We start from the raw sequence: 144,179 nt of genomic DNA, 5'->3' as shown, positions 1-144,179 counted from the left end.
GGCAGAATAGATGGTTACAGGTTTGATACTGTGATGTATCTTGTGTTTATTTTTCCTTAATCAACTATAAATCTGATAGTTCAGGGAAAGGGACCATAATGTGTTACAGAAGGAGGCCACTTCAGTCTCTGAGCAATAACTTCAGTTTGTGTGGAAAAGGGGAATAGGAAAACCCCTCTTGCCTGTGGTGAATAGATTACAAGGCAACATTTCTCTGTAGGTAGTACTCTAATGTTTAAGTACTAGTAAGGTACTACAAACTTCTTGGCATATCTTCTAAGAATATAAAAACTACCTCTGCCCCAGCTAGTGTCACTAGAACTCTTGACAGTTTTCACCAGATGAGAAATTACACAGAATTACCAGATGAGAAAATCACAGATGTTGCTGTGTTTCCATGTTCAGTTACAGTTATTAGGTATTACCAGAAAATACTGTATTCAGAGGTTTCCAGCAATGCCTTCTGGCATGCCCTTGGCCACTGTATTGCTGCCATTTGAAAAGCTTCTTTTCCTCTGCTATCACTTCTGCTTTTTGCAGGCCTTTAAGCTGGTTAGTTAGGGTGGGTGTTTTCATGCAGTCCATGTGCCTGTTTCTGGGTGTAGGGCTCTCATGTAAGCCCAGCTGTAGAACAGTCTTGATCAAATCATTACCATGACAATTAAATACACTCTGTAACATACCTAATTTCATTTGGCAAAACAGGTTACCTGCCTGCTTTATTCACTTCTTTTTGTGCTCATATTCTACTTTCTGTGACTACTTTAGCAGTGTAGCTCTATCCATAAGCCCATTTATTATTATAAAATTTGTTTGATTATTTTCTTCTCTTTCTCCTTATGAAGGGTTGCAGATAGTGACTAACTAGAGACCTTTGTGAATTTGTCTTCAGACAAGTGCATGCTGTGGCTTTTCAAGCTGTTATTTTGGTCAAAACACGAAGATTTTTAAAAATCAATTGATTCAGTGTTTCTTGCCAGTAGAGACAAACTCCGAGCTCCTGCCAGCATAGGCTAGTTTCAAAGAAATTTCGACGCCCACTTTTCTAATATTACAGTTGAAGCTCAGCTATGCCTTTCATACCCGGTAGTTTTGTGTTATCCACACACCTCCTGCAGGAACAGACCCTCCCTTTCTGCTAGACAGTAACCTGTACTAGTAAAGTGCAACTGTGGTGATGATATAAAATGTAATGTACTTAATTCTATAATGCAATACTTGTATTATTAAAAAAATTTTGGTAATCTTTTATTTCTTACATAGCCAGAAAATTAAAAAAAAATCTGACCAAAATCGCCTCAGCAGGTTTTGAAGAGGTTGTTACTCATTAATGTGAATGAGGAAGGTTCTATCCTAAGTAATTAAAAACAAATTAAGTAGAGGCACTAAATCTTTGTCTCATAAATGAAGGTTTCATCAGGGTGACATTATATCTCATTGGTCATGGAATGAATAATAAATGAACCAGTGAATCTACTGGATCATTTCAAATGACTAATCTTAGTCAACCAGGTAAGTGAAGATGGCTATAAATTGGGTTAATTACTGTAGCTTGAGTTTTAACTCAACAGCTCTTAATTTCAACTTTCAAAGGCTACACAAACCAATTTTGTACTCTTAGATTATAATGAGCAGTCTTTATTCTTTAATCAGTTCATCCAGTATCTGGCTGTCTACTGTAACATTCCTTTGAAGTCGAGAAAGATCTAACATAATTGAAGAAATGTCTAACTACTTGACTCCCTCTTTTTTAATATAAAGGAATTAAACATTAATCAGACTTGTGCATCTCAATTAAGCCAATTAAAATTATCACAGAATGTAGTGCACAGAGCAATAGGTAGCTTTAATGTTTGAATACATTATCAACTTTTACCTAATGTTCCTTATTTAAGATGTTTGTTACTCAAAATGGGAATGCACGCAATGCATTAAGGAACACTACCATTGTTTAAAAAGTTTGACTAACTTAATTTACTTAGTGTAATTGCCTACATTTATGCACAAGATATGTTAAAATTTGTTGCATTTAGTTAAGATTAATATGTGGATTACTTTAGGTCTTCCTGCACCAGTCTAATTTCCATATGTTTTTGTGCTGATTGGTTTTTTGGTAAGAAAGATATTATACACTATATCTGACTTAATTTATATCACAGGGCAGTATGGCTTAGTCTTTACTGGCTGATGTATATACGCAAAGTCCATATAATTACTAATAATTTGTAACAAGTGTTAATTGATAAACAACTCCCTCTGGTAGCTTAATTAAAGCTGTAGGATAGCAAGGCGATTTACAACTGGGATTGATCTCAATTAGTCAACAAAATCTGTGTAGTCTGTTCAAAGAAGAAGGAGGAAATTTAGCCTAGCGAGGCTTTGGGGATTTTGTCTTGTATTTTTCTTTTTTTTTTTTATCAAGAGAAATAAAATCACAAAGTACAGTAATGTTTTCTGCAGTTATCTACCTACTGTACACTGTGCTTATCTTTTACACTACCCAGCACTTGTTCTTTCATTTGTTTGTTCATTGTCAGGTTACAGAACAATATTCAAACATTTCTTTTCATTATGCACAATGTGATAAAAAAGTAATTTCATACAGGGATGTACATTTTAGAATAACACCCCCAGGAGACCACAAACTAGAGAATGAAAAACATTTAAAATATGTCAGTTTTTGATCTTACTTAGAGATTTGTTTATAAACTGGCATTATGCAGCCTTAATTAAAAGATAACACAGGAAAGATGGCATTAGGGAATAACTGGATATGTGGAAGCACAGTGATCTTATAAAGTCAGCTATGCTGTTTCAGGATTCACTACTCTTTTATCATTTGGACTGATAGTAAGAATATAATCTACCAGTACTTGAAATTGCCCCTGTGGAATAAAAAAAAGTGTCATCTCTGTTTAAACTAGATCACAGACTGGCTGCAAACAGCTGCTGAAACATTAATTAATTTGTTTGCAAATAAATCATGGATATGTACTAGCTGAAAATACAGATATAAACAAGCATGAATGTTGTGCTTCTTAGATTACCTATGGATCCTTGGTTTGCCTACATTTTTAAAGATAATTGTATATGCACCAGAAAAACAAACACATAGACCAAATAATCTGAAAGAGCTGAGCCTTTTTATTAAAGTTGTTCCATAGATACATCGATGTGTTGAAATGCAAATCAGTTTCAGTGCTTTAAAAAACACACATCCATTTTACATTTGTGTAGGACTGAACCTCATTTAAGAAAGATTTGTTAATCAAAGAGAATGAAATATTTTGGTGGAGGCATATGAATGTGGGTTTAAGAAGTTTGCAGCTAAAAATACAGCTTGATTTCAGCTCTGCAATTTATGTCCCTCTGTATCCTGAATGCTCTTTTGGTAGCTGTGTGGCATCCTCTATAAATTCTGCATTTCTTGGTACCTGCTTTTCATATCCCACCAAGGGTGCTGTTCAATATCTATGGATTGTTTAAGGAAACAGGCTAAATGCTGCAGCCTTGTACTTCCCTGAGCTAGAGTGAGGCAGATGTACCCAAATTCACACTTGTAAGGACACAGGCACTTCCTTGGGGCAAGCCTGAAGCTGTTGTGGTTCTTCTCATTGTAAGGGCAAATCCTTGGCTCTTCCCAGTGCTCCCCTAGGCTCTGCATATGGCAGGCAGAGAGGGGAAAGATGACTCTGCAGGCCTTGACCCCTTGGCATAAGCTTTATTTTCAAGAGTGGGAAAAGATAAAGGTTAGATTCTGCCAAAGGATGGGACTTGCATGTGTAATATGAACAATACAGGGAGGCCTCTGGATCCTAACTAACATTCAAGTGGCAGGCTGCTCTGCCACAAACCAGACCTGTTGGTGGAGGTTATAGCACATGGCCAGGAAAGGTTGCATGGTCCAAATTCTGCATTCTCCAAAAATGTTATCTGCTGACAGGGCTGCTGTCTTACGTACACAGCTTTTTCTCTGCTTTTTTAAGAGGCTTTGTTTTGAATATTTTCTAAAATGATGGGTATCCTTTTTAGTCTTTGGAAAATTAAATGTTTGCTAACAGGAAAAAAATCACATTTTGACATAAAAAAAAATGAAGTCAGAACCCTAGGGAAAACACAAAACTATGGAGGAACTAACATGATGATGTGAATTTGATTTTCTTCTTCCTTCTAGAGTCTGTTTTTTTGTACACTATCTGAACTGCCATATGAAAGATCCTATTCCAAGCAGACCCTGCTACCCAGATGTTTTTGTTAGTGAAGGGATAGATTTTCTTAAGTTTGGCTCAAAATTACTTGAGCAGTATTGATTTTTGGGTACTGAAACTGCATCGTGCCTTAAAATCACCTTTTCTGTAGACAGTGCAAGCTTTAGTGTTAGTTCCAAGAGCAGTCTTTGACCTCAGGGAGCATATTCCTGCAAAGCACTCAGGTACTGTTAGCACCCAGCTCCCTCCTTCATGCCTTCCTTTAATCCTGAAGAGAAAGCTTCAGGTCATTTAGTCTTTGTACTCGAGTTAACTATAAGCCCTTTGCTTGGGCTCTCAGAAAGCACTGGCTAGAGCATGAGTTCTTTCCACATTCAAAGCCTGTTAGGGCTTTTTCAGAGGTTAATGTGACCGCTCTAGATAGTATCAGTCATGTTTGTTTACCAGTCCTGCCCTAAGGTTCACCCACCAGCTGCTCCAGGTTCAGCTATTTAGCTTCTTGTGGCATAGCACTTCCACAGCCTGATTCAGTGATATTATCTGTCTAGAAGCTTGACTTTCATATGTTTAAGGAAAGAAGGAGAAATTTTACTTTATTTTTATTATTACTTTTGCCAGCAATACCAGCTAAGCTTTCTTTCTGTGGAAGATCTGAACCTTTGGGGATTTTTTGTGAAGTGGGGGAAGAAGGGTTCACCTGAGTGTGTGGGCAGGAATGGCAGTACCTGCAAGCCAGTGACCTGAGGGAAGCTGTGTGCTTCTACGAGTTATGATTTTACATGAAGGATGGTGACAGCTTCTGGATGCCAGGTTTTGTTCCCTGGCCAAACTGCTCTGTTACATCAGGCAGGAGAGAAGTCAGGAGAAAAGGTTTTGTGGGTGGTGCTATTAGGAGAGATTTTATTGATGCTTCTATATTTCCAAAGAAATATAGAAAAACTGAAAACTCCAAGGAAAGTTGTAACCATGTAACCATCAAAGTCTTTTTGCTCCTGCATTTGTCAAGAAAATTGAATTTTCCTTTTTTTTTTTTTTTTTTGCTTTTGAACTTTAACTGTGTATGCAATTATTTTGGATGAAATGTAAGTTCGTTTCTGCTCACAGCAGTTAGTAAAGTCAATGGGCAGCCAAGGATAAACAAGGTTCTCAGAACCCCTAGCATTGCAGTTTGCCATTCACTGTTAGAGGTTTATGCTGTTATGATGACTGGATTAATCTATAATGTCTCCTAACCTACATAACATGGTGTCCGTGGTATGTAAAATGTCTGGGTGGAATTTTGCCATGTGCCTCCAATTTGATGTTCTTTGCAAGGTCATAATTGATGGTATACCTTGTCATACCTTGGACTAAAATTGTATTGTATTTCCAGAACTGACCCCTCTTTGGGTCTCTCAGGGCTGTTTTATTATATTCGGTTGTTTGGGTTTTTGGTTGTGCTGCCTCCTTTTCCCCAGTGCTGTACACATGCATTGACCCAAAGGGACTTCAGGCAAAGCTGAAGCATGAATTGGGGGTTCAGCCTGGGAACTTTCCAAATAACTCTGTGCTGCTGGTTTCCTTGAGAGCTTATGTCCCCTCTGTGATCAGCTTTGGAATGCTTCATTTATTTATGTGCCAGTATCCCTGGTTCCAGTCTCTTTCCTTGCAGGAGGGCAGGAGCCCTGTGCCAGCACGGCCCACGAGCTGTCTGCAGGGCACTCCTGGGGGCAGGCGACGAGGCAGGGGCTCTTGATCATGCTGCCAGACCATGAGGATCTGTACTCAGGACCTGAACACAGCCCTCCCTCTGGGTTTGTCTGCTTGTTGTAGCTAATTATAATTGTAAATTTGCCCTTAAAATCAAATTCTGTTTAAAGAGCAACTTTTGCCTTGGGGCACCCTTGTAAGTGGAAAATACTTATCCAAAAAGCAGTTTACTTGGCTTATGATTTCCTGTAATCCCTATATTGTTCTTCAAGATATTTGTATGAGAGCGAGGAATTGCTTTTCACAGTTTAGCCTCCCCTCTCCTCTTTATGTCTGATCTTGCACAGGAATTGTCACCTTTTGTTTTATGGTGTCACAGCCAGTTCCATTGAAATAGCTGGATGCTCCCAAGTTTTATGTCTCCCAGCAGGGTCTACCTTTTAAGCTACCACTTTAAAAAATTAATGGTTGGGACATGTCTTCTCAGGAATTTATGCTGTTGGTCCTTTCAGCTTAGGACAATTTAGATAGAATTGCTGCCCAAAACTGCAGGTTATTCTGGGCTAAAACATAACACATGTTTATCCCTGTGGCCACACTACTCGACACTTTGGGGTCAAGAAGCAAAAAACAACATCGTGCTTAACTGAGGTATGCTCTGATAACTTGAATGTCTGAAGTCTGGTTCACTCTGAAATTGGGACAGGGTTATCTGCCCAGTGATGTAAAGTCCTGTGCTTATTTGGGAGATTTAAATGAATTTGAATGCATGAAGCTATTTGTGCAAAATAGGCCATGGAACAATTGAGTACAGCAGGTGCAACTGCCATTCTTCCAGCAGGTCTGGAAGAGGGCTTTGAGCTGCATGGGTTCTTTCTATTGGCACTCATCAAGAGAAAGTAGAAGGAATAACTAAGCTTAGCTAACTCTCCTCATTATCCCACGTCCTCCTGATTCATAAAGAGTGAGTTTCTGAACAGTTTTGGCACAGTTTGTAGCTTTGGTTCTTGATTAATAAGTTAAACATCAAGTAATGGGTTGCAGGGTCAGTCAGAAAAATACACCTGCTAGGACTCGAGCCCTGGTAATTTGGTATCAATTTAAGCATAATGCGTTCAGACTTACGCAAGCTAAACAAGAGTCACTTACGTAAGTGTGAAAGCGTACATAGAGGGAAGCAAGCTGAGAAATAAGTAAAGAAAAACATATTTAAAAAATAAAAAGGCCCCAAGAATGCTATTCTGTTCCAAAATGCCATATGGTCAATTGCTTGGCATCATCTTCCCAAGTGTGTTAGCAATGCTTTACAGGTTGCTGAACATCAGTGCCTGGATGGAAGGCAATGGCTGAAATAGCATGGTATGAAAAAGGGAGCAGCTTGAATGCTTTCATCCGTGTGTTAGCAGTCAGACAGCATGGGACTGACATTGCTTCAGAAGTTCCTTCACTAACAGTCACTAGGAATTGTTTGGATGTAAGAGACATAAAGATGTTTTAACATTGTCCTTAGTTTGGATAGCAGAACTTTAAAATTTGTCAAGGTTTTTTTTCTATCTTATTATTTATTTTCACAATGAATAATTGTCTTTGTTGTCGGGGGCCAAAACACACATCAAACTACTTAAGGGTAAACAACAGGAGTAAACAACACTTGTGAGTTATGACACACACTCAGAATAATGCAGGGAAACAATGAGGGACATTATTGAAGCAAAACTAATTTTTGTTCTTGTATAACATTCTGAACAGAACAGTGAAGGACATCATAAATCCACTCATTTATTTCAAAATTTGCAAAACAAATCCCTTCTTACACGTAGTATTTGTACAACATGAAATTATTATTCAATAAGTTGACATTTTAAACCTATTACTGCCTAAACCCATCTATTACTGAGCTATTCAGAGCACTAAGTTAACATTTACCAGAACATTCATCCTCACATCATGGGGAGATCAAGCTCAAATCCTTTATTTCATATTCAGATCTTGTTGGGTCAGGATTGAAAACTGCTACCTTTCTGATACTTTACCGAAAAGCCACTCTGAAATCCACAAAAGAATTATTATCAAGTTACTGCAGTTATTCTGCTAGATGTTGACTTTGATATGTCAACTCTCTGATCTTTAATAGAAAATTGATGGTCTTGCACTGAGGGTCAGTCATATGCATGACCAGGATAGGCCAAGGTTTGCATTAAATTACACCCAGCCTTGCATCTTATTCTCTGGCAGGCAAAGTCAAACAAAGCCAAATGGATACCTTGTTAGTTTTGTTTTCTTCATTGTTTTCTGTTGGCATATGGATTTAATTCTGTAATGGGGGACTGCTGGGCACAATCTGCTTTATTGATTTTTCTGGGGAAAGTTTTTGTGAGAGCACACAGAAGTTTGATAGCACAAAAGCAACTGGTACTATTTTTGTTCTTGTTGCAGTAGGTGTCCATTTATTTAACAATTGACTGTGTCACAAAAAATCAGGTTGAATTTGTGCTTCTAGTAATGTCTTCCTGTAGCCTTGGACTGAGGTTGTGAAAATCACTGTGACTTTTTTTTGCTTCCTATAATTTTTGTTCCTGTGGTGACTGCAATGAATCATGCAAACTTTGGCCCTTTTCAGTGTTGTTGGTTGTCAGTTCATACAAAGCTGCATTTTTAACTTGTCTGAGGAAGGAGTGCTGTATGGCAGAACTAGGATATCCATGGTCTAGGACTGCATTTTGAATCCCAGCTTCTGAAGTGTCGGCTGAAGCCACAGGGGGTTGGGTGAGCTACTGCTCTGTGCATAATTTCTTTGATGGCTGCAGATGAATATGTTGTATGGCAGCAAATAGGAAAATGAAAGCAAGGGAATGCATTTGTCTTTAAAAAGAAACAATACCAAAAACTGTTCTTAATCTTCTCTTTCCTGTAACTGCTATTATGCAAACACCACATCAAATGTTCCTAAAGAGACTTGAATGGCTCAGCAGCATCTTCTGGTTTTATGTGTAGCTTCCTGCAAGATTTTCAGCTTTGCTGTTCATACAACACTGATAAAAATAATGACAGAAGGTGAACATACATTCTCTCTTTTTCAGAATGAACTAAAATTTTCCTACCAAGTCCTCGTAGGAAAGCATGGACAAGTTTGGCCCCTTTGGTTAATGGCAGAGAAGAATGTCTCATTTCTTTGAGTGGAAGATGGCCAGCATGGAGGCCAATACAGTGAGCCTTGTCTGGACAGTCACATGAAGCATCTGTGGATGAACTGGGGCATCCCTTTCCTCATGAAATCTAGAGATAGAAGGAAATTGTTTTTGAGATATCTTACCGTTGTCTAAGTGGACTGATCATGGAAAGACTCAGTTTACACAACTTTTGTCTATTGTTTGTGTTGGTTTTGTGTCAGTGTTTTTTTGTTGGCTAGATTTTTCCAAGACTTAGCTGGGAGGCAGCCAACTCGCACTGAAGGGCAATAGGATCTAGTGTTCAGAAAACCCAGCTGATTTAGGAAGATGTCTCACTGACTTTCAGTAGGATTAACATGCCTGAGTCTCTTAAATGCTTCTGAAAATGCCAACCTTGGATTTGAAAGCCAACCAAATGTGTGCTAAGCCTTTTCACAGAAGCAGACTGGTCACAGTACGTCCACTCTGCAGGACCAAGTTTCACAACAGATGCATATAAGGCATTTAGCTGTTAGAGAACGGATGTCAGACTTCAGATTTGAAGGGGAATGCACAGCCTAATGTAAGTATTAATGCAGCCCTTAATGCCAAGTTAAGAACATCAGTGAATATATAGGAATGATTTTTAGGAATAGTCCATGTTACTACTTTGATGTGAATCTCCTTCATCAAACTCAGAATTAGCTTTGCTGAAGTCAATAGACTCTTGCACCCTTGTAAGTGACTGCAGTTAGGCAACCCTCGAAGTATGTATGCTCTTATAGAGCAAAACATACAGATTATAAATAACATCACAGGGAGACTGGGTCTGCTTTATCTCTGCAGTAATTCTTCTGATATGCTTTGAGTTACATCAGGATAAATTTGGCCCACTGAGATTAGTATAAAAAAGCAGGTAGTGTTTCTTAGCTAGAAAGGTGCATATAAATCCCTGTATCTCTAACTTTGATCAGCTTAACACTCAGCTTTCTATGTGAATCCTTTACCTTCTCCCTTATTTCAGAGCAGATAATGCTGGCAAATGCCTGTTGGACCTACAAAATTACCGTGCTATACAGCAGAGGTGCTGTGAAACTCCCAGAGCATACAAGTGATGCTCAGATCAAACTGCCTTTCTCTTCCTCCTAGTCTATGAAATTGTGTAGATGACTCCTTCAAATCTCTCTTTCATTTTAGAGCCTGATCCTGTGACCCACTGATTCCTCTCATCTCCCTTTAAAGCTAATGAGAATCAAAAGTGCTCATCACCATTCATGGTGCAGGATTAGGCCCTTAACTATCCTCAGAAATAGTCATTCTCTCCTGGATGATGAAACAGCATTGTACCAGCCTTACCTGGTGATGGTAATGCCTCTTCATGTTTGTCTTAAGATGCCTTGCTTTGTCAACACAAGGAAAATTTCAGTGTGTGCCCTCCCCTCCTCAGTCATTCCCATTATACAGGGATGTATGGCACCAGCCTGGTTTCAGTTTGTCCCTTAGGAAAGAAATGATCGTATCCACGCTTGAAAATAGCTCTTCACTTAATACTTTCCTGTGTAATTAGGAAATGATGTTCATCTGACAAAGTACATTCATTAAATAATTTCAAAATAAGCCAGAGGCATTATTTAAACATAGTGTCAACATAAACTGTAAAAAATTTGCAGAATAGTTAAATTTTAGCCAAAAGTCTATGTTAATGGAGCAAGAACACTAAATGTTTTTTCTGCTTTTTAAGGCATCGAACTATCTTTTAGTGCAAGTTCTGCCTCACAGCCAGATCTGGCCCCTTCTTCACCCTAGCCCTTTCATCTCCCTTTGTTCCATGTCTATGCTGAGACTGAGATTTTCCCACCTCTCTCAGTCTTACTGTGGCTCTGAAAGATGATTGCCTTCCGGTGAAGCCCTTTCCCCTTCTTCTGTACCCAAGCTCCATGTTCAATGAACATCAAAAAGCCTTATCATACCCTGATGGTTTAAATCTTTAAACAGAGAGTAACAGCCTGAGTACATCCAGACCCCTCACATCCTATAGTCTTGTCACTATGTGTTCCTGCAACAATTACCAGGAGAGGGAGGCTGCGGAGTGAATCAAGTAGCGTGTGTTGTCTCCCTGGACTCCATGCTGATGCTCTGATCAGGACTTCAGCAAAATTCTGTTTGAAATGAGAATAGACTAATTTTCATCAGACTCTTCTCAGAGGAATCCCATGTGGGCTAGCATGCCAAGGGTCATCATTAGAAAACTGCCTTCAAAAGAGCTGAGGTTTCTTGTGGCAAAGCTCTTTCCCTTTACTAAATTTATAAACATTTATGTAAAAATGTATACATTAATTGTTCTGCTTCCTTGTATGCCTGCAAAGTAATGTCCAAAAATATACTTGAGGAAATAGACTTGTAAAAATAGCCCAAGTAAGGACAAAAATGTCATCATTTTGACTCAAAATTCAGAATACTGTGATCAAAGGATGCTGTAACTCCCAGCTGTTCAAAGGGACTTGTATTAAAAAAAAAAATCAGATGTGACCAAGAATAGAAAATAACTCATTAAGAGCTTAACTAGATGATGACAGGTGAAGCCATCAGTTGCTTAAACACTGTAATGTTTTTCTAAGCAGTTTCTGTTATTTTTCTTTTTTTTTTCTTCCCCCTGGAATCAATTTATACTTTCTAGAAATAATTATGAGATCAAGCAAAGTTTGTCTGCTATGTAAAATAAATAGATACACAAGACACTGGGCTGTGGGGTATTGAAGACATCACTTTACTGCATTTTTAAAGCATAGATAAATTACTGAATTTATTTTACCATTCCTATTTATCAATTTTCATCTGAAATAACTGCAGTTCTTAAAAGGCAAAAGAAAGGTAATAGGAGTCTGTAAGTAAAAGAACCATCTCCGTAAGTTTTAAGCCTTCAGACATAAAGAAAAGGTCTTTGCTCTGTCTTTTGTGGCTTACAAGCAATGAATGGTAGGTGGATATGATTCTCCTCATTTTTATAGCTATTGTTTTGCTACCACAGTGTTTGTAAAATGCATTAAAAAACTCTTTATAATTCTCTTAAGCAGCTTAAATCCCTTTTCACTTTCCCCAGGCAAAACCTGATTCACTTGCATGTTTTTGGGCTCTGACCTTCACAATGCTGATCTCCCAACAGTAGTAGCCAGTTTCTTATTCTTTAAGTGCTGGAGGAATCATGAAAAATTCAGACACTGGGTTTCCCTGAGACCAATCTGGTGGCTTTGTCTTTGTGCTAACTGCTGCTTTCTATGCATCATTCAAAAGGTACATACTGTTGTCAGCCCCTGAACTGCTACTTGGTGTTAAACATGAATATTTGTAGCTTAGCAAGGGACTAAATTTAAAAAAATTAATATTTGACAACCTTTGAGAAGGCATTACTGGCATGAAACTATACGAATGAAAGACCGTATTTGTGAAAAATGAAAACTTTCTTCACTGGGGCAGCTCTAAACATGATCAGATCTGTTTTGAAACAGCTCTGGTTGCTGGACTTTCTTTCTGATGCACAGATTATGATTGTACCAAAGAAAATACTACAGTACATTTGTTTTTTCCTGTGTACTGCAGGGGAAAATTCATTCTGTGCATGTGCCACTAATCCTGTCTGACCAGCAAGCAGAGAAAGATGGCGTGTGGCTTATTCTGGCTACACATCAGAGATACATCCAATGGTAAAATTGCCTTTTTCCACATTTCTTAATTAGAAATAGAAATGGCTTCAACTAATAGAATCTCTTATTAATAACAAAAGGAATTGCTAGCTCTCTAGTTCAAGTGGCATATCTGCATAACTTATAGCCTTAAGAGCTTGTAGAGTCACTCACACTCCTGGCAGAATGCCTTTTACTCTCCCATATTAATGAGTTGTTCTAAATTTAGTCTACTGTGACAAACTAATATTAATACAGTATTTTATGGCCCAGAGCATTGTTAATGCATAAGAATGAAACACTGAATCAGAAGAAGGGGAAAGGAGGCAAGATTACTTAGTATGATTGTCAAGATATAAGATAATCCAACTATGTAGATATTAAGACTTAAATATAATGCTCTGCTTATAGATTTATATTATGTGAAACATTTTCTATTATTTTAAATCCTTGCAGTATTAGTTTCTTATTTTCAAAGGTTTATAACTCGGTCATAAAAATTCACTCTGGGCTGAAACTTGGCATACAAGGTCTTAACCTGGGAGCATTTTCTTAAGTAAATTTTCAAACAAATCAGTGTTTTCCTTTGGTAAAAATTAGACAACAGTCAACATGTATTTAATTTTCCTAACAGGTCTCAGAAAACAATGGAAATGAATAAGCAAAGACAATTTAATTGCTCTTTTTCTATTATTTTAATTATTTTTAATTGTAAAATGCTAACAGGACAACATATTTGGCAGGAGTGGCTATTTAGATGTCAGTTTCTTCTGCTGCAATCAAGGGGTTTTTGTCACTCTTTGAAGGGTAAATAGGATACAGTACTCCATTTGATACCTATTTGATAGTGATGATTTTACTGTCTTAGTATTTACCTAAATAGATATTTGCACGAATATTAACTAAATATCATTTTACAGGAGAAAAAGACTTTATGCAGAGCTTTTATATGACTTCAATAGCTGTGTTTTACAAATATGCATGTGCATCCATATGTACAAATACATTTCATCTTTGCAACCTAAAGCCTGGTCCAAACAGAGCTAAACCATCTCCCTGTGTAAACTAAGGGGAAGAAAAGCTTATGAGCCTAACTCATGGAAGGGATGCTGCTCCTAACCATGCCAAGTGTGTCTGGTGCCTGCCAGAATGCTGCCAGTTGTAAGGTGGGTCATGGATTTTCACAATGAACAGTAGGCAACAGACAGCAGAGGAGCTGATGTGGAAGCATAGGGTCAGCAATGAATTCTATAAGGGGCTTGACTACCTGTGCCATTACTGAAAATCCACCTTAAACAAGGAGGGATAATGAAGTTTTCTGACTAGCTAATGGAATAATTAGCTATATTGGGCAATTTTACTGACAAACTTCGGAAATGGTATATGCAAAATAATTCTCAATTTACTTTGGATTTCTGACCCATATAAAATTTAACCCCTGATTTGACTTCTCTCTTCTCATATTTATGTGGATTAGGAAGTTCTGTCTCCAGTGCTTACAGGAATACAGATTAGTTAAGGAGTCTTGAGTAAATGTGAAAATTGAAAGGCCTGGAATGTGTGATTTTCATGCCCAATAGGCCTTGGAGGAAGACAGATCCCTCAACCTCATTTGGGTTGAGCTGCAGAGCTGTCAGAATGGAAGTTGTCTTTGTGCACGTGGAGAAATGTACCTTTTGACACTCTTTTCAAGGAAATATTTTGAAAAATCAGTCTACTTATGGCTGCTGGTGTGGGTTTATCAAGGTTGGTTAAACTGCATCCAGTGCTTGCTGTAATGTGCTGCTTTGAAACATGCAAAGCATTTCAATGCTTGGTTATGGGGTAAGAACTGTGTTTTGGGAGTAGTGGCATAACCTGTAACTGGTGACATTCAGGAAAGAAAAATCTAATTGCAATGAAATTATGGTGGACAGGGAGGTTATGGAGTTAGCAGGTGTCTAACCAGCACAGAAGCCCAGCACAAACTGCATTGTTAATTTTTGTGCTGGTCAGACAGGAAGCAGTGTGTAGAAAAGAGCAGAGCTCTCCAGCTCTTTCTGCAGCTCCCCATGCTCCAGAAGGAGGGTGAGCACTGAAATTGGGGACGTGGTTCTGCCCAGGGCCCCCCTTAAACTAATGCCACCAAATAGCATGGGCAGTGGCAGAGGCATGCCTGGCTGGGCAGGGGGAGCAGCAGAAGCTCTGTGCCAGTGACACAGCTTGGGCATCAGAAGGAGCAGGGTGGGGGCTGCAGCTCGCTGGAGGCAGACTTTAACCAGCGCTGCTCCAACTGGGCAGAACCATTTCCTGCAAAGCCCTCATTGCAGCACTGATTCAGTCTCCAAAAGACCCCTCTGTGCTGACAGAGAACCACAGGCAAGAAATTATCTAAAACTGATGTAATTTGGAATAAAACCACAAGAACTGGCACTAGGGATTAGTGGCCTTGCATGTTATGTTGCTCAAGTTGGAGCCAGCCCCTCAGGTGGGTGAGGTGCAGCCAAGGCTTGTTGCACTACATCCCACACACAGTGCTGGGAGTCTTCCTGCAAGAGCCAAGCCCTGTTTACTCTGAATTTCTTCATTGTGTGGGATGCCAGAGCATTCTACATTGCACAAATTATGGAGTTCATTAATCTCCCTATGCCATAATTAAGTCTGTTTAAGTCTACAGTGCAGTCCATGAGCTCCTTTTAGTGGGTGTTTGGGGAGCAATGGATCAGTTTTTTTCTTTGCTCTCCCTGCCAGTGCTAGGCCTTTACCAAGCAAAGCTAATGCTCCATCCAGCCATCTTTGTCCCTGAATCCTGGTCACACACATTCACTGGAGAATGAGCAGACTGTCATTTTGAGGCAGGAGTGCTGCTGAGGGCTCTCTTGTTGCCTAGAAGGCAGGATGAAAGAAAGGAAAAGGGGCAGTCTTCTGTCAAAACTGAAAATGATTCCTACACTTGCTCTGCACTCTTACAGAAACATAAAACAGATTATTGAAACTTTATGTATTTGGATAGTATTTTGGTCTATCTTTTGGCTTTTGCTTCCTGCTTTTATTCCAGTCATGCAGCTGTGTTCCTGCATACCCTCCTGAAAAATCCCTGCAACACAGTCAGGTCTAAGGACTGAGTGGCCCATGATGGTTATGAATGAACAGTCACTGCCAGTGCTGCATTTTTGTGCATCACCTTCCACAGATATTTGGATTATATAAAGCCTGGATTTTGACACATGTAGCAGATCTTTTTACATGATAGTGGTGTATATTTTGCCTGAAATAATTTGAACAAAAACCTGAATTTTCTATTTTCTTAAATATATTTTTTCCCTATTTCTCCCAGTTTGTTGCTTTTGTTGTTGGGGTTATTTTTCATCATTCCTGGCTTTTTCAGATGTAGATATAAAGCTAAAATCAAAGCTGCCACACCAGCAGTTTCAAAAACGTGCTGTGCCACCATGCATCTCTGTTGGGTAGTATTTCATCTGAGAAGCTTGAAAAGAGCCTATTTTTAAAGAGGTAAGTGTTAAGCATCTTCTAAAAGGTAGATCTCCCAAAGCTGTATGGGAGTAGCCACCTGGAACTGGATGCCCTTAGATTTGCCAGTTCTTCTGAAGACCTGCCCTTATTTGTCATTGTTTCTCCTTTGCAGTGAAACTCTTCAGCATGTTGATATTGTGGAAGAAAAAAGATCAAGCAGCTGCCAAGATTTTGGCTATTTCCTATGCACAGAATGCTGAAACCTCCCACCCTATGAATCAATAGATCTCTAAGATGGATCGGAGGATGAGGCTTCAAACTAATTCACATGACTGCCTGCCACTGTAGTGGACAGAATATCTATTTGGTAGCAGTGACTGGAAAGGTAATTTTTAATGTTTCATGTTTTATTTCATGCACCTCTAATAAAACACAAGTGTTCTGTTTTTCAAGAAAATACTGGGAGGCACAACCTCAAAGAAATGCTTGCTTATGACCCTGTTACACATGGAGTTTTGGACTGCAGTGATAAGTGGTGGGTTGTTATTTTATTGCTGAAAGAACTTACTTAGCATATGCAATATGCAAAAGGAGGAAAGCTGAGCGTTGGAGCATATTACCAGTGTGCACTTAAAAGAAAATTATCCCATGAAAAACAAATCCCTTGACTTAAATGCTACTCATAAACCATAAGGCAACTAAGTCTACCTTAATGAGTGATATTAGTACTTGATGGGGAAATAAAATCAAAACTACTAAAATATTGAGCTAGTGTAAATGTTGACAGGTTGGAATCTATTAAATGCATGTTATTGTGGGAGCTGGAGAGGTGTAATTTGTGGTTTTTTGGGTTTTTTAAATTATGCTTATGGTTTATGAGAATTCCATTCTTTTTTTCTGAGTCTGTCAGTGCAGTTCTTTTCATCAATGGGTAGGAAGCAGAAGCTTAAATTGTGTAAGCAGGTGTAGTATGGGAGATATCCTTTTCAAGAGAAAGGGAGAAAGAATAATATAAATCAGACATGGTGGGAGGCATTTTTCACTGTTATTTTTGTTCCCTTACACATTTGTTTCTATTCAATGCCATTGAACTCTGCTGTCTTGCAGGCTAATTTAAGGTTCAGAATTTAACTCTGAACAGGCTTACCTGTATGATGTTGGAGAGTCTCAAGAATGGTGAAACATATTTTTAAACCTGAACCTATGAAATCCAAATGTCTGACAGTGAGGTGCTGGAGATATGGAGCACGCAGAATGCATAGAAGTGGCTAAATGCACTTAACTCAGATGGTTATAAAATAGTAACGGAGAAAAAATCACCAGCAATGATAGAACAAGGTAAGAATTTCTACTAATGAATCAGACATCTCTTTTGACTCCTTTGTCTCGACTGGTGTGCACTTTGGTTATTTTAATTAAGTATCTCATTTAGACGGTGCAGCCGAGTCAGTCTGTGTTCTCTGGGAGCCGGACTTCGCTAGAGGGCAGCATTTGATAAAATGTTCAAAGCGGGCTCCCACAAGTGAGGGACAGACATGCAGATCACTCTAATAACACTTCTAACAGGGATCTCTGACATAAGTTTTCAGATCTGTTTGTTGGTCTGGGGCCTGGAACACTGTTTGTGTTGATGGGAATTTTTGAAAGAAATGTAAGTATTTATTCCACTAATAAATATGAATTGGTGTGAGATGGATATATTATTTCAGGTTTGCAGAAATTGCACCCTGCAGCCCTATCTTCTATCCTTAGCCTTTTAAATGTACATAAATTAATATTTTAAATTTTATATTATTGCAAAAGAATAAAACATGAATAGGTTCACTTGTCTATTAGCTCTTCCCTTTTATTTTCTTTTTTTTTATTACTACTGACTTTCAAGCAGTCGTCTCAGCATTAGTACTTTATTCAGCAAAAATCTCTTGTTGCTGCAGAGTCTCGGTAGATCTGTATGGCTGGGCACCTGTGGAGCCCTGTCATGGTGCTAGAGGCAAAACCTTCTCTTGTGCTGGTGGTGGTTCTCAATGGTTTGCAAGGGTTTGCCCTGGCTTTGCCAGGGCTTCCAGCTATCTTGGTCAGGCCAGCAGCTCCCTGCAGCCTCCACAGGGCCAGGGATGCAGATGGCCAGGAGGCAGCCTACCTGGACTGCCTGATCAGACAGGAACCCTTGAAGAGGTGTGATTTGGCATTTAAGGTTAGATAAACAGGTATTTTCTGATTCATCACTAGCCAAGAAATGCCATTTTGCTTCTCTGAACTAGGGGCATCAAATGAAAAGTGACTTCTGCCACCAAGCATTAGGGATCTATTCAAGGAGACTACATCACCCTTGGCTTTCTAGTTGTGGGGGAGGGAGAGATTGTTAAAAAGGACAGTTTAACTGACCTAAGATTTGAAATGCCTTCTGGAGATGTGCATCCTCCAAAGAAAGCATTTGAGTGATAAGACATCATTTGTATGAGTCTAAAATGAAGGGGGGTAACCTGGACTCCACAGCCACATAGGTAACTTTTAACAGTGATGCCAATGCTTTTCCCTGGTGAGCAGGAGGCAGATATGCCCAGAGTTTGTGCTGGAACCATTATGCTGCTGGGAAAAGCTCTGGTGATTTAATAGACTTCTCTTTCTTACCAGGTTAAGTGGCGTTGACTTAGGTGAACTCTTTGTAAATGACATCTTTGCTGGGATTGCTGTCTGCACAGGCAAGGTGAAAGCCTGATCCCGAGGATGTGAGTGCTCAGCCTGCAATAAACATGCCCAGGACTCTCCCAGCTCAGGGGCTGAGCTGTGGTTAAGCACATTGCACCTCGTGTGGGTCGCATGCTGGATGCCGGGTGGGTGAAATTCTGATTTCCTATTTTAAGCTGTTAGTCTCCAGTACTGACTGTAGCTTTATGGTTACAGATATTCCTGTGTGGTTAGAAAACCAGAAGAATTCATTTGGATAGCATGAAATGTATAAATGGAATATCATTGTCGTTATCTTTAGAATTACATCTTTCGCATGCCAGGTAAATCCAGGAGGCAGCTAAACATTTTCCCCCTATGACATTATCACAAATGTCATTTGGTGCTTCAAGACTATTTGAGCAAAATAAATCACCAGCCAAGTGATGTTTATATCATCATATGTGTGTTACTTTTTGCTGGAATAGATTGCCACAGGACAGACTTTATTCGGTTCTTCAAGACAAAACTGGTTTTTTGTTCTTAATGGTGGATTTTTGTTTCATTTTAATTTTTTTAACTGTTGTTAAATATCTCTCAATGTGTGCCTGTTTATCTTGAAGCTATGCAGGTCTGTGGGCTGACAAATGGCCTAGAGATGTTTAGAGAACTTACCTTATTTATGCACAATGTAAGATATTTTTGTCTTCTGTCCCAATTGCATATTTCTACCTGGTTATGTGATGTCTCTGCTCAAGACCTGCCCCAATAAAGGAAGAGGAAGGAACCATCTGTAACATCCCTGGTAACTGTAGCTTCCTGTGACCATTCAACAAAAAAAACTTCACTCTATTTTTGTGTATCCTGGCTGGTTAAACTGTTGCTGCCTGGTGAGTGAAACACCGGGTTGTCCCTGAAGAGCACAGTCAGCTCAGGGCTTGAGTGGTCTTCACCCAGCAGCAGAAAGAAAACAAACCATTGCTTTCATTTGCATTTTAATCATGGTAAGAGTGTATAAGAAATGTCTGGCTCATGGTGTTAGGAGAGAGTGATACACCAAAGGCACAGGCACACAGCCCTGTCTTCATTTCATTTTAAATTAATAATCTTGCCAGTTCACTTTGAAGCCTGCAGTCCAACCTCCACAAAGATCACTGCTTGCCAATGAGATATGGGGCAGAGCTGTTCTAATAGCACAGGAAGACTGAAGTTTTATGCCATCTTTATTATCAATGCTTGCTGAGGAACACTGTGCTTACTCTGTGAGCTGTGATATAATTCAGCCAGCTCCCAGTACTGATCCTACCTGGTATGGCTGGTTGGTGTATCTGAAAGAACAGTGGCCAGAGGAAACTTCACAGAGAAGAGAGCTAGAGCCAGATCTCTTGGTACCAAAGATCACATGAGCTATGTAGTAGTACTTAGTGGTCCTTCTTGGACAGAGATTTATTGAACAGTAGCTGCATTTGATGAAGAAGTGAAAACACTTCATTTTGTTCCAAATGGCATCATCCTGTTCCCAGACCTTTGGTGTCCTAGAAGGGTCTAAATGTAATTTCTTCTTTCCAGAGTCAACACAAAGAGCTTCTTCAGGACTGATGTGCTTCTTGTCTTTCCAGGAAAATGTGGCTCGTCCTTTAAGGTACCTGTAGTGAAAGTAGCTTGTTATCAATTAGTTCAGTCCAGGAGCTTCCAAACCTATTGTAAATTACCCATAGCTGATGCAGTGTGGTCAGCCAGGCAATTATATCTCAGCAAAGCAAACAGAATAAAATCCTGCTCTCCTCACCAAGGAGGAGACCTTCTCCTAAGCTGGAAGCAGGTTAGTACAAGTGTCCTGTTTCTGCTGTATATGATGCTTTTACACCAGCCTTGAATAGTGGTGATCCTTGTAACTGGTTTCCTCTCTACCGAAGAAGGCGGGAACCAATTACATTCCCTCAGTCTCAACCTCATGTGGTATCTCTCATGCCTTCCTTTCTCTCTCCTGGACTAAGGGGAAGGGAGAGGCTTGCTTGGAGTGCAGATCCCTTCGAGTTCCATCCAGCAAAATTGGATGTTTGCAACAGCTCTCAAAAGGGAGGAGTCCCTACTGCTGATATTCCCACTTGCTTGGGTGGAGAGCCAGCCCACCTCCCCTCCCACACAGAGCACTGCTGACACTGCTGGCAAGGACTGGCAGCTTCTGGACTAAATATCTGTGCCATGACTCACAGCAAACTGCTTACTGTTCTTATGGTGCAAACTGGAAATAATCTTTACATGGAAATTGCATAGTTGCATGCCTTCAGCACAGAGGCCTTTTTTGTACTGGCCTGTGCTGTCCATGCCGTAACACACCCATACTGGTCAGTTTGAAAAAACAAAACAAACCAAAAACACCCCCAAAGCCTTAAATTCGAGTGCAAAGGAGTCCCCAAAACCATCGTGTTGAACATCATGTTTGGTACTCACTGGTTTTGTTTTTAATTTGGGTTGAAGTATTTAATTCAATATTTTACTTAGATTGCAAACTCAGCTGTACCAAGAATATACAACAGTAATTTCTCTACTTTTTAATTACTGTTCACTCTTTTATCTACAATCATGTTGCTGACAAGATGACAATAGGTTTAGTAAACCCTCAAAGACATGGAAAAAGGTCATTTGAGTTAGTATTATAACACTATAATTTCACAGCTTTTTATAGGGCATCACTTACTACAGAGGTAATGCTGGCAAACTTTGGCCTGTTACTGGGAAATGCTTGATGAGTAAAATCTGTGATTATAGTGGCATGATGAGGCCTGAACACCTCTTCTTCTGAGGCAGCCTTTTCACTACTGAAGAGGATTAACAAAAGAGGCAGATGCCAGTGACAAAGTGCCAATATTTGTTAACAGATGTGATCCTTGTAATGTAGCATGTGTTCTTAATTTGGCACGGCTTGACACCAGGAGGATCTCTGTAAATAAGGTGTCATTAGCTGTGTCCAATAGGCTTTCCTTCTAAACTGGTCTTTGGTTAGTATCCATGCTCTGGTTGAAACTGGCATTCTACCTTGTGGATGGGCTACATGCCACTCTGACAGATGGGCATGACAGTAGACCAGCCAGGGAAACATTAAACACATCCAAGCTGAGTATTAAGAGCCAAATAATCTATCCAGAAATATAACATGGGCAGATTTTTGTTACTGTAATTGGTGAAGTGGATATGCTGTTGCTACCTGAAGTCCTAGATGGTTAAATGTTTGCATTCTTAGACTTTGCTTTGGTTTCTAGATTTTGGTTTTAGAAGAATGAAGATTACTGCTTAAAAGGGGGGAAAAAAGAGCAGCAGACAAAAAAGAATCTGTTTTTTGAAAGAAACTTCTATATTAAGTGAAGAAAATATCAAGTGAGTCAATCATGTTTCTTGTTAAGTAGGTTGATGCCAGTCTTCTATTTATGTTGACTTCCAATTAAGTATTTAGGTGAAAATGTTTTGCACAGTATTTCCTTTCTCCAGTTTAAAAATTAAAAGATGTTGAATAAGATATTTTTCTGTCTCTGAATCTCTGGAGCAAAAATGTAGTCTGTTGCATCAGTGAGAAGTCAACTGAGTTACTTGAGGAATTGCTTGTCCTGATGTTTTTGGGAGGGGGAAACATAGATGCTTAAGAAATGCATATTTAAAGGTTTTAAAATCTAAAAAGGTAGATATTATAAGAATGTAGGAGTTTTCTCTGTAAAAACATTATCACAAAATTTCTGCTCATAGAATTCTACTTAACCACTTACCTTTGCTTGCAGATAAAATTGGCTTATTGTTTTACTTAGAAAAAAATATTGAATTTGACTTAAAAGTGAGAAGAGTTCAGAAGTATTTTTTCAGAAATTGTAATGCTTTGTATTTAGGAGAAATCATAGTGTGCATGACAGGGACTTTGAACATCTTTCTGCAGCCAAATGGACTTTCTTGTGATTTGTAGCAGTGAAGAAAATTCCTGTAATTTAGAGGGAGAAGGCCTCACTCTCTGATATGATCAGCGTAACTCAGTGATATTCTTGTAAGGCTGCAGTGTTCTTAGTGCAGGTTTGTAATATCTGCATATCAGCACAGATTGGTCAGTCAGATCTGTTTAAGTAAAAAAAGCTGAAAAATATCTGTGCCTTGCTGGAAAACCCAGGTACTTGTGTTTACCCTCTGAGACATGAGGCACTGGCCCTGGTGAGTGAGGAACCCCTGGAGGGCTACCTTTGCTAGGTAGCAGGGGTTGTGAGAATAACACACAGACAGACTGCTTTTGTCACCCAAACTCTGCAGTATGGGCACGTTTTCCTACCACTGGAGAATTCATGAGCTTCTGTAGCCTTTGATACAGATGCATACGGTAACTTGTTGCCAATTTTGTGCAATTAGGGCATACAAAATGGTTTCCCTGTTAGGAATGTTGCATGTGCTACGACACTAATTAGGGGTTTCTCTCCTTTACATGCATGCCTGTCTGCCATTAATATTAATGGCAATTTTGCCCAAGCACAGGGAAAGACAAGACCTGTGTAACTGTGACTTAAACTTTTGCCTTGGAAATTCCCTATATAGCTGTTCTTGGAACCTGCTGGCTTGTAATTTGCTAAACCTACCTGTGAAAATGGTGTGTAGATAAAACAGTTACCTTTGCAAGGGGTAGTTCTATTATCTGTTCTGTGGTCTTCCCCCTCTGGGTCTCTAGTTTGTCCCTGTGGTTACATTACAAGCATTTCAGCTATTTAAAAAGCCACATTTTATGCATACTTAATTTTTTTTCCTATAATGAAGCTTATATTATAAATTTTAAAAAGCTCCAGTGGCTATACAATTACTCCATGTTCCTGCAAGAAGGTGCACCATAGTATTTTCTAACAGAAAAATTCAAAGGAACAAATCTGCTAGTATTGTCAGAGGAGAGATACAGGCTCATGGGGTTTTAAAACTCCACTGAAATTTTGGGTTTAGTGCAGATTGTGATGGAACACGTGCAGCATGCATGCAGCGCTCTGTGAAGGCACCCCAGCAAGCCAGCTCCAAGGAATGAAAGCTAAGGAGGCTCTGGTGCCTCCAGCTCACTGCCAGGTCATTGCAGGGGTGAGCAGGTGAAGTAGAAAGGCAGAGCAGGATGCAAAGCCATTTTTAGGAGGAGAGAGCCTCTCCAGAAAATGGAAGGGTGCCTAGACAGTGGGTGCTTAGTTTTCTGCTCAAAAGCCACTTGGAATGGTCATTAAGATGCTGATTAATAGGATAAGTGATGTAGCCTGGGTCAAGCTCAGTCTTTGTCTCTTAGCAAAGGCCACCAACAAAGACATGACATGTATCAAGGACAGCAGATGAGGATGATTTGCAGTTTGTGCTTTCATCTTGTGAACGTGCAAGAGAATATTTTTGAATAATCCATGGTTCTAGTTGCACATACATTCTAATAATCAGAGCTGATAGTACAGATTTACTTATAGGTATAGACATGCTGAACTCTTTATTTTAACTTAATTTTGGGGGTGCTTGAGCAAAATTTTCAGTTCTCTGAATGGCTCAGGATATGGGTGGATTATTCCATCTTCACAAGTCCTCTGCAGCTGATCTGGAGATGCTGAGATGAGAACAACCAATATAAGCTAAAAAGCAGGGCTGAAAGGAAAATCCACAGGGCTGTGGAATGTCAATTAAAGTATGAAGATGTGAGTGCTGTCAAATCTTTGTCCAGGGGAAAGAGTCTCTGCCTTTTACGCAACTTTACGTGAATTACGTTCCTGACTGAGTAGATCATGGGCTGATGGATTTAAAAGGGTACACTTTTTTTTATTATATCAACAAAAATATTTTCAATTCTGAATAGTAAATCCCTCCCCCCCAAAAAAATTTCTGGCATACAGAGAGCATGACTGTGCCAGCAGTTGGCTCCAGAGTTGGCTCCCCCTGGATGACAAGATCTACTGCAACAAAATAAAGGTAGAAATTATTATCCATGCTCCTCAGAGAAAGACTTTAAAAATTATTAACATCAAGACATTCTCTGAAATTTCTCAGTGCTTCATTAATTTTTGAGGCTGTGAAGGTTGAAAAATGAAAGAACATCTGCATTAAATGAGATTTTGTATAAATTACCCTCTAAAACGCACCAAAAATATATTTGAAGGCAGAAATCCCAAGGCCAGTTTGCTTTCCTCTTACTTTCTCTTCAATTATCTTGTCTCAGACTTATAAAAAAATTAATTGGCCGAGCAAATGTATCTTATCAATGTATTTGGGGAGGAGGGGGACAGAATAAGAAGAAGGTGCATGTGGTTATATACATAGGTGGGCAAGACAGAGAAGTGTGTATGTGTGTGGAGCCCAACAAAAGCAGAAGACAGACTAGTGGTGGTGTCCCAGAAGTGTCATCAGAACAGGGCACAGATGTGAGATCCTGAGGGAAGAAGTTTGTAACAATGTGAAATGGTTTAAGTGGCTTCTCATCACAAATCTCATGACCACAAATTTTAACTGTGGATTGAGATATTGCTATTTATTATTTTTCTTGCAAATGATGTGTGGAAATGACTCAATTTGAATCTTATGCCTTTGGCACAAAGACAGTGGTCAACATGTGTCCCTGTGTCAGAGAAGAGATGAAGATATTTGCATTTGCTCATTTGCCCCAAAGAAATGCTGGTTTTCAAATGTGTGTAAGCCTTTCCTAGAGTGATGCTTCTCAGAAAGCTCTTACTGAGCTGTGTATCATAACTTATGGCAGAGTGAGGTTTTATGAGAAGTTTTGCAAGTGAAGCTGCAGGAAGGTTGGCATCTCGACTCAGTCACCCAAACTCTAGTGCAAGTTCATTGCTTCAGGCATCCATTTAGGAAATAAGAGCTCCATTCTGCATGGCTTTGCTCCTTGCAGGAAGTGGGCTATGAAACTGTGTGAAAAGCTTTCTCCTCACTTTCACTGTGCTGACGTACAGAAGGTTCTGGGAGTACAGAACCACAGACACTCTGTGTCTTCCCTCCACAAAAGCTGTCCCTTGTTCATTTTCCCCCCACTGCACTGAGTGTATTTACACAGCTGCTGCTGCTGGCAGTGCAGTGGGTGCTCAGTGTGCCTAACTGCAAGGGAGATGAAGTCCCACTATGTTTCAGTGTGACTCAGAAAAGCCCATGGAGATCCTGGATTGCTCACTGAGGTCTGTGCCACAGTTAAGTGTGGCTTTTTTCAGCTGGAGTTAATCTTTGTCTTGTTTTGGGAGTGTTTGTGCTAACAATTGCTCTTTCCAGACAAGGAGCAGAGCAGTTAGCAGGAAGAGAAGACGGAGGGTTGGGGAAATTAGGAAGCAAGTCGCTTAATCCTGGTGTGAGTTTCTGAACAAATGCTATGGAGAAGGTAAATTGAGCTCAACAAAACATTAGATTAAATTCATTAGTAATTAAAAACAACAACAGCTGCAGTCTAAAGAAAAATGCTGGAGATGTGTAAAGCTTGGCCATTAAAATGTATAGACACTGACCCTCTTTAAATTCATAGAGAATGCTCTTTACTTAGCTATAAAGGTTTAATGTAACTTAGCAGATCTGAGTTACTTCAGGAGAGCTTTAATGCTTGGCAGGTCTCTACATTTTATTTATGATATCAAAGCTGCAACTCAGATTTTTACTCAGTGGAAGACATAAAAGAGATTCAGAAGTCATCCAAATCATCTTGTAATTAATGTTACCATGCACGCCCAAGACATTAAAATGTTAACAGTGTTAGAATCGTGTGCTTTGGAATACAGAGTGAGGGCTTTATTAGAGAGAAATACACTGCAGATGTCATCCACCCTAATTGAGGACATTGGGTTGCCTGCTGCTTGTTCTTATCAGTGGTTCAGATTTTTTTTTTAATTAATTCATTTTCCTTACTGCTAGAATCTGCTCTCATTATTAGTCTATCTTGTCACTCATTTGCATTTCAAGTGCTGGGACTGTGGGGTACCAGCTAGCTGCCTTAGAAGAACACTTCAAGGGGTTACTCTATCAAATAGCAGCACAGTATCACAGTGAATTTGACATCTGGGTTATCTTATTCCCAGATGCTCCATGGTGTCATTAGCAGGATTAATCTTAGCTTTAATTTCATAATGATTCTTATTCTAATATATGTGAATGAACACAAAGTCTCTTGACTCATTATCACCAATTTACCCAAGATATGTAATCAGGCTCTTACATTCACCAACATTTATTTTTGCTAATACATCTAAAATTGTAGATTAAGCAAATACAGTTAGTTCCAGCTGAGTGAATGCCTAGTGAGGTAGCAATGTAGTATTTATGTTTTAATTAAAGTGTATTAATGATAATGTCTTTTAAATACATACTGATCAAATTATTTCTGCTGAAAACAATGCATTTTTCATTAAAGTGATAACAACCTGTAAATTTAATAGCAGCATCTTTTTATGACTATTTATTATTTGCAACCATTTAGCAATTACTCCAGGTCTCTTTTTATCGTATAATTTTAACCTTTCAAGATTAGGGCAGAACACTTTATCCTTGAGAAAAATCTCTTGACTTCCCAAAGCAGACAGAATTAAATTTTTCAAGTCAAATTAAAATTTAAACCGAAATACATTTTGTATTGAAAATTTGATTTTAATTCCTGTTCTAGATTGAACTGTAATACAGAATGCAATTTATTTTTACAGCTAAGCAGACACACAAGGTCCATCTCGACATCATACAGGGTTTCATAATCTAGTGCACTTTTAAATTGCAAGGAGAAAGCAAAATGTGAAATTCCTGTGCACTTTTTTTACAGTGTTGGACTAAGTTTTTCATTTACCAGCTGTTGTAGCACAGCAGTAAGTAGTGGTTCATTATTGATGGATAAAATGTTCAAACATTTAAAGAAATGAAAGTCAGCTTTGAATTTTTAATTAATTAATTAAAAGTACTGCAAATGCCAGCTTGTTAATTGCTTTGCACCTGCAAGCCAACACAGGTTTTATGCACTCTTTCTTTGAATATTAATTTTTTTGCATGTCTTCATAATGCTTGGAAAGTCTCCCCTGCAAACATATTAGTAAAGAGTAAATATTGAATCTAAGACAAAACTCACGGCTTCATCTTTCACTGTACACAGAATAGGATTTAAAGGAGGATTTAGATTTCCAAGGCTTCTAATTAAGTAGTGATAATCAGGCTTTCTGCTGAGGGTCACTTCCTGGGAGTAATTTGAGTTATTAAAATGCATGTTTTTATTTGTTCTGCTTTGCGAGCTAAAACTGATCCCTTTTAATATAGCAGCAAATATGCAAATTGGTGTTTCATTATATTATGCAATTTATGGCAATCTTCTCTAATTTACTGAAAGGGCAAGAGCCTGACCTTGTCATTCAACTTTTTTTTCTTGGTAAGCTAAACTAATTATGTGGATCTTTTTATGAAACTCTGGAAGTATGCAGCACAGTAAAAAATGTGACAAATTTACCTTGATTATTCATCAAGATGGCCTTCGATTTTGCTTGAATCCTCCTTCAGGGTGATGGATAATTTAAACTTACATATAGGAGCCAATTTGTTTCAGGGTTTGAAAATGGCTTTCTTTTTTTTCACAGAAATCCTGGAAAGAGCATCTGAAATCATTGAAATAATAAATGTCAGGATTTGAGCTATGGACTAAAAAAAAGTTCATTAAAAATACTTGCATGATGTATTATGAATTGATATCATGATTTTTCTCTGTGCTGTCCTTCAATACAACTTTTCAGCCAGGTTTTTATTAGTGATATGCATTTTCACTTTTCTTTTAATAACTTTTCATTTTAGATTTAACAAACTCACCATTCTTTAGCCTTTTTTTTGCCTACTCTACCAAGAAGTGTTAAGTTCTCCTCTGTCCAAGTCAGAAAAGCATGGCTTAGTCTTCTGTGAATCTCAGGAAGGTTCTACAGTTGCTTCTACAGGGCAAAGTTGGATAACTTTGGTGTGGTGTCCCCCAGGGCTCAAACTGGGCCCAGTATTTTCATTTATATTTATATTTATTTATCCATGAGCTGCATGAAGGGGCAGATGCCTCCTCAGCACATTGGCTGGTGACACAAAGCTGGGAGGAGAGGCCCCAGGGGCTGTGCAGCCCTTCAGAAGGGCCTCCACAGGCTGGAGACAGGGCCAGAGAAGAACCACCCGAATTTTACAAAGGCAAGTGCAGGCTCCTGCTCCTGGGGAGGAACAAGGCCAGGCACAGCACAGGCTGGGGCTGAGCTGCTGGGGAGCAGCTCTGCAGAGAAGGACCTGGGGCTCCGGGTGCACAACAAGCTGTCCATGGGCCAGCAGTGCCAAGAAGGACAATGCTGGGAGAAGCATTGTGAGTGGGTCAAGGGAGGTGATCCTGCCCCTCTGCTCAGCCCCAGGGAGGCACATCTGAGGTGCTGTGCCCAGTTCTGGGCTCCTCAGCACAAGACAGACAGGGAGCTCGTCAGCTGGTCTGACAGAGGACAATGGGGATGATGAAGGGACTGGAACATCTCACTGAGAATGATTGAGGGAGCTGGGGCTGCCAAGAGGTGACTGAGAGGGCACCTCACCAGTGCCTGTGAGTGTCTGAAGGGAGGTGTCACTGGATGGATCCAGGCTCTGCTGGCTGGTGCCAAGCAACAGGACAAGAGGCAATGGGCAGAAACTGATGCACAGGAAGTTCCACCTGAAGACAAGGAAGAACTTCCTCACTGTGAGGGTGACTGGGCACTGCAACAGATTGCCTACAGCAGTTGTAGAGGCTCCTTCACTGGAGATATTCCAGAACTATCTGGATGCAATCCTGTGCAGTGTGCCCTGGGATGACTCTGCTTGAGGGAGGTTGGACCAGATTACCCACTGTGGTCCTTTCTAGCCTAACCAGAATTCTGTGATTCCTTTTTTGATAATTGCACCTTTCTTGCCAGCCACCCTGTAGGCTGCTCAGCTCTCTCAGTCCCAGAAGTTTTCATTTGACTCTTCTGCTCTGTGATAACCCAGAGCCATGGGGTCATTTTGGCATGCTTTAAACTTTGGCTGATGAGACTGATTTGAGTGATGTGACTGGACCAGAAGAGGTGCAGGAACAACATTTCAGATACTAAAATCCCAAAAATGTCCTAGTTGGAGCAGTCTTGAGAGAACAGCTGGTCAATAACCTGAACTGAGTCAGGAATGGATGTATCTTGATTGTTTCCAACAGGTATTTATCCTATTTATTTAGAAAAAAACCAAACCTTAGTAAAGATTTGACATCTCTAATTCACATTCTTTATTTTCCGAGCTTTTTTAAATTTATTTTTTTCTTTCTTCTGTTACAAATTTGGCTGATTCCTTCCTTCAGGTTCCGCAAAGATCAACTGGCAGGCTTCCTCTATGCTGGAAGAAAAGACCTAGAGTACAGAGTCAGAAAGTTGTTACAGAATGTTTAATCCATGAAGTTGAACACATTTCCCCATTGACCATGATGACTACTATAATATTGCAGCCATCACTTCCTCTAATGTAACCTCTCCTGCTTTTGTTTAAACAGAATATGTATTTGCAATGCAGGTGAGGCCTTAATACTGTGTATCAGCTAGAAAACAGGTTGTAAAACCATGCTTCAACACTGATCTCTTGGCTGTGGCTTGGACTGTAGGCTCATGCAGCAGTGTTCATTGCAATCAGTAGTTTAAGCTTGTCCTTTCTTTGTAGCAATGATCTAGCTTCTGTAGGGAAAATGTTCTAGGTCATCCCATACAGTCTGCACAATGGTTAAAAACAGATTTGTGCTTTACTTTTCAGAGTGAGGAGCACCAATGTATTCACCAGCTACTGGAATGACGGTTTTGGCTTATCCAGGTCCTGTCAGTTTAGGACTCCCTTTATTTAAAGCATGTATATTTGTATTGGAGGACAATACTCAAATTGTGACAGTGATTTTTTATGGTTTGGGTTTGTTTTTTTTCCAAAGCAAGCTTAAGCTATGAAGAAGTGTTTTCATGGATTTCTTTGTTTTTTGTAAATGAGAATGAACAATTGGCATGTTCTGATGTGGTGGTGAATTTTGATGATGTCAAACCTGACTAGAGAGAGAAAAATCCTTTATAGTGAACAATAAATTAGTCTGTTAATTACTTAATTCCCAGGCACATAAAAGAGTCCTACAAGCATTGGCAGAGCAACTGAATAACTCCCAGGTTCAGGCTTTTTAGTACCATTATCTTATAATTGCTGATTGGCACAGGGTTCTGCTTGCTGTTCCCAAGGGGGGTCAGCAGTATGTGTGGCTCAGTGGTGGGGACTCCTAGGCAGCGATTTATGCACTGGTTTTGATAGGTGGAAAAAAGCAGTAAGAATTTATTAGCCCAGTACCATTGTTGGGAGGCAGGAGGAGGGCTGGAGCATACGAATTCCCTTGCCAGCAAATGAAAAGAATAAAACTGGAATAAGAAGAGTGGCAATTCAGAGACAATAATTTACTCTAGGAAAAAGGTAAAAATATTTGCTCATGTTTGGCAGGTTTCTCATTTTGCTCTTTTTGTGCTAGTGACTGTGTCAGGAGAAAGGCAAGTATCACTAACTGGAGGAGAAAATTAGCAGTGTATTTAAATGTTTCATTGTAATGTCCCTTCCTAAGTGAACCTCCATTTAATGTTTAAAGGGCTAAAAATGTTGAGTACACATCAATAAAACAACATAGTTTTAACTTCTAATTAAGTTTTAACTTTGAATACACACAGTTGACTACGCCACTACTCTAATTAGTGCCTGTCTTTTTTTGTTATTTAGCTAATTTATTTGTAATGACTAATGGAGAGACTGAAAAAATTATGCATCCTACTGCATGTAGAAATCTTCTTGCTGCCCCTCTGTAATACTTAAAAAAATTAGTTATTTATTTTAGTTTAATCTTGCTCCCTCAGTTCATTAGGATGCTCTGGGAGGTTACAGAGTACAATGTTTTGAATTCTCAGTACTCCCAGGCAGGCATGTTAAATCAGGTTAGTACAGAACTTGTCTCCTGCTCTAGGTAACCTGTATTAAGGAATTCAGGCTTATTATAAAACTGAACTCTCTATTGCCAAGGGCTTTATCATTGTGAAACAGTCTGTTTTCTTGTTTGTGTTACTCTTTCTCATCCTGACCTTATTTATTTTAATAATATTTTGGAAGCTGAAAAAGTACTGGCAGAATTCATATTAATATGTTGTTATTAAAAGAGACAGACCTTTAATTGCAGGCAGTTAACACAAAATCTGTTGGCAACGTCTTGAACAGAATGATAGCATTTAATCATTTTTATCATTATAGTGGTGATGTTCTCAACGTTATTGCGAGAGAGTTGTCGAGTATTTTTATGATAAATTCTTAATTTAAGGGTTTATAACTTAACCATAAAAATATGCTCCAGGCTGAAATGTGACATACAAAATTCTGAATGTGGAACTGAAGGTTGCTTCTAGTTTTAAAACAAATAAACAATAAGCCCAGCTCCTTGTGAGCATTTAATAGCTATGAACTGAAATTCCTGCCAGAAGTGACCTTTTCTGTGGAGGATCCTCTGTTATTTTTCTTGCTTAACAACCCTGCCCCAAAAACGCGCACTCCAGTACAAAGGAAAAAAGTTTAACTTAGTGTTAAGCTTTCTCAATGCTCTGCATCTAAACCAGAGTGGTTTGGAACTTTGTGAAGGAAACTTTTCTAAAGTTGAAGGGTGGGAGGTGTAGTTGCAAAGGAAGCCTCTTCTACTCTGAATATTCCGTTGCAAATCAAGGATTCTCTGTAGTATTAAAAAATTTAATGTAGACCCCTAGAAGGTGGAGCTATTTTACAGAAATATTGCAAACCAGTATTTTTTGCCTATAAATATAGTAGGCTCTCAGGAAAATGAAAATCCCATGAATCCCATTAAATCCGTCAGACTGATCTGGTACAACTGAGAAAAGAAATTAGACTTAGCAAGAAAGAAATTATGACCTTAAGCCAAGAGCCATGTATTCATCTGAGGCCTGAGCACTGTAATTTCACAGGGCAAAGTGGCTTCTTAGTGAAATGCCACGTCTGGAGTGCAGCCTTTCAACACACAAGTCAGTAGGGACTAAAGAGTACAGATGTATCTTCCAGGTAACTCTGGCTCTTCATCAGCTGGCTTTGGTGAAATCACTCTTGCACACTTGATACTAGACAGGTGTAACTGGTACTACAGTGATCTGTGCTCTGAGTGCTCACTCTGTGAGCATGCCACACTGAATGCTGGTTTTCTGTTTGATTTTGACAGTTTTCTCCACTTGTGAGCCAGCAGATGGGAGAACAGGACCTGGCTATCTGTGTGATGTTAGAAGGTACAGGTGAAATGCAAAGAACCACTACACTGAGAGCTTTGATGCATTGGAAACCAAGCTGGCAGTACCTCCTGTCCCAGAGAAACAAATGTCAGAGAGGAATGTGAGCTGATGTAGCAGCAATTTCTTCTTTACCCATGCTCAGAGGAGCCTGAGCTGTGTGTAAGGCCAAGGGCCAAGCTTTACTATCTGTAGGGTTCACAGGTCTGCCTCCTACAAACCCCCTAGGAAATGGGAAAGTTTCAATGAGGGAACTGATGCCCATCTTGTTGAGCCACCTCTGATCTGAATGTAGATATGCACAGACACATGGGGACAGCCATAGCACATAATTGGAATGGGGTGCTCAATCAGGGTGACCACTTCTCCAAAATCACCTTCCTCTTCCCTCTGGTATATGGGCATTTGGTCCATGCCTAGCACCTAGATTGTCTTGACAGTATTAGCTGTGGTTGGTTAATAAAGTAAAGAAGTGTTTAAATCTTTTAAATCCTGTTCTTTATTTTTTTCAGCATGTAAACCTTCAAGATTAAGTCATAGGATTTCCTTGTGCCTCAGGATGTTGAAGTTCCTGGTTCATATAGGAGATCTTCTATATTGCAACCAGTTAGTAAGAAAGGTACAGAAACATGGTAGAATGCCAGCTGGAGAATTGCAGGATGCCAGTTATGCCACACTATGAAGTGTTTTGTATTTTTCCACCATGCTGAAGAAGTTTGGGAAAGTTGGATGCCTTAAAGTCACTGTTGTGTGTGCTTTAAGCACATGAATCATGAAAGGGGGAACTGCTGAACTATTCTGGAAATGAAGTTTACCATTCATGAAAAGATAGCAAAGCGAAGGTGATAAATTTGAACTTTTCAGTTTGGACAAGGTCACCAAGAAATGTTTCTTTTCCTTCCCTTTTTGGTACTTGCCACTGTGCTCTTTGTTACTGCTTGTAGGCTGTTGGCCCTCTGTGGTGGGGACTCCAGCTCTTGTATGTTTCATTTGCCCAAACTATGGTCCTTGGAAACAGAAGGAGAAAAATCAAGGAAATAAAAGTATTTTTAAGTTCAGGAGAACAATAGAGAAGGCTGAGATTCACCTTACAGAAAATGGACTTCGAATGGTGGAAATCTATTTAGTTCCCTCCCTGGCATCAGCAGTGCTTGATAGACCTCATGTATATGTGTTCTTAGGAAAATGTTTTCATGTCTGAACTAGCACTATGTCCTGGCCTATTGTATACTTTGACTTACTGTCTTAAAGAGAGTTAAAATACAGAAAGTAAACTTTGCTGCCTGATATTTGCATTGACAACTTTGGGCTGTTTTCTCAGCAAGCAATGGAAACAGGAAGCTTGTTTTTCTGGAGGAGAGGGGGAGATTATCCCACTCATCCCCTGTGGACCAGCCAGTGCTCTGCTGCTCTGAACTTGGTCCCACAGCCATAACTGAGGACTGGAGGATAGCCAGATGTGAGGGTGGGAGGGGGGCTGTGCTGCCCTTCTGTGACCTGCAGAAGTGGCATCAAGAGCTACTCTTGCCCACCAGGATCCTTCCTGCTTACAGGGCATTGTGGAAGGGTCACCAGCAGTGATTTCAGGCTGGATTTCCAGCTGTGTGGATGTGATGGCAGCACACAGTAACAGAGTGGGCCTGCTCCTGCCTGGAATTTCTCACATACAAGCATGTTGCCAATGCTTCTGGAAGGTGTGGAGCCTGCTGTGTCTGCTCTGTCTAGGTGCAATGGACTTAGTCCAGTCCTCTGGGGATATATTTCACCTGAATGCTCTTGAAACCCTGAACAAGTTTATAAATGCCTTGAATTTCACTGGCAGAAAGCATGTGGGTCAACAACAACATCCCTGAAGAAACCTAGAGGAAAGAGTACTTCACACTCCTTGCAGAAATGTGCAGTTGGACAGACTCTTGCCTTTCTATTTTACAGGTACTCCTTTCCTCCTTCCTCCCATTGACTTTTCCACCCTATCCTTTCTCTAGGTTGCTAAATGCAGTAAAAGTATTTTCTGCTGAGCTGAATAATCTTTGTTAACCCAGGGTCCACTATTTAAATTCTTGCTTCCCTGCTTTTATTTAGGTAATGAAAAAAGAGGTGGGGGTCTGTTATTAAGTGACAAAAGATTCAAAACGCAGAGTACCTCAAATTTAAATACAACTAGAAAGAATTTAAAAACCAAAACAAGAAAAAAATCAAGAAGGAAAATTAAACTTAGGGTTCATACTCATTTTTCCCACATTATACCTTGCTGTTTCAGGGGTGGGGGGGAATAGTGTATTACATGTAGCACACAGAGTGACAGAGTGATCCTGTAGCAAAGCAAGTCAGTGCTGGAGAATTTGCAGGCAGAATTCAATAGCACAAAGGTTTTCAGAAACTATTTTTCTTTCCCTTTTTTTTTTCTCCAGCAATGATTTCTAGCCATTCATCATGAAGCACTAAAAATCAAAGAGCAATATTCACGAGCCTCCTAGTACAGTATGTTAAACCCTGATAACTGTCAGGAAGAGGCTGTCTGAAAGGGAAGAGCCAGGTAGCAGCACAGAAAACAAAAAAAAACATGTTGGGAGAAAAAGTACTGAAGAATAAAAGGAGAGAAAATGTGCTAAGCAAAGGGGGCCAAGCAGTGCCTCTGTGTTACATTTGTCACGCTGCCATTTTGTTAACAAGAGAGATATATTTACAACAGTGAAAAATGTTGTTGGTTCTGGAGTTCTGTCTGCTTTCACAGAATCCTGGAGTGACCATGTATGCCAGTGGTAGAATCTGTTCTTACAAATTGCTCTACTGGATTCAGAAATATGTTAGTTTGAATTTATTCAACTAATGTTTTATGCGAACATCTTTCAGCCTAGGGCTTGCCTATGAACAGTTTGCTGTGAAGATTTGATATTCAGAATATGAACTGTTTTCAGTAGATGCATATTAGGAAAAAAAATCTTCAAAGAAAGGGCTGTCAAGCATTATAACAGGCTGCCCAAGGAAGTGGTGGAGTCACCATTCCAGAAGGAATTCAAAGGATGTGTAGATGTGGCACTTAGGGACATGATTCAGTGGTGAACTTGGCAGTGCTGGGTTAATGGTCGGACTCAATGTTCTTAAAGGTCTTTTCTAACGTAAGCAATGCTATGATTCTGAAGGAAGTTCAGAATATGTCTCTTATCTCTGTCTGAAATCTTGATATCTTCATGTAGAGGTAAGTCTCTCTGTGCTTTTTTCTTTGTGTCCAATCCGGAGCTACTTCCAGCTATTTTCTCTGTTTCAAGGGAATATTATAAACAAACAAAATGCATGCATACAAGGAAAGCAGAGCTATCTTGACAAGTGCAAAATAAAAAATGACCACAGCACAAGCAAGCAGAGATTTGATAGCAAGCAGAGATTTCTGTGAAAAATAAAAATCAAAACCATCACTATGGGTAGTAAATTTTGCTGGTTACTTTGGAGGTTTGGTAGTAACCTAAAATAGAGAGCAATGAACCATTTGGTCTTTAGAATGCTTTCAGCATTTCACGACTCTCTCTGTAATTAGAAATGTGTTAGCAGATCATCAGTGTATCAGTATTAATCATGGGAGTTGCTGGAAGCTGAACAATTGTAGCCACTCCAGAAATCTTGCTTGCCCCTTCACAGAGGATTTTCAGAGTATTTTTAATAATAAGCCAGGTTTTATACCTTCTTGTCAATCTAGATTCTTTCTACTCTAAGAGTGTAAGACAACTTTTGCTCAGTGTTCATTTTTTGATTGATGCCTGTTTTGATGCTTAGCTTCTGCCATGTCTCTGGTCATTGCATGTGTCAGTGTCTAGCTAGTAAAGAGAATATGTGAAAAGTTTCTTTCAAACCTAGGATCATTTTATTTCTTAAAACGGCTACTAGGAATTATCCTCTGCTTTTCAGGGAGATAATATTGCTTTTAAAACGAGCTCATCATCCACTAATCCATTTTCAAACCCTGTTAGGCAATCTGGGTTAAGTAGAGTATAACAGTTATCCTACTGGATTGATTGTGTAGAGTTAGATCTTTTACATGCAGGGAGCCCAAGACCCCAGAGTCTAATAGTAATATTGCCTTCTCCATGAATTATTTATTGAATCTGTAAAGACTGTGTTCTATTATAAAATGTAGATTGGAGGGAGGGTATTGTGGTTTGTTTGGTTGGGGTTTTATTTAAGATTCTGCAAAACTTTCACAGCCAAACCTGAAACATGACCCAACAGATGTCAGGAATGATTCTGTGGAAGTGTGTTTAAATCTGAAGTAAACTGGGCTTAACTTTTCCATGGTCATTGTTCTCCAGCAGCTTCATGTAAAGACCATTTATTCTGAAGCAACCAAGTTTCTGCTCTTTTGCAAAGTTGTGCTAGCTGAGATTTTCCTGGTACAAAAGCCTGTACTGAAATCCCATTTCTGGTTTGGTGTCATATGTCATACTCAAGCCTTGCCTAACCTCTGTTCCCAGGACCTCCTGCAGATACAGCCACTTGTAATTGTATTGTAGCTCCTGAAGTGCTCTTTCTAAGTAAGAAAATCCAGTTCATGAAGGCACTAAAGGTGTTTGAAAAATACATTTTATAGATATGTAACACTTTTCAATTGGGATAAAAATTGCATGAGCAAAAAAAATGGGATAAATGTTGCATATAAACAGCAAAGTTATAGACATAACTTTAGCGTTCAGGAGGTCAATATATACACAGATCTCAAGCAAACTTCTCTGCTTGGAAAGAAGCAAATGTTGCTTCAGCAGCATCCTCAGCAGTTCTGCATGTAACAGAATGGTAATGCACAGTGATCAGGAAAACAAGGGGCAGGTGTCTTCTCAGGAAAGCTGCATTTTCTCAACTCACACAATCATGTAAATAACAATGAATCCTCATGTTTGGTTTGTATTTTTTCTCTGTCTAAACAGGTGCAACTGGATGAATCAAAGAAAGAAAAGAACATTTCAATTTCTGCATTCATAGTACTTTAAATAACACAGAAAATACGTTGTTACTCTTTGTTGTTTTGCTTGTCTTTTGCTGTGCTCCTGGCCAGAGGAGGAGTGAAAGCTGTAAAATGAATGTAAGTATCCTGTTCTTTGTCTCCTACCATACTCCCTGCAGCCTTTTTCTTCCCTCCAAGGCACCTCAGGTGTTTCTACATCTCTCACTCTCATAGATCATCCTGGTAGTGTAAAGAGCTGGATGGCAAATGTATTTCCCAGTCTATCTTAAGATATCCCAAAACCTCAAAAAACGAAGAGGACAGAAGCTACTTTGCCAGATCAGCAGGGAGCCTCCTCCATGTCTCATGTTAGTTTTTTAATCTCCAGACTATTGGAGACTCTCTTGGAGTCTACTCTGGAATGGATCTCTCTGCCCATCTTTCTCACTGGGTTCCTTGGCTCTGTATAGTTATATCTGTAGGAAACACAACTCAGCTTTAATGATGTGCTTCCCAAGTGCCATGGAAGGAGGGTATTGGGAGGCCATTCTGTCTGGATTTATCCAGAACCCACTTTTGTGCTTCTGACCCTGATTATTTTATTTCTGTCAGACCCTATTGTGACCAGTATGTAGGTTTTAAGCAGGTACAGATGTGTTTCTCAGTGTCAGACACATGATCTCTTCCATTTCCTAAAACCTGGTGGTGTATCCCAGCCACGTCACAAAGAAATACTGACATCTTACTTTCAATTTAGGATTCCACTTCTGCACTCTGAAAAAGAGAACTGCTTATTCTGAGTCTGGGTACGTGAACAGAAATAAGATTTGTCCCTCAAAAACTCTTTTCTTTATGTGTCCTTTTGAAAATATTATCTGCAAATTGTCTTGTAACAACATGAGCAACATCAGTCAGTATATGAAACAGCTCTGTCTTTATCAGAGACAGAAGAAAAGGAAGGAATTCCAAGACAATAAAAAAGGAATTCCAAGAAAACAGTAGAGTCCTTAAATTTCAGCATCTTTCTCCCTCTTAGATGGACCAAATCCTTGGCTTAGGAATTTCTTTTAAAATTTAATTGCAGATTTTATGTATCAGAGTATGTGCAAGTATTCCATCCGTGAGTAACCTTACAGCCACTTTAGCTGTAGCTTACCTCCATTTACACTTAGTTTTCTGTCTTTTCCTGGTAGCATTTCTTATTCATCTTATTCCTTCTCATTTTTGTTCTCAGAAGATGCAAGTGGTTTTTACTTAGGTTTTGCAATATACATGAAATGATAAACCCTCAGCATTATTTCTAGGACTGCATAGATGAAAAAGTGTGGTTTGAGGTTCTGGGATTTTCTTCTTTGAACATGAGAGGATTATTTTCTCCCTAATTCAACAGTAACTTAAAGATATTTTCTTAAACTTCCCAGAAGAAACAGATGAAGAAATTAAAAGAATTGCACTTGGGCAAGGTTGTAAAAATAGAGCATTCTTAATGTGAATTGTTTTGCAAGCATAACAACGGGTGAGACATGCAGGAAACAAGTTTAGTGTAATTAAGTCATTACCCCGGAGATTCAGAGCACAGAATATCTTTTACTCAGTTGTCTGGTAAACTGTTAGCAATAGGATTAAAACCTGCACAGTGCACACATTGACATATTGCAATGCTAAAATTAAAATACATTATAGCTATGACTAGGGCCAGAGAAGATATCTCACCCAGGGCAGGGTGCCGAGAGGAGGCAGGAGCTGTGTTATGAATGCAAGACATGGCTGAGTGTAGTTCAAAGGAACTTTAGCTCCTGTTGCAGATGCAAGGCACAACAGATGAGCTGACTTCAAATCTTGCCTCTGGAAAAGGCAAGTTGCCCCAGATCCATCCTCACTTGTCCTGAAGTGAAGATGTAGACATAGATTCCCATGTTCAGAAGAAGGTAGGAGACAGTCTCTCTCAAATATTTGACTCAGCTTGGGGAAAAACTAATTTAATTTATTGCTAGCTAAAACAAACATTTAATTATTGGCTTGGGTACTGAGAAACAGAGAAACGAACATTCAAACACCTTTCATCCCCCCTTCCTCAGCTTCAACTTCACTCCAGATTTCTCTACACCTGCCTGAATGGTGCAGTGTGGCTGGGGCCTGCAATCAGTTCTCTGATTTTCCTCATCATCCTCTCATCACAGTTCTCTGCTTTTCCTTCCTCCTTGCCCCTTTCTTCTGTTCCAGAGTGGGCTCCAGGGGCTGCATTCCTGTCAGGAGTGTTCTTCTGCTCCAGGATGGGGTTTGCCATGGGCTGCAGGGAACTTCTGCTTTGTTATGGGGCATGTCTTCCTCTGACCTTGGCGTTCCCTCCTCTTTTCTACACCTGGCATTTTCAGCCCTTCCTTTAGATCTGTTTTCCCAGAGGTGCCCTATGCATGGCTGGGGGCTCAGCCTGCCCTGCAGGGGGTTGGTTTGGGCTGGCTGGGACCATCTGTGTCTGGCATGGGGCAGCCCCAGCTGTTCGTCCCAGTGGCTGCCCCACAGCCCAGGCTGGTGATCAGGGTGGGGGGTTCCACAGCTCATTTCTGAACAGCAAGCTTTGGTTTCTTCAGAAGAACCCCCTGCAAGCCAAATGTGAAGTCCTAATATCTTTTTCTTTTCCAAAGAGGACTCAGATTGCTGCTGTAAGAACTGTTCCAGCAGAGACAGGTAGCTCATGATAAATTTAACTGTAATCTCTTAAATATATGCTAATGCTTTGCTTTCCATGTATGAGTATTCATGCCTCTTACCCATTGGTGCTAATTATCTAACATACATTACCATAAAGCTGGAATTGTGTGAGGTATGTCACTGCTTCCTAAACTTTATTTCAGACAACTTTCCAGCTTATTCATCAGTAGGTGATTTCATAGCTCCCGGACACGGCTCACACAGAGTAACGCAGCTCCTTCAGTTTTCTCTGCAAAAATGACGAGACACAGGCCAGCTGGTCCCCCACTGCTCACTCTGCTGAAATGATATTCCCATCACAACTCCTGCTGTAATCACTTCTACTAATCTTGTTCTCTCTCCTTCCCACGTAGATTCTCCAAATCATTACACAGGTTAACTCTCCCCCACCTGCCCACCAGTCACAGAATTCAAACAACGAGCCTCAAATTATGCTGAGAATAAATGGAGATAAACAGCAAACCCAAGGAGACAAATAAGACGAACACCTTGAAAAGGAACCAGTAAGTGAAATAGGATGTGACAGGCTCAGGAAGATGAGAGGGAATGATTTCCTGGAATGCAGCAGCAATTTCGTGCCAGCAGCGATGCGCCAGCTGTACTTGACCTTCAGTAACCTTTATCCCCGTCTCCTACTGCTGCTCCTACAGCTTCTCAGCCTGGTTCTCCTCCTTCACTGCTGTGCTTTGCCTGGTCAGATCCCTTATCTAACTGGTACAGACACTGTGTTCTCTGAAATCAGCCTTTTCCTGTAGAGGTGCTGCAATCTGTGCATTTCCCCACACCTGCCTGCAGTGGGATGCAGTCAGGGGGCTCCACGGTGGTGTGCAGAGGGAAGCCCTTTGTGTATCTTCTTGATGGGTTTGACCTGACTTTGTCACATGTGGAAATTAATGTTTGCCATTAACAGAGCCATACCTCTTAGAACTTTTTCTTCTTTCCTTTCAGAAGGATGCTCTTTGTTGGCTTTGGCTGGGAATTTTCTGGCAAAGTGGATTTTTCCCTGTAGGTGTCAGTTCCTTTAAATGAAAGCATTTCATCAGGATGAATAAATGCCAATAAATTCTTGGATTATCCTTTCTGAGGTTTAAGCATCCTGATTTGGTATGTTTTAAATAGGGCACAATCATTGCCTTGTTTCAAATATCTCATGAATAGGGTTACAAAATATGTCTTTCAAAAATGGAAATAAAAATTAAATCTTGTGGAAGTATCAAAGTGGAGAGCTTCTACTGGCATAATTCATTTTGGTGTACATGCCCCTTGCCCCCTTCTTTCAGTTTTGCTGCTTTGTCTTGGGTCAGAGTAAGTGAGGGAGGAAATCTTGAAAATACTGGCAGAACATGGTTTTGTGTATGCACAGCCATTCTGGTCTTGTTTTTCCTCATTTGAAGGGAGATAGGCAAAAGGAAATTATCTGCCATGCTATAAGAAGCTATTGTCAAAAACAACTTGTTAGCAGACACCACCAGCTGCTTTGGAAGGGAATATCCCCAGTCCAATGATGCTCAAAGTATTTCAAGAAAGAATGTCACTTTTGTGTTTAAGCTGTGTATGAGGACACCAGCTCCTTTGGCAACACGTGGAGGCCAACAGGAAAGAACATCAAATATCTGTGTGAGCACTTCATTACGTATTTGATGCAGTGTGGTACATCTCCTAATCCTGTTCCTGAAACATTGCTGTAGCTGTGTTGTTTGCTCTCAGTATGCTCTGGTGTACATCCCCTCATGCACTGTAATATCAAAACACTCTGTTACTAAGAGCAGTGTGTGTGTGTGAGTGAGTCTTTTTGTATGAAGCACTTCCCTCTGTCTCTTCTCAGCCTTTCAGGGAAGGAATTTGATTATTTTATAGAATTTCACTTTGTTTGATGATGTTATTGAGGGCTGTTCAGCTGGAAAGATGAGATTTACACTGAAGTTTGCAAGTGAGTTTATTTTTCTCTCCTCAGGGAAGAAGGTCCATAGTCCATGTCCAGCTCCTCCAAAAGTCATCTCCTCCTCTCAGGAGCATCTTGCCTGTTTGGCTGTCAGATTCACTGTTTGGAGAAATGCAGCTGTCATGGGAGGTTGTGATCAGAGAAGGGGAAGGAGGTCTCTCAGGTAGATGGGGCCAGTCCTGCAGTGCACTTCAAATTTCAGGGTAGTGACCTTGAACTCGTCTCCACTCTGCAGGGAGCCCTGCACAGTAAGCCAGAGCACTGGGGTGAAGTGTTTGCTGTGACCTGCATTGCTGATCAGATGAACTGTTATGTATAGCAACACTTGGTGTTTTTTGCAGGATCCATAACTTCACTCCTAGATCTGATTTGAAGTGGTGGAAGTGTCACATGGTTCCCTGTTTCATCAGACCTAATAATTTACTGAAGGTAAATGAATTTTGTGGCTTTTTCCCCCCCATAATTTATTTTATCATCACCTAAGCACAGGAACTTTTTGTATGGTCTATAATAGATTAATTTCTTACAGCTGGTGGGAAATTGCTCATTTACACCAAGTAAATCTGAAATGCTGTTTTTAAGTATCTTAAAGTATGATAGTTTAGTAAGCCTACATGCTAAGAAAGCATCATATTAGGATTATAACAATGTCTGTTAAGATGAAGCTATTTTAGAAATACAGATAGTGTGAGAGTGTTTTTCTGGCTTTGTTGTGGAACTCCAGTGTGCTCTCTCTGTGTTCTTTATTGTTTTGAGTTCAAATGAGGCCACAGGATGTAGTTAGTCTCATTGATCCTGTCAAAGGTCCCCAAAAACCTGCAGCCTCATGATGCAAAATGCTGATCTGGTACAAGCTCATTCTGCTGCTCCTCTTCTTTCAAGCATCATTGATGGGTTAACTTTACATGGCAGGTTTTAGGCTGGAACAGATGCCATTTTTTGTCTCCAAGCTGATCTCAGCTCAAAAATATGTCACCAACTCTGTGTGGAAGCTTTGGTGAGCTGCATAAAGTTATTTACCTGGCCTAGTCTGGCTGGAATTGCTGCTCCTGTGGGATGCAGTAGAGCAGTGAGGTGACATTAATGACCAAGGGTGGTACAGCAGCCTGGCCACTGGCATGGCACTCATCAGTTGTGGTATTGGGGCTTGCCTGACAGTACCAACATCTGCCTGAAACAGAATTCATAGAAATAATATGTCCAAATTCAGCTTGTGTTTAAACATCATGGGGCGAATACACTATTTCATAGACTATGGATTTAGATTGAGAAGAAAATTCCTAAGCCTCACAAGGAAAATAAAAAGTCAAAGATCTCTTGCATGGGTTTTTTTGTGACATCATAACTAACCTGAATTCTGGATATTTGGCTTGTGATTTTTGAACTCTGACGTTAGAGGTGGTGGGATAGACAATGAACAGGAATCAGCACTAGTGAAATTCCACAAAAACCTACCAGAGTCACACTTTAACCAATACCAAATATATTGTATAAAATATTTTCACAGGGAGTCAGCAGTTAATTACTTTGCATTTATGTATGTTGCTGCAGAATTCAACAGTATTTCAACTTTTAAAGCTAAATTTTAAAACTAAGTACTTGAGAGAGTTCATCAGCAACATAGAAGTTATTTGCAGTATTCTTTGTGTAGAATATATGTATATTATCCTCACCTACTGTGGAATATCTTCTGCCATGCTTGTTATGTGGCTCTAGACTCCCATTAACTGAATCCCTGGTGAAAAGCCGTTTTCCTACATTATATTGTAATGCTCTTGTTAATGATAAATTGATGAAGAGCTGCTTTTTTAGATTAGGTGAGTGGTCCTTTGATAATGGGGTTGGAATCAGGCCAGAGGTTCTATACTACTTTGCCTGGAGGGTGAGAACCAACTAAAATATTCCTTTCTTGTGTTCTGCTAGAAAATGAGGCAGTCAAAGAATTTCAGCTTTTAATTTTAAGAGAGCAGTTCAGTAGTTTACATGGTGGGTATTTTTAGACTTTATCTTTATCTTGCCCCCCCCATATTTCTAATGAATTATTAAATAAAGGTACTTCTCATGTAATTAGAGAGCCAGGCACCTTTTAAACAGGACCAACTTCTTACATTTGAATTGACTAGTTTCATTTTCAATGGCAAAAGATCATGAGGCAAATACTTTTGCATGTTTCAAAGTTAAGATCAATTGTTTTCCTTTTCTAGTTTCAAATGCACTAGCTTAGTACTTTTTCTATATCAGAAAACTGTTAGAATATTTATGGTTTTTATTTACATAAAACCCAAACATTTTCTATTACTTCTTTCCTTGGGCAAGGAATGTGCAATGGATTATTAGACCCACAGATTTTTCTTGCTATTAGCATTAATATAGCTGAAATTAAGTGAAAGTAAAATACATTTTTAAAGGGGCACATATTTTATAGCTTCCAATCTTGGCTCTGATGGTCTTTCTCAGCTCTGTACCATGCCCTTTGGGAAAAAAACACGGAGCATGCATGCTCATCTCTTTTGATCATGATTTGACAAGGTCATGCCTTGGTAGGATTGGGCTGCCTATTATTATCTTGATGTTGTTTTAAAATTTAGTGGTATATGGAAAAAGAGAGGACAGTGGAATTTTAACACACCCAGTTGATGTAGGAATCTCTTTGCTTATTGCCTGATGGAGATATAGGGTATGTAAATGTTAACTTTATTAATTGAGAAGAGAATCTTAAAATGCAATAACAGTAAAGCAACTTTAGGTTAAGGTTACAAAATTGGAGTCTGCATTTTGATTTTCATGTTTTGTGATTAGTATTTTTCTGCAGATATTTATATCAACATTTCAGGTTTAGTGAAAGATGTTTTCTGAGCATACCTGTCAGTGGGAAACCACTAAAGGTAAGTAACACTATCATTTATATATTCAAATGTATAGGTCTTCAAAAGTTTAGGTATAGGTATTCAAAAGTTTAGGTCTTTGGTTTAGTCCTCCATGAAAAACAAAGATACAAACAAACAAAAGAACACAAAACAAAGTGTAGCTTATTTTACAGTTAAGAGTTTGACCCTTCCAGTACTTAAAGTTTCAGTCACAAGAAAATGAGAATTTTTTCTTGTTGAAGAATTTCTTCAGCCTTTTAGATAAGACAGGAGCTAATCTCACCATAGGAGTGATTCACAAATCCCTTATATGCCTTCTGCTTTCCAACAAGCATTTGCTGTGGTGATCAGAAAGAAAACTCATTTCTACATTTAAACTTCTGTTCTTCAGCTTAGGTCCATGGTCTGCCTTCCGTTCATATTGTTGCTAACTCACTGACACGTGGTGTTAAATCCTCTGCACAAACCTTCATTTCCAGCTCAGAGGGAAGTTGCACCACCTGGAAAATCCCAGCACTACCTGGAAATCCTTGCAACACCTGGAAAATCCCAGCACTACCTGGTATAGGGGAATAATTTTCTCCCACATCCTCATGTAAAGACAGTGTGCATCAGGCTCCAGCCTTGATCAGAGTGACAATAGAAATATCTTATGGCAGCTCTACGGAGGAGAGGAATAAAAAGTAAGATTTTGGGGCTGTTGTACTTTTTCTCCAAGGGTTCACAAAATTCACTCTAGTCATTAGCATGGAATGTTGCCTCTTGAGGCCATTGCGTCCCATGGCAAATAGGAGATGTGTCCCTAAAAGAGGAGTTTACATATTTTAATTGTGCTGCCTTTGTTCACTTTGCCTCTTCTAGGTAGGCTTTGTGAACAGCTTCCACCAAATTGCTTTGTCAAGGATGTCATCTCTGTTGCAGCTGCAGAGGTAAAAGGCAAGACATGTGTCTTCAGTTAAAAAAAAACCCCAAAATGATTAGCAAAAAATCCTAGTTGGAATTCATGAGTGTGTGATTTCTGAATACATAAATGCTTTTTTCACCTGAAAGTTTGCCTTACAGGACAAACATTATCCCCAGTGCCCTGGCCCCTGCAGGGGAAAGGGTGCAGAAATCTAAATATTATGTTTAAAATGATCCTGGTTGTAAAGAGCTAGAGCCAAAATACCTAAAAGACAGCTTTCGTACCCTGATATTTGTTTCAACCTCTGAAAAGAACAGTGGCTGAGTGCTTGTTAAAGGTATATTTTCTTTTAAGTTATATGGAGAGAGATGTCAACTATTTACCATAAATATATTTATACATTTGAATATATAAATGATAGTGTTACTTACCTTTAGTAGGTTTCCCACTGACAGGTATGCTCAGAAAACATCTTTCACTAAACCTGAAATGTTGATATAAATATCTGAAGAAAAATACTAATCGCAGAATACATTGAACAGACTTACTGATCTTGTATACCTGGAAAAAGATTTTCAAACAGACTTTGTCAGCTCAGCCTTGGCATTCCTTGTCAAACAAAAGCAGCCTAAAGACACATTTCAAAAGCAGACAATACAGCACTTGCTAACCTGCAGAAAATCGAAAAGGATCAGGGAGGCAGAGAACAAACAGAATAGGTAAGCAATAAGAAATGGAACACAGCTCTAAAGAGCTGTTTCAGAGAGCCAAATATGTTTAAAGAAGCCTACATTAATAATTAAACATCAGTAAGTAAAATTCCAGTATACTTTTTTTGCCTGCATTGTTTTAAGATTTGTAATATAGAAATGAAATTATTGATTCGGTATCAGTAAGAAAACATAACTGGTGTAAGGGGAGGAAGAAGCAGACGGGGGAAGAGAATGAGGCAGGAGTATTTTTAGATGCCAGGCTAGTCTAGAATGTTAACTTTCTGCAATAGAAAGTCCATACTTCAGTACTTGTCCACTTCAGTCAGCTGAAAATTTGGGTCAGGCAGCTGTTATCTGAATTGACAGCAGCTATCTGATTAAAAGTAAAATGCTCTTAAAAAGAAAAAAAAAGGAAAGAGAAGGAGAGAGGGAAAAAGGCTGTGCTGTGTCACATTCACGCCACTCATGTTGCTTACGTTGTGTCACACCGTGCGGTGATTTGACGCTACATAACACAACATGACATGAGTCACAGTTCACTGCTATCCACATTACACTCAGGTAGTTTGGCATGGCTCTAACTTTTGCTTTACTCTCATTTCCTATTCAGTGCACTCCACTTAGACTGGTTGGTTAATGCAGACAATTGCTATACACTCAAAACTAGAGTTCCCTACCCAAATACATTTTTCATTGGATATTAAAGTGGAAACTTCAGTGGATATCTTTTGCACATTCATATGCAGCTCCTTTGCTCAACATAGCAAGGGCATTAATGACAACTTACACCTGAAAGGGAGGAGTTAAGGGGAATTTCCCATAGGAAATACAGCTGTAGCAATGACTTTCTGGGTTGGAGACATACTCTCTAAATGGAAAATAATTAGACTTTTTTTCTGTCACCAGAGACATTCCCAAACCAAAACCTCATATTAACCTCCCCGCCTTCCCTTCAATTTCAATTTGAATTGAATACCTTTCTGTTTCATAAGGATGTGAAATATTATTTCAGATCTGAATTTATAAGCAGTCTGTAGCAGGTTGAACCAAAGCTCCACATCTCCCATGCTTGGACATGGGCAGTTCCCCATCTTTTCAGGGCTCTGCACTTTGGGTCTCGCTGTTTAATCAGATGTTTCCCAAAATTAATAGTCTATGTTGTTTGTGGTCACCTCCCTCAGGCAACCAGCCTCAGCCCTGGAGCACAGTTAAATTGCACTGTTGCTTCCTGTAATGAATTTCCCAGCCTGTCAGAGCATCTCATACATCTTAGCTTTGTTCTAAACAGAAGCAGAGAGGAGCACAAATTAACAGGCAGCTTTGTGCCTCTTTCATTTTTATTGACAGCATCCTGAAGTTCTAGATCCACTTAGCACCTCCAAAGAAGCGATAAGTGATTTAGCTTTTTGGGGACAAATTGGTTCTATTAACTCTGAGTGCCAAATTTACCAAAAATAACTCATTAGCTGTGCATTATGATTCACAGGGTGCTCTGCTCTTGGCTAGATCCCAAAAACCACATTTGTGTACAAATGTTCCTATTATGGGGTGTGAGACTTACTAATGGCACACCATATGCACCACTGCATTTTTCTCTTTCTAACAAAGCAGTTTTCCTACCACAGATGAGAAATGACCAGGTTTTGAAGGGTTAAACATATTCCAATGTGATAAAACTTGAGAGACCACAGGAATCAAGCTATCATTGAATTTCCTTTTTTCTATTACTACCACTTGAACCTAATATTCCTTCCTCCGCATTTAATAAGCAAACAAGGGAGCCAGCAGAAAAATTTAGTTAAAATTTTGGTTTCTGCTCCTAAGTTTAAGCTTTCTAGACAGCAAAGTGTTCATTATCATTGTTCCCTTTGAAAAAAAGCCGTAATTCACAATCAATTCCTGGCCCACAACTGGCTTCTCACACTTTGATGGGACGGATTCTTTACAACTGAGAAGTTGTCTGATACTTTGCTAAGTGGGACTTAACTTTCCTGTGTGTTTAAGAGGAATTTGTGTAGTTACAGATCTGAAAGAAAAGCAGTAATGTGAAAAAGGCTGTAGATTGATTCTGTCTTCTCATCTCTTGGCAGTAGAGGCAAGGCTGTGATTTCCCTTTGTTCTCAATACTCTTGGTACCTTGTGCCTAGAGAGCAGAGACAGAGCAGCCCCTAAGAAGCTTCCAGTCCTTATGCTAAATGGCACTGAGCAACTGGGAAAATGCCAAGATAAAAGATCCTTCATAATCCAAGGAACAGTCAGGCAAACCCTCTTTTTGACCCATCAGTGGAGGCAGTGAGGATGCTGACTGTGCTAGTGGGGCAGCTGAGGCACTGACAGTGTTGCCCCTCTCCACTTCAAAGCTCCCCTGTGGCCTTTGGCTGTTCACTTGGGGCCCACCTGCAATGGCATAGTGTGGTACAAGTCATTCCTGAGTCCTGCACCTGGATTTATTCTCTCTTATCATTCATCAACTCCCCCATGCAAGCATTCTTCCTGCTGTGGACAGGGGCAAAGGAACTCTTCCCATTTCCTCTTCAGTGTTTCTAATGCTCTGTGTCAAAAGGCTTTTATTTCTGCTTCTCACTTGGTAGCTGGAGTTCTGCCTCCATGCTTCCCCTTCCCTATTCTCTCAGCACTTTGGCAATTAATTGAGTTTTCTAGTGTAGTAAGCTGAAGTTTTTCGCCACATAAATGATTCATCCAAATAAAGTGAAGTTATTGAGCAAAAGTTAAATTGGGCTTTAATTTGCCTCAGGTCTCTTTTGAGCCATCTCTTTGCTTGCTCCTTTTTGTGGAAATGTTTCCCTCTTTGAACGTGCTTATCTTTAAAATACTATTTGAAAGAAAAGGAAAGAGAAAAAAAGTTGTTTGAGCATTCCTACAGCTGGTGCCAGGTCCAGGAGATGTGTGTTGTCTGAGGAAGTTAGCTGCTCCATGAACATCCCTTCTGTCTTTATTCAGGTCTGATGGCTGCAGGGAAATGTGGGACGAGTATGGATGAACAGCTGTGTCAAAATCCTGGTGTCTTGATTTTCTCCAGTACCCCTGCTTCAGTCCTGTGGCCAACGGGATAAAAACAGTGTCTCTTCCATTTTGCAGGTAATAGTGGGTTTAATGCTTTTGTCCCTGGCCTTCCAGGAGGGCAGCTGTCCCTTAGCCTGTCCTCTAAATCCTGAACCTGAGAGTGAGGACCCTCGAGGTGCAGTATGAAATCTGCAGAAAAATGAGATGCAGCATCATGAGGAATATAGTTACAGGTACAGGGATCAGTCACATCCTAACTTTGACAGGCTTGTGTGAGCAAAGTCTGTTTCAATACCGTGAGGCAGCTGCTTCTCATGATGTGGTGTGTCATTACAGAGATTCACACACAGACTGATGCTTCAATACCCTGTCTCCTTTGCTTGAAAAATAAGGTCATATTATATTCAAAATCACACTGCATTCATCACTTAATATTTTATACAATTAAAATATTAAGCTAAGTAACAGTCTGTTGGGGAGTGTGTGTTTGTGTATATGTGGTATAAATAAGTATAAATAAACAAGTATTAGTGGTGCAATAACACTGAATAATTTATCCAGACCAAATGAATTATTTTCAGCCTCTTAGTCTTGAAAATTTCAAACTGAATTCCTTAAGTTCATTTAAAACTCCCTTTTTTTCAATAGGCATGTTGTGGTGACAGTAGCTGTGATGTGGCAGGGTATCATAACTAGCTGAAGGATATGATGGCTGGACAGCTCCCCATTTTCCTCACTTTCTATCAGGTAGTCTGATGAGAGATTATACTTCTGTCTGCAAAATGTTCTGCTTTATTAATCAATAAAGTCAGTTTGTATAAGTTGTTCTAGTTTCTAAGGGAAGTGATATAAATGTTTGAGAGCAAATTAATACAGAACCCAGAGGATCAGTGAATACTAAATAAAAACCCCCTCAAGTATCAAAGTGAGACCAAGTGGAAAAGGGAGGATGGACTGATCAGAGACAAACTGATGTTAGTAGCAATAGTAGCAGCAATGTAAAATACCTTAGAATGTGACTGCAGAACAAGGTCTGCCCAAGATACTGCAGTAGGACCAGAGCACTGATGAGAGCTTGCAGAACACAGAGTTTGCCTGTGCAGTGTCATTATAATCAGAGATTCCCATCATGGTATGGTAACCTTTTGATTCTGATTCACCCCTTTGCTTCAGTGCTTGCCTTGGGCCCCACCAGATCCATCTGGCTACCTGTCTTGCTTTTCCCACCCCTGTCATAAGGACTCCTGCCAACTGCTTGTCTCTCAGCATTCAGCCTTTGCTGCCCCTGAAACCAGTGCCTTCTGCTGCTCGGGGGAGACAGCACTGAGGAGCAGTGAACTGGCAGATTGACAAATAAGCTGAGACTGACCCAGGGCTGGCACCCTCCAGAACTCACTTATATTTTTATGTTGGGCATGATTATCTCTAAGTGTGGCCCTGATTCCAGCTGTCATTTTAGGTCAGATGCATAATATCAGTTTACAGAACAAGTGTAGCTAAGGGACCCTCATCCGTCATAGCCAGATGGAGGAAGAAGCTACAAACAAACAAAGTAGGTATCAGGAATGCCTGGGACATGCTGTGCCTCCCTGGCAGTCCTTCAGCACAGAGCCTGGGCAGTGGCACCAATTAAGGCAAAAGCCTTCTGTGGAACCACTGTGTGCTACAGAAATTAACCTGAATAACTTGACAGCACAAAATTTACTTTTCTGGTACAACTTGGGATATATTTGCAAGGTAAAGAATAGAACCCAAAGTACTTGTGGCAAAAAGCAAAGTACCACACTGAGCAAACCTTCCACACAGGCTGTTCAAGAGCCTTCTCTTTATCAGAAATTAGCACTGATCTTGTAAACAAGATGTCCTTTCTGTGAGGAGACTGTTGCTACACAAGGCAAGGACTAAATAATTTATTCCTTGTTGATGTCACCTTAAAATAGGTTGAAATTCCTCTTTACAAAGAAAGCAGAATTTTTCTTTTTCGTCCTCCATGTATCTTTCATCCAGTTTTTCTTTTTGTAGAACTTCTCAGAGCAATGATCCCATGCTTCACAGGTCTGTGCTTTCCTGGCAAAAGGAAATGGATATTACAGCTTCCCTTCTTAGACCAGTCCCTCTGTTCCTCAGCTTTTTTGCCACTGGCCACACGCTGGTGAAGAACTTTCCAGATGCATCCTTCCTCACTCATCTGGCAGGTGCTGGGTTTACATTCCAAGTTACCCTGAGAAATCTTCTGCTGGACCTTTTGTGAATGAAGACACAGGAAAGTGAAGTAACTCCCTTCACCTCCCCATTGCAACATGGATTCTCACTGGAAAACTGGGTGGAAGTTTTGCCCTGTGGCTACACCATTCCTTCCTATGGGCTCCTGCAGTCAGCTGTGTGTGGGTATCTCAGGCTAGAACTGGGTGGTGGTTTCTTACTGCACTCCTCAGGCTGTATGTCTTGTCATCTTTTGTCAATATTGAATAGTTAACTCCTGAGAAAATAAGACTACTTTGAAAGACAGTAATTACATATTTGTTCTAATGCTCATAAGGATTGGTTCCTGCCCTTGGGTTTTAGACCATTCTCTTGCTGTCTTTTCTGTTTTTCCCAGGAAGCTGTTTCAATGCCTGCAGCTCTGCTACAGTCAGGTAGTGATTAGAATATATTGTCAAATGTTTTAACTTTTTTTTTTTACTGTTGTGTCACACAGCTCACCTGCCAACTTGTTTCTTGTTAATTCAACTCTTCTCATCTGCTTCTGTTTCTGCACTTACTTGTGAGGAGATGAGGTGACTGAGATTGAACAGGAGGTAGCAGCGGTAGCTGAAGCAAGATGAAAATGAATGGTATTTTCAAATCCTAAGCAGGGCTGCAGAGGCTAATAATTACATTAAAAAGGCCCTCTGCAGGTAGGTGCAAATAGGCTAGTCTAAACAAGTGCCACTATTTTAATGTGGGCTGTTCAAGACGATGTCATTACCTGACTAGACTGCCACCTTTCACCTCCAGCCATTGTGCTCTGTTAGATCTCACTAACAGGGAGAGTGCAGAACTTGTTTGCAGGGGATTTGTTGTCTCACGCTCAGAGGCAGCTGAGAGACTTGCCAAATGACAGGAAGACGCTTACATTCACAAGGTGTGATTGCCTAAGTGTTTGACTGTGTCTAATTAGTTTGCCTTTGCTGGTTGGTATCTCCACAGTCAGAAGCAGATTGACTCCGCAGGCTTTAAGCAAAGAGGTCTGATTGGTGTTATTATCATTTGTTTATTTAACCCTCCCACTAGCCATGAAATATTCCCTGCAGAATGGCCTTTCCTCTGTCTTTAAAAAAGGCATTTTTATGGCTTGTATTGTGATGAATATTTTCTGCCATAATCTCAACTTCTAATTGTAATTGCATTTCTTTTAAAAAACTCTGAAACAGTATTAACTTTTTGAGGTTTGAAATATGAGCAATATCTGATTACTTTCAGAAGCTGGTGATAGCTTATTTTTATCATAAAAACAGAGATTCTTTCTGCCTCTGTGTGGCAATATCTCTTTGGCCAAGCTTCTCTGGGAATGAAGAATCAAAATGCTATTTTGTGTTCTTACCAAGTGATTCCTATAATGAGAAGAAACTATTTTGAAAAGAACCAAAACAAAACACACACCAAAAAAAAAGAGCAACAAAAAATAGGTCTTGAAAATCCTCCTAAAATAATAGATAGCCCAAGAAATTTTTTTGGAATGTGAGTGAACAGAAAAGCAGCTTTCTTTCACAATTCTGTTCCATGTGTCTGTACCTCAGAACTGCAATTCTACTGTGCAGATTTTTGGAGATTCCTCATCCTACAGTTTTCAGATTTATAGAGCATGACACCCATTTCTTAGCCAAAAAAACGTACAAAAGGTGATTCCAAGGAAAGAAGTAGGTTTTCTCTGTAAGGAAATTCCTTTGCCTTTTTCTTGGAGTGTACTTACAGGTAACCTTTCAACTGTACCCCAAAAAACCCAGGGTTTGTAAAGATCTGGTGTTCTTATCATCCCAAAGACATGAAAAGGAAGGAGAAAGTTGATATCCAGAGTCTCTGGGGTTGCCTTGGTTGACTTTGCCTGATGCCTATTCTGTGTCAGTGCTTTGGATGTTACCACTTTGAGATGTGTGAAACTTGCAGATACCAATGCACGTCTCCTCATTTGAAGGGCAACTTTCATTCTTGGCTATTCTGCTTCTCCCCTTCTGAATTCTCTTTTGGCTCCATGGTGGGGATTTCCACACTGGCTCTAAACTTGCTTTGGTTTCCAGTACCATTCTCTTTTCCTTTTAACTGTGGAATAGACTGGCTTCTTTAGCATTTCCTAAAGGTAACTTAAATTATCCTCAGAACTGTGTCAAATTATAGAAGAAATCCAATGCATGTAATCGAAAGAATAGGTCACTATTCTATCAGTGAAAGCATAATCAGATTAAATATGCCTATCTAGGTATATCTTTCCCTACTACATTATTCGTGGTAGTTCCAAGTAATAAGCCCTGTCTTAGCATCTCATAATATGATGCAAATTTTATATGCAACTGGTATTATTATATTCAGAGACATTATTCTGAATCAGTTAAAACACAATGAGGCACAGGATAGGAATTCTGTCTCAGATTTCTAGGCTGCTTTCCAGGGCAGACCCCCTTTGGCCCTATTTCCTCCAGGAGTGTGAGATGCAAAAGGAAGCTCATATTTTGGGGATGGTGGTGTGTGGGTTTGTGATTCAGCTGGGAGTGTGTCATCACATCTCCAGCCAGCCAGTCTCAACTGGCTCATAATCTTAGCAGATCCAAAAGGACAGTGTGTGGCATCAAAGGTCAGGTAGCCTAATTACAATAATATTAGGGATAAATGATTTAGGAAACTAAGAACAATCCCAAATTGTCATTTGAATCAGGAAGTTAAAGATTAATTACTGCTGTAAACTGGACAAGTCCTCTTCCTTAACTAAGACAAGTCCTCTTCCTTAACTTTTGTCAGACCTCTGCCAGACTTCTGCCTGTTCCCCCTATTCTTGAAATCCTCTGAGTTCCAGGACTACTTTGCAGAAGTTGGGAGCAGTTTTCATTTCATGTGCACGGTCCCTCTTGAGCTTGCATGATCTGGGGCAGGAGGGTGCAGAAAGAAAACCAGCCACTATCCTCAGTTTTGCTGTCACCATGGCATGGCTTATAGCTAGCTCATTCTGTGAAACAGAAATTACAGAGTTGCCCCTTGAATTCCCATGTGTTAGCACAGCATGTTGCTGTGTACCACTGGGCCAGACTTGACTAAACTTGTATAATTGTGGTACCATGTTAGCTTTTCCTAAGTCTTGAAAGATTTTTTAGCAGCGAAGAGGCTAAGATCCCTAAACCACTATTGCAAGGGAGCAGCCAAAGAAAATATAACCTATCAAGTTCCCAGATTAAAAATAAAACAAACTGATATTTTCCAGAGCTTTTACTAATTGTCACTTCTCTGCAATGTTACACAACTCCCATGTGCAAATGGACTTAGTGACAAGTTTCTGTGTACATACCAGCGCCCTGGCTCTACTAAACCCCCTTATCTTAGCTTCACTAATTTGCCATGTCAAATTAGTGTGATGAAACAAATTCTAATTACACTGAAAGATCACTTAGAGCATTAGCACTGCTGCTGTGGTCCTGTTCTTGTGCTGTCTTATTTGCATACTAGTCCAATGTGCCTAGGTAGATGACAAAATGAAATGTCTTCCAACATGTTTATGAGGTTTTCCTGGGAAGGTGCTGATTCAGCCTTGACAGATGCTCCCACAGGCAGAAAGCAGGAAGGAGGGAATAGGAATCACATTGCTCAACCACAGAAAGGATGTTATTTTTCTCCTTTGACTTCAACATATTTGTTTGATCCATTGGGAAAATAGTAATCATTTTTTCATTGTAAATGTACACCAAACAATGGCATCAAGAATCAAAAAATATAATCATGACCCCTGTTTGCTATCAAAATTTGTAGCTTACAAACACCAAAACCATAGAACAAAGTACAATTTAAATGGAGAATTAAAAAAAATTTTTTTTTTTTTAAATCTTTAAATCTCCAAAAGAACAGTTGAGCAGAATTTCTAATGGTAGGAGTTAAGGAATTAGAGTATAGGTTAATGTATTTGTAACTTTTTCCATCTCCCTCTGTGTTTTTTGATAAGTTTATGCTTATAAATTAATAAGTCACTTGTTTTCTTTTTGATCAAAATTAGTGTTTTGTAGCTATGTATGCCTGGCTGCAGAATTTGCATCTAGGTGCTCTAAATGTGTATTTACCCACTGAGGAAAAAAAATAAGCTAAATTGAAAAATTTGGGCTCAGAATATTGAACAACCCTAAAACATGACCCTCAAAATTTGTTTTCCCACTGGTATTGCAATTTCTATTCCACTGGAAACACAAAACTCATACTAGTAGGTTTTGCTTTAAGATTTTAAAGCCATGGGATTGAGACTGAATCCTGAAAAGAAGGGAAAGGCAGTATCTTGGTGTGTGGGCTTGCTAAAATAATTTCCCACTTGTCTTCACATGTGAATGATTTCTTGCCCTTTTATATCACACCACCACACATGGGCCATGTCTGGAGATTTCCAGGAGAGTTTGCAGGGCTATTTCTTCTCTATTCCTAATTCCAATGGGCAAATTCACAGAGAGGCTTTGGCTTAGGTGAGATCGTCAACATCTTCTAAAAGAAGCAGGCTGCAGTCTGTGCTGCACCAGGGTTTGTGACAGAGCTCTGGGTGATTCAAACAAAGTTTAGGGTAGAGCACAGCTGAAATGAGTGGTGGTTGCTGCATATCTTGGTCACCCTGGAAAGCATTGGAATGAAGTGAGCTGACTAGGGGTAGAAATGTTTGATGGCATGAATGGGTGCACATTTACCCAGTATACTGTACACAGTGTGCAGTGTGCATGCTCAATAATCTGGGAATATAGCTTTTTCCACATGAATGTTGATGGGGACACAATAGGCAAGAGCTTCTTAAATTTGTACCTGCAGAAAAATCATTCTTTTTTTTTGTGTGCAAGCATGTCACATAACAGGCACAGAAAAACAAACACTTGGTAGTAGAAGAGTAATGGTGTTTATCACAATTCAATTTTAAAAAAATCACAGCAATATTCATACACCAGAAACTTAACACAGTGCCACAGTGCTGTGGTAGAAAAAGGGCATTTTTACTTTCATAATACCACAAAGGACATTGGTCACAGGTGAGTAGTTGAGTCTGCAGATAACTGAGAGAATTTTTGATGTGGTTATGTAGTAGATGTACAGGAGATGACCTATGTGTCAGATTACACAATGCACTGGCAAATTGGGACACGTAAAATAGAAATGATATTATATTTTCATTCTAGTTTTAAAATTTTTTTCATGAAATGCTAATTTTGCTACAGATCCATTATTTATGAAAGTGAAAGGATTTTTTCCCCTATCAAAGCCAGAGGGATTTTGCATGTGTAAGCCCCATTTAGTGTTGATGGCAGGTACCAGTACACAAGCTCCATTCACTGGGAGGGAAATAGTCCAGCACACCTAATTAACTAATAGTGAATCACTTGCATAGATGGTATTTTCTGTACACTGGGATTTAATATATTCTGGTTAAAAGCACAGTCCAGCAAAAAGACTCCAAGACTTCACATCTAGCTAAAAAATTACATGTGGAAATGAACCTTATTTTATTGTTTAAATGTAGATTGTTTGTTTCCTTCATTTGAATACAGCTTGTATGCTTCAATAGCTTAGAGCTATTTTTCTGTTAAATTTTCACAGCAAAGCAGTAGCTCAGACATGGTGCTCTGTTGCTCTTCAGAGAAGGTCCAGGGTCCATATCTGGGCTTTAAGTAATTGGGAAGGAGTGATGGTCCAGTGCTAGAATTTCTCCACTGCCTTCACTGAGCATTAGAAATGGTTTTATGTCCTCGTCAGTACTCTGAAGGCTATAAAAATCTGCCTGTTTTCCATGGAAACTCCGCTTGTTTCCATCAGCTTCTAAATTACTACTAAATACCAGTTAGATACCTACAGCAATGCTGTGCTTCTGTATTAAATCCTTGAAGATTTTCCTTTAGGGATTAAGACACAGCCTTGCATTTTTTCTTTAAAGCAGCTTCCCTGAAACCATCATATTTATTTTTTCCTCCTTTTGAGGGCTAGATAATATCCTAGTCTAGAGGGGGCTAGCTGAAGAGCTGTCACTGTAACTGCAGCACTGCAGGTCAGCCAGGGAAAGAGCTGGCTTCAAACACAGCAACAGAGGACAGCTGGGATGTGGATCCAGGGCAACACTCAACTTTCCTTTGTCCAGACTGCAAACACCATAACAGGGGATGCAGGCTTTCCTAATTAGCGATAAAGAAAACTTTGCAGTAGCTACTAAGGTGGGAAAGTGGGTAGATGGTGATCTCATTTTCACCCATAAAATAGATGAGAAAGGTAAAAGTGCAAGATGTTTCAGTTTGTTACATTAGAAACGTAATGTACTTGTTTCCAAGGCATTATGTGTTCCAGGATACTGAATATGGGCTTGTATTAGAAGAGAAAATTAAAATATTTTTGAACTTTGCTTGAATTTCGGGCTACTACAAAACTTCTTGGCTCAGCCCTCTCACAATATATTTATAATATTAGAGTTATGCTGTAATTGGTACCAGAATGACACATAATGTAAAGTGTTACCTATATTTAAAACTTGAAAATAGTATTTGAATTCCATATTCACAGGTAATAAGAGTTCATCTTCATGGTGGGGAAAATGAGTTTCAGAATGACAGCTTGTAACCTGTTTTTTCTCTTTTCTTCTTTCCAGTTCAATTCATATGGTTTTCTCAACATGGGCATTATTCTGCAGTCCTTATTCAGGCACAATCCTCCCTAAAGCTGTGAATAACATCACAATGATAGCCATTGAGAAAGGCTTATCATTTAAAATATGTATTTATTTTCTAGTTTCTACATTTCCAGTGCAAGTTTTATCAAAAATATTGTGATAGTCCACACTAAAACCAGAAGCATTACGAAGTCTGAAATTCCATGTAAAACATTTAATTTAAAAATAGCAATAATTGGCATTTTGACCTTCTCCTTCACAAGGATTTCAGAGCTCTTTCCAAAAGTGAGTTTATTAATTCCTGCAGTAGCAACATCTGTCAAGGCAAGTATATCTGGACAAGATGCAAAGCCCCTTTGGAGAACTGTCTGTCATAGTACCATTGTGGTTTGCCTGAAAAAAACCTACATGTTCCAATTTCTTTGGTGAATTTACAACAAAAATTTCCCTAACCCCCTGAAAAACAGATTTTTTTTTTCCAGCCAGCTCTTCTCTTACCCTTAGGTCATGTTATCTCTCAGCAGCACAGCAAATCACAGAAATTTGTGCTCGCAGTGTCTTGATTTGACATTTAAATTATTCTCTGGATTCAGATCTTCTGACAGTCTGGCAATAAGGCTGACAGTTGAGACCAAATTTGCTTATTCTGTGGCATTTGTGACAATTATTGCATCAGTTCTGCTCTTTAAAAACCAGATTTCCTCATGATCCTGGCCTGGCAGCGTGTATGGTAGGAATCTGTTTAAAGCTGGAGAAGGCTCCCAAAAGAGGTGTTGGTAATTTTTCTGCAGTGCCTGCAGTGAAATTTGGAAAGATAACCACATGTATTTCCTCAAGCTTTATTTTTTCCCTAGAAAGAAGCATCTAAAGATGATGGACCACAACCTGATGTCTGTAGACGAGAGGGAAGGGAGAGCTCCAGCTCTGATCATCCTCGTGCTGGGGAGGTGGGAAGTACCAGCTCAGTCTGCATCTCTGCAGCCACATGGCTTTGGAAGATGAGAAGAGGCCTCTGTGGGGAGAGAGCAGAGATGAGAACTTCTCTTCCCTTCCTTCCCCTTGAGAGTTATTATCCTGGGCAGCTGGCAAGCAGCTGAGCTGTGTCCCTTCACAATTGGCCCATCAGGCATGGTAAGTTCCTGACAATCTCACCTTCTTATGCTTTGCATGAGTGAGTGATTAATGGATGAATGGTCGGCTTGTCTTGTTTTTTCTTTTTTTGCAGAGTTATTCAAAGTTGCAGTATAATCACTTTGATAAGATTAAGATCCTGTTTGACATTTTAATAAGAATAAAATGAGCATTTGCTTGCTAGAACATGATCAGCAAATAGTGTGGTTGCAGATGAAACAATGCATAGTAGAAGTTGCTCTTTAGAAACCTTAGAAGATGTTGCTTGGAATTGTGAAGTATTGCATACTTTGTCTGTGAACTGGCAGTTATATTGCAAGGTTTTCTATCTGTTTTCTTGGGTTGAAGGAAGCTAAGAGAAGGTAAAAGCCATGCATAGAGCTGAGAGTCACAGAAAACCCCTGAGAAGAACCCCCACTAAAGCCATGGGCTGCCTATGTTATTGCTGTGGCAGCATTATGCCTTTCACATGATAAGCACCAAACCTAACATCCAGGGCTAATCAGGAAAAGGAGTACTACTTCTTTTGAGTGATGCAATTTAGGTCCCTGTTTAATGATTACATATTTTTCACAGAATATATGGGTGACAAAAATGAACTAGATGTTGCTGGGAAAGAACACTTTAATTAAATTCACATTAAATAAAGCTTTGCTGTTTGGCTTTAAAAAAGGCATTTCAAATATAGCTTAGCATTGTTTCTGCCATCATTCAACTTCTGTCATTTTCCAGTTCGTCACTTCTCTCCTACCAGTGAACATTGGCTGATGACAAGAAAGGGTCTAGGCTGTAAATTAATAAGGCATTCAGCTTAGAAATGCTTGCTTCAATTAAAAAAATATTGCATAGATGATGAGGAGAAGGTTGTGGATGTACCATCACAGACTTGGGGCTTGTTCTTAGGCACATATTATTTTCTAGGAGCAATAATAATATGAGCCTTTGGACTTACCCTGTTTAGTGTGGATGGAGAAGTAACTTGATGGCTGCCAAAAAGCACTGAAAGGCCTGTGCTCATGTCCACTAGAAAGCCAGGTGATTTCATTAATCTAAATGCCTGAATTTTTACAAAAATTTGCTTGAGGTATTTGTTAAAGCAGAAAGGACACAGGTATGGCTGTGATAAGTGATTTTTTTACCAAATTCTCCATCCATGGATGTCCATATGTGAAAGGGCAATTGGTTGCAAATACTGCTGCACATTTTTTGCTGTTAAGTGTTATTTACAAAAGCTGTGGGGAAAGAATTTGCATGGACTACCCCAGCACCCCACATGGCACTTGTGTCTGTGGGAGCAGAAGTGAGAGTAAAGATGAGTAATCATTTGATCTAAATAGGGCCACAGCTGTATTTCTAACAGGGTTCAGGCTTTGCAGCAGCCAGCTTCTTTCAGTCTGCCTTAGAGGAGCTGTGAACTTATCATTCGGGCATGTGCACATAAATGCAGCAGCTGCCATTGCTGATGGCTTTGAAGCATTTTGCAGGCAACTGCCAGAGCTGGTGGCTCCATGCCAAATCATGATGTGGTTCTGATCCTGAGAGATTTTTATCCAAGTCTGGGGACAGAGGTCATGGATCAAATGTAATGGGCTGACATGTATTAAGAAAGATTAATGAGTCTGGGCACAAATTAATTTTGTTTTTACCAGATAATCAGCAGGTCTTGCTAACACTTGCTTTCAATGCTACTAAGGAAAAATATATGCTTGTGTCTCTTGTGGTCAGCTGTAAGGAAACAGAGTGTTTTATCATCATTTAAACAAAACAAAATATCAGTTTTGTCTGGCATAAAATCCTAGCAAATTATTCTGGAATTTTCCAAGTTCCACATTAACAGTGTTGCAGGTGTCTAGATTTCCTATAGTATCAGGAAGAAAATCAGGGTAGAGCAGAAATAAGCCAAAGATTGTTGGTTCCAATGGCAATCTGAGAAAAGTGAGGCAGCATAAGGCTAGTGGTGGGGTACAGAAAATGCTACCAAGAAAATTGTATTATGACCCACTAACTAGAAAATATGTTACATTTTCATTCAGTTAAGTGAGAGGAATTCTGTTAGGTAGCATAGTTTCCTTTTCATTAAACAATCAGAACTAATGATGCTTACTTCTTTCCAAAACCCAAGAGCTGTGAGTCCAAAGGCAGCAGGGATGTTATGTTGCAGGATAAGTTACAGAATAGCTTCCCTAAAACCTTCTGCATTTTGATTCCCTTCAGTGAGTCTCTGTATGTGTTACTAGTGAAAAATTCAGCTCCCACTCTTTCTTGTAAATGCTTTCACCGGCCTGAAGAATCTGAAATACTGGAGGGACTCAGGAACTGTATGTTTATTTGTCATACCTGTTTCTTCATTGCTTTTTGTCTTGTCTGGATTGATTTTTTTAAAATGAGTTATATGCTAGAAGATTAGGCCGGCTGACTTAAGCGGTTCTAAGTCACAAGATAGTAGGAGTAGCAGGCTATTATGTATCAAAGAGCCTGCAAGGAGAAAATTATTGTGTAGAACTTGGATGAGTGCATTTTCTCCTTTCTTCATTGTTTTTTGTATGAACAGAGTCCATAAGCTGGAATGAGTGAGCTCAAATTCTTGTGTCAGATTTCATACATCTGGGAGAATGTCATAGTCCATGAGGTTACTTTGGGTTTACTGAATCAGAATTGAACTTTTTGGCAGTAATTGGTATTTTTTTTAGATTTTTATGCAGCCATTTGTGGGAAGTCTTTCATCAAATATTCCAAATTCAAGCTATTTATAAATCAAAGCTCTCAGATACCAAAGCCAGGTGTTCTAAATAAAAAGATGACAGAGAAACAAGTAACAACATACAATATGTATGCATAATAGCAAGTTTTCAACATTTGAGTTTCACCTCAGCTACTCCTATAAGTGGGCTACAAGACCTGCCTCAGTAGAGCCCACTGAGAGCACCTGTCCACCACAAGTTTCAGTGAGAAAGGAACAAGGTCAATCCCCAATCATTCCTGTGGGATTAGTCCCAGGAGTGTCAAAAATTCTTCCAAGAGAAGAATATGAGCAGCATTCACAATAAAATAGAGTGGACACTGTTGTCCTTTATTGTACCTGAGTGTGTCACTTTTTAAGGGAAAAGCTGTTTTTCTCGGTCCCTTAAATTTCTCAAAGAGTGCTTTACATGTAGAGGAAAAGCAGGATTTCCTTACTGAAAGAAATCCCATATGTTTGAGCTGAAGCATCCCTTGGCTGAAGTGAATGAAGGTGTATTTCTTCACCTGACAGAGTAATGACATTATCATTATGATGCTCAATGCCAGTAATGGTTTGGTGCTTCTGTACTCTAAAAAAAAAAAAAAAAAAAAGGAAAAGGAAAAAAAAAAGTCATAAACTGCCAAAGTAAATTATACCTCTGCAGTTTCCAGTGATTGAGCTTTGGGGGGACCAGTTTTCCGTGTGTGGGTGTCACTCTTTAGTGCCATTAGATAAAATTGCAAGTTAGAGGATGATTCCTGCCTTCTCAGAGCCAGGCATAATGAGCAAAACATAATATCTGGCAGACGAGAATATTTGGAGGAACTTAGGAAATTGTAGAAAGATGAGTGAATAAAACAACAACAGAATAAACAAAACACTACTTGACCAGTGAAATATCTGTGACATGGAGACTCTGATTTCTAATTTTCCCCAAGTATTCTCATTTCTTTTTTCTACCTGCTGACATTCACTAACTACAATGAGAATGCAAAACTTGTATGGCAAATATAAATTGACACAATACCACTGGAGCCAGTAAAACCCAGATGCTTTAATTGGTTGAGGATCTGGTTCATTTTATTTCATTTCTCAGTGCATACAAAAGTGAGCCACTGCTTAAATAAAAGGGAATTTCTTCAGTTGTAATGACCCTTGTTTCTGAAATACATGTAGCTCAGTGCATTGAAGTACTTTAGCAGAATATCTCCCTTTCAAGAGAATGACACTGTGTGGGTTTGATATAGTCAATAAGTTTGGTTTTTTTCTTTTGTAACATTGCCCATTTTGGGGTTTCATCCAATTCACAGAAGTGTTTTGAATTTTTATTCCTAACCAGGTGTAAGACCTTAGCTTTTCACCACTGCTTGTTAGTGTACATTTTGGACAATGTTAACATCATCTCAGATATTCAGGACAAGGGAAGAACTTGCTTTAAGTCCTTAGGAGAAGCTAAAAGACTATTAACAAGCTGAGTCCATAAAAAAACATCTGTTCCAGTCATGCTGCTGATTTTTTATTAGTCCTTCAAATCCATCGCTAAGATCTCTAGAGCAAGAAAAATGCTCTGGTGTGGAGTGCAATTTCCAATTTCTTAGCTAACCTGATTTTGTTGATTCATACATATGCATGATTCAGTGCTCTTCCTGAATACAAACAAAAAAAACCCTTTTGGGTTGTACTTTATTTATTTTCCTTGAAATGCCCTTGAAATTTCATTTGCTCAGTGAAACCAAACAAATAATTGCATACTAAAAGGAAAATGAAGAGTAGCAAGCTAAATAATTTGTAACATCAAATATTCCTTTGCTGTGGTTAACATTCTCAGTGAGAGGAAACAGTCAGCAATAAACAGCCCAATGTATCTTAAATGTAATAACTAATATCAATGTCAAATGCATGAAGTGAAAATACCTTAGGATATGCTTTCACAGTTCTGCTACATCACTGCTAAATGGAATATGCTATATAACTATAATAGCAGTCATACTTGTCATATTTCTCCTGATCTCTAAGGAAAAATACCCATGTAGGCATTATGCAGCTTACATCTTTTTCTAGTGAGAGTCGTATTTTTATGGGGTCTTTATGGTGCTTTTTAAAAGTTTACACTCTGAAAGCAAACCTGTAACCATTTGTATATCATGCAAACTATATACCAAGTCACATTCCTGATAATTAGGGATATCCCAGTACTCTGTTATGTACATCACTGCTATCCAGCTTGGAGTAAATAACAAAAGATTACTTCTGATTTGGGCTATGTAATGCTCATCTGTATTAAAAAATGGCAAATAACCAAGTAATTCAAACAGAATTTTTAACAATTACCCCATTAACCAAACTGGTCAAAATTTATCACCAATGTAACTCAGACAATACCAGTAGAGTAATAACAGATGAATTTGACCTTTTTTAGGTAAAATTGAGCTCATTTCCCCCAACACCCCAGGCAGAGGCTTCATATGGCAATAAGCACTTTTCACCATGTTCCAAGTGTGAAATGTTGCTGAATGTAAAGTTTGTAAATTAAAATTGCAATTTTTGAGTTAGTAGTTGTGAGTGAACATCCTGCTGAGAAAACAGTATTATTTATAATTCCAGAACTTGGGTGGAAACCCCTTGCTAAATGAGACTGTCACATCTTTTTCTGCTGAAAATATCACATTTTGGAAGGACTGAGTTTGTGGGTGCTGCTGCTACAGACTGTGCACTGCCAAACTCTGGTCCTGAGGACATCACCAGCAGAAGACAGTGTGCTGATTTCATCACAGCCTTCCTTTCTCTTGCCTTCTGCTTTGATCTCAGTGCTAAAATAGCAGCTCTTTTCTATACCCTTTTGTACAGTGTGGTGATATCTGCTCTGTTACAAGGTGAAGAATTACCTTGATGGGCAATATGTTTTGAGGGAGTTCTGCAAGGGGGGAGGTCCTGATAGGCAGCAAAAACCATGGCTTCAGCTTTTTCCTCCCACCTTTCTATAAAGCTGTAGCAGCCATGGGTCAGAATGTGACTCCCACATATTCAGTGATGTAAATAATTCTCCCTGTGCCTGCTATGCTCATTTCTACTTTTTTCCCTTATAGAAAGTCTTGCCTAACACTCAAGGAAAACTGTTTCTGAGCAGAGAAGTAGAAGCAGATACTTGTAAATTGTTTTCTCTGACAGATACAGAGAGGGCCAAGAAGTTGTAAAGTAGCTGTGCACGCAGGTGCAGATAGCGTGTTTGTTTTTCCCCTTAAGTGTATTTAAAATTCTAATCTCTTACTTTGTGCATTGTATGATTCAGTTAATTGTTAAAAGACTTGTATTTAGAAATGCTTCCTAAACAACATAAGCAAGTTAAGAACAGAGGCAGGTGTGGGAAAGACAATGCTGGCTTGCAGCTATAGACATGTGTAAAACATAGGGGATTGATGCAATTAGTGGAACATTCAAAATAATGGTGGAGGATAAACTGACACTTATGTATCATTAGACATGAAGGGCAGTGACATACACATTCAGAAGCAAATGTTGAATATTCTGCCCTGTTGGAACTGAATGAAGAATGCTCTGATAAGCATTTCTGTTGGCTGCTTCTGTTGGGATGGTTTGGAAAGTAGCTGGGAAAGGAGGTCACCAAGGACTTAGTCAGAAGTTATTAAGGCTGATGAAATGTGTGAGAGATAACTGAGACCTTTATGGAGTTTTCTTTGCCTTCCTGGAAAGGCAGGGTTGGGAATGACTAGGCCACTCTAGTCAGCTTTGCAGTAGGATGTTCTATGAGTTTCTGCCCCAGCCCTCAGCCCCAGCTCTCCTGGCTGTGTAAGCCCTCCATGGACCATGGCTCTATAGAAGGGTGCATAAAGAGGCCTCTGGTGAACACTGTAAAAGTGCACTGGTAACCTCACTTTCTCAGGTAACCCCCTTTTTATGCCTCACTGAGGGGCAGGCCCAGCGCCGCTGTTCCTGTAAGGCTGCTTGATGTAGTTTAAGACAGAGTTCCTTACATCTGGCTGAAATGTACCCAGAAGACCCAAGTGTTTCTCCTGCTGGAGGTCTGTGAGCTGCTTCCTGGCAGTGTTTCCAGCCTATAAAGTTCTCACACAGAGCATGGAAGCATCTGGAGAAATCACATTTTCATAATGTAGCAGCAATAAGTCATCATTTGTTCCACTTATATCGGATCCACTCTGCAAATCTGATAGGAAGATTTCTCCCTAGGGATCTCATCCTACCTCCTTTACTCGTTCACTGAAGACCATGAGAGCCACACAAGTGGGGTGAGCACTGTTTGACCCTTGGTAATTAAGATCACTTACCTTAATATGTTTGCTAGTTTGAACAGAAGAACCAAGCACAATGACTTAGGACATTTACAGCGTTGGTTTACTTCATGCATGAAATATTGGAAGACAATATGAAACATCCTTTTAATGATGATTCTGCTCTTGAGCCCACCCCATTTCTTTAGCAACAAATGACTCTTTTTCTTTTTTCTAAGGTGGTCTATGGGAAGCAGTCACAGCAGACAGGAAGAAAGGAATTTGTAAGCTGCTATCAGCTTTAGAAATCTTCTGTACAGAGACTGAGGTGAACTGCCAACACCAGCATCCTTATGCTTGGGTTCTACCTAAATGAAGTAAGTTATATCTAATTCAGTAATCAATATTTTAGTTCCTAAAAAATAAGTATGAAGTTCAGGAAAAGCTAATATAAGCTGAACTTCATATTTTTTTGGAAAAAAAATTGGCCTCAGAGCTTCAGAAAATAAATATTTTTGCCACGTGGCAGTGGTTGTGAAGTAAATATGTCCCGCTGCTCTGATCTTACATCCTGTCACATTAATGTTTCAGAGCACTCAATATAAATATTAAAACTAATAGCTTCGCTCTTCAGCTATTACTCCATCATTCCCTGAAATCATCATAAAACATTCAAAGCCTTTTAGAACATTTACACACTTGAATCTGATGGTGGGGAAAGGAGACTAACAGAGCACAGCTCGCAAGCTTAAATAATAGTGGAAAGCTGTTTATGGAGTATGCTTTATTTATTCATTATTTCAAGTAAAGTTTCAGTTTTGATGGAGAGGAAAAAATCAAAGTATAGCTGTCAAGGGAGAAGTCTGAAGTATTGCTTTTCTATACTGTGGACTTGTGTAAAATTATGGAAAAAAAAGGGGGGTTTCTGAAAAAAAAAAGCAGAGTCCATGAGAATCTCAGCCCAAGGTCAATCAATCTTAGGACTGTGGGTACGTAAACAGCTAATGGATTGTAAAGACACATACCAGTGTTATGAATTTTTAATGAGCAACTCTTCAGCACAGACCCCTATAAATCAATGATGACTTATTGGCTGGATCAATTATGCAAACTTTAAAACATTTAATGACAGGTAATGAACAAGTCTCTGGAGTCCACCAGTCAACAGTGTTTTGCAGTTGTAGTTACAACTACTTAAGTGAAAAGTCTGCAGGAAGCCTTTCCTCAGAAATCATTTAAAGCTAAACTCTGAGGTTGTGGTAAAGTGAAAGAGCATGGTTTTGTTTCTCTTTGTGTATAACCTCAGATGCATTGGCAAGTGGGCACAGCTGTTAGTGTACTCAGAGGAATTTATATGATTTTTTTAACCAATGGTATGTTGTGGTCTTGGGAAACCTGTTTTCTCAAACTTTACACTTCAGGTTTTCTGCATGGTAGGCAGGTACAAATGGTGCTGTTCTCAAAGGAAAAAGGCTATGCTTGCGTTAGTAGACTAAATAGTTTTTTCTTGTAATACTTTAATTTCAAAGTTAACATATTTGTGGAAAAAATAGATTAAAAAATAATTAGATGAGGGGAATTCCAGATTGTATTACCATTAACTAGCACATAAGGACTGGAAGATGAGTGTAGGCTGAATAATACAAGATAAGACTTATGGAATAACTGGTAGCATTATGGTAGGTTAATTACTTCTTAAAATTATTATCCAATGAAAGATGAAGGATTTTTTTGGGTGGATTTTTGAATTTAATAGTTATTTTAGTTTTTAAACATTAACCTTTCGAGTAGGCAATTTAAGATAATTCTGAAGATTACAGGAAAGTTGCAAATTAAACACACTGTTTAAGAACAGGAGCAGGTATATAAGTCCCTGATCCAAGATTTTGCTGTTAACTTAGTTAAGGCTTTACTCAGATTGACCAAGGCCTGCTGGCTGAAGCAGTGAATTGAGTAAGTGCTCTTTATTGCCATTTGCTTTACTTTCCTAAAGACAATAAATATAAAGAAAAGCTTGGAAGTAAGATTAATCTTTGGCCTCAAGAAACAAAGTTTAAGTGTTTTGTAGAATAGTAGAACAACTGTATTTGAAAAAAACCCAAACCCAAACATTATCATTAGTTGTATTCTTTACAAGGAATCTGTGGCCAGGGAACCACATATTGTCTTATGACAATGTATCTGAATCCCAGCTGTTTAAACTCCCCAGTAAAGCCTTGCCTCTTTCCTGCTGGCTGCCAGCAGTGATTCATGAGAGCTCCCACCCTTCTGCAAGTCCAGCACCCTCCATGTGTGCTGAACAGCACCTCTCTCTGAAAGTTGCTTGGCACTTGCTGGAGAGGTTTGGTGTGAAGAGGGGGATACTAAACCCGACCCAGCAAGAAGAGCACATTGGTCTTTATTTCTTCATGTCATGCTTGATGTGATGCAAGACATACAAGAAAGTGCAGTCATGAGAGATTGTAAATAAACTGAAGAATCATCCAGGGATCTGTAGTAGTTAAAAGCAACTGCTATTTTTTATTTGTTGATGTGAACATGGATGAGCATTCTTTGATGAGTGTTTATTACTGTTTTCCTTGTACAGGCGGCTGAAGAACACTACAAGAATTGAAAAGTTGTCTCATTTCACCAAGTTTCCCCAGGTACCTGTCTGTCCTCAATATTTTTTGGAACAGTAAGATCAGTACGTGATGACAAAGTTTCCTTCTTTCCCCAGCCCAAGAGAAAATGCTCAGCAACAAAGCTTTCCTAAAATGTTCTTTCTACACTGATATGGATGAAACTAGCTTTTTGAGCACAAAATTTAATTAGGTGGTGGCAGAAAATATTTATAAACTCCAGTCTTTTGGTGAAATGAGGAATGGCCTAAATGTTGCTTATCACTTTCTCTTTTTAAGTGGGAAATGGAGAGATTGCTCCTGGTGGATAAGGTTTTTGGTAGGACTACTGGGTAATATCCTTGCTGTGGTCAACCTTTTATTCTCTCATCTGGCATGCTGCAAAATAGGGCATTTAAACAAGAGCAGGACACCTTGAGATTCATGCTCATATTTCATTAGACTTTTTAGCTTCCTATTGAGACTGCTGTCATTATTGTAAGTACCACTATATCAGTATTTCCAGCAGCTTCATCATACCCTGTTTGGAAGTTCTCTATTTTTATCTGTCAGAGCTCTCAGTTATTTTCCATTTTCCAGGTTTAGAGTCTCTCACTGGCTGTAAGCACCATTTGTACCTGCACTGCAATTATCACGCCACCATGACACTAAGAGAAGATCCAAATATTGCTATCAATGAGACTGCTTACTGCAGAGGAATGATGCACCTCTTAAATGTTGATACCTTGGCAGGATGGCTCTTTTAGGAACATGCACATAGAGAGGCGTTGGGCTGACAAGTGTGATGCTTGATGCTGAAAGGCATAAATACCCATCCCTACCTCCTTCCTGCTTTGTCCAAGAGAAGGTAGTTGCTCTTCTAACGCTCTTTTTTTACTTAATTAGTTTCTGCTTCTTCTGGGCCCATCTACTCTGTATGTGAAGAAGTGGTGGACATACCTGGACTGGAGTGTTACTGCAAATTTGAGTAGAAAGTCAAAAATTAATAGTTTTTTTCCCTTATCAAATTAGAGCCACCAGTTTTGAGGAAAGGCTACAGCAGATAATGGAAGAAGAAAGGAAAAGCCAACTTGATGTGTTGATCCTTCTGGTTGTTTTCATTTGACTTTTCCTGATGGAACTTCTGAGTTTTTATCAGGTCTTTTCATACAGTTTTCTTCCTGACTGACAATCTCAGGTTATTCTAAAACCTTGGATCAAGTAAAGAAGCTAAGATGTAGTAAGCGGATTCTTTCATGTTGGAAATTCATTGTCAGATTTGCTACATAAAACAACCCCTCATTTCACAGAAGAAATAACACCATCTCTTTCAACATCTTGTTTCAGGCTTCTCAGTATATTTCCTAGAAGACTGATGAACAAGACAATTTGACTGACACCAGCCTGGTTTTTCCTGACACCCAATGCACATGCAAGATCTGACAGGTGCCTTCCAAACATTTTAAGCCTCTAAAGTCCTGTGAGGTAAATGGTTCTTCTGTGCCCATTTACTCTCTCTGTTGCACCAGTGGTGGCCAAAACACACAGAGCTGGCATGTACCCCAAGTGTGAATTTTATCTTGCACAGGCAGCCATGACTGAGCTATGGAAAGTGAGGTGGCTTCTGATTTTTCAAAGTCTGCAGAGCTGACAGAAAAGACACATCTGTAAGTGCTTTATGTGTCTCTGCTAATTGCATAGATGTTTTCCATTGGACTGTGTGGTAAAATAACCAAAATGCCTCAGTTTTGTGTTTCTGTAGCAATTCTGAGATTCTTTGTCCACGCTATAGGCTAGTGAGCCAGATACTGATGTGAGACCCAAAAGAATTCAGAGGAAAATCAGTATCATTTTATCACTGGAGGCCAAAACCAGCTCCAGTGTCACACTTAGCTGTCAGTTTCTTAGGCAGTATCAAGCTCCTGTGTGGTGCCAAAGTGGCATATTTAATCATGGAAAGTTTTCTAAAACTTTGGTTTAATAAGGACAGATTTATTGCATAACAGAAGGCTTACACTCAAAATGTAAACAAAATTCCAGTCCAGTTGCTGGTTGGAGAAACTGGAGTTTAGTTTTTAAGAAATTGCTAATTATTCCTACTTGTTTATGGTTTGGGATTTTCTTTGGGGTTTTTTTGGTGGATTTTTTGTTGGTTTGGTTGGGTTTTTTTTTGGTTTTGGGTTTTGTTTTGGTGTAGGGGTTTTTTTTTGGTGATATCCTCACTACGTGTTTTCAGCTGAAAAAGGAAAGATAAAATAAGGAAAAAAAAGAAAAAGTGTGGGTGGGGAGTCCTCTCTGGCAATATTTTTTGCCCAGCACAATCAAAGAATTGGAAATCTTATGACAGAAAGATGGAAGGAAAATGTTCTTCAGTGATTTGTAGCTCAATATTCAAGGCAGAGAGCTAGGGATGAAACTATTCTGCTTGCTGTTAGATGTTTGAACTGAAGTGGAATGCTGTGCCAATATATCCATGTCTATTTGCATATGCTTTTTTTTTTTTCATTTTTAGAAAATGTTTTCTCTGGGAGTTTATTTCTGAGTTATTGACTTCCTGGTAAATCACATTCTTTCCCTGCACTAAGCTAGGAAGCAATCAAGTCTCCAGTGCTCAATTTAGCAATGTCTTTATCTTGCCTTTTTGAAAGCACATTTTTGTACTTTTTTATATACTTCAAGAATAAGTTCATTAAGTAAAAGGTCTGGAGGTGATGACTATTCTTCACAAAAGAAACATGTTGAGTTGCAAAAATTTATTGAGGTGGGTGCTGATGTGAAATTGATAGAGTAGGTTGAATAGTTGACTGATTTTTCAGTATATTTTTCCAGTGCTCTAATGAAATTACTGTCACTCTTCTCTGAATGTTATATATGCTCTCTACCTTTCTTTTCATTAAAACACTGTTAATCTGACTTTTTCCTTCATTTAGCAGGTTTCAATGCATGCAACCAGGCAATTAATCAAGTTTTTTGCCCTTGACTCCTCCTTTTATTGATGTGCACATATACCTCCTGATCTCACTGGGTATTACAAAATTTAAAAAATTGAGGAAACCAAGCTGAGAGAGAAAAAAACCTCAAATAGCAGAAGTTATTTTCCCTAACTTTCCCCCCAAGACTGATATTTTTTTGGACATGGACACTACAGGTAAGTAAAATTAACACAGAAAGCCCCTAGAACTCAAAGCTTACATTACAAAAGTTTGAGTATCACTTTGCCAATGGTGCACCTTCTTTCATTTGCAGCAGTCTGATGTCCAGTAACTTCTCAGAAAAATGATTCCCCAGTAAAACTGAATTAAGTTTTGCTGTTTTGAAAATGTGCCCAAAGTAGTAATTGAAATTTCCCACCTTGTAATCAAGGACACAATAATTTCAGTGAAACAGGTCACATGCTGGAGTTGTGCAGCACGAGCACTGCAAGGCACTTTTATATGTATATTATTATTTATTTATATTATTTTATATTGTTATTTGCAAGGCAGAAGTGAGGAAAACATTGCTCATTTAGGCTTTTTGGGTTATGGTTTTTAGTTCCAAAGCATTGCATCAGGAGGACACTTGTTAATGATGAAATGTTGGACATATGTTCAGTTAGCAACCTAGTAAGGTGAAACACAAAACCTTTCTCCGTGTTTATTGATATTAATGCATAAACCCATTGGGACACACTGTGCCTGAGGAAGAAGGCAGAGTCTGCTCTGAGGGGTTTTCAGTGCTGAGAGCTATTCCTTCAATAGTCCATGTTTATTCATCAAATGGGGAAATGCTCCCTGTGTCAGAGGTATTAGTCATCAGTCCATGCAGTAAGTGTTTGTACAGTCACACTGCCAGCAGAGGATCTTTACTGCAGATTTCAGGGAGAGCTACTTTCTTTACATTGGCTCTGTCAGATGAATGAGAACTTCCTCTGAATTCAAATTTAACAATGATAGTTTGATCTCTAGCAATATGTTGATCTCAGCCTCATTTTGATTTACGTTTTATTTTTCTTTTCTGTACATCAACCCAGCTATGACAGGACTCACAAATTGTAGAACACAGTCTGAAGGATTGCTGGTAACTTCTTCAGGAAAGGTCCAGACATCCAAACATCCTCCTGTGCCAAGAGCCACCAGCTAGCTCTGGATGGTTCTCCCTGGAGGTGCAGTGTGTCTGGATGTCTCTGGATGGCTCTGGATGGTTCTCCCTGCAGGTGCAGTGTGTCTGGATGGCTCTGGATGGCTCTGGATGGTTCTCCCTGCAGGTGCAGTGTCTCTGGATGGATTTCAGTGCAGGTGCAGTGTCTCTGGATGGCTCTGGATGGCTCTGGATGGCTCTCCCTGCAGGTGCAGTGTCTCTGGATGGCTTTCAGTGCAGGTGCAGTGTCTCTGGATGGCTCTCCCTGCAGGTGCAGTGTCTCTGGATGGCTCTGGATGGCTTTCAGCGCAGGTGCAGTGTCTCTGGATGGCTCTGGGTGGCTTTCAGTGCAGGTGCAGTGTCTCTGGATGTCTCTGGGTGGCTTTCAGTGCAGGTGCAGTGTCTCTGGATGGCTCTGGGTGGCTTTCAGTGCAGGTGCAGTGTCTCTGGATGGCTCTGGATGGCTTTCAGTGCAGGTGCAGTGTCTCTGGATGGCTCTTGCTCTGCCCAGCCCACTGAGGCTGCCCCGGTGAGCTGAGAGTTTCCCCTGGTACTGTCCCAGCCCTGGGTCAGGGCTCTTGCAGTGTCTCTAAGCCTGCACTGTGCTGTGCAGACATACTCCTGGTAATCCAGCTGTCAGTGCTGATGCTGATTTAGGGACAAGGGATCAACTCCATATTGCATATTAAGCCCAGGGGCTCACTTCTACTTTTGTGGCTATGACTGACTCGCGTGAACCTGACTGAGTTACTCATGCTCTGCCTGGAGAAACTGGTCTGATTCTATCTGGATTGAAATGTCCTTTCTTCTTTTTAAATTGATATTGTTTGCCATGTTTCCAGGTTTGATCACTCTTGCAGCAGGTAATTTATGCACTTCAGAGCAGTGTATTTTTTTTTTTGATGAATCAAAATTTCCTAAGAAAACCCTTCACTTGAGGTTGAATGAAAAATTCTGACTTTAAACAAGACATTTTTCCTTTGTTTTTATAGGGTTTGAAACATTCTTTTTTCCTTGTTATTGCAATTTAACTGTATCCAATTACAGTATGATTTCTTTCTAGAACTGGTTCTTTCTGAAAGCTTCACCCTGTCCCCTAAAATAATTCACTGAAGTGGGATTATTTTTCTGCACTGCTGTAATTTTTTAATACTGTAGACAAGTCACTTTCATCACTTTGTTCCTCCTTATGCTAAACAAGGGTAATATTGCACAGCTGAAAAATCTGATGAGCCTTAATTCATTGATAGCTGTAGCATGTTTCAGAATTGTGTCATATTCCCAAGAATATTCTCAGTTGCATAGATCTGCAGGGGAATATTCAGAATTAACACTAAAAGACACTAGAGAAGAGCATAATTTTGTGTTGACAAAAAAAGGCTAAGTGCATGGCTCTCCCTGCTGATGCTTTAATTTCACAAATCCTTGTCTGGAGACCTTTCTGCGTCTAAATTTCTGAAGGATCTCCAGGATTTTAGCTGACTGACTTCTATTTGACTTTAAAGGGAGATTTGCATTTTAAAACACCATGCAATATTTTGAAAAGTTCCTCATGATGTCCAGACTAGCATCACATTAAATCTGTCCTTGGCAATGGCAAATGATGTTATTAATATTCAGTTGTAGCAAGATGGATTCAAACAGGGGGAGGGTAGGGGGTGTTCTTGGGCATGGTTCTTGGTTGTTAAGAAAGTAATAAACCTTCCTTGTCTCTGATTTTATAATGGACAATAACCATTAACTGATCAACAGAGGAAATGTCAGGTGTGGAATCAATGCTGATAGAAAAATATTTCATCTGTTTACATTTACGAAGGATCACTGATAAAACCTTTGATCCCATTAAGGATATAAACTCTTCACATATAGTCGATGACAAGTCTGATGAGCTAGCTGAGCTCCACCAGCCTCACTGTGCTTAGTGAATGTTCAGCTAAAAAGGGATCAAATTGACTCATGAATTTCAAGATTCCTAGGAAATTACCATTGTGAGGTGACCCAGTTTTTTGATTAGTGTCATGAAAAGACAGGTCTCACTGAGAAATAAACGTAATAATGTCAACCATGTGCTTAAGTTCTTCTCTCCGTTATACACATTCACTTTCAAATTGTTTTGTCATTTTAGCATAAACTGTACCACTTGCTTTCATCTGAGAAACACAAGCTTAGCATAGTTCTGTGCAGAAATCAAAGATGAGCATGGAAAAAAGGCCCCTCTTTGCCTATTGAATCATTGATCAGACAAGCACAGTAGATATTTGCATGGATCCTTAGTAGTTAGGTCTCAGTAGCTGCCTTAGATAATTGTTGAAAGGGAAGGAAGTAAAGAGGAGCAAATGTAGACATTTCATCCATCTGTTTTTCCCAGTAATGACAGACTTTCTTATGGGTTGCCCTCTCACTTCTGTCCTTCTTCAAGCACAGAGGAGTCACCAACTCATAATGGTATTGATAATGTTATAACTTTGGAACCATGTAGTTTAAACCAGGAACAAGAAATAATGAAATGAACTGCTTTCCCTTGTTAGGAAATGTTGGGGGAAAATTGTCTGACTGGGCCAGAAGGATATTGAGGAAGAAATAGAGAAGAGAAGAAAAGGAAAGGTTCATCAAATGCCATCAAATCTGATTTGCAGTGGGACTAATTTCATGTTGTATTAATCTCTCCTCAAAAAGCCATTTGATTGAATTGGAAAATACATGTGAAAATACTATGAACTCTGAAAGTTTCATGAAGTCTTCATAGTGACCAGGCCATGGTCAGTCACTGGCTGTTAGTTGAAACCATAGTGTTCCCATCTTCTCAAGTCACTGAGGGCTTATCAGTCCAATTAATTTTTTGGGATGCGGTCATCCCTACCTCTACTTCTTACACCATGTCTGTGACATTTTGGTCCTCTCTTTCAGTGTTTTCAGCTCATGCAGTTCTCTGTTCTCTGTTCCTCCTTCCCTGTACAGGTGCAGAGAATGTTCTGTGCAGCAGAGGCCCCTGTCACAACCAGAGCATCTGAGGAAAACTGCCTCTACAAGGAGAAGGTTAGTTCTTTTCCCTCCTCATGAAACATCCTGTCTGCTCCCCTCAGCACTCATGACAGCTCAGTGGAGAAGAGCTGTTGAGTATGCCCAGATAAAGCAAAGGAGATTTGCCTTAGTAAGAGTGAAGTGAGAAAGTCATCCTTGGCTTATGGGTTTATGACCTCCACAAATAGCTTTAGTACAAAAGCAGAAGCAACAAAATTTAGTATTATTCTGTTAAGAAGACAGAAAAACAGAGGAGTTTGAAAAAGTGGAATAAAATCTCTTTAGGTTGGGTAAGTGAAAACAAAGGAGGGAACATCATAATGTACAATCACAGCTCTTCCTCAGTGTGGCAGCAGCATCTGTTAAAAAATGCAGGACACTTAAAACTGGCAGGGAACTTGGAAAGTCTGGTTTAGCTGCAGAACTGGGCTGTATCAGAGAGACAAGGGGTTCAGTCAGTTGCAATAGAGTTTCCTATTAAATGCTGAACTACCAGTGGCTGTGGACTCTGGTATCTTCACCTTCTCTCTCTTCTCTACTGTTTTTCCAGTGCTTCCTGGTAATGTTAAAAACTAATGCTTGGTCCTCTGAGATACCCATTGATTGTGATTGGTGTTACCAGCCACCTTGTGATGGGCTGCAGTAGAAAAAGCACTTGCCACTGGAGGTGAACACAAGGTGAGATAAAAACTGAACAAAAATATGGCATTGTTCTTTTTAAACTGAAAATCCAAGTCCAAGGTGTGAACAGCATAACCTTCGAATAATAAATGCGCAGACAAACCTTTCAGGTGCACTATGAGAGCTATTTGGGAAGACATAACTGCAAGCCTCCTGAGTTAGATGTAGTGATTGCATAGATGTAGGCTGCCCCAGCAAAATGTCTTTTCATGACCAAGGCAGAGGATTTCATAAAGAGTGCTGTTATGTTTTCACTGCCTAGTTAATTTTGCTTTCTGAGGCTCTTCCAATGTCTCAGTTCCCAGGAAGGTATGTCAGGAAGAATTTTCAATTCTTCCCATGGCATGTACTTTTGGTGGAGATTTTATTTTATAGAAATGTAGAAGCTCATTTCTGCCTAGTGTTATTTGGGTGGCAGAGGTTGAGCTGGGAGGAAGGCACTCCAAGGAAACAATACCCTCTTCATAATAACCATTAGGCAACAGGCTCAGCTATTACTGGTACACAGAATCTCAGCTTGTTTTACTGCCTACATCTCTCTCTGAAGTTAACAGTAGAATAGCCAAGTAGAAATCATTCCCCAGATGTTACAAGTGCTCTGAAATATGTTTGAAACTATCTAAATACTTTACACTTCTTATAAATTCATATCTTGATCCCAGAAGAGGATCCAGTGCACTCACCATGGACTAATAAACATTTAGAAAAGTTAAATTACTTAGAGATATTTAAGTATCATAAAAATATGTGTAAAGTGTAGACACTCTCCAGCATAAAGCAGAACCTGCAAAGATCTTTGTTTATTTAATTGCATTTTGGTTCATCCATTTAATAAAGAGGATAATTTTTTAACCTCTCCAGTTACAAACAGAATTTCAGATTCTGTTACAACAGACTGGAGAAAGAGAAATCTTAAACCAAGGGCATTTAGTCACCTGCAGAGTGGGAAAGATTGAAAAGGAAAATAGATTTACTGCCTTCCACATCAGTTTAAAGGCATTTTGTGTTTGAATTCCTCTTAAATCAATTTCTGAATAATATTAGTTGTCTGAAATGATGCAAAATTATATTGGAATTCAGCCTCATTTTGCAGCACAGAGAAATTCTCTCTCTTTGTCCTTGTTACTCTTTAAGTCATCTGTTTTCCCTTCATTTATTCTTTCATGATGTGCTCTGCCTGCTGACGAGTGAAATGTGAGCAGGAAGTAGGAAGGAGCAGCCTTTGTCTCTCCTGCCAGTGTGCTTCATACATTTGGGAAGAAGCAGACCTGCATCATAAAACCAACCGAAGGCCACGGAGTTACCTCTCTAAAAAATGTAATGGACTGTACTGAAAGCCTAACTTTGACTGATGTGAGGTTTGGGACTTCATCCAGGTAAGAATTCATGCAGCAATGAGCACAGATAAGGCAGCTGACCCAGAGTAGGGCCAAACTGTTTACCAGCAGATGTGTTTTTGAAAATCTTCCTTAACTGGTCATGGCAGCGGAAAATACCCTGCTGTTAAACGCATCTGCAATCCACTGCGCTCCCAATCCACCTACAAAAATTCTGACCTTTAAAGAAATGATGGAGAAGCTGGTGATTTTTTCCATGGCATTGAAGCTCAGTCTATTTTAGGCTCCAAGGCAATTGCAGCCCTTTTTGCTCCCTATTTCACATCACTTTTAAGTCTTGTTCTGGCCACTATGAACCCTTCAGCACTTCTCCCTGTGCAATCACTCGAGTCAAGATCTGTGATTTGTGATTTGCAGATGACATGTACATTTCTTGGCTGATGGCTGTTAAAGCAGTTTGCAAACCTAAGGCAATAAAGTGCAGGGATGCAGTTGAAGCTTTCTATTGCCACACTGAATTGCCATTCTCATGCAAATGAATAATAAGTTCCTCTAGGACTGAAAATAATCTGTTGTAAATTTCTGCATTAATTTTTTAAGTAAATAATTTTGCCAGTTATCATTATATACCTTCTGTAGATGGGAATGCCACATTTAACTAGTCTGTGTATCAAAAACAGTGATGCAGCTTGCTGTATAGGAAAAAGAAAAAAACAATGCAGCTTCTGCATTCATCAAATCTAGGTCCTTTAATCCCTTCGGTATGGAAATCTACTTATTACTGAGCTGCAGAACACAGTAACAATTCCTAAAGTGTTAACACAATTATTTATACATTTCTGATCATCTTTCATTTAAATATTTATAAAATACATACTGGGAAGTACGTACCTTTTAGAAAACTTGGTTTCTATGTCATTTTCTTAAAATATTCACTTCTCTTAAAAGATACCTAAAAAAAAAACCTGCTGGATTTTGTTTTAAGTGACACTATAAATGTACAAACAAAATGTAATCTTAAACAGAAAATAGTATGATTACCATCAGAAGGATTACTGTGGTTTGTTGTTCAGAGAGCAGGAAACACAAGATGATTTTCTCACATACTCAGTCTCAGCTTGCAAAAAACCAAATACATTGAAGTGCCTTGGTCTTAATGTGCATCCTAAAGTCTACATATTGTATAAATTCCTAATCCTGTCAGAATGTAAGTCTGAAGATTAGCAGAATGTATAATAAATGATTCCATGTCATTACACATAAAAATAGTATTGCTAAATCAAGTGTGGCCCTTTATAAATGTAAAAAAGACCAACTTAAGCAGATTTGTGCTTTATAATTCTACAGCTTGGACTAGAAAAAAAATCGACTAAGACAGATTTTCCATTTCTCTGATACAAATCAGTTTGTCTTCACACACATGCAAAAAGACATTGGAATAGATTTCTTTAGCATATAACTTAATATTTATTGAGATTTCTTGTACATTTAATTATTAATGGCAGCAGTGTTACAGTATTTCTGTGAGGTTGCTATTACTGACCCTGTACCTGTTGGGTTTTTTCCCCCCTCATATTATTTCCTCTACAAGCATGAAGGCATGGCACTTACCAATTATTTTGTGTGACAGAGTCAAAAAGACTTACGGTCACTAGGTCTCTCATTTGGCAGCATTTCAGGGCTTGTCATCCTACAAAATATTGTTTAGTTTAATCATTTTATAGTTAGTGCATTTGGTACATTAATGATAAACATTTAAGGAACAACCATTTCTCAGTGTATTAAAATAAATCTTGTGGAAATGTGCAGTGAATCCAAAAGAAAATGTAAACCACCTATACAGTACAGATAACCTAGACACAGTAGTACTACCATTACAAGGTGTGGTGATTTGGACTGTTGGGGTAGACTATTACAGACACCTTCTTATAAAAAAATATCTTTTATTTTATTTATTATTTCCCCTTAATGAAATTAAATCATTTGAATAATATAGAAAAGGCAAATTAAAAACCTACTCTCTTGTATATAATATATTATATACAAGATATAACATATAGCATAATATATATTATATATTATATATTATATATTATATATTATATATTATATATTATATATTATATATTATATATTATATAATATGAAGACTGTTAGGAATAATGTATGAACACATGCATTTTATGGAGTTGTGACACTTTTGTATGGCTTAAATGGAGAATAAGTCAGTAGTGATCTTGCTGGTGGAAAAATTGGGTATAGACAGTCTTTTTCATCCCACACCTTTTAAATAACCCAGCCAACCAGAGAACTCAGAATGACTGAAGTCAGTAGACAGCTGCAAGATGCAGTGCTACTGAGCTTAGTAGTAAAACTCTCACTGACTTCAATAGAGGCAAATTTCTCCCCAACATTTTCAAAGGTGCCTGGAGGGTGCACATCACCAACACAAGGAATTTTAAGGAGGTATTTCACACTGATTGAAAATCATATTTTGCAGTCATGTCTCATCCAGACTTGGAGATGTAAAAATAGCTCTTACAACAAGCATTAAAATAGGGCAGCTCCTGTTCCTCAGTGATGAAAATACCTCTCATGCACCTCTTGTGATCAGTTGCCACATTGTACCAGTTTTGCACATTCTTGAGTGTACTGATCCAGATTCTGAAGGTCTAACATGCACAGCAAGCCTCCAGTCATTGAGGACAGCAGGAGCTCTGCTGGAGTCAAGCCTCCAGGACTAGACATAGATCCTACTCTTAGGCTCATTATTTCTTTCACTTGAAGAACTAAAAATGACCGAAAGAACTAACTATCATTTATAGAAGGAAATTAAATGTCCTGGTAATCTAAATCTTGGACTAAATTGGGAGCATATCTAGCACTGACTGTCTTGGACAGGTACTATTAACACATTTATTGGGCAGGACTGAGTGAATCTGACACAGAGGCACTGGGAGAGGAAGTAATGAAGACTGAATTTAAAAGCACAGTACTGTAATATCTCATTATTTTCTCTCTAAGTTCACTTGGAGTAAACCTAAGAAAGTCAGGGGTCTCCCTTTGTGCATGCCAAGGAGCTTCTTCCTAATGCTAGTTGTTTGGGGAAGGAAATCATCTGCCTTTTATCTGCTGCCTGGGAGCAGAAGCACCAACCAGCCCAATTGCCTCCTTCCCACACACCCATCCAAAGATCCCCAGACCCTCCATGTGCAGGACAGTGTGGCTCCAGCAGTTCAATGGACAGAAGAGGTTGAATCCCTCACTTGCAGAGATCCATTTCCAGCCCTTCTTCCCCACTGCTGCTCGACCAGAGGGAGTGCAGTGCAGTGCAGAGGGAGCCAAAGAGTGGGGTGTAGAACTGGGGTGGCAGGGATGGGTAACACAATACAGCTCCATAATTTGTTACTCCCCAGAATTCCTCGTGTTTGAAGTTGCAGTGTGGCTGTGGGATCTGTGTGGTGTTTACGAGGAGGTGTTCAACAGGAAAAGAAAAACACCTGGATCAAGCTACACTCTGGGAGAGCTCCCGGCAGCTCATTCTTTCTGGACTTTCTGCAAGCAGTCTTGTCAGGGGGCTTAAACGACCTTATGAGAGTAACCCAGATCTTCAAGTCAATATATCATCTATGCTTTATCAGGGAAATAGGCAGGAGAATCCTCAGTGTCCCAGGTTCAGTTCCTTTAGGAAGCCAGCCTCTTTGGAAAAGGGCCAATGGCATGCAGAGGTCTAGGCTAAATCAGGACATGTTTTTCCCCCCTTACTCTTTCTTTGGAAAATAGCAGCCAAATCAAAATCTTATATGGGGGAAAAAATGTGAATGAGTATTCAATTTGGGTAAGGGTAATAATAAAATATTTTTGTTTCAGTATTCTTGAAACTAAAAATTCCAGTTTTGGAAAGCTTTTTTTAAAACAAATTTTCAAGTACAGGCTTTAAAACTAAACTTAAAAAACCAGAACCAACTGAAAACAAAAGAAAATACTAGAACCATATCAGAAATAACTGTTCTACATGACCCAGACAGAAAATTTCTTGGTCTGGATAAAACTTCTTGTCCATTCCTTCAGTATTATAGGGAGCTTTTTTTCAGAATAGAAACCAGACAATCTCTAAATACCACCGGCTGTTCAAAACAAGCCCTTACATGCCATTTGCAGTAGGACCAGTGCCCTTGACCCTGTACTTACCAGCACAGGATTCAAGGGTTTAATGTGAGAATATATGTATATCATAAGAAAATAAACCAGTTAAATTATTAAAAGGTGACAAATCATTTGGCTTTGTTCAATCTGAGTGTCTTCATTAATGGCCACTGAAGCCAACAAATATATTCCCTTTTTGGGTAAATTTTGGATATGACTGTATATTTTTCTTTTGTTATAGGAGATGCTGGCATGTCACAGTCCCTCTGACGAGCAGAGTGTAATAAGCAACAGACACTGGGAAAATACTTCCTATCTGTTAGAAAAAGGTGACAGTTTTCAAATAGATGATACATGATTTAGTTCTGTTGGTGAGTTATGTACACTGGGTTTCCCATTAAATCTATCACTGGAAACACATTTATCATGGTAACGAGATCATCACTTAATAGAGCTGCTAATATTCCCTCTCAGGATGGATAACATTTAAAAACTTTAAAAAAAAAACCTCAATGAATCTTTAAGTGCATTGTGTTCATTACAATATTCATTAAATAAGGAAATGAATAGCAATCAGAGAAAGCATGATAGATGAAGAAAGGAGCGGTAGCACAGAACAATGATCTGGGGAATATCTCTGATGTGGTGATTGTTTTCTTCCAGCATGCTCTTTAGTGTTGCCTTTACCCCAGAAAAGCTTTCAGATCCCAGCTGCTTCTATATTGATGAGTATGGGGAACAGAACAAACTCTAGCTGTGAATGTTCGATCAATCTTTATATAGGTAAAATTGCCACTCTCCAGCTGATTTATGTAATGATTTTAGTTTGTGCCAGGAAAGCCGTAACAGAAATCCACTCCTGTGCAATTAATTGTTTAAATCAAATACACATCCTTGCTGCACAGGATGCTTATGCCTAAATTTTGTAGGAGACAAGACTATATATCTTGAATAAATGATGGAGAAACTGGTTGAAGCTTACTTTCTGCTATCCAGGTGCCATAGTTGATTCTTGCCTTATTCAAATGTAGTCTATTTAATCTCCTGTAGTGTAGGAAATTATGTTCAAAATCTCTGTGATCCTCTCTCCCTACTAAGTTATGCAAGTAGTGACAAGTATACACTGCAAGTCTTGAGATTTTATCTTTAATGTGTGGCTACACACTGTTGATCAAGAGAGCCTGGTAGAAAAACATTATTTTCAGGTGTGAAAAACCGTCACCTTTATCAAATAATTTCTCTTGCATCTCTCCCAAGGCATTGTACCCTATTTAAACTTGGGAGGTTAAGTTTGTAGCATTCATTATGACTGAAAATTTAGTTCACACAATCACGATGTTCCCTTTATTAAGTGTTACTGTTAAGCAATATTAAAATAATGTGGTTGGCCTTTTGAAAGGTTCACAAGATATTTATTTCTTTGTCTTGTCTCTTAATTGCATCTGCTTTTTAAGATTCTGATATGCAAGCTAATGTTGCTGCTCTATGCCTTGTTTGCCACATATTATCTGATTTATCTATGCATATCTTACAATTTATAGACCTCTCATAAGGTCTCACAGCTCTGCCTGATGTGTATAATTGAAATGCTGATGGGTAATGTAAATATCTTTTGACAGAGATATGTCTTGAATCTTTGGTTGGTAGGTTTCCTTGAACCTCAAAACAAATCAAAATAAATTTTGGCAGATAGCCTGGCAGTCTTACTGTACTTAGAAAAATGCATTCTGTAAGAATCTTCACTCATGCCATTAAATGAATTATTAGATAGAATAACAACAAGTTTCAGAATCCATAGCAAAAGTTATTCCTGTATCCAGATACTCCTACTAAAAATGGGTCCCTCATCCACTAGTCCTCTCCCAGTCTGATTCATTTTATTTAAAACCTTCAGCTCCTCTTCATCACTACCCCTTGACAAACAATTAGTCTCCAGCCTTCAGAATAACTGTTCTTTTGTTAATAATTTGCAATATCCACTAACATGACCTGTAAAGCTCTGGAAAGGATATTGATCTAACCATGCTTTGTGCAAGCAGAGTCCTGAAGGGGTCCTGCAGTTAAACTTTGGGGAAACTCCTCATTCAATTCCAAGTGCAGGACTCATGATGCACATAGTACACGTGTGTGATATGGAATGCTGTGCTACTACCACTGCCACAGAGTGGGCAGCACTTCAGGAGCTTGGGAAACAGCCAGGACTTTTACTAGAGAAAGGCAGGTTCCTGTGCATCCATGCAACCCTGCTAACCAGCAAAACTGATACATAGATAAAGAAATTTGTCTCAGCATCTGTCCAGAATGGGATAAGTGAATGTGTGTTCAGAAATGTTGTTCCACACTCTTGCTAGGGGTGAGTTAGCTCTGTATTGCCTCTCACTGTTGGCTGCAGCTATGGGGCCCAGTGCGGTCCTGAGTTATCATCAGACAGACATTCGTTACTTGTGCAAGATACTTACTTGGACTGAAAATCTGCCCAAAACACCATGTTCAGTGTGCAAATGGTGCTGTTCTCTCCAACCAGCCAGGAAATAAGCTGGGCAGCAGTCCAAGTAGGCACCATAACTCTGCTTTTGGGCGATAGCTTCTACATTTGAAGGCAGTTGGTTAATCATTGTTCCTTTTCTCTCTGCATGCAGGTCCTGTTCAAGACTGAGATATCAAGGCTCACATGTTCAGAGGACTTGACATCAGTAAGAGCTGCTACAGACCCTTTACAACAGACTAATCAAAATGGAAAAACCCAAACCTGTAGGATGTGAGAATCAGATCTTTCTATGGAAAAGAGAAGGCCTCTAACATTGACTCCTCCACTCCATTGGCCACAAAGTCTGTTCTGGATAGGGAAATGGAGGTGTTGCTGAGTTCTTTTAATAGAAGTGGGAGCATCAAAAGGTATCTTTTTTTTTTTTTTTTTTTTTTTTGAAGATTATCAAGTGCTTAGGGGAGAAGCAGACAGTCAGTAACATCAAAACCTGATGCAATTCTCCTGAAAGGCACTCTGATGTACTGGAAATGCCACGTCTCTGCTCCTGGGACCCAGTGTAATTATCTGGGGAAGACAGAGTGATTTCCTAACTATTGACTTCCCATAGGTCTAGGTCAATGTGGCCTGATGGTTTTCAGCAAAAGGCTCCCAGCAGTCTTTAAAAACTAACAAATTATAGAGCTGTTTGCTGTGGCTTGTGAGCCAGGAGGGTGTGGGACAGCAGCTGCCATGGAAGGAAGGTGATGCTACAGGGAGTGGAAATAGACTCTCCTTTGCTTGCAGGACTTCTCTGCTGAGCTATGACAGCTATGGCAAAACCATTTACTGCCATCAAGAGGCAGCTATGAGAGAAGAATATGAAATATGCTGTTTCTCATCTAGTGTTTCCCAATGACCAATTTATTATTTTCACCCTGTCCAGCACTATGGAAGGGTGCATCAGGGATCTGCCTTTCTCTGCTCTGAATAACTTAAGTCAGGCTGCAGGATGTGAAATAATTGAGCTGACCAGAATTTACAGCTCTAGGTGGAGTTTCTTCTTTCTGTTGGGTTTGTGAGTCATGACAATAAGAGCATGATGCAAAATGTACATGCTCATTTCTTTATCATTTTTCATTTTCATGCTGTTTTATGACTCAGATCAGCTCTAGCATGGTCCAGCTCTCTTAGGCAAGAGTTTCTACAATGATTAGGTATCATCTTTAAAAATTAGAGCAACAGACAGTTGATGTGAGCCATGCTCTTTCATTTTTCACTCTGATCTTCGCATAGTAAGTCCCGCATGACTTTCAGAGAGGCCTGTCTTGTTTAATGTGGACTTTGTTGGGCTGTAATTTATTTTACTTAATTATTTATGGCTACATTATGTATATTAGCTGCACTTGTCTAAATAACAAGGGTTGCAATGGAAGACTGCCTGTTCAGCTGATTAATTCCTTTTACTTTCTGCATTTCTTAAGGTGATTCTGTGATGAGTTTAGATTGCTGTTTATTGTTCCTGGGCTTGTGTCTAGCAAGAGCACTCTGAGACAACCCAGAGTTAGAATAGGCACCAGCAGAACTTAAATGGACACATAAGATTGGATCTGTTCTGCACTTAAAGGTTATTTCAGGAGGATAGGGAAGTGTTTCAGAACTGAATGAATAAAAGATCACTCCAAGCTAATTTTTTTTTAGTTAAGAGTGCATTTAAGTCAGGAGCTCATTTTATTTCTTACAGTTTTGAGACTTTTTTATTTTTTTAATATTCTATATTTCATTCATGAAACTAAGAGAGTGTACCACATAGTAAATGGAAACTTACCCAGAAAAAAGAAATAGCTTGAAAGATTGGTTTCTGGTCTGACACATTCTTTTGCCTGCTTTTTACTGCTTGCTAACAGCTTGCAGCCATGGCAGGCAGCTAGCAGAGCAAGTGCAGATTAATCATTTTAATATTTATTGATAGGAAAATACCTGAGCACACTTTTAATATGGGTTCCTTGGACATAAGGGCATCAATGGCTCTATAAAATGTAAATAGATTCTTAATTACCTCAAGTGCCCCTTCTGCCCAAGTGGCTCTTTCACATGAAATACATCTCACTGGTAATGAGCCCAAATATTGCTAATGGACTGTCAAGGGCATATTGTGGAATCTTTTCTTTTTGGGTGCCACACTGGCAATGTGTAGGGTTTGCTGCTTCTTCATTTCAGGGAAGATCTCAGGTTGGTTTTTTTCCATGGCAGGGGAGCTCCTCCTAAATGAAGATCACCACAGTCTGGGTCTGACTCTGTTTCTTACAATCTGTTTTGGGCACTAGATAAGAAAGTGACAAAGAGTACGTCAATAAGAGGAGACAAAAGTACTTTGCAATGTATTATAGCTTTCAGGTCTTTTTTTTCCTAAAGGAAATATTTCCCCAGAAATTCCTTTCCTTTTCCTGCTCCCTATTTCTGTCTCAGGAACAAGTTCCACTCCTGCTTTTTAGGCTGTCTTAGAAGTCATCATCTCACACTTCTCCATGGTTGGAGTTTATTCATTCAGTTCTCACACTTTAAGGTGTATGTTACATCTTGAAAACTTCTAGTAGAAGAACTCAAACTCTGAGGAAGGAAATTGCTGGATTTGGCCTATGATGGGCATATAATCATGAAAGGAGCTGTAGGGAGTGAGAAATAGAATTTCCAAATTTTTTTCAGAATAATGTAAGTCAGTTTATAGGCTATAGAGTGAAAGATATATAATTTAATGAGCAGAGAAAATTTTGAGAGTTGTAGATGGAGAGAAATTGGCAAAAAGAAATTGTCTACCCCACACTGACTTAGAAACTGTGTGCTGACATTTGAGAGTTGTGCATGTCTTGAAAACCTGTGTGAGGGCAGATGACATAAAGCTCTGAAACCTGCTGCATCTTGAGAGACAGATTCTGCCTGCAACAATAACAACAATATGGTTCTAGACTAAAGAAAGAATGGGTAATTGTAGGCTTGGAATGGGAAGGATGCATCTGACTGAGCAGTAATGTCTCTGGGACAGCCTCCAGCTGGGGTATCAAGGGCAAGCACAGTTAATGTGTTTAAGGTGCAGCTTCAGTTGTTTGAGAGGGATTGTATGATGACCACAATGCAGCTCACTCTCCCAGGACAGTCTTTGTAGCCTTGTGTTTATTTGTAAAGCAGGCATACTGTACTACCAGGAGCTGTGGGAAGATGCAGTCATTAGCTGTGAAAACTGCAGCTGGTGCAACCTCGAGGAGGATGGAAATGTCGATGGGCAAGTGAAAACAATGCATGCTTCTGCCAAGGGCTGGAGAGGAGCTGAAAGTGTGAAGGTGTCTGGGCCTGGGTTCACTGCTTCTGACACACCTTAATGTCCTCTGTACACTATGTGCTTTATCAGAAGCATGCAGCTTTTAATTAAACAGTGCCTGTTTCTCCATTTTCATTCCTTGCTCAAAAATCAAGCTGTTGTGTGGAAAGTGGGCAAAGAGGGATAAATTAATATGTCAGAGTCATTTGGTCAAGACTTTCTAAGCAGTTTTTCTGATGCTTTCTCTCATCCTCAAGAAGAGAGGAGAAATCATTTTATCATGGGAGAAATCACTTTATTCTATCATAGTCTTACAATGACTCTTTTAATAAGTGAGGATTATGTCACCCTTTAGATTATGTTAGCCTAGACAGTGGCCTTGGGCTCCCTTGTTGTGGTCTCTTTTGTCTGCTGTGGTTTGTAGCTGTGCAGAGCTTCTCCTGGGGTTTCTTGGATGTGACCGGGTCATGCTGCTGCAGCCATGGCACTGAATGTCCACGGATGACTGTGAGCATAGGAAAAATTGAAGGCAAAGAAAAAAAAGATGCAAGGAAGGAAAACCAGGAAAAACTGGGGCAGAAAGGCAACTGATCTAGAGAACTTGCTGAGTTCCTTTGGAGGAGACTGCATCCAGTCATGGAGAACATAAAGTATTTCAGAGAGAAAGTAGATTTGTTCTTTTTGTTCCTTTGTTATAATCAGATATGTATCTCATTTAATTTTCCCTCTTCTTCCCTTCTCTGCAGATATATAAACTTGGTAGTTGGAAGTTCATCATGCTTCACAAAATTAGCACATCTGTAATTTATATGCCTTTTAACTTCTAGTTACATTTCATAATAGAAGAGCTGAGGTTCCCAGCAAATCATTTATGGTACCAGAAAGCTGTGGGAGAAGATTGCTTACTTCCTAATTCAGTGTGACCCAAAGAAGTGAGAGAAATAACTCAGGGCTAAGTTGTTTCCTCTGGAGTGTTTTATACTGGAGTGGCCCACAGCAATAAGTGCTTAAGTGGCATAAGGGAATAGAGGAAGAGTATATAACCAGAGATAATATCTTTTCTAATAGCATTTTTAAGAATTAAAGAATATGACTTAGAAAATAGGATAACTGAAGCACAATGAGCTAGAAAAGGAGCTTTTTCATTAGGGGACAGACTAATGAAAGACTAAAGTTCTCCGTCAAGAGTTTTACTTAGGAATTACTTTTTTTTCCCAAACCAGCCTCTTCCATACTTCCTATAAGCTCAGAAACAGTCCCTTTGTAATGTTTATATCTATATATAGTACTCTGAGTTTTGGGGTTTTTTTTTGAATAAGATAGTATAGCATGTAATGAACATCTAGCAAAACCATATGGGTCAATTATCTCCCCCTGGATTATGAATCTTGAGAAAGCATAAAGCAGTTCTTCAAGGCTCTGTGTATCTGGTGGTGTCACATAAAATACCTGGAGGAACATTTGTGTTGTTACACAAATTCATTTTCCTAAGCATAGAGAAATTTCTATAACAATTTTGGAAATGTGCATTAACACACAGAGTCATTGTTGTAGGAACACTTGATCTGTTGATTTTACTTCCATGGTGGACTCTTTACAGTCTGTATCATTTCCACTCCACTTCACTGATGGTGGAAAAGCTTTTTTCATGGTTTATTTAGCAGAAAGTCATTTTGATTAGCAAGATGGGTAATACTTTACAGCTGTTTGCAATTACTGCATCTGTTCTATCAGTGGATTCAGATATTGGAGGCTATATTGACAGAAATGCAAAATGCAATAGAAATGGGTACAAGAGGGGACACATGGACACACATGCACACTTGGTGGGTCTAGTCATGTAAAGAGAAATCAAACAGCATGTTAGTCTCAAATCTGTGCCACAAACTCAGAGCTGGATTTAATACATTTGAAAGGCAGAATTTCTTGTTTGCAAGTGTAGAAGTTTAGTAGAGGTTTTATCTCAGAAAGGTTGGTGTAAAAGCTGTACACTAAATCTGTGCTGCTAAAATGCAGAAAAACTTTTGCCCTTCTCTCCAAAAGACATCAAGGCTGGAGCCTATACAGATGGGAAAAGCAAAACAAAGTCTCTGAGAACATCTGGAGACTGTGTACAGTCTCCAAACACAAAACTCCCTACAATCTTAAAATATTTTTTAATGCTCCTGATTTTACTCTTCCAAATACACAGCTCTCTTCTGTGTTCTATCTTCTAAGGAAGAGCTTGGTTTATTTCAAAACTTCTGGTAAGTTCTTGTCTTATACTTTCCCAAGTAAATCACTTTGTCATTCCATATTCCACACTGGTGGGAGTTTCTCACACAAGATAAGCAAGGCGGTACTATGTAAGGTAGATGAAATAAAACCCCTGTCAAGGTCTACCACAGTGGGGTGTGACCTTTATTTACTTGAAAAAGGGAAATGTTTTTATGTCTGGTCCATGCTATGATTACAAATAAGCTCAGAAGTTATTACAGAAAAAATTTTAATGGCAGACTGGTACTCCCACCTGACTGTTTTCCCACAGGCAACATAACATTTCTTCCCTGACTTTAATGCTTGTATTTCTTTACATCCCACAGTTTACTTTTAAGAAGGTTACATTTAGGTCTAAGACTCTTCAGCAATTCTTTGTAAGCAAATTTCCAGAGAGTAGTATGGTCACACCCAGAGGGTCATGGTCAACAACTCAGAGTCCTGATGGACATCAGTGACAAGTGGTGTCCCTCAGGAGTCAGTCCTGGGATCCAGTGTGCCCTCCAGCAATTCACACATGACACCAAGCTGAGTGGTGCTGATGACACACCTGAAGGACAGGCTGACATCCAGAAGGACCTGGACAAGCTTGAGAGGTGGGTCCATGGGAATCTCACGTGGTTTAACAAGAGCAAGTGGGAGGTGCTGCACCAGCCCCTGGTGACCGTGCAGGGTGGAGGATGGACAGAGAGAGCAGCCCTGCTCAGAAGGACTCAAGGATGCTGGTGGATGAGAGGCTGGACACGACCCAGCAATGTGCACAGAACCCATCCTGTCCTGGGCTGCATCCAGAGTGCTGTGGGCAGCAGGTGAGGGGGGGATTCTGCCCCTCTGCTCTGGTGAGTCCCCACCTGCAGCACCACCTGCAGCTCTGGGGTGCCCAGGACTGGGAGGACATGGACCTGTCAGAGTGAGTGCAGAGGAGGCCACCAAGATGGTTAGAGGGCCAGAGCACCTCTCCTACAAGGAAAGGTGAGAGAATGAGATTGTTCAGCTTGGAAAAGAGGTGGCTTTGGGGTGACCAATTCCAGCCTTCCAGTACCTGATGGAGGCCTACAGGAAAGATGGAGAGGGACTTTTTGCAAGAGCATGTAGTGACAGGACCAGAGGAATGGTTTTAAACTGAAAGAGAGTCAGCTTAGGTGAGATACTTGGGAGAGTCATCTGTGATTTCAGGAACACTTTCCCTGCCTGATTGGATTTGTTGGTTACTACTTTAAGCAAAAACGAGGCACTGCTAGGTATTCTGAACTGGTAGGTTTTTATTGAGAGGTATAAGGACCATGAGACAAAAGAGAATGAATATGCAATTTGCCACTGGTGGTCAGTGGAGACTTTGGCCTGGGTGTAGCTGAGGTGGTTTTGCCCTGAGCTCCCTCTCAGGTCAGCTGCCATCCCAAACTGTCTTCCTCTTTCTCCAGACTGCCAGCACACTCACTCTCACCAAATACTATTTGGGTGTATATATGATGAATTTATTTCCTTTAGAGACCCTGAGATAAAAAAAAAAGGTGGTTAAGAAAGTTTTGATTCCCCACCTAAATTGTGTTGGGATGGCTTTTCTATGTTATTAAGCCCATACACTGTCTCCATCCTTGGATATGGTAATACTATTTTTGTCTCAGTGTTGCCTTTAGGAAGATTGATGTTGTTTACAGTGCTTTCTATGGGTTTGCATAGTATCAAAGTCTTGACATTCATCAGTAAAATTTATGTGATGTATTATCTTGTCCATTTCTTTAGGTTAGACAGAAATGAACCGGGCAGATTTTGATGTCTCTATATAAGACGTCCTAATGTCACCTTTCTTTCCCCCGTTACAGACTACTGAGAGTAAGTACATTCTTACAGCAAGTATTAACACCAATCTGTGTAAGTGACTTTACTCAAATTTGCTCTTCCTCATTTATAGGCAGATCTGTCCTTCTAGAATACTCTTCCCACATCTGAAGCAACAGCTACATCCTATAAAGGAACCAACCTGTATTGCTTACAAAGAGGTAAATGTTTGTGACTGGTCACTGTAGGTCTCCCAATTACTTTGTGAAACCATTAATGTGTCAGGACTTTGTGTCAGTGTCTCATTGCATATTGACAAATAATGGAGGAAACTTGTTCTCATCAGAATGAGGCCCAAAGCAAGATGAAGGGATAAACTAAACCACCTTACTTCCCCCAAAAAGCATGAACTCTGCTTATTGCATTCCAGCCTTTATTATGTAGCTGTCATTGATTGAGTATTTTGAAAGCCATATAAATGACAGTAGGCAAAAAAAAAAAAATTGATGATTGATGAAATGAAATAGAAGTAATGTCTGGGAGAAGCAGGTTTACTAATTAACAGAACTTACAAGAAAGAACTAAAAATATACTGTAATGTGGCAAACTATTTTGAAACTTTGTCTGAAAATAAAAACCTCTTGCAGAGCAAGAGAACCTTATAGCTGCAAAATTTGGATTCAGGTGCATTTACAGTCACAAGCAGCAGCACCTATGCTGCACTGTTAAAGAGTCTTTTCCTGCCCAGCTTGATGGGCATGTTGATGCAAGTTTGACAAACAAACATAATTCATTTTGCCAGCGATGGAGATTTTAACACTTGCTTGAAATAACTGATAATCTGGCAAAAGAGAGTTAAAGTATTGCTGCACAGTATTTCATTTGACTAAAAACAAAAGCTGTTTATAATCTCTGAGAACCGTGTTTGAAGTACAATGAAAAAACATTGTTTTAATGAGTTTTACACCAACTACAAAACTTGTTTTCCTTATTCATACCATACTATTTTCTGTTCTCCACAAAAAAAATCCCAGGAAAATGACGAGATAATTCATTTGTCATCACTGATACAGTTCACACACAGGATGGGGGACAGGTGATGAGAAAACTGCATGGAGCTGAGAAGGCCATAACTGAGATGATCAGAAAACTCCCATGGAGGCAAGTCTATGAACATATAGATAGAATCCAGGGCAATACCTTTTCTTTCTTGCCCCTCAATGTGTTTTTTACATCTAGTCCTACTCATTCTTTTTTCTGATTTGTGACAGCAAGGGGATCCAGCTGCCCTTCACCCCCTATCACATGTTGTGTCACAGATCTCCCTGCCTAGAAGCAAACCTCCAACCTGTTGGAGCAGCATCCAGCACGTTTTCCTGTGCAGCATTTTAGCTTCCATCCAGCATTTTAGCTGCCAGTGCAGTGCCAGGGTCAAACACCAAGGAGGCCAGAGATGGTCCCTAGGAGGGTGTAGTTGTTCCCTTCTTCAGAGAGGAGATGGGACATTAAAACTCTGGGCTCAGGCTGCCCTTAGGGTTCAGCAGGGATGCCAGGCAGGGCTGTCCCAGCAGAGCAGAGCACATTAGGAGGGCTCCTTGCAGCATGTGTGGCCTGCTGAGCTGAGCTGGTGTGCTTGGAGGAGTTCTGCATTTTGCTCCTATCAAGACACCAAATGTGTCACCATTACAATTTCTCTGGTGATAACTACTGCTGTTGCAAGCACTCAGCAATCTGCCTCTGTGCTTTTGGCTGCCCCAGCAATTTCAGCTGCCTGGCCCAGCTGTGGAGAGCAAGAGGGAGTGATCCCTGTGTTTCCAGCCAGTTGGCAGTGAGGAGATTTGCAAATGTGCACTGGCCTTCAGCAGCAGCCAAAAGGAGCTGGGGACTGCCCAGGTGGCAGAGCAAAGGTGCTGCACAGGGTCTTGCTCTCAAGCACAGTGGAGAATCCCTCAGTGTCGTATATTATGAGTGAGCATAAACAGATTTAGGAAAGTCAAAATGCAAGGGGACCTTAGCTGCACTCCACACACCTCCTTTCCAGATTGAGCACTGCAGCTGGAGGCTGAGGCTCTGTTAGGAAGTGGGCAGGAAGGGTCTCACACTTGCCCTATCTAGGTGCAGACATAGATAGGGTGGGAACAGACCTTGTGCAAGATGAAATTTCCCCACCCCAGATTAAGAGGTAACATCTCATGCTTCATCTAGATTTTCTCTCACTGCTTTCTACTTGGATTTTTATTTTCTTTCCTGCTGCTTTTGTAGATCTGGGTGTCTGTGAAATAATATTCCAGCCAGTCTGGGGAGCTGTAGATGTTGGCTAATTAGTTCATAGGTTGTGCTCTTAGAATAACAAAGTTTCATCAGCGTCAGGCAATGTGATTTTTACCATTTTGGGGATAGGGAATTCACATCCATCTGCTCTGCTAGACATTTTTTGTGCCATATTCAACAGCTACAAAAGCACATATTTTCACTAGAATAATGATACTAAATTCTAATTAAAATGGAAACACACATCAGGAATCATCAGATTTTGTGGCATAAATATTAAATAGGATTTTCTTTAAAATAACCAAACCAGTCACATCTTAAGTGCTTAAAATGGGACATGTGATTTCAAAGTGCAGAGTGTTGATTAAAAAAAGAAAGGGGAAAACATTTTTACACTGGGAAGTGGATTGTGTGCCCTCTCCTACATTAATTTTCAATTTTGAATGCAAGGCAGATTAATATTAATTTATGTGTGGGGTCTGCCTGTACCATGCAACTTCTTTGTGCAGTTTAGAAATAATTATTATAGTTCAATATTTTCCATTCTGTCACACATTCATTCTTTACATTTCTTGGAGGTTTTTTTCCTTACCAGAACATAAGTGAACACTTCTGAGCTGCACACCACAGGGGACATACAATTTCAAAAAGGGCAGAGACAGATGGAAAAAGTGGAGTTTTAACCTTTACCAATGAGAATGTTTGTCCATTTAATAATAATAATGAAGAAGACACCCAACTCAGAAATATTTTCAGAAAATTGATGTCCCAACAGTAGCTTGCAGGACCCATGGGGCAGTGAAGAACTATTTTGTGACCAGCAGCAAAAGTAATGGCCTGAGAATCAAGCTGCCACTTGATAGCTGATACAGACAAAGGGCCAGTGCAAGGCTTAGGTTTCTTTGACCTGCTTCTTTACAATTAAAGAAGTCATTTTTTAATTATAAAAGACTATGAACTCAAATAAAACCGAGAAAAGGGTAAAAGGGAACAAAGATGGAAAAAGAAAGGCTAGGGAAAAGAGGGAAGCTCACTTCACTGTCACTAGAAGGATGTATGGAGAAATAAAGACATTTCTGCTGTCCCACTTGCCCATTTGCATGGCTCCCCTCTCTTTGCACAGCAAACATTCCTGAAGAATGGTTCCCTAACTTTGGTTTCTATTCCCTTCTCATTCTTGGGGTGGCCCTGGGTGAGGCTATAGTGTACCTGTTTCCAGCAATTAAAATAGCATTGTCTTGAACTGAATTTGTTAGCTCAGAACATGAGATACAATTGTCAGTGGAAGAAATGAGTCTCTTTTGTCTCTTCACTGTTGCCCCTTGCTGTCTTTCTGTTTCCAGTGGCATGACAGACTGTCCCAGCCTCAGTGACCTTACTGACAGACTGCAATGCTTTTCCCACTGCTGGGCAGTTTTTCAAACTGTGATCCTCCAGACAGAGTCTTACTTCAAGAAGCTGCAAAATGCTCACTCTCATCAAGCTCTAGAGGCAAGATCATCATCCCTGGAGGCCCAGTGATTTCTGGAGATTCACTGTGCCATGTGAGTCACTGGAGTGGGTTTGCTGGCCAGCAGCTTCTGCTGCTGTTTCTAGAGAGAGCTGTAAAGGCATCACAGCTTGGGCTGGAATCAGCACTTTCATGCCTGAGCCTTAAGGCCAAACCTGCAGCAAACTGCTGCGAATCCACCCCCAGCAAACACCTCTGGTTCCACCCCAGAGCACAGCCTTTGCACAGGTCCATCCTGATGGACATGTCAGGGTGTCTGTGGGAGCAAGCTGACAGCTTTGTAAGTACAGCCATCTCTGTGGGAGCTGCTAGAACATTTCCTCTTGTGTCCAGTTCTACTACTTTGGACTTCTGACGAGTGTGGTTTTTAAGAAGATGGTAGAAAAGACCTAGCCAGAGCTATTTCTTGTCCACCAAACCAAAGGTGAGAATGTATTTTCCTGTCCCTTACCACTTCCCATCTCTTACTAGATTTTTCCATTACATTCTTCCAGTAGATCTCCTTTCTCTCACTGTAGCCTTTTCAGCAGGATCCCTTACAGTCTGTCACCACCCACAAAATGCCCTTCCTTCCATAAGTCTCAGCTTGGTCTTCTCCTTTGATACAATTCATCTGACCTCTATTTATTAATATAAAATTAAAAGACATAACTAGCATTACATACTCACAGGAAGGCCTGTAAATTCTATTAAAACAACATAAAGTTGGAAAAAATATTGAAACAAAGAAAATAATTTAAATTAGTTACTTAAAAGGTTAGTGGAAGTGTGAAAAGATTTACTTTGGTTGTCCAATATTCGTCATTCATTTAATCAATTAATTTACTTCTCACAGCCAAAACACTGCCATTAAAAAGACTTACTCAGATGCTTTACCCTGTTCATATTGATTCATTTTCAGTGAAAATATCAATATCCTTGTATAGATCTAGACCTTAAAGTTACTTAATTATTGATTGAGAAACAGTTGCTCAGACTGAGAAGGCAGATTTCTGCTGTGTTCAACGATAATAAGAAACCAAGTTTTGCATGAACAGACATTGTAACCATCACTGTTCACTGTATTACTTGTCAGAGGGGAGCAGAAGTCTAACAAAATGACTTTTCTGTGACCTAGGGTGGTCAACACTTCCCATTTCATTCATCAACTATTGAAAACTAAATTAGGGAACTGTGTGCCTTTTTCAGTAATTGTTTCTTACTGTCACTCTGAAGACAGAATGAACTTTCCTGGTGAAAACTGCAGTAGTAAATAAAACATTTAAATCATGTTGCTTTTCTGGCAGCTTCTGAGCATCGTTTTGAAACATGAGGACTGTAATATGTTGAGATATAATTCATTTGAACATTTGGGGGTTTTGGTGGTTTGTGATTTCAGCTGAAACAACTGGTAGTAAATCTTTATAATCAGGAATTGGAAATTAACAAGTTTGGAATTTCATGTCAGATTCTATAGGTAATTTATTGGTTTGTAGGAAAATTTAATATTTTGAAATTATGGAGAGAAGGAAAAAAAAGGGGGAAAACCAGTTTATGTTGCCCATGATTGTAACTGAGGAGCATGAAATGAAACTGGACCCTAAGATTTCCTTGGGGTAAGGGGAAGGGGCTTCTTTCCTGCTGGGAATGAAAATGCGGTTGTTCTGTAGAGATTCTGAACAAAGACATGGCAGAATACCTAGACACAACCTAAGTCACCCAGTAGGACCCTGTAAATCTTAGCTTATTGTATTTCACAGCCATGGGCTAAAGGGTAAGTGGCACACACTGTGTCAGCCAAAGCTGGCTCAAAGCTGCTCAGCAAGGCTGGCAAACTTGGATGAGGGTTTGGGGCGAGGTAGCAGCCCAGCCCTGCATCCCATAGAAGGTGGTGGAGGGCAATGGAGCAGAGCTGGCTTCTGTCCCCAAGGGGTGTCTCCAACACAACATTGTGGAGTTGTTTCTTTGGTGGCAGCAGCACAACCCTGTATATCCAAATACCTGCTCTAGGGTAATCCAGGTACTGTCAAGGATCGGTTCCAATGACCATGGGTTTGCAAGTGTGGTGCCACAGGTTGCCATTTCTGTCCATGCCAGGAGGTGACCTGATGGCCAAAGCCTTAGAAATACAGAGACAATTCTCCTATATCAACCATGCCTTAACTCTGACCTGGGCCAAGAGCAGATATTTCTAAGGAGCTAAGAGATCATAGCATGAGCAATACAGAAGAGTCTGCCCATTGTGATTGGAGTGGGAAATAACAATCTTTAATTTGCAATATTAAGCCATAGTATGACTTGGGTTGGAAGGGACCTTAAAGATAACTAATTCCAAACCCTCTGCCCCACTAGATCAAGTTACTCAGGACTTCATCAGTTGTCATGATTTCCATCTCAAAAAAATCAGTTCTGGTTTTGTTTAATTAAAAAAAAAAAAAAAAAAAGTAGTGTATAAAAGACCACAGTTGATTGACTGTGAGCTGAGGATGTTTCCAGCAGAACAAAGCACCACCATTAGCATGGCTTCTCCCTGGATGGTCTGCAGTTTTAGAGGTTTGACAATATTGCATTCAGAGGCATGGCAACACGGATTTAGGTAAGAAAAAATGTAGTTTAATAACATTTCAAATAATTTGTTTGCCCTGCAGCATATATAACTACTACAGATAATAGCATATCAAAAATAGAAAAATATGAGAATAGATAGATTTATTCTGCTTTTGCATATTCTACGACTTTTTATGAAAAACAGAACCTTTAAAATAGAAAATTGCAAAGTTCTGAGGCATCAGATCCACACAACCTGATCTTGCATGAAATTATGCTGTTGTTCAAGTGTTAATACCCTCATAAAAAATCACTCTATGATAAAGGTATCTGTTTAAAATTGACATGTGTTCAGAGTAAGGCCAGATTACTCTACACTGAAAATCAGCCAAGGAGATGGTAGAACAGCTCTTTTCACAGGTAAGGAATCATAATTGTAAAACATAAAGATTAATTGCTTAAGACATACCCAGTATATCCATACATATCAGCCTATTTACAGTATATCTTCCTAGCAAATCCTCCATTTCAAGTGCCAGAACGAGAAACAGAGATCAAATCTGTGCTTTAATTTGTTTTGGGTTTGTAATGTCAATTTTCTATTGATTTTAATTACATGTCATTGAATTGTGTGTTGCAAATCTCTCCCTGTGGTTGCGGGAAGGGCGCAAGGCATTCTTTTAGGAGGATTGTACTCTACCACAACTGTTCTCCATATCCACTTCTGCCTGCACGTGCCTCTTTTCCCTGTGCAGTTCCTACACTGTGTGATGTGGTACTCTGGTCACCCTTTGTTAAGCAAAGGCATTACAAATATGACCTGTATGTTGGCATCTACATGGGTTTGAGGCAAAGGGAAATATCGTTGACAGGGCACACATAGGAGTTTCTTTTTAATCATGCCAGGGAAAACCACTCATTTTAATGAGGAATGTGCACTTTATTTTACCCTATACCAGGCATCAAAGAGGAAGCCTCCATGAGCATGTCAAGCACAGGAAGTAATTGGGTTTAGAGCAGTGTGTGGAAACTGCCTCAGCAAAATTTTCTTAGTCTTGATGATGACTTCTTGCTATTGCCGGTGTCTCTGGAGAGTATATAATTTTCTATTTTTGCATGCAAAGATGAGGAAAAAGTGATTGGAGACTTTAAAAGAAGGGACTAACAGTTAATGCCTGTATTCAATGAATTCTCAGTTATTCAGAGCTGGGAGGTAGATCCAAAGCACAAAGACTACTTCCTGCATGTGTCCATTTTTTCCATAATGCTCTAGGAGAAGCAAACCAGAGATTAATGGAAAGTTTACACTGCCTCACTTTTTTCAACATTGGCCAACTTGACAGAGATGGCCTGTTTCTGAAAGGAAACTAATTTCTTCATCATTAGCTGAAAAATCACTGCAGTGTCTCCTTCTTGTGTAACAACTGTACTCTGGTGACTCCCTGGGTAACCTGAAAAATAATTTGTTAAGGAAAATCTATGCAGAGAACAATCAGTTCAATTTACTAATTCTTACTTAGTCTTTATTTTGAAAACTCACAGAAGTTACTGAATTCCCATATGGTCCTTTTCCTGGCAGTATGTTGGTGATCCTGTGTCTTTGTTGGCTCTGATCAACACATGAAGCAGCAATGTCCATTCTTTCAGCAGTGATCCAGAAGTGAGAAAGCCCTGCAGAAGCCACTATGTTCTCCTAAAATCTTTCAGCAGCTGAATATTTTTTAAAAATCACAGGTGTCTAAACGAAGATTTCACATATAATGAAGTGGCTATGCTCCATGAACTTGGAAGGCAGTGGCTGCTTGGAAGCAAGATATTCTTAGGACCTGATTTACAGATAACCCAGGTATGGAAAACATGAGTCTATTGAGCATCTAACTTTAATGTGACTCCAAATGCTTATTTGTGTCCATGGGTACCTTACTCTGCACCTGATAGCATTCTGAGGCTGTGTATGAATTTTGAGCAAAGTCATGCATCTGCAGACAAGTCTTTAACATGTTTACTATTCATTACTATGATTAACATGTTTCAGCTAACATGATGGAGTTTTGCCTCAGATATCCTTGTTGCTGTTTTGGATGTTTTAAAGCTCACTGTTAAATCTTAAAAACCAAAAAACCCCACACTGAGTGAAACTGCTCAGCTCTCTGACTTAAGGAGAGAGAGTCTGATTTACACCAGCTGAGAATCTGATTGTTGCTTTTGAGCTATCGTAATTGCTTAAGTGAAACAGACAAAGTAATTGGTGCAAACTAATAGAACTGATGGAAAAAGATTCAGTGTTTGTCAATACCAACTATGCTATGGAGAATCTGATCAATGAATTAGTCTATCAATTAATTAGCCTAGGCAGAAAATGACTCCCTGTACTGTTAGTCCATGAAAAGATCAATAAAGTCAAATGTCTAATTTAGTGTTTCTCACGTAATGATTATATTAGGAGAAGAAGAATTTAAAAAGTATTTATATACTGTTTCAATTACAGTTCTCAAGTGCTCCATTAACAATAATATACCCAGATAGTCCTGTTAGAAAGATTAAAAGCACAAATTTCAGGATATTAATGCTGTAATGTTGTTTGTCCTCCTGTCTGTTCATGCGGCATCTTCAAGGGACTGATATTCTTACAAAGAAATAGTAGAGTGGTACCATGATCCCACTATGTTGAGCAACCATTTTGTCAGTTCCATGTGGGAAATTGTGGCAAGAACATCTGGCTTTTAGGGCAAATCCTTCATTTTGGCAGGCCCTAGACTGAGCCACCTCTCTGGGATGACTTTGGGAGTTCACAGCTGTTGTGTCATCATCAGAAACACACAGGGCAGAAAACTGAGAACTCAACCTTTTTCTGTTTTAATTGGCTGCAGTCTTATTATGTCTGCTAAGTGTGGCCTGGTCACTCACACTTTGAATTTTGCATATTTATAATTGACTTTACAGCAAAAATAGGCAAATACATCTTCTGTTACAATCTGGTAAAGTCCCTAATTATGAAGTCTTTAAAGTCTGGCTGTTTGCCCTGTAGTACAAAAGAGAAGCAGCCATTCTTGCTATCATGCACACAAATTTGATGGCTATGAATTTTAAAAGTATGCTTTGCACTACAGGAAAAAAAAAAGAGTTTTAGATATCTTTGTATAAAATGCAAGAAGTGATAATCATGTGGAAACTGAAGTAACTGCCTATTAGTCAGGCTTGGAGGCTGATGAAAGCAGATTTTGTGAAGGGGCACCAAAAAAATCCAGATTACCTGAAAATAAGATTTTACTGAAAGGAAAAATACGTTGCAGTAATCCTGTGATAATCTGCTGTGATGAATAATAAACATACAGCAAATATCAAAATAAGGCTATCTACAGTCAGTGAATAATTACTGCTTTGAGATGATCTGGGCTTTGGTGAACATGTAGATTACTTTTAATGTTGAAAATAACCTTTTACCTTTTTCAGTCTGTTTCCAGTCTACAATGTTATCTTTAAAAGCTTAGTCTTTTGCAGAACAATGATGTGTTACTTCATGTTTCATATTCAAGTATCAAATTTTCTATTAAAAATAGATTCAATTTTAAGTAACTAGTGATGAAATGTTCAATATGAGTTAGCTGGATGAAAAATTAATGTTGGCAGTACTCCTGTTTTGCAAGGATTAGCTGAACTGGCCAGAGTAAAATTTAAATGTGTCTGCTTTTGTCAGTTTCAGCATATTCTGCCTAAAACTTGCACTTTGTACAGGCTTTAAGGTATCAAAAATAAAATAATGCGTGCTTCAGTGTAGGGAATGGTCACTTCCAAGCTGTTGCACAACGAGTCATAGGAGATACTGTGCCCACCCCACTCTGTGTTCTCCAGAATGCCTAATTTTGAGACAGGCTCCCATGCATATTGTCACTGTGCAAACGTGGGGGTGTGTTACCTCTTTGCAGAAGATGCCTGAAGCCTCTCAGCAGATGAAGAATTGATGAAGAGGGAGTAAATATATTTAACCTATTTTTATATGGAAAACTCTTCTGGAGCAAAGGAGGTACAGACAGACAGACAATCCTTTCTTCCAAAATTCACAACATAGTGCTAGTGGTGAGTTCCTAAAATACAACATTTTTTCCAGGACTGACTGAGTCAGAATAGGGCAGTAAACTTCTGCTTACCTGGCTCACTTCCCTGATGAACGTCCCTAAAAGGGCTTTTCCCAATCCACACCCAACAGAGCATGGCATGCATTTCCTTACAGTGAATATCTGCAGGTTAAGAAAAACCCTATGACTTACATAGCCTCAATATCCCACAACAGTTCCTATAGCAATATATTAAGGCTGGAACTTTTTTTGGAGTGTGAAAGAGTTGGCTCCTTTGCACAACATTGCCAGCAGGACATTTTTAATGCATATGTGGCAGAGGTGCAGGTTTAGGGATCATTCTCTTATAATGGCCCTTTGTGAGGGTAACCCATATTTATTGCTGCCAAATCCTTAATTCACAGTGTCACTTATCCTGATGTGGATTATCTGGGTAAAATTTTAAGTGGTATTGAAGCCCCTGATGAGGGGACTACATTTTCTTAACAACCAACACACTGTAATGCAGATATAGACAGACAAAGTACAGATACTTCATTTATCATTTCTGCAGCTGCTGGTAGGTAACAGCAATCTTTACATAGATACTTCTGGAGACACCAACTTGCACGTGGAAAGATAAGAGCCTATTTTTAAAAAAAATTATCAGCAATCAGGTGAGAGAGAGATGATGGGGTTTTTGTGTGAATCAGGGTAAGAATCCAACTACATATGCCTAAAACCAGCCAGGAGGGCAGGCAATCTGGCTACAATCCCTGGTCACCCCCAGCACACATCTATAGATAGATGCACACATCTATCTGGCTTTTCACAAGAAAGGGATCTCATATCTAAGTAAAGAGATACCTTGAGAACTCATGCAGCACATTAACAGAAATCTAGTTTTCTCTATTAGTGGTCTTTTGCTTGGGTCTGGGACTTCCACTGCATAAAACAGTAGAATGCTCCTTCACCAGATCTGAGCAATCCCAGAGGTGGTTTAAGTAGCAATGCAAAGGAGTTCAGCTTTGATATTTAAAGCAGCCTGTGGCACTGCAGAGCTGGCAGCAGTGGGAAGGTGCATGTGATGCAAACAGTGGAAAACGTGGGTCCAGCTCCTTTCCTGCTCAGGAAGACTCACTGGTGTCACTGTCATGAGTTTGCACTGCAAGGAACTGGGATCCCACACTTGGTTCACCAAACCTTTCCAGTCTCTATTCATATTAAGGTAGCTCTCATGTCCCATTTATGGACAGGGAGCAGCTTGTGCTTGGCACTGACCATGAAACTCTGAGCCCCAAAGAGCTGATGGCTCTGTCTGCCAGCACACAAAGAGGGCAAGGGGACAAGGAAATGTGCTCAGCTCTGCTGGGACAAGAGAAAGCCCCAAAGCCTGCAGTCCTAAGCATGCTATCTCTCTAAACATCTGTCTCTGTTTTTGTGATAACAGGCTGAGTAGAGTTTTGTAAGGAAGAATTTGAAGATGAGTAAAGTAACTTTATTGCTGTTAATAGAGAACATTCTGCAACATGACCTACCACCTGGTAGAAACCAGAGAGTGAGTAATAATACCACAGATGGAGCAATCCTCTTGGTATTTATGATTTGGTTGGTTGGGTGGGTTTGGTTTGGTTTTTTTTTTCTGGGGGTGGGGGGGAGAGTTTTAATTCTTCTGTTTAAATTTAAAAGGGTTTAGAGAGTACAAAAGTCAGCAAGTACAGTTCTGTGTTCTTTTTCCTTAGATAATGCATTCATTCCAGCTAAATATGGGGACAAATGCCTGGGGCTATTGTTCAATCTCACGTAATATTGTTACAATAAGGAATTAGAAAAAAAAAATATGACAAAAGCATAGGCAGGCTATGGGTCATGCTATCTTTGGACTCCAGGATCTTTTTGAAAAATATGTGATGGCCTGTAGGGTCCCATGTGGCTTACCCCAGGTGGCACCAAGCCCCATGGGCTCTGCAGCCAGGTCTCCACCAGTGGGGGATCTCCATGCATTTGCGTCCCCATGGAAGCTGGCAAGGAGGCAGAGCCAGCTGCTGTGAGCAGTGCCCTGGTGCCTGTGCCTGGCCGTGCCCGTCTGGCCCAGCAGGAGCAGGAGGGAATGATGCCTTCCAGATCCAACTGGGAGCAAGGAGGACTAGTGCACACCAGCTGATAGGGCTGGCACAGCTTTTCTCACTAATGCTGAGTAAATCCCCAAAGGCTTTGGATGCCACTAAGCAACTAAAATTCTAGAGCTTGTCAGAGTCATCCCAATGATCCACATCTTTTGGTTCAGCAAAATGGGGCCTAGAAATGTTGTGAGAACAGGATCTCTGCACGGAGGCCCATAATTCTGCTTTCAGTCTTCTGGGGCAAGAACCAAGGTGAATAAAAATGGGAAATATTCACAGGGTGAGACATTTCTCTGTAATCACAGGACCTTTGCATAGAGTGTCATTTTTGATGCTGAAACTGCAAAACATTTGCCTTACATTTGCCTTGGTTCTGGTTGTGTTTTTTACTGAAATATACATCAGATGTTTCCTCCACTGTACTTCTTGCAAAAATAACAAGCTCTAAAGCTTGTCCAGCATGCTTCAGCAAACCAAGCAGTAACACTCACTGCACTGGACCATGACCATATGTACATGCGGGGCTGTCTTTTTTATTTTCCATTCCCATGTTCAGACAGTGTCACAATATCTTTGATACAAATGATTTCATTGACTTAATAGTTGATTGTGTACCACAGAAGTTTGCAATAGCCTCGGAGGTCATGTTTAATGACGCTGTTTTGCAGAGCCCAGCCAGAGTCTTCCACATGCACAGCTATCCTTGTGCTTTCAGCTGTACCATAATCCTCTTCTTGCCCTAGATAGCCCACAGCCTGCTAAGGGGATGAAACCTCAGGAGGGAGTGTCCACACAACCCCAGTGGGGACAGGGATCTTTCAGCCAAGTCAGTGGGTGCTTTTGCATTGCTTTGTGCCACTGGAGCTGGTAGAGTTTTTACACTTTTTTCTTTCACCCTTTTTCCCCATTCCTAGTGCTCAGATAACTCAAGCAGGATCTCATAGCTGCCACAGAAACAATCCTCATAACCTGTCATGATAGACAAAGAGGTGAACCTACTTTGTCCAGGGGCCTACATATTCCAAATCTAATGTCTAATCTACTAAATCAGCTCCTTGGTTAGCCTACAGTTGTAGGGAAAAGTAGGTGATTTAAGTGCTGATTTTTCATGTATTTCCTGCATTGAACTCTGTCTGGAGCTTGACAGCACACACTGGGGACACACAGAAAGGAAATTACTATAACATGGAGATGCTTGCTTATAAATGGTATAAAAATTACCTGGTTAAAACTGTGTTTAGGATTTCATGCAAAAGAGTCTTGAAGAGTCAATTAGACATGCACAAACTAACGAACTGCAAAAAAAGGCTTTCCCTCCATTAAATGCCTCTCCGTAATCATCAATATTCTTAAAAAGTGTAATGATTTCTTATCAGTGCTTGAATGAACCGTAAAACTACCTTTTGAAATATTGATATTTCCACAATTTTGAGCACAAGAATGTTTTCCCTTCTATATAGAAGCTGACGGGCCATTGACTTGCAGTATATTTTATGCCTGCTGGAGAACATACTGTATAATGCAAATAGGTGCTCACTTTGTAGCCTACATTTTTCCCTAACAGGTGTATAATGCTCCTTTGTTTCACATGCTTTAGCTTTTGATTTAAGGCTTAATCAAGGCATTCTCTGCATGGGGTGTTTTGTATGAATAAGGGTGATAGCTATCTTCATCTTTGAACCTGAAAGCAGAAATATTTCACAAATGGTTCATGCTCACATTTGTGAGGATGCTTTATCAACATCAGATCTAAGGGATTATCTTCATCTGGGCAAATCATGGCAGCTCAGTTAGTGTCAATGAGCTGCAGTGATTTTTGTAGTCGAGTTTCTGGCCCTGCAACACTTGGGGTCACAAAGGAAACAACAGCTACAGATGAGATATGTGAGTTATACTGAGCTGTCTTCTGCTACATTGGATTATAAGCACATTTGATTTCAGAACTAATGTCTACAGTTAAGTGTCCAGTTAAAGAAAAGTCAGTGGGACATTATTTTCTTCAGAAAATGCACTTCCATGGTCTCTGAAACTGCAGAATGCCCAGCTGACTTCTCCAACAACCCATATCAGTCAGAAAGAAATACAGAGCTGGCAGAAATTCAGAAAGAAATATAGAGGTGGCAGATTGATAGCTATGATATATAGTATTTCAATTTTTGCTTTACAAAGCACTCATGTGTGGTTTATTTAATGCCATGTTATATTCTAGATGAGAAAACAATTTAAGCGTGTAAGATGTCAAAAGAAAGCATTAAGTGATTTGAGATTTCTTTTAATTTCAAAGAAAAATTTACTTTTAATTTGGAAGGAAAGTAGATTATGAACCCTCCAAGTCCTGCAAACAGCAGATTTATCCCTCTCCAGCCTGCTCTGCTAATGATACCAAGTTGTCTCCCTGTGTGTTTTGGGTTGCTTGTTTGTTTTAAGGAAGAAACCATAAGTAACATCTCCAATTACTAAAAATCCATAACAATGGAAGCAAAGAAAATGATGATCTGTGCCAGGAGCCATCCCTCCCTGGTGTCTCAGTGCACCCTGTGCGTGCCCATGCCCTGGGGGTTCTGCCTCCATGCTGGGTGTGCCTGCCCCTGTGCCACAGCCCATGGGCTCCTGGCAGCTGCTGCTGCAGCTCCTGCAGAATGAGTAACCCAGAGGATTGGATTTAAAGTTACTCTTTGCTTTGTGCTCTGGCACAATGCTGTACCTCACTCCATGGTAAGCCTCTCAGGGCTGCAGTAGAGTTTCTGCTGTTGCCACCTTTACTGAACTTGCCCTGATATTTAAAATATATTTGAGGAAAACAGCTAATGCAGGAACATCTGTGTTTCTTACCCCAGTCTGGACTCAGGAAATCTGCCAGTTGCCTAGAATACTCATTTAATTGTAGATATACCTTTATCTCTAGTATGCCTTATAACTACATGACAGGAAAATGCAAATCCTTCACTATGCTACAATTTAACAGCAGGACTCACTGAAGCCTTACAATATTTATTAGATCTTCTATTTATTGTCAGTTGCCTCCTTTTAAGTATGGCATGGACACACACAGACTCCTACATTGTATTTTACTTATATCAGTAGGTGTGGATCATTTTCCAAAACTAGTAAAAAGGATTTTAAAAGGTGTCTGTCATCTGCAAAGCTTTTTATTATCCAGTGTCAGCCACTGGAAATTATGTACAAACTAAAGCAAATGGAACAAAAGTTAATTATCTAGTATGGCTATTGTTATTATGTAGAGGAGCCAGCCCCTATTGATTAATGAGTCAGTGTTATGTTTGCTCACAGGAATATTAATATCTTGTGCACAAGAGAAGTCATTAAAATGAGCAAGGAAGACCTTGACTTTAAACTTAAAGTGCACATTGCTCTAGTTATGTGAATCATTTTGTCAGGTATAGCATCATAGTCATAAATTATTGAAATACGTAGTTATTGTAAAGATAATTCACATAGCCTGTTTGAAATCAAACAAGTCAATACTCTTCCCATTATGTTCTTCACTGTTACAATTAGGAGACTTCAGGTGGACAAAAGAAGATTTAGGAGATAGGATAAGACTGGTGTGTGAGCCTTTGCCTCACCTAACCCCTCACAGCATGAGAAAACTGAATAATGCTGTGTCCATACTGAGCTGATGGAAAGTGTAGGGTGGGTCAAGAGAGAAATCTCATAAAGTGACTGCAGAGCACTCCAGATGGCCCAACAATAATTAGCAAGTAGGTATTAGGGTATATTTCAGAGTCCAGGTCCATCACATTCCCTCTTCAAATATTCCCAAAGCTACCAAGTTATGCACTGAAAAACCTACACTGCTATTTTTTGAAAATGTCTGTTATGGCATTATGAACATAATAACTGTTTACTGGAAATACAACTGAACCTGCTTTTGCATCATGCTAAGACCTCAAGCTTAAAAATCAAAATGGATCTCCAAAGGTGAGGCCCATGATTCATTTGCTAATGATATGTTACATCACTATGACAGAGCAGAGGGACATTTAGCTGAGAGTATATTTTATTGTATGCAATTTACATGCTATTATTGAGAGCAAGCCAAAAGCAGTCTTGGTACAAATGAGAATTTGGTGTCATGTAATTTCAAAAGAGAAAATATCAAAAGGGAATATAATTTAATTTTATTAATGTATAAGTAGAGGTAGGAAAAAAATGAAAACTAAAATATTGGAAATATTAAGCATTATTTTGAGGATTTTTTTGTAGGTATGTTGTAGGCAGTTCTCATTTCTGTAAAATGAAGGCATAAGTTTTAATCTACACATTGTGTTTCCTTAACTTCAATGCATTACTCATGTACTTCATGGTGAGCATATGTTGGGGTCTTGGCAGAAAGTATTGATCCATCCAGAATTAGAACCCTATCTTTGAAAAAATGGATCTGTGGGACCAAACCTGTATGAACTTTCCTGTGAGCCTCCACCAATCCCAGTGAGCACCAAGCCTCTCTCTTTCATCAGCATAACTCATTTCCACGACCAGCTGTTACCTTGTTTGGCTTGTTGTGACAGCAGAACAAGGGACTAATCTCCAGAAGCAGCTGATCAATAAGAAACTGTCTAAAGGAGAAGAACAGAAGCAGCCAGTGGTCTGGAAAACATAATCTACTTGGGAGGATTGAATGAGTGGTATAATTTGACCCAGAGAAAGTAACTAAGAAGGTGTAACAGACTTCAACAAATATGCAAACATTTATGGGAAGAAAAGAGGAAATTATTGTGCTGTGTGTTCAACCCCATTATTGTGCTGTTCTCAAGGGTGGACAGATCAAAGTGTAATCCATTTAAACTGTAGCAAGGAAGATGTCAATTAAGAATGCTTGGAGGTAGACTGCATGGTGAGGCTGAGGCGATTCATCCTCTGTTTCCTTTTGTGTTCCACTGTTTTAAAGCTTTTTCTTCATGCTGGTCCTGCAACAGAAGATGAGAATGGGTTGTAGGAGGAATATAGGCTGTCTAGAGAGTTGCAAGGTGCAGGGAATTTGGCCTCTTCATCCACTTCCCTCTCTGTTCTGGCAACCTCTTTAGCAGGGCCTGAGGCAATGTACAGCATTGCTCTTGCTGTGCCACGAGTCTGGATGTGGCTGAGCCAGAGAGCCTTGCAGGATACAAGAATTCAGCAGGGAGACACACAGGGCAGAGCAGGAATGATTTTTTTAACTGGAACCTCAGCCAAATGTCAACAGAATTTCGGGTAAGGCAGCAAAGCTGCTTCTGGCCAAGAGGATACCTCTCAGTGCAAGAGAATTCCCAGATGCAAACACAGGGAAGATGAGAATATCTCAAAGTAAAAGTTACAGAAATCCTCCATAATGGAGCCTAAATCCAGAGTATTGTACTCCTTCTGTTCTGGATCATGCCAGCATGGAGAGTTAGTGCTTCATCCTGAGTCTTGGCTGTGTGACCAGGTGTGTGTGTACCCAGCACCCACGAGAATTCTGCTGCTCCTGGGCCCCAGGACAGGCATCAGGATGGGCTGGGCTGGCACAGAGTTCACTGAAGGAGTCAGAAGTCTCAAGAGACAAAGTCTGCTCTTAATTAGTGTGGCCCACCTTACTGACCTCAATTTGTCCTAGCATTTCCCTGGCTGTTGATGAGCTACTGTCCAAAGAATTGTAAAACAAATGTTCCAGTGTCAGTCACAGTGCCATAAAAGATGACAGCATCTCAGAGGATACCTTTAATATTCTCAAACTATGTTATAGATACAATTTTTGTAATCTAATTAATAAATATTTTGAGTTGAATTAAGTCTGGCTGTAGCTTTTTTAGTCATGGGTGGGTTTTTGTTCTCACTCTGCTAACTTGCAAGGAGTAAAAGAAATCAAAACAGATATAATAGTTTCAATTAAACATCTTATTTTTTTGCATTTTAAAAAAATCTATCAAATTTGCACTTAAATGTTTTAAGGTTAATAGATTACCTCTGAACCCCAAGGAAATCAAGGCTTCTTGTGCCTGCCTGTCATTTACTGGAGTGGTTACTTATCTGTCAATATTTCTTGCTTTTTTTTCAAGTCCCAGGCCTACTTGATCTTGTCCATTTGGCACTGCTGGAGGAATAACAAGTTTCTTCCCATCATGCATCTTTCTGGGATACATCATGACAGAGAAATCTCAAAGCCCAGGTCAATTATAACAGAAGATGTGTAGCACCTCTGCCCCCACAGCGTCTTCTGGGGATCCACTTGGCAAAATGATATAAAACTAGTTTTGAAGACTTCCCATGATCTGGCACTACTTAGAACTAAGTTACTGGCAAAATGTAAGGAAATATGCAAATACAGCTCAGCTCCTCTGCCTCTGTTTGCCAAGGAGCCAACTAACATCATGTGTGAGGAGGGGCTGAGGCTGGCAGAGCCCTCACCGAAAGGTAATTACTTTTTAATTAGAATTTGTTGAATAAGAGATAGATACCTTCCATACTTTCTCCCACTGATGATTTTAATATTCCTCTGTCAGGTATTATGAGGCAGTAGCTGACAGTGAGTTACATGAAGTAATCCTGTAGCTGGTAGCAACTTGCATAAAGTAACCAACTTAACCATTTGTCTTGGGTAAAATATGGTCCCTGTCCTCACTTTTTTCCATGGAGCCTGTCACTGGCGTGTTGATGTAGTGTTTGTTTACTCTCATTCCTGCAGGAGGAAATATCATAGTTCATGTATCAAATTACTGTAACCAACTGGAGCATTTCTATTTAAAATAATGTATCATGATATATTCTCATAATGCTGTTGATGTATTTTCAGGACTTCTAATTTTTACAAGTATATAATCTGAATATCATTTATCTAAGTGTGCAGTTGTAAAATCTGTGGTAATATCTGATCTCATTATAAAAATCAGCACCTAAGAATGGACTAGAGTAACTAAATCTGAAGCTGACTGGATATTTGTGATATTTTGATAGAAATAAGAAAGAATTTCAGGTTTTTTCTTTTTTGCTGCAGGGCCTCTAAACACAATCTGACATGTGATGTATTTTTGAAGTCAAAGTTAATAATTCTCTTTATATAAAAATAAATACCCCCTATTGAATACTCGCTCTAAAATTAGAATTGCATATTTCTAAGTAATATACCTAAGGAAAGTGATTTATCCTAATGCAATAATGGCGTAGATTTACAAAGCTTGAGTGATACAATGTTTCTCGTTATGGTTGTAAAATATTTGTTGCCACTGTGGGATTTTCTAGATCATTATTTTAAAAAAGGAAAAACCTACTTTGACAGATGAACTGGGGCCATTCTGAGCAAATCACAGATACTTCATATAACAAGGCCTCCAAAGAGGGGAGCACAGACTTATTACTATGGCAACCCAGATCAAAACACTATTTTAGTGGAGAGTTTCCAGTTTTACAATGCAATGATGATTGTTTATAGTACTATTGAAACCAGATTCTGCAAAGGTTCAAGAAATGAGCTGACAAGAGGAAAATCATTATAGATAAACTGGGGATACGTGAATGACATATTGTGGAATCTGCTATTATTTGATCAAGTGATGAAATTGTGGCACAAACATGGATAAATAATGGTAGATGATACAGTCTGATGGACCCTATTTTGTTGGTTGTGTTTTATTGTGTATCTGGAAGATAATTATTGGTTCAATGCTGCAAAACACAAAAGCAGATTTAATAACAGAAATTACTGAACTTTGAAAAAAACCTATTAATTCTCCCTAGAATTTATAACATTTAAATTTTGAAATGCTTTAATTCCCAAGTCATTGAGTAACACCTGCATAATAACAAACACCACCAACACCTGGTGGTGGGGTGCTTTTTTCTGGAAGTCCATTATGGGCTGGAATAATGTGTGCTTAATCCTCTATCAGCTAATCAGTGCTTAGAACTGTTAGTCCTACAGCAGTGAACCTCTTCAAACCTGTCTCATATCTGCAGCAGCAAAACAAGTTGATTTTTTCCCCTGGTGGCCGTAGCCTAGGAGCAGCTCTGGGCACCCTCCAGCTGGTTTCTGCCTTGTGTCTGCTGGCTCAGAGAAGGGAGGTGGTTGTCACCCTCCTTCCATGCTGGAATGGTTTCAGTGTAAGGGCCATGGGAGCCTGGGGACAGTGATCTGTTTTCTGCTTAGGGTTATTTCTCAACACAAGAGACATGGTGAGCTTACTTGTTCTGGCTTCTTTCCAAGTTCATGCCATCCTTTACCTCAAGATCTTCAGAAAATCTTGATCACCCTCACCAAACTTATTGCTAGCCCCACTTCTCAGCTTTATCACATTTATGCTCAAAATCTTGAGTTCACCTGTCCGTGTAACTGGGCCGCATGGAAAAGGTCTCCACTCCCTCAGCATGGACAGAGAAAGCTCCTGGTGACTTCTTTAGGGGCTACAGAAGCAGCTCCTGTGCAGGCAGAGAAGTTCACAGCCTGAGAAATAAAGCTGGAAAGAAGAAAGGTGAATGAAGACTGATCACAGCAAAATTTCTATACCGTAACAGTTCTGATCATTCCTGAGCACGTCTCTGGCACAGGTGCTTCCCTCTGCAGGATGAAACTTGCTTCCTGCTTTGATGTTTCTCTCTGTGGGACTGTCTGAGGGGACAGGTCTGAGAACAGCAGGGCCCCAGGACCTCCTGAGATGTGTTCTTACCTCTCCATCCCCAGAATTGTTTTCTTATGGGATCCTCAAGGTGAAAGTGTCTGTAAGCTCAGGGCAGTTTTGTTCCCTGAAAGAAAGAAGAGATTTACTTGCAGGAGCCCTTAATCATTGACTGAAAACACAAAGTGGATGAAATGTTCGCAGAAGGATGATTTACTATGTAGTTTGTATATTATTGTGGATGGAGAGGCTTTAGTTCTTCGTGGAGGTTTGAAGCAAAATTTTGCCTTACATTTGGTATTTCAGATGATGCAGGGAAAACATTTTCTGGTATAGTCATACTTGGACCAGAATACAAAACACATCCTTTAGTAAACTGTGAAGCTTTAAGTTGTTCAAATGACACTTACCCAGCAAATAATTTTGAACTTGGGAGCATTAGAGAGGTCATATTTTTACACGCCTGATCTGCTGCTGAGCAATCTTTTTTAGCCATTAAGAACACCCAGCCTGTTTTCAACACCAGATACTATGCCTCATCCCTGAATTATATTTTCTTGAGTTTATGATGACCCTTTCAAGGAAAATTAAGCCACTCCATTAACTCTGAGACCAGAGCACCCTTCAAAAATTTAATCCAGTAGAGCAGTTGATGGTATTTATTGCTCTTCCTAATGCACTTGTATTTTCTCTGTCGTGCAAGGACTATTCAGACATCATCATACAAGTATCAGGAGTGTCTCAGCTCCTGAGAGAGGCCACTGGCTCCACCCATTGAACAATTATAATCTAATATTGTTCCTGGAATACAGATTGAGTCACCACATAAGTAAAAGGAAGCGGTGAGTGCTTTCCACTGACTCCAGTATGTTCATACACTCCAGCCTTTTCCATCTAACCTCACAAACATCTGTCTTCAGCCAAGAAACAGCAACAAGGATGTCAACAGCTGTTCTGTTCAGCCAAGTACAGTGCTGATGTTAAAGTTTTCCGAGATCACTGATGTCCTACATTATTAATCAAGGGCCTCAGAAATAATTCTGCTGACAGACTACTTATGAAATATGTCTCCTGACTTCAAAGTGTGGTCAGCTCCCTGTCATATAGCATGGAGCACAGATGAAGGCTGCAGGGCTGAGATTCAACTGGTGAGAACTGTTTTAGTCACTTGGAGGTCTTAAGAAGCATCCAACAGAAATGGCTGAGGTAGCCACAGCTCTCTCATCTTCCCTTGCAGTTTTTTGGCAGAGTTACCTTTATTCTGGAATGTCTCCATTAAGGAGACATTGGAATGTCTCCAGGATTCATGTAACAATAATGGTAAAGAACATTTCCTGCCTTGTTTCCCAATACTAACTTCTGTTTATCCAGCTTACCTGGTTGCCCTGCATGGTGGATGCCCTGTGTGGCCAGTGGTAGACAACATCTGAAGAATATAATCACTTGTTTCCTCAATATTTCTGATTGTCCTTCCAGCACTCTTCTACAGAGGACAGCAGAGAGATGATTTCTATCTTCCTGTGACATTTCATGGTGACCAAGATAACCAAGACAGTAAAGACAACAATCTTCTCATTTAATAAAGTGGTGTACACCAGCACAGACTCTTTTTTTTCCTTAGGCCCTATTCATTTGGACACTTACTTACATTCTCTTGGTCTTCAAGCTCTCTATCAGGTCATTGTATGAGGCCTCTGGTGGATGTGGGATGGAAAATAACCTGAGACTGAATTTTTCAAAATCAGTTTAAAAATCTGAGAATATGAAGTGAGCACATCATTTTGATATTAAATAGAAACAAATTTCAAGGGGAAAAACCCCATCTAACACCCTAGAGATGAGCATTGCATGAAACCTCTCACAGACTGGGCAAAGCAGGAATAAGAAAATTTTGAGTATGAAAATAAGTCCAGGAGAGAGAAACAGAACAACCTGCTGGCTCAGAAATTTCTCTGTTCTCCTCTCGGTCATTTTCTGCAGCTCAAGCTCTCAACAACTATCAGTCAAAATTTAGCATTGTATCTTCAGTCCACAGAGAAAGTAAGACCTTTGTTAAACAGCAGCTTCCTCATACAAAATGTCTCATAAATTTGAAATGCAGAATGGCTCCTACATTTCAGAGGGCTGCCAAGTGAAGATGCCTTTGTGAGGCACAGCAGTGGCTCTGGGGAGGATTGTGTCCAAGGAAGTAAACAGCCAGGCTTGGGTGGGTTTCTGCTCTCCATCACTCTCATATATGTTAAGAAATAATTGCATAACCTGATCATCTCTATGCTTAAAAGTCAGCACAGCTTTATTCCTAACCAGATCCCCTGCCACAGGATAAATCCTCTCCATCTAGCTCATCTATCAGCTTTGTGTAAGTGCTCCATCCAGTTCTCTGTACTGTTTTTATCAACAAGCTCTGTCGGGTTAAAAAGTGGATGACTTACCTCCCCAAGCGATCTGAAGAATTCAGTGCCACAGAAACATGCTTAATGCTGGATAACCATGCACCTTTCCCAAGTGAATTTTTAATGGCTGGGGCTGCCTTGCATAGTCTGCCGAGCAGAAGGAGCTGTGATTAAGCCCCACACTCCGTGATTTCCATCCAAAATTTTCCGCTCAGCGGTAACAAAATCTTATGTAGTTTTCACTAAACTCTCCTCCAATTTCCCACTGGCTTTTAGTATGTGCAGATAATTCAGAATAAAGCCCCTTGTCACAGTAATATGTACTCTAGCGTAGCACGGAGGAGCTGTTTCACCATGTAAAAGCCATATTGCCAAGCTGTATTATGCTTTACCTGTCACCATGCCAGGAAACATTTAACAAGGAAGGAAAACAAGGAGAGTGCATGTGTTGCCAGCTATTCAATATAGGCCATTTACTGTTAAACTGTGGAAAGGTGCAGGAGTTTAAATGCACCCTGGATTTCTTCTGATACTGGTAGCAAAAAGCTGAAAGGTTTTGCACTGTTGACCTACAATTCAGTGCTGCTAATTTGGACCTGGACTGTCTCACTAGGTCTTTATGGTTCACTGCTCTTTTCTAAGCCTCAAGGGGTTTTTAGTTTGTTTGCTTGTTTGTTTTGAAAAAGTTTATGCTTCAGAAAGAGAGCATTTGGCCAAGTAACCGCCCTCTGTTTCCGTGAGAAAGGGTGGCTGAGACTGCTTGAGCCCACTGCAGGGACAGGGCTCAGTCTCATGCAGAAAATAGGACAACCTCTGAGGTACAAGTGTCTTGCTATTGCAATGCCCTCGTCCCTGGCAGTCCAAAGCCCTGAGGCTCCTCCTGGTGCTCCCCATGCAAGTGGAGCCTTTGAGCAGTGCTAACACTCACCAGCAGAGGAAGCTGGAAAATAAGGGGCAGCCTAACTCCTGCCTTTGGGGGAAGCTGAAGTACCACCCTTCAGTTCTGCTCCCTGCTGCAGGCACTGTCTGTGCCATTCACCTGAAGGGCTAGTTTGGTGACAGCCATGGAGCTGGGACTGTAGGACATGTCCTCCCTTTAGGTAAGTGGGAAGAACAACAGCTGCAGTGTGCAGAGTCCCAGCATGTGGTAAATCAAACTTTGTCTTCCTTTCTAGAAAACGGGGTGCCTTTGGTGGAAAGAATCAGATGTGCCTTCAGTGCAGCCCTGCTCTGGACAGCTTGTGGTTTGCAGGAGGGCAGAGGTCTGCCTGCAAGTTACAGCAGCAGAAGAGGAAACAGGATCACTCAGCAAGACCTGGTACAAAGCACCCCGCAACAAGTCTTAGTAAGGAGCTGTGTAGTTAAGCTGTGATATTATGGGTATTTGTAGTTTGTATTATGCAATGCTTTTATTGTTTTAGTTGTTCAGTTTCTATATGGTTGATTTGGGCTTTTGTTGGAACACTAGCAGCTAGTTACCGTGTGCTTTTGGAGCAAAAATTCAGCTCATGGATGCAGAGTAGTGAAAGGTAGCTCATGGAGAGGGCCAGGCTTTGTCCTGAAGCAAGGAGCTGTGTGCCTCACTTCAAAATGTCCTGGAGTCTGGTTTAAGCACTGCACTGAAACCCGGAGAGACCAATGGCTGTTGCAAAAACGAGGTTGATGAGTGTTTTGCAACAACCTTGTTATAATGTGATCTACTGCGATCAGGTGCGTTATTCTGTCACTTGAGCATGTGTCACTGTAACACAGTTTGAATCCAGGGCACAGGGGGATTGAGGCGCCCTCCATTTACAGTTGTTTCCATGTAGGAACCTTGAGCTAAGGGAGGAAAACCTGAGCTAGGCAAGATATTATACTCTGAGCAAGACCCCGTGAGGACCTTGTAGTGCTTAAAATGTGGGAGAACATTGCAAGTGTGGCTACACAGCAACTCTGGGCCTCTCTGCAGAGGCTTCACTGGGGACTGGGGGAGAACAAGGCTGCTCTGAGCCACAGGAGCTGTGAGGGAAGATGGTGAGGCTGGGGTTGGTGGCTGTACCTGGGCTTTTCCTTTCCCTGCTGCCCCTGTAAGGACGGTGCAAGCCACAGAACTGACTGATCCTCCCATCCTCAAAGTGCATTGAAAAGACTGTTTAAAAGTGGAAACAAAAGGCCTAATTAGATGCAATCAGCAGCTCCTTGTCTCCTTCCTCTCCCCAAATGGTGCTGCCTCACTGACCCTGACAGTCATTTTATTAGTCCCCTCTTGACTGGCCTCCAAGTCTCCCCACCTGGTGCTCCAGTGCTAATTGGTACAATTAGCCTCTCCCTTCCTGGGCTAATTGCTAAAGACTGTCTCTCCATTCTCATGGGGACCAGAAGAATCTTGTACTAGAGAGGGGTCTGCAACCACAGAGAGACACCGAGGGGAAAGTGGGGAGCTGGGATGGACTGGTTTGCTGTTCTCCATTCTTCTCACGTTCACTCACACAAAGCACATAACTCTTTCTCTGAACAACACATAACATTCCTCTGGTTCGTACTACCAATAAAGTAACAGGCTCTGCAGCACCAGGGAGCCAGCCATAGGATCTCTAGGGCCCTAGGTGGCATTCAAGCACTTGGGCTGCTAATATGCACGAGGTAAAACTCCTTAGCTGTCTGCCCAAGGTCTTTGTAAGACACAGTTTATGCAAACACCTGTCTGGAGAATATTGTGAGAAGTTGCTCAGAGGCTTGCGGTAGTAGAAAAGTTAATATCCAGATTGTTTAAAAGGAGCTGGGAACAAAAGCCCTATTGGCTCTTCAAAAGAATAGTGTGATCTCTATACAAAAAAATACATGCTCTTGAAACTGCTACATGTTTAATATTAATACAAGTATTTGTTTGTGACTGTATTTGAAATGGCTTCAGATGACAGGCTGTCCTCTGTTGTCCTCAGCAGATAGCTGAGGGAGCCTTGGTGAGAAGAATCTGATTAGAATTAGAAAATAGATTTACAAAAGAAAATATTGAAACTGTCTTTTCATACTGTGATCTGACAGTATTTAATAATACCTTCACTTTTCTAAAAATACATTATTTAGGCCTGTAAATTACACTACTGCTCATAAATAGCTTTCTCATCACCTGCCATTAATGTAACTGGGAGGAGAGTATGATAGTTGACTGAAGCTGACCACTAGACCTGCAAGGACTTGTGCAGCTTCCCCAGCTCTCAGCAGAGGGCTCAGGGCTGTAAACTGGACTCTTGGGATGCAGGCAAGATCTGCACACAGGTGCAAGGGTTGCTGCAGGGGTTTTGTCACTGTGTGCTTGGCTTGCATAGAGGTGGTTGGGACCTTACGAAGTGCAGTGACCTGCCCTCAGACAGTGCACGTGTGGGTGCAGGGTGGCAATGTCAGAGCAGACCTGCCAACAGCAGAACTCAGTTATTTTCTCTCCAGTGCAAGGAACATTTATGCAGTGAAGTGTCAGAGTCCAGATTTAAAGACAGCTCTACAGCCACACTCAGGGGGAAGAAGAGGAGCAGATAAAAATCATCTTCTGTTGGGTAAATCATGTATAAGCTATCCTCCCTGAAGTCAGCAGGTGAGGATTGAGGGGTGTGCTTAGGGACGTGACTTTCCAAATCCCTGGATCCAGGCAAGGGCTGGGGAGCTTTCCCCCATGCACGTGTGTAGCTCTTGCCATGCTGACGAGTGAGTCCAGCTGAGCAGAAGACCAGAGTCAGCTCAGTGAAAGATCAAGCTAAACCTGGGTGGCAGCAGAGCTGGTGTCATGTACTCAAAGAGCTTTGCCTGCATAAAAATGATTTTGTGTTGGTTTGACCTACAGAATAACAGCATGCCTAGCCAGGGAAAGGGGGGAGTGGAGAGGGAGCCTTTAACAGTGTGAACTTGTCAGTCTAGAGATCAAACCCTGTAGATGATGCCATTGTTAATAGATACTCTATTCTCATGTAGATACTCAATGTACCACTTGCCAGGCAAATGAAGAGGTGTTTAAGGCAAAAACAATGGGTTTGTTGGTTTAAATTCTGAAAAATTACCGCAGATTGTATACTCTTTGTGTTCAGGTAAGAGAAACTAAGGGAATTAGAGAGAAAAGAGATGTCTGTGCAGTTGATTTTATGGATTGACCTTAGAGAAGGAATAACTGCAGATGAGGTATTTGCTGTTGTTGAGACCACATATGTGAATGAGCAGAAGCTAAAGCTTATGTCAAGCTTGATAACATGGCTGGTTTTTTCCAAGAGTTACTGCATTGTCCAAATGAGATGACCTCTGTGAGATGAGGCAGTGTTTATTTCAAGCTATATAATGTCTTGCACTACCCCAGCTTTTTCAACCTTCCTCAGGTTTGACCTCAGGTTTTTCAAGCTATGTTCATCTTGTGAAGCTATTCATATATCTAGGCTTGGGGACGTCCATCAAGATATGGTTTGTGGATAGACACTGACACTTAGAAAAACACCATCAAACCAGGAAAACATCTGCCATGAACAAAGGCTTAAGGAACTATTCTTATCTCATGAAGAAGATGGATGGATGGTGCAGGGCACTCCTCTGGATTTGCTGTGAACTTTACACTGCCCTGCTGGTGTGGGGAAGGCTGTGCGGTGAGGGGGCAGAGGTTGGCACAAACAACCTGAAGCAAGAGGAGGTAGGTTGGGCCACAGAAGCTCTCAGTGCCCTTGAGTAAGTGGCTTGACTTGCTCATTCCTAAGGGTGACCTTGGACAAGTCTCTTAAAATCCTTTTCCTCAGTCAACCCAGCTGGCGAATTTGTTTGGGGGTGAAGAAACACCAAAATGACATTGAAAAGCAAGCTGTGCCCCTGCATTGCCCTTTGCAGGGTAAACAAATCATACCCCAACATCCCCCCAGTCTGCCATCGGGAGTTTCCAGTGTGTCCTTTGTGGAGCCCTGTGGAAAAGCCTGGATGCAACATAAACTACACAAATGGTACACTTGCATATTCAAATATAGTGCAATGTTTGTTCATCTCTCAAAACGTGTGTACAGTACTGATCACTGTATTATCTGTGTGCGTTCTGCTAATTAGCAATGCAAATATAGAAAGATTTCCTCTCCTTCCCTCCTTTTTCATAAGCAGGGAAAAAAACCTATACTTTTTGTTCTCTGGTACCTTTTCCTTCATAAAAGAAAAAAAAAGGCAAGCTAGATATAATAAACTAGTGTATTCACATCTATCAGAAAGGTAATATTATAAGTGTGAAAGATGGTTTTCCTGAAAAAGGACAGTTTTATTCATTGGCTAACAGAAAGCATTACTTTTACAGTTCAGGGTAGAAACTGCTATAATTCTGGTCATATTGTTTCTTCTGGCAGGGAATAAACTCTCTCTCGTTTTTATACCTAGAGGTGAGTTTTTACTCTTTCTCTTTGAATTATACTGGTGGTCATCAGAGTGGTAGTGGAACAAGAGTGTGATGTTGCTGGAGTACTTCAGATGTAGTTGCTCAAAGCACTGCCACTATAATTCAAAGTGAAGAGAGTCAAACTTGCAGCAGGCGTTCCAAAATGGAGGACACCGAGGTCTTTGTTTACTGTCCTCGTCCTCCTTCCCTTTGGGCAAGAGGCAGCGTGTGACATCTGCGTTGCTAGGTACAGGGAGTTACAGCAATTACACACCAGCCACCGTGCTGGGGACAGGCACGGGGACAGCGGGACAGGGCCAGCAAAACTGGCAAAACCAGGGGCCCCTGCTGCCAGCTGGGGACACACAGAGCCACTGGCCAGTGCAGGGTGCAGGGACTGCTTCCTGCTGCTGATGGGCTCTCCTCAGCACTGGTGGGCTGATTTAGGAAATAAAGGTTTGAAGACGCCTGTTCTAGACAAAGCGTTGCACACCTGCCATCAGCAGAGCTCTGCTACCAAAAACTAGCTGGGGTGAAAGGAAAATATGAATGTGTTTCCATGATTTTTTCACCCCCAACCTCATGTTTTGCACTTTCTACAAAATATTTAGGCAGGATTGTCTTTTTATAAACCTTACCATAAGTCACAAAATTGTACTTTGTCTATATGCCTAGTAAGATGCATATTTTTATGTAATGGATCTGGGTCAAAATCAGGAACATTAAAATCCTGAGTCTTCAAGACATTTGAGCATTTGTGATGCTGTCATTTGCAGCTCCCCTTTGTGTTTCTTTCACATAGGGATTCTGGAGTGAGTCATATGATTTATTGTGACCATTCCCAAATATATCATTGTCCCTCAGAATTGCTCAATCCTTTTTCTTTATTCACTGGATCGTGTGGATGTTCTCCCCATGGAGCTGCACACATGCACTTGGCACAGACATATCCCAGCGCATAAAAACAGTGACCTGGGCTTGCACAGAGCTCTTTTGGACACCTGAGCACACCTACTAATTTTCTTGAACTGAAACCAGACCCCATTACTGGCCTAAGCTGTGCTGTGCAACACCCGAGTGGAGCCAGGAAAAGTGTTCCTCTGCTTTCTGCTTCACATGGCTCCTGTGTGACCAGGGAACAGCAACAGCTCTGTCCAGGCTCTGTAGACGAGTCTGTTCCTATCTTAAGGGAACAACCTCTCTGGACACATGTCAGTGTGATGGCCCTTAGCAGCCTATGTGCATATGCAGAACTTTGTTTCAGTCAGATATTCCTGTTGGGTTTTTTAAAGGCCCTTTTTTAAGGTGGAAAAATGTTAACTTTTCTTTAAAGGTTACCTGAATCTCTCTGTAATTCACGGCAGCACCTTGACTCTGGAAGAAATTGCATCACATCCCCATGAACAAAACAACCTAGTGGAAAGAGTAAGATAAACTTGCAAGCTCTGCTTGTAATGTGGAGCGACAATACATGAACATACTGTTCTTCTGCTGCTACTCAGGAGAAAGAATGAGGGTAAAACGTGTGAGAGAGCCTCAGTTAAATTACTCACTATTAGCCCCTACAGTGTGCTTCCAACCTGCATTGATATATATATACAGAGAGAGGGAGAATGTCACAGTTAAATTTTTTTTACTAGTATAATGAGGAAAGAGACCAACAGAAGAAGTTCCCTTGGCTAATTTTCTAGCCAGCAGCCACTGCAATGTTCCCACTAGGAGAGACTGAAGGAGTGAGAGAGTGATATAATAAATAATGACTGGCTCTGCTGGTAAGGAGAAATTATCACTGTGCTTGGGGGATCTAAGTATGTGCTCACCCAAGATACAGGGAGGGGGAGGGGGCCAGGAGCACTCTGTCGTGTCTTGAGAAGAACATTCAGCGATGTTTGAATTAAAAAGGATTTCAGCCACTGCTTTGTCTGCTAAAACAGGGATGGGAACAGCTGGATGGAGGGGCTCTGAACGAGATGCATTAAAAGATGTCAAAGGAGTTTCCAGTCTAAGCTCCTGTTCTAAATCTCCTCCCTAAAAAGGAGGTGTAAAGCAAGGGTGGGTTCACAGCCAGGCTCAAGGATGTGAGTCCCCAGGGAGCACAGTCCTGTGCCATGGGCACAGACCATGATGGATCATGCCCTTGGTGGGCCACTTGCCCTTTGGCCTGAGGCTGAGCAGGCTTGTGCCACAGAGGAGTTCCCTCTCAGAGGAGATCTGAGCAGAGGCTGAGGAGGCTGTGTGCAGCTTGGGATCTCACCACAGCCACGGCTAAGGCTGCACTGCTGGGATCCATGAGCCATTCTCATGGGAAATAGTGCTGAAAAGGTCCAATTCTGGCTATTGGGATTCCTCCGGCAAAAAAATTAGCTTCATATTTTAAAATCTGAAAGGCTTTTTTTCTTTAGCATAGATTAAAAAGGAGAGCAAGCCACGAAAAGTCAGATCAGTAAGATGAACAGTGTGTGCTTGTGCCTCTGTGTTTGTATTCAAAGCCCTGTCTTGCAATGTGGCACTTGCCCCTGCAGGCAGGCACACTCCTTAGAAACAAAAAGGTGCAGTTCAGAGAAAAGGTCTCTTGAAGGAAAGAAAATAAGTGTTCTGGCTTAGCCAGACACCAGTTATTGGGCTTGGTGCAGGGCAGCTGGGTATGGTGTGATGGGCTGAGATGCAGATGTCAGTTCAGATGGTCAAGTGGTCCTGCCTACCCTTAGGTTCTATTAATTAAACTACATAGGAAAAGTCATAGGAGTTGGGTTTGCAAAAATCTCTTGACATTCAATGATAAGATCAGCTATTCTTGTGAGATTTGTATTATTTTAGAAAAAACAAAAGGAGAAAAAACTCCTTAGAAAGGCTTGGAGAATTTTGAAGCCATCTACCCTGAATTAGATTCCAGGCTGAAGCTTGAATTGCAGACTTTAGATTAAACCCCATAGCTAAATAGGGCCTCCTTTCTCATTCCCAAAAATAGTATGCTACTTTCTACATTTTGCCACATACACTGTTTCATATACAGAAATAAGTAATCTGGGATTTACTATGATTTAGTTCCTTTAAATGGAAGCAACTTTCACTTATAGAGTTGAATATTTCCTTCCTGGACTACATTTCAAGCTTCTCAAAAGAAAAGCAGCACCCTTTTTTTTTTTTTTTTTTTTGTGCTCCAGCATCATGAAAATCTGCATGGTGAGATGCATTTCTCACCACATGCCGACTGCAAATTGTATTTGAAATGGAAAGTATCAATTAAATCAGCCTTTCTGAACTGCTTGGTGACAGCTGCCATGCTGCTGAATGTTGACGACACTTGTAATATCAACAGATTTGGGCCCTTGCACTGGAGAATATGAAACACTTTCTAGCCATTTAAATACAGGTTTTGCAAGCAGATTAAAATCATTATTTCCATCACTAAGGACAAAAATGTTCACTGCAAAAACCTTTTCTTTATGAGCACACTCAGTAGCACCTACTCTGTGCTGGTTCTGTTCAATGGTTTCAAACCCTGCCTAAGCTCATGGAGGGGCACAATGACGTTGGTATGTGGGGTCAGTGGAAGGCTGGGCTGATTGCTCAGATCAGCCAAATTGCTCTGGGAATCCACAAATTTGAGGGTCTGGAGACAGATAAGGAGCCCCTTTGCTGGTCTAGTCAGGAGTCTTGCCCTGGCTTGGGGGACAGGGCTGCTCCTCACCCACTCTGCCCTGGCACAAAAGGAGGCAAAGCTGGACACACAAAGAATTTTAATATCATCTAAAACTAAGCCAGTTTCTTTACAAAATAGCCATTTGCTTAAACTAGCTGTTCTTTGGAATGAATGTTGTGTTTGAGTAAAGATGCCTTTTTTTCCAGGTTGCAGTTCCTGAGCTGAAGTGAAGAATGGCAGGAATGCCAGGGGAGAGAATTCCTCTGGGACCCTCAGCATCCCTGGCAGACAGTGTGCCTGTGGAGCTGCTGGTTGTTGTGCAGTTGGGTTTTTGCCCTGTGGGTTTCTTTATTTTGTTAAGTATATAAAATCTTGTATTTATTCCAAATGAAAATATTTAGTTTATTTTAACTCTTTAAAATCTGGAAGAAGGTAGAGGCATCCTTGGTTTCAGAGAAGCTGCAACCTGCAGCGAAAGGGAGATGATGTTAGAGTGTATGGTAGATGGAAAAACAAGTAATTTAGCAAAACCAGAATTTCTTTGCCATTCTTGCATGATAAAAAATCCCATGCAGACATGAGGCACAGTCTGGTGTGCCTATGCCAACATAGAATGTGAGCAATCCAGCTCCTATAAAGTCTTGTGGAAAACATGGCCTGGGTATTGCTTTTATGAATAGCAGATGCACTGCATTTCTCATATGAGCAGTGTGCCTAATCATGTATAGTGTACAGTACTTAGGTTAACAATATAAACTAGACCCTGAGAAATACAGCTATTGTAATCTTTTCATTATTTATCCATTTTAATCTCTATTAGGAGAGTATGTATAATTTATTTTTTATTTCTGCAATGAATAATATAACTAAGATCTCTTTATACTTTTTATTTGAAAATTCTGTTTTAAAGCACTCTGTTGGATAACATTCACTGTATTTTCCTTTTTTTGATAATAAAAATGAAAATAATATGCTAAGCTTTTGTACTGCAATGCATATTAAAATGCCCTTAATGCACTGATGTGCCTGGCACTCCAGAGATTTGAGAACTGCTTTAGCTGTGCACTGAGGCCTTGGAGTTGTATGGCCCAGCACCAAAGACCTGAATATTCATGCTAAATTGTTGGATTTCTGCACTTTTAAAATCTTGTTTTAAATTTCTTCTCCTCTTCGATCCTATTCAGATTTTACCCTGCTTAAAACTGTTGTTGTCAACATCAGAATCACTCTTTTTGCCAACAGTTTAAATGATGATTGGGCATGGACCTTAATGCTGCAGCCTCAAATAGGCAAAATCCCAGGTAGGGAAGGGGTGAGTAAGAGATTTTTCTGGCCAGAGAAATGTGATCCAGAAACCATGGCTTCTGCAAGAATGCTCCTTGATAGTGTTGAGCCCCTCTCTCAAGCTGTGGAGAGCTCCCCAAAATGTCCAATATTCAGGGATTTTCTCCACAGTGAGGCTGAAAGAGTCTGGATGCATGTGGTCTTCAAACAAAAAACTCCTCTTCAAAGATGTAAATCGCTAATTATTATTTATCATAGTCTGACAGTCTCCTAAAAAAACCCAACGTATTTTGGGGAAAAAATAAAAAGATCTTCTTTCATCAGCTTCTTTTCGTAACGGGAAGGAGGTCAAGGGTCAAGGCAGAAAGACAAGGACAGAAAAATGTAAATGTACCTCAGTCATGACAGAGGTATTCCTTGAGAGGCCTCCTGCCAGCCTGTGCTCAAATCCTGGCTGCCATGGAGGAGACAGGTCCCTGTGCTGCCCACTGCCATCAGCCTGCATCCTTCTGGAGAGATTGGCTCTGATTTTGGGGGGCCAGTCTCAAGTCCCCACAAGAAATGGCAAGCAGAAATTCTGTCCCAAATCTTGTCCTTGAGAGTGCCTCCCTTCTTCTAATAGTTGCTATTGCTTATACAGGCATTTACCCCTCTAGAAAAACAGAGCAGAATAAAAGGAGTGGGGAAATTCTGGTCCCATGGGGTTTATTCACTAAATTAAAGGATTGGTACAAGCTGTCAAATGAGTCTTGTTGGTCTAGAGACACATGATTGCCAAATTAATTTGGTATACAATAAGGTTAGCTTCTTTCAAAATTCCCTGCCTGACTGTGAAGAGACAGCATTGGGCCACCTTAATTCAGGATTAAAATTCTTCAAGAGGTACCCACTTAACTCCTCTGGGGTGTCCCTGCTGCCCTCTCTCCCTTGCAGTTGGAAGAAGCAGCATCTGCAGTAATGGAGATTACAGCTGTAGTCTAAGCAAAAGCCAAGAGTTTTGGACACCAAGAAAACAGCCCTTCCCACTCCCTGCCTCATGGAAGGAAAGGCATTGTGCCCATGGATGTAGGGCCCCAGGGTGGTTTTAAATTAGCTGAAGACGCCTGCATGAAGTTTGACTGCAAGAACAGTGTGGTAAAACACATATTACCACTTTCCTACATTATTGTTAATCACTATTTTCTAGAACAGTTAAACTGCCATCCCCTTCCAGAGAATAATTACTGCTATTTAATTGTATTTATAATTTAGTATACACCTGAAAAATATGCTATAAAATATCAGGGGGGTTCCCTTTAATACTGGTGTTCCATTTACAAACTGTCACATTTATAATGCGTCTTTAATCTTCTGTGGTCTGCTAGAATTTTATATTAAAGTCTGCTTTGTGCTTTAAATATTAAAGATTCTGCAGTACTTCAAAAGGTGATAATGCCTGATGCTCTGGTGGTGCTTAAATCTCAACAGCTAAATATATTGAGGAATGTTCGGTGGCCCTGGCTTAATTAAACATGTATGTGTATTTTCAAATGCAATCTTTTTCTGCTTGTTAGGTTTTTGACAAACCTCCAAACAGGTCCAGGTGGAACAAAGCATGTAAACAAGCTTGTGAATGCAAGCTTAAAACACTCAAATTAGCACCTTCTTACAATTAATATGCAAACCCTGGGATCTCTGTTATTGATAATGCCATTTAATATTATTTGCAGCTGAGCTTTATATTCTAGCCTTTTAATTTTTCTAAGCTGTGTCCACTTTAATTATGTGAAAATGTACTGTTAGAGACAAGTCATCCAATGAGACCCTATTTACTATGAGCAACTTACTCTGCCCTGTGTAGCATAGTATAAATTACAAGGCTGTGGGAGCACTTCAGTAACCATTGGCTTTACAGTGTTTAATGGTCTAATTTAGCACATATGACTAAACCTGAGCCATCGAGGTACGCACACAGGTTAACACACAGTCTTTTCATTGTTTTCATTGCTGGTTCCCCACCCCCCGTGGGTAAATAAATTCACTTATTGCATCTTCTTCCAGATTGGATTGCAAGTGCTATAGGGGAGCCAAACTCTCTCTGGTAGGAACAGGCATGATACCCACTGGTGAGACTCTGCTCAGCACCAGGGAAGGATGTGAGCCCCTCTCAGCACCCTGATACATTTATTAGGAACAGGCGTGTTTTCATGGGAATAAAATTGCTCTGACTGCAGCGTCTGCTCTTGCAGGTTTTTAGAAACAGAAGAATGTTTCAGAAGGATTTTCTTTATTCCAAAATAACAGGACAGCAAAGCTTGACAGCCCCAAAAGATGCAGAAATTGTGCCCCACGGCTGGTCTGTCCATGTGGCCGCTTTCACTGGCAGTCGTGGTGCTCTGACCACTCTTGCCCAGTGAATTGGTGCAGTCACAGACAGTGGGTACAGTTATGGTCTTGTGTTAGTGACATGCTGCTTTGCCTACCTCAAAACAAGTCCATACCAAATGACCTGACCTGTAACTTCTTTTTAAATGTTGCACTTTAAACTATAGGTTTTCTGATTTCATATTTTTAAAAAGACAAAAAGACAGACGTATGAACTCAGACATATAAAGGCATAGGTATATGATTTGATGCATATATCAACAAGCCAAATAGCTCTGCATGTATGTGGGAACATTGCCTTCCAGCTCTTGATAAATAGAGGCTGGCCATCATTCCAACAGGGAAGGAAAGATTTCATATGTGAAGAGATATGGGGAATTATTTCATTTGTTTTGGTGCCAATATGCAGCAATTTTCCGAATGCATTTGAAATATGATGAAAATATCTATGCATGCACCCGAGAAATGTTCTTTTATTCTCCTGTAATAGGTGAGGCGATGGCAGAAGCTGGGGAAGCTGAAATAGATCTGCTGCAGTTTTACTGGTGAGGCAATGTTAGCAGGAAATGACAAGCAGGCTATAGTTTTTGTAATACCCAGGGCAAATCAGCAAGCACGCACAGTGATAGACAAATCTAAATTAATCATAGCAAAGGTGGTGTGGCATTTTAATGTAAACTTACTCTACTGTATGGGAACTTGTAAGGATATTGTAAAATAGGTGAAATACCAGTCAAAATATGTGGCTAACAAAATGTTTTTTCTAGAAAATACAAATGCAAGCTGGACTGCTGCAGCTGCCTACTTTTAAGAGAGATAAATTTTTAAAATTTTTATTTTAGCAACACCCGAAAAGCCTAATGATTGCTTTTGGCAAACATAGGACTACAATAATTTTAAATCTCTCAAACAAGCACCTTGAGAAATCAACCTCTCCATTTTATCTTGCATTTTGATGTTCTTCTATTCAGACAGAAGGGGACTGGTTAGCTAGTTGTCATTAAGTCCTTATGAGTGAAAACAGTTTGTTTCCCTGTAGAATTCAGCATGTTTTGCCAGCCTGTAACCATCACCTATAATTAAAATGTCGTCCTAACAACATCAAGGTGCAGAGAGTAAAAGAGTCAGTTCACCTCTGGAACTGCACGCTCTGTGGAGCTCCACAGCCCCTCAGAAATGGAAGCTCAGAGAAACTGTCTCTGTGATCTTTAATGGATTTTTAAAGATGACAAGAAAGGAAATGGGAAACTAAAGGCATGGAAGACATAAATTCCCTAAAGGTGCATTCTGAAGTAAATCAGAGCAACTGAAAAAGTGAATTCTTCGAGCCCTGGGATATCTCCCAGGTTTTTCAGCTGGACACTTACAGCTTGTCAGGTCCCTGAACACCTCTGCTCTGGGCATGCTTTGACACAGTGAGTCACAGAAAGATGAACAACATCACCTGAAGTGCTGTTTGAGGGGCAGAAAATTGCTCCCATTGCACACTGCTGCCTTTACTCTAAATCACATGACTTACTACAACCTTCCTTCTATAAAAGAAGTGCCATTTAGGTATGTTAACTTCTCCAGCTGCAGTAGGCATCCTTCTCTCCTTATTTCCACAACAGTTAAATGCAGTCAAAGAAAGAGGTGAAGATCAGGTTTTATAAGATCAAACTTGAATTGTTCTCAGGGCTACAGCTGCACGAAAGCTAAATAACAACAGGCAAGAGCAAGAAGCTTAAAAAAGCTCTGTTACCAAATATATGTTATTTAGATATGTCTGTTTCTGTAAACTGGTAGGGAAAAGAAGAAAATCAGTTTGCCTTCCAAAGATATCTGACTACAGCTGTGCTTTGTAATTCTCAGTGACTAATACAGGCTGGGGCTGAACATTGTCAAACCCTCTGGAAGAAAAGAAGACTCTATTTTTAGGCAGCTTCATTTATTTATTCATTTTATGAAATCATATGTATTATTTCATTTTATGAAATAATATGTATTCATCAATCAAATAGAATTTGAATATAGGGTTTACAGGCAAAATTACAGTGTTAATCTCATGTCTTTATAATGAAAATATTTTAGTGTATGAACAAACACATGCACTGTATACATTTGAGTGGGAAGGGGGTTTGTGCACTGAGGACTCAGCCCTGCTCCCAAGGCTTAGCTCAGCATGAAGGACCCAATGCAGTGTGTTATGCTGGGGAACTAACAGGACCCAAATCTGTCAGAGCAGCCACCAGTGTCTGTGTGGGTGTTATCAGCCTGCTCACATCACACCAGAGCTTTATGCTGAAACACTGGAGGAATTACTGCATTATGGTACTTAATTACTTTGGGCTCTCCTGGATGTTCACTCTTACTAAAGAAAAAATATTCCATTTTAAAATTTGTCTTCTTTCCTCCTATTTGTCTGCAATCTACTAGTAAGCAATTCGATTAACTGTGGTTCTTGAGTTCCAAGATCACTTTGGAGAAACTATAATTACTACCTTTCATATTTTTTATGTGCAACACAAATGTTGCATTTATGTCTCCTTCAGAAATAAAAAAGCCTTCTGTGGAGTGAAAAGAGGGATATTGGTAAAGATGGTGGTGAGTATTGCAGAAGGTAGTACTCTGATAATATGTATACAGGAGCAGTACCTGCAGACTACTCTGTTTGGAAGGTGTTATTCTGGCTTTCTTCTCTGGTGTGGATGGGTCCAGGAAAAATGTTGCTCTTTTCAGTCAGTCACAATTTTACTCTATGGGAAACTACCATAAATAATAGCAGTCAGATATGAGAAAAGGAAACATTTTCTGTTTTCATTTTCTCCAGAATTGTGAATCATTGATTCTTATTTCAAGTATGAGTTAAGAACTAAAGGCAGATGACTTGCTCAAAACTATTAGTGTTATAAACCTAATTATTGTGGCCTGGAAATCAGTTGCAATGTTCATGTACCGGCATCATTCCTTCAACATTTAAGTAAAATTTGTTTGGGGAAGGACAAGATGGGAGTTTTAAAAATCAGCTTTGTTACAGAGTGAAGCACAGCAGCGTGAGAGGAAGCCACTGAAGGACAGGGATTCAGTGCTTGCTTAGGCTGAAGGCAAGACATGTAACTGCAGCTAAATCCTTTGGCAACAGGCACAGCAGCATCCTTCCCCAACAGGTAAAGGGGGAATGCAAAGGCCAGAGTAACTTTGGGTGCAGGGCAACACAACCTCTCACTCCACAGGTGCAGGATGAGGTTCTGCCAGTAAGTCCATCTCCCTGTATGAGCTTTGCTTCAGTAAGGGGCACAAGATCAGCCCCTTAATGTGAGCACCTCCCTGTTACAGCAGGGTTTGGGTTTATTAGCTCTCTAGAATTAGAGCCCTATCAATTAATGAGTGTACCTGGGAGGGAGAAATGAGAGGGATATGATCACATACTACCTGATACTGCACATGGAGAATGGCAACAATCATAGTGAGAATTCAGGGTAGTTTCCTAAGAATTTGTCTTAAATGACTCACAGCTCTCTATTTCTTTTCTTCCTTTTACCTTGTACTACTAGCCAGTTTTCCATTAATCTCTCTGCCTTTTTGCTTTCTGATGCCATTATCTCACAAAAAATGTGCTTCAAACCACCCCTTATTTCTGTCAGTCTTTGTTGGCACCTCTATGTTTAAAGCACCCACTTGTAAGCAATTAATTCCCCCCCCCATACACAAGTTAATCACTTTTAAACATTTAAATTTAAAAGAAAGAGATCATGGCATTGTATCAGTCTGTTTTCTCAAATGTTATCATTTTCAGACTCCAATGCACTTTCTTCTGGTGAAATGTTCCTCATATCTCTCTCAGACTGATTTATTGGATTGTTGCTTTTGTTTTTCTTGGGGGGGATTATGTTGGTCATTTTTAGTGGTGCTTTTGCCTCCAATCAGTAACACATTTTTACAGCTTCAAAACACTCCAGGATCCACAACTTGTAAATGTCTCCAATTCTTGATTTCTTTCAAGTTCCTGCTACATTGGAGAAAAGGTAATAGCAATTCCAGAACTGAAGGAAACAGAAATCTTGCCATGTTATCAACCAGCTGCTGCCTTTTCTACTGATAGCACTTAATTGCATTTACAATTTCTTCAGATTTCCAACTATTTCTGTCAGATTTGCTTTTAACTCACTACAGATTGTGTGCATTGACTGTGCAACAACCTCACTCTGAGCTGAAATATTTAATCACTACCCGTGGATAAATGTTTTCATACTTTATGCTATGTTGTTTAGAAGTGAGGCATATATAAGGAACAAAAAATCTGTCAGTATGCATTTTCTATTGGAATGTTGCATAGGTTTTTAATTGGAAAATAGGCTTTTAAAGGTAATCATAGCTGAAGACTAGAGTTAGGAAGTGAAGCATATTTTTGCGTGATTTTTCTTCTTAACATAATGAACCTTTTTGTGTCTGTCATGGAAAACATGGAAATTTCATTCTCTTCTCTGTAACTATCTTCACTTAAATGTTTTAGGTTCAGTTGCTTTGAATGGTTTGCAAGTAACCTAAAGGGCTGTGTTAATATTAGCCTGCAGTGAGCACATACTGGCACTTTGTTGCTGTTTGGAGAAATGACCGGTTTACTTGGTTATATTGACAGCTCTACTGTAAAATTTGCTGGCATTAAAGGTCAAAAAGACCCAGTTTTTCCTCCAGTTGCTTCTATCCAAAAGAGAATAAATCTCAGAGCAGAATCACTTCTCTGACAATAATTTATGAATTATGCACTGACTGTGTTTGAATTGAGAAAGGCTTTCATATCCTTTCCATTAGCTCAGATTAAGTTTTCATATAGATGCTGGGAAGCATGCTAGCAATATCCTTAGCTCATTTTTATGAAAATTTTATCAGTGCTTTTTTCTGTACTACACTCCAATTGGGATGTCTCAGAATCTAAAGCTCAGCTTTGGACATGAACTTCTCTCAACCTGGCTGGCTGCTGCTCTAAAGGTTTCAATATTTTATGGGCTCTGGCTAACTCAGCCGTGAGATTCAAGCTGCAGAGATTTAACTCTAATGTAAAATCATGAACGGATGAAAACTGGGATGTCATAAGTAATACATCTACAAGAGCAGGATGCAGTTACCATTTTTAAAAGGTTTTTAAAAAGAAAACAGCATTCTCTACTCCCTCTTTGTATCCTAAAATGAAAAGCCTCTGAGCTATTGTACTAATACATAACCATCTTTTCTTGCCTGCTTTTCTTCAATTGCTGCTTAATTGTTGTGGGTTTTTTCCTTCAGGTCCACCATCAACAAGAAAGCCCCTAATGTCAGCTTCCTAGAGAAATGGGCATCACATCGCTTAATGTTTATAGGCCAAATCCATTCCTTAGCATCTTCCCTTTTTGTCTCAAAACTGATTTAAAACATTTGGAAAATCTGTCTATTCAGCCGGAGTGTTCTGGTGCATTCTTTCCTAGAAACAGTGGGGTCAGATGCGATCTGTCTGATGGACTTTTTTGCTGCAATCTATAGCCGTTTCCCCTGAGTCCTGCCGAGCCTGGCAAAGCAGCGCAGCCCTATAATGGCCTCAATGACAATATGTTCTTTGTGTGAAAGAATCCAGGGGGAAGTGCTGGAAGGTGCTCTGGTCAGTAAAAAAATAGTTTTAGTGCTTGCTTATTTTTATCATTATGTACGTTGCCTCCACTGGAAATATTTTCTTGACAGTAAATAAGCGTCACCATAAAACATTTAACAAGCATGAAGAGAACAAATACAGAGTCCTTTTCATCTTAAAAGGCTTCAGTTGTTAATGTCTGTTATTAGCACGTTTCATTTGAGAGGGCATAAAAGAGGGACTGTATCTTGCGTATTTTTGGACTCACAGTCAAGAGTTTAATCTGTTCACAAATGTAAGTCCCTTATGTGTGATGACAGAAAGATTTCTCTCCCTCTTTAAAAATGTGACCTAGTCCAAAACTCTGTTAGGACAACACGATGACCAAGCCCTGTAGTTGCATTTTGGCAGGGCTTTTCAGGCACAATGCATAGGTATAATGAGGGAAACCCCTCTGCAGAAAAGACTTCATCTGCTCCCATAACTGGTGCCCATCTCTGCCTTCCCAGGGATGCTGGTCCAGTGTGCAAATCTTGTCTTTGTTTTTTCTGGGTGCCAGCAACACCTACTCACCCTGTTAACTGCAAATCACACTCTTCTCTTTCAGCTTTGCACACTATTCATTAACAGCTATAAATATTCAGAATCAGAAACATCCCAGTCCTGTATCAACACTGCATGAGACAAAACACAACTGTGCTGCTCTGCTGTATAGGCTCACAGTACACAGCTCAGCATTAAGTCTTCCATCACCTCTCCCTAAGCACTTGCAATTAACAAATAATTTGAGGTGCTTAGGAGTTGGACATGGACAGGTAAGTGGTACTGCTTTTTTTTTTTTTTAATTTTCAGTCATTTGCCTGATCATAACCACACTGTAATGCTGTCACAAAAATGTGGCTTCTGCAATGAGGGGGTACCAGCCTACTGTGTGGAAGGAAGAAGACATTTTAAAAGGTCAGTAATAGACCAGTTTTTACACTTTAACTTCAGTCACCTACACCCAGGCAAGGCAAAACATTTATCTGGGGTGGCATTACCTCTCTGAGCTTCCCCTTGGCCAGTGCCATCATCTGGGCAGGGCCTTACCACGTGGTCACAAGAGCATGGCCAAGCATTGCTGGTGGCAGCCACACTGAGCACCTGCTCCACACAGCAGCCACTGAGCTGTCCCCACAAGTGCCCAGTGCAGCTCAGCACAGCAGCCACCGAGCTGTCCCCACAAGTGTCCCCAGTGCAGCTCAGCACAGCAGCCCCTGAGCTGTCCCCACAAGTGTCCCCAGTGCAGCTCAGCACAGGGCATCCCCCTCCAGACAGCACCAGCGTTAAACCTTGCCTGATAATTTAAAGCCAAGTCCCCTGACTGATTCAGAAGCAATAGCCCCACAGGGGTGAGCAGATTTACCAGCTGTCCAGCTTCTCTCTTGATTGATCTCTGAATGTTTGATGTTTGATTTGCTTTTGCTCCCTTTCAGTTGTGAGGCTATTTGCATCTGTGCTGTCCTCTACCCATAGTCTTCTCTCTTGGCAATGGGCTGGGTTCCCTCTCTATGGTCCTTTTCTGTATTGCAGATCTGCAGTAATCCCACCCCAACCTGCTTAGTGTTTCAGGTGGGAGTGGGGAAATTGTGGGGAATATCCTAAAGGAAGAGTTTTGCAGTTTGATTACTTTTACCGGATTTCTTTCTTCCATGTTAGAGCCGCCTAAGGTTTTCATTTGATGCTAGGCATTGTGTGAAAACCTTCAGCCAGGACATCTGGCATGGTTTTCAAGGTTTTGCTGTGGCATGTTACTGCTGAGTATCCAGCTAGGGCACCATAACTGCACAAGGCCTTGTGAGTGTGATATCAGGTGTCTGGGGGAGACTCCCAAGGAGCATGAAAACCAGGTAATTCCAGGATATCCAGAAACTGCAAGGTGTTGCCAATCCTCAGATAGGAGTGTACCTTTACTGAAAAGCCTCTTGGGGTTGCAACTATTTGTTTTAGCGTTTTCTCCTAAATGCATCTCCTTAGTGAAGTTCTCAGAAAGTGCTTTTCAGAAATGGTCAGAGCTGAGGTCAATATCTGCATTTCTTACAAGTGAATGTGATTACGGTATCTTTGTTAGCTGCTCATTGGAGATGAGTACAGCTGGGTAAGTAGGGAAAAAGGTCTCCCTATACTATAGAACTCAGTGGGATTACAAAAATCTTGTCCTGCACAGTAGGAACATGGATCTGCTCTGGGAAAGAGGGGGTGAAAGGGAGAGGGATGGCATGGAGAAGCATGTGCAAAGTGATCTGCTTCCAGCTCAGGGAAGACAGGTCTGGGTATCCCCCACCCCAAGCAGGATGCTCTGTCCCACAGGACACTGTCAATGGTGGGTTAGTCCCTGCTGGGCTGGGAGGTAGATGACAGCCTTACTGATCATCTCCCTCAGGTTTGGCTGGGTCCTCCCTTCTGGATTTCAGTAAGGTGTCATTGTTAATACTGGTGTGCCTTTCTTAGACAAGTAGATTTTATTCCTAAAGCTGATATCAAAAGATTTGGTACCCATGGAGCCAACACCATTTTTCAGACCCACCAATTTCTTTACCTGGCTAATAGGATTCTCCGTCATGGTGAGACATGACATCAGAGTATGGCAGGATTTGCTTTCTGTTTTGGAGGGTGAAGATGCAGAGTCTTTGGCCTACTCTGAGGCCTGGCTGTCCCTGACTGTTCCCCAAAATGAAGTTGTTCACTAAAGGCAAACCATATCTTAAATAGAGCCACCAAACAAAAAGAGATCCTTGAGAGATCATCTAACTATACCAGATCCTGTCTTAATGCAAGAAGTCAGAGATTATGTACTTTTCTTTTCTTTATATTTTCTTACCTAACATTTCTTTACTATTTTTGTTTTCCTTGCATTTTTAGGACTCAATATAATTTTTTTCATCACACAACCAAGTCAGGCTGTTTCTGAGGGAGAAGGAGGGCTGGCATCAGCTGATGAGCAGGTGGGTTTCTGGTAGCTGCTAGCCAGGTGTTTTGTTAGCAGCAACTCCAGTACAATGGCAAGATGAAGGTACTTCTTGTGACTCCTGTCCACTTGAGGCCTCAAGTGGAAAAAGACCAAATAACTGTAAGATCCAGAAGAAATGCTGCAGACAGTGTTGTAGCCTGAGAGTTTGCATAGATGAGAGTTTTCTTTTCAGAGCAGACCTGGCTGTCTGTAGACTACAAGACACCTTACTCTGTCTCAAAGAAAGGCAGTTCCACACTGTTTTCCATGGAAAAGAGTTGCTGTATGTGGGTGTTTGTGTCTTATAGCAGAAGTATGAGGCACACAGATTACTGAAGCATACCCACAATCCAGAGGTAGTGTAAAATGCATAGCTATTTCTAAAACAACATAAACTGTCATGCATTTGATGGCTTTCCATATCCAGATGGACATTACTTACATGGCCAATCATTAAAGGTAAACCATATGGTCCTCTCTTCTTTTTTATTGTGAATTTCTCTCATATGTCAGTGTCTAGAATACATTTGGAGTACTTGACTAAAACAGGGACATAAGTTTGTCCTTTCCACCCTACAAGCATTTTACCAGCCAGTGAGCTCTAACTGGCTGCAGAAAGGCAGATTCTGTATGTTTCCTTGCACTGGGTCTCTTTTTGTAATTCCACTATTCTCTCTCCAGACAGTGCCATTAGAGCATGTAAAATTTAATTTCCATCTCATCAGTGTCAGAAGCTGATCAAAGATTGCTCACAAAAAATTTTTGTGCTACTGGCTGCACCCAGAACATATGGGCATAGCATTAGTCACCATAGCCTCCACAGCTCCTCCAGCAATTATCATCAAGGAGAAGAGGCACGTCGTACACTTTAAAGGCAGACACACATTTCTCACTGTTTCCTGATAGCAAACACCTCTAGAATGGCAGGATAAGTCAGAAATTGAGCCTTATATAAATCTGTAATGTAAAGAGTTGACCTCATTGTCACCTAAACCACAGTGCCTAGGGCATGTGTGTTATCAGCCACGTGTGTGTACTTTGTCTGGGGGCAGCCCTCCAGTGTGAGCAAATACAGCTCCTGCCTAGGGCAGCGAGGCTGATAGGGTGGCAAGAAACAGCAGAACTGGGATTTTTTCCTTGTCTAATACCAGCTTCTTTTTTCTGCCATAATGTACTGAGGAATGACACATTCCTTACACTCCTCACACCAAGGGGTATTTTCTGTTGGCTAAACAACACAGAGTATGTCATTTTACTTAACCATCTTTGTAATCTCAGATAATGAAGCCACCAGACACATATTAAAATTAGCATTGCTACCCCAAGTAGACAGGGTTCTGGGTAGACTTCTCATTGGCTTTGTTTGGGAAAATGCTCATTAAAGTGCAGTTTATGGGAAATGGCTGGGGCCTTTACAGCATGCTCAAATTGTACCATTTTCTGGGGAAAGCACACACTGCCTTTCTCCTCAAGGCCTTAGGGGGGGATCTTGATTGTTGTTTTCCAGCTGTTCTCTCATCTTGGATTCTACAAAGAATGAAATGCAGTGAGGTGCTGTCGCTGGCCACCCCAATGAGGTACAGATTAAGAAGGGCCACTGGGACCCCAGAAACATGCTGAGCTACAGCTGGCAGGGAGGAAGAAGAGGTCTGAGGGTCCTGTCACACTCTTTGTTCAGTTTTGGCAAACTTGTTAGTGGCAGAGGTTTTTTCTTTTTCTTGGGCAACTGAGCTTAGTGTAAGCATGGCTCAAAGCAAAGTCAAAGTCACCTTTTGGGGCCCTCAAGAATTTACAGGGCACAAGGGCCTCACCTCAAAGTAGCCACTCATCACTGAAAATAATATGCTGAGGAATTTTCATATCTCATCAATTCCATGAGGACTGCAGAGATAAGAACAAGAAAACTTGCTGGTTGATACACAGCTTATTTGAAAATCATTTGAGGATAGTGCACAGACACACAGTTTTTTGTACCTCCTTGTCTGTCTTCATGTAGACATGCATCAAAAATGATACCTCCTCCTGCCATACCTTGGGTACTGCCTTTTCTCAGGAAATTCACCTTGATTGGATTTCTTTTTCTATGGGCTCACACAAATCCCATAGACTACCATTTTGTTACTGTTTGTTATAAATAACCATATGTATATTACATAAATATATAGTTGGTTTTTGCTTCCCCTGAGTGCAAAGAGGAGTGAATATATCACTTCCACTCTGACTCTGTTTATGTGATGATGAAGTTGAGAGTTCCTTCTGTTTTATACCCTCTGAGATAGGGACATGCTTTGAATTATGTCATTTCTTTCTTTCTTTGCTCCTTCAGATGATCTTTCAATAGCTGCTGTGGTCACCTCTCTGTCTGTCCACACAACAGAAAAATACAATACAGAAACATTCTACTTTGACATTTCCATCAGGAATAAACTTCCCTGTATGCCTGCCCTTTGCTAACTTCCCACTTGTGTTTGAGTTTGCTTCAAAGAGTAAATAGGGAGCTGTTCCCAGAAGCACAAGCTCTCTTTGTGAGAAACCACTCTACAAGCTAAAGGTAGTTTTTGAATCATGCCAGATTATAGTCTTTTTATATTACAATGAACTTTTTTCTATTGCTGCCATAGTAAGTTAAAAATTAATTACTTATCTGGAAAGTGTTTAGGCAAGATATGTCCTTAGGAACATCTCTTCTAATTTTATTTTAGAAGCAAGATCTGTGCTATAAATTGAACCATTTTTGTCTCTGTTGCCTTTTTTTCAGTAGTGATTTTCAGACTCCTTAGGTCTTGCATGTCATTGTAACAGATTATATTGACCACAAATGGTATGTGCATATACAGTCCTTTAGCAATTTAAATACATTTTCTTCTAGAGAATTACCATAGAAAAAGGAGTGTTGTAGCAAAAAAAAAAAAAAAAAAAAAATCCTTCTGTGTATTTTAGGGAAACCGTGCCTTAGAGAGGTGAGACCAAGAGTAGAGGTTGTGATTTGTTGGGCATCCTGTGCCGTAAGACCAGATGAGACTCCCCCAAAGGAGAGGTTTGCTTATTCCCATGCAGTGCAGCATCTAAAGCCAGCAGGACAAAGTGAATCAGGTCATAAATGCACAGTTTGGAGGTTATCTTGTTCAAAGCAGTAGTTGCACTACCCAACACTTGCTAAGAAGCTGCTGTTCACAAGGCAAATATTTTGTATCAAGCCATTACTGGGTTTGTTACGAGCTGTGGACACATAATAAAAAATGACTACAGTAATATCTTGATGATAGTCCCTACACTGATCAACTGCAAATGATCTGATTAACAGTCAGCTGCTGATTCCCAGTTTAATTAATCCTGATGGGCTATTGATGCGCCACAACTGTTTGTCCTAATAATGAGGTTTGAAATTAGACTGCGACAAGCCACTTAGACAGCTGCCAAGGAAAATAATCATTTAGGAGAGGAGGGCGAGCAATGGAGACAGAGGCAGAGGAGGAATGGCTGCTATTTGACAGAAAATTCACATGGCTGTGTCACATGTGTTTTATTTTTACATTTGGAGCACATTAACTGTACCAGCAGTAAGTGGTGACTGCGAGACACATAACTAGCTTTACAATTAAGAGTGCTACTTCTCATCAGTATGCAAAAGCTAAACATGAAACATGAAGTGTGTTAATAGCAGAATATATGTAGCTACAGACCATTGAACAATTTAGGTCAGTCCTTTGCAATGTTTAATTAGACTAATATATCTGTTTGCAATTAATAACAGATGTGACAAGCTAATGTGTCCATGTACTGACAAATTAACCTTTGCCCATCAGCTGCTCGGATCTGTGAGAAAAGTGCCATGTTTTGCCTCTGTTCAACTGAACCTAAATAAAATTGCAGGATAATTATAAACATAAATGTTAATAGAATGTGCTTTCCATGGGAAGCAGAGACCAAAAGCAAGTATTTCTCAGCCAGGTCGTCGTACTGTACTTTACCACGTGTCAAAACCTGCAAATTATATTTTTCCATTTGTCTCAGTGCAATTAGTGTGTGATTTGACAGATGCTAGTTCGATAGTCCTCACCGCCAGTAGACCTGGGACATACCAGAAACCCTAAATTAATAGCCAGGATAAGAATGCTTCCATAGCCATTCAATCTTTGGCTTTATTTGCTGTCTGCAAGCAAATGTGCCCTCAATTTGTGACAAGCCTTGCCACTGAAGTGACGTGGCAGACATGTCTGTCAGGACTTGGGCTGAGGCCATCAGCATATTCCAGACAAGTAATGGGAACATCTCTCACCCCCTGGGCTGGTGGTCTGTTTGCATTTCCAATATCACCTCTCTATCATTCTCTTTCTCTCTCTCCTGCTCCCACCCCCTTATATATATATTTTTTTTTTTAATATGTATATAAAAATATATGTATCTTAAAATTATAGGCACCTTATATGTATGTTATATATACATATTGTAGGCATCTTTCCCTGCTTTGCATTAAGATCTCTTAATAAAACCCTGTAATTGGTGGGACTTATTGTGTTTGTAAATGAATATAAATATATATATATATATATATATATATATATATATATGTATGCATGTGTGCATATGTACCCACATTCATACACATATACAAAATGTGTGGGTACATATGTATACATGTATATGCACTTGTCTATTATTTATAGTAAAGGTACTTGCAAATAATATAATATTTTAAATACTATTAAGTGGTTATTTTCCTCTAAATTTGATCTAAACTGCAACCTTTTTATCTCTAAGGTTTCAAAAGCGAGTGTCATGTTTGGGTGTTCCACATCTCCATGCTTACCACTTCTGCAAGATCAGCCTTTTTGGGCACATTGACATGTTGGCTTCCTTAAGTTCTCTCTGTTAATGGCTCTCGAAGACCAGATTCTGACCTGGGCAGGCCCAGTACTCCCACTCCTGAAAGTCTTGCTCTGCATTTTTGCATGCATGTTGATTAGGAACCAATGGCTGGCATCTCTGGAGGCTGCCTTTGTGCTGAGATGATACAAAACCTGTTGTGTGATTCAACATGTCTTGTCTGTGGGAGTAACCAAGCCTGGGACTCCCCTGGGACCCAAGAGATAAGGATCTAAAGTGCTGGGCACTCTGGGGGAAATTTCAGCACCCACTCTTGAAAGGTGTGCACTTTTCAGCACCCACTCTTGGCACTAATACCTGAAGTTTTGGTCCCATCATCAGCCCCATCTTTGGATCATATTTGTAGTATCACATCTGAGATTGAGTAGTAGCAAGTCATCAGCAGCCTAGAACTAACAACAGGATTTGAAGAAAATCTCATAAAAACAGGGCAACATTAAAACACAAAGGAGCTATCAATTATGTGTGCTACTGCTCCTTTGGACATTTGCTTTGTGGAATATACACGTAAGGACTGGGTGTATATTGACATCCCTCACCCAAATAAGTGTCAAGAGGTAAAGCATTATTATCTCTCAGCCATAAAACCACAATCTCCACTCATTTTCCCTCCTAAAGGTCAGACATTCACAGCCTGCATGTACTGCCCCTAAAATGAATGCCACACTGTCATCAGCATTCAGCACCACAGCTGCAGAATAAAGGGAGCCCAGCCAGCCACATGAGAAAGAGGAGATAAAAAGAAACCAGAAAGCAAAAATAAAATGCCTTAAGTCTGTGCAGCAGACTTTTGCCCTCCCTCACTAATCAATTGTCCTCCTGGTGTTCGTTCTCTGCACCAAGTGACTGGCATGTGGGATGGGCTGTGCAGAGAGCAGCAATCCCAAATACACTTGGGATGGGCTGTGTAGAGAGCAGCAATCCCAAATACACTTGGGATGGGCTGTGTAGAGAGCAGCAATCCCAAATACACATGGGATGGGCTGTGCAGAGAGCAGCAATCGCAAATACATGTGGGATGGGCTGTGCAGAGAGCAGCAATCCCAAATACACGTGGGATGGGCTGTGCAGAGAGCAGCAATCCCAAATACACGTGGGATGGGCTGTGCAGAGAGCAGCAATTCCAAATACATGTGGGATGGGCTGTGCAGAGAGCAGCAATTCCAAATACATGTGGGATGGGCTGTGCAGGGAGCAGCAATCACCCAAACCCACAGCACAACCCCGGCCCATGCGGGCCAGAGCAGCAGTGAGGCACCCTGGAGCTCTTCCATGCAAAGACCAAACAGGTGCTCCTTCCACAGCACAGAGGACTCATCCTCCTAAGCTCTGAGAGAGCTTGAGACCCTTGTTCCCTTTCACTCAATATAAGTTTTGTTTTACAGTGAAATGTTTCTCTGCAAAAGCTGTCCTTAGCAAGGGGAGTGGAGGTGCAGAGCAGCTGGAGCCATGGGGGTGCTCCACAGGCCTCTCTGTGGCACCTCTCCCTGCTGCCTTGGGCTCTGTTGATAAACCCTTATCAACAGATAAGGGATTTATTCAGTGTGGACCATGGGCATGGTTGCCATGCTCATCATGCTCATCATGCTCACCCACCATGCTCATCAGTGTTACAGCAACAAGTCCCAGGACATTCCTACATCTTAAGGCCAAATATTCTATCCTGTAAACTGTGTCTTAAATTTT

General features: G+C 40.1%; 2 long non-coding RNA genes across 2 annotated transcripts; both read left to right on the top strand.

Moving 5' to 3' along the window:
* The first annotated feature begins 42,805 nt into the window (after nucleotides 1-42,805).
* On the top strand, nucleotides 42,806-50,280 carry LOC143694613 (uncharacterized). Its single transcript, XR_013183183.1, has 3 exons — nucleotides 42,806-42,978; nucleotides 43,072-43,159; nucleotides 50,176-50,280. It is a non-coding gene; the product is annotated as an uncharacterized LOC143694613 (long non-coding RNA).
* Nucleotides 50,281-67,439: 17,159 nt separating this feature from the next.
* Nucleotides 67,440-126,356, top strand: LOC129123530 (uncharacterized). Its single transcript, XR_008534708.2, has 19 exons — nucleotides 67,440-67,572; nucleotides 69,783-69,840; nucleotides 70,396-70,663; nucleotides 71,143-71,280; nucleotides 71,384-71,462; nucleotides 72,726-72,943; nucleotides 76,873-76,950; nucleotides 77,486-78,992; nucleotides 83,341-83,428; nucleotides 85,739-85,994; nucleotides 92,879-92,968; nucleotides 93,048-93,135; nucleotides 96,529-97,119; nucleotides 100,956-101,067; nucleotides 103,148-103,298; nucleotides 104,727-104,834; nucleotides 111,438-111,792; nucleotides 117,556-117,698; nucleotides 120,724-126,356. It is a non-coding gene; the product is annotated as an uncharacterized LOC129123530 (long non-coding RNA).
* Nucleotides 126,357-144,179: the final 17,823 nt, after the last annotated feature.

Source organism: Agelaius phoeniceus, chromosome 8 (assembly GCF_051311805.1).
Source record: "Agelaius phoeniceus isolate bAgePho1 chromosome 8, bAgePho1.hap1, whole genome shotgun sequence".
NCBI classification, from domain to species: domain Eukaryota; kingdom Metazoa; phylum Chordata; class Aves; order Passeriformes; family Icteridae; genus Agelaius; species Agelaius phoeniceus.
This window is presented reverse-complemented; position numbering and strand designations above follow the sequence as displayed.